Source organism: Odocoileus virginianus, chromosome 12 (assembly GCF_023699985.2).
Source record: "Odocoileus virginianus isolate 20LAN1187 ecotype Illinois chromosome 12, Ovbor_1.2, whole genome shotgun sequence".
In the NCBI taxonomy this organism is placed as follows: domain Eukaryota; kingdom Metazoa; phylum Chordata; class Mammalia; order Artiodactyla; family Cervidae; genus Odocoileus; species Odocoileus virginianus.
In genome coordinates, this window is record NC_069685.1 from 54466831 (window position 1) to 54611009 (window position 144179).

The following is a 144179-nucleotide window of genomic DNA, read 5'->3' on the forward strand; positions in this document are numbered from 1 at the left end:
CAAATATGTCCTTGCGTTGGAAAAAGAGAAACTGCCCTGGTTGATTGCATCTGGGAACTCAGATCTCTGCTTGCCAGGGGCCTCTTCCCTTCCCTCCCTGTAGCCCCTGAAACACTGTGGAACCACTGCTGTTCCATGGAACCCAGTTTGAGAATCGACCTTAAAGTCTCTGCAATCCTTCCACTCATTTCATTAGTTTTCTGCTGTGAGTTCCGTAGAATATTAAGTAGGATATTAACAAGTGCTTTGTGAAGAAAGGACTCGGGGATTGTTCCATGGCCTGCCAAAATCAGACATGCTTTCCCTTTTCGAACTAGCTCACACTTGGATTCTTTTGAGATGGAAACGCTAGTGTACCAAGAGACAGGAGCTGGACAAAAGTTAACACACCCTTAATTTCTCTTCACAAGCAAAGCCAAAACAGACAGTCACTGCCCCTTCTGCTCCCCGCCATCTGCCGAAGGTGCAACTCGATAGTTTTCTGACTGGTCTGAGTAAGTACTGCTGGTTTAGTGCTCAGTTATAGGTAACAGAGGACATGGCTGTGGTTATGGGGTTTTTTGCTGCTGCTGTTGTTGAAGGTTTTATTTATTTGACTGCATTGGATCTTAGTTTTGGCATATGAGATATTTTGCTGTGCCACACATACTCTCTAATTGCAGTGTGGGGGCTCAACTGCTCCACAGCCTGTGGGATCTTAGTTCCCTGACCAGGGATCGACCCTGCGTCTCATCTATTGCAAGGCAGATTCTTAACCACTGGACCACCAGGGAAGTCCCGTGGCTATGGTTACAGATACCTCAGGGGTTTTATCTGATATCTACAGAGGTGGCCAGCAAAGAAAAGGGGTGTGCTGACCCCTTATTAATTTCTCATGGGGAGAAACTGTGGGCTCTGAGTAATGGTCCCTCACACCTTTCTTCTGCCTTATTTGGAATTTGAATGACCAGTTTCTTTTCTAAAACATATTTCTTTATTTGGAGTCATACCTAGAAAAAAAGAGCAAATAGGATTATAAATAAAGGTGATTTTAAGGAGGAGATTTGCAGATATTACTTTGTTTCCTTCTTAAGCCATGTCCTTTAAAAAAAGTATTGATTTATTTATTTGGCTGCACCAGGTCTTAGTTGCAACATGCAAACGCTTAGTTGTGGCAGGTGGGATCTAATTCCCTGACCAGGGATCAAGCACAGGCTACCTTTATTGACAGCACAGAGTCTTAGCCACTGGACCACCAGGGAAGTCCCCCCCTGCCCCGCCCACCCCATGTCCTTTTAAGAAGGAACAAAAGAAAGACGTATTGGCATATGCTGCTTAAGAATGGCAGTCTGTTCATCTTACCTGTCCTTAGGAGAAAGAAAAGCTGTTTACAGTAGGACCTAGGTCCCATCTGGAGACTCTCCCTAGGTTCTTGCACAATAGTAGGCAAAGGAGCTTGAGAAACGCTGGGTTTCTTTACTGCAGGACTTCTCAGAGCCTTTAAAATGCTAGTGTTCACTGTGAGATTCCAAGAGGAAGTCAGTGGGGTTGGAGGCGGCTTCCTACCTCCTTGACTGCAGAACCCTTTGTGGGCAGAGCTTTTCCAGGACTGTATGCCATCACATGTCCTTTAGGAAAACCTGGACTAGACAGCCTTATGTTTTTCTGTGGATGAAACCAGACTCTCAGAGAACTGCAACCTTTTATCTCTTTGTTTTAAGGCCACTTATATATTGGCTTGTATTGAACTTTCCTTAACTGGCATGGAGTATAAACTTGCTATCATTTTTAATGCTGGAAGGTTGCAATTTTACCAGTAGGAGCTGTGCTTTCCTATGCAGTCAGTTTTCTTATATCTGACACCATCAGTTTTGCAACTGATTATATTTCCCTCTTTGCCCTTACTGGCAGAATGCTGAAACTGGATTTCTGGGTCTCTGCCAATAATGGTGTAGTAATCCATGGTGTATATTTTGAGTACCAATCTTATTCTTCATTTCAACGTATTTTCCTACCTTTTCACTGAGTTCCCATCTCCTCGTTTAAAAATTTTTGTTTTGTGGTATTGATGTATGAAAATAGGCTAACTTCTAATCCTATTTCTTAAATGTAATGGGGCATAATAATAAGATAAGCACATACCTACTTAGGTATTTCAATTAGCATATATAGCCCTATTTCCCCGGGTCCCTAACAGGTACCATGTGCAAGGTACTCGTTAGGGCCCCGGGGAAATATATATGAACACGTAGTTGTCGTCCCCGGCAGAGCGTGTAGTCTTGTTGCTGGTGACTAAGTCAATTACCACCATCAACAGGCATAAATAATCACCAAAGTGCTGTGTGTTAAATTATGAGAGAAGCATGTGTAAAGTGCTCTGGACGTTCCAGAGAGGCTGAGGGGAGGGGACCAGGGAGGGGAGAGAGAGAGACAAGGTAAGGCAGAGCTCCCCTCCAGCAGCCCAGCTGTCTAGGTCTTTCCAACATCAGCTTCCAGGCAGGTGAGTGAGCAAGTTCTGAATGATTCCAATCGAAGTCTCAAGATGCCCCAGCTAACAGAGCAGAGGGCACCTCTGAGCCCTGCCCAAATGACACATGTGTGAGCAAAATAAACTAATGTTGTTTTGAATTAAAAAGAAAGTGTTATGGGAACTTGGTGAAGGAGCAAGCAACTTTGTAGAGATGAAGGAGAGCAAGGCTGGGATTGTTCAGCTGAAACAGTGGATGAGGTTCAGGACACGTGCTCACAACTGAACAGGATCCGCAAAATCATGTGTCTGAGTTTGTGCATTTTTTGAGAAGAGGCTCTGCAGCTCTCTTCAGATTCTCAGAAGAGTTCATGACCCACCAAAGGTTAAGATCCATTGCCTTAAAAGGTTGAGGAGACAATCGCCAGGACAACAAAGAATGGAAAAAATGTGCAAAGCCCTGGAAGCACTGGGGTCTGTTTTGGCAAATACGTAGTCCAGGCGTGACTGGAAGTTCACGTTCCTGCCGTCATTCTTTCATTTAACAAATAATTTCCTGAACACCCACCATGGATCAGGCATTGTGCTTGGCATCAGAAACACAACAGTGAATCGTTTGTCCCTCTATAACGCTCACAAGCTCTGGACACCTCCCCAGAAGGCTAACCTAATCCCCATCTCTTTTTCCCACTGGCCGAGGAGGTGAGCTCAGTCAGCATGAACGTACCAGTCTCTTTCTTAGGAAAGGAAAAGCCCCAACAAGGAATGGAAAGACTTCTTTCTAAGTTGAACCAGACAATGGACATAGCTAATAAACAAAGCTTGAGGGGAAAAAAACAACAAGATAGCCATGTGATTCGATGTGCTTTTACTTGACTATGATTTCAATTTAAATCTTGATTGTATATAAACATCACCTCTCAACACTCTGAAAACCCAGCACCTGTGAAGACTTGTTTTCCTCTCTCTCTCTCCCCTCTCTCTCTTTCCTCCCTGCTCCCTACCCATGCTTTCAAAATTTGTTTTCAAGGCTCCAGGAGAACTTTACCCTGCAGTCACTGACTCACCATTCCACGTACTGTACCTCTGATTTTCCATCTCCGAGATGGGTATGATTATACAAGAAAGTAATGTTTGTGGAAATTTTAGAACCTCAGGTGATGAGTTCTGTAGAACTTTCACACAGACACACATACACAGACACAGACATACACACACAGAGTATCTGATTAGCCTCTATGCAGAGTGGAGGCGGCAGAATTTCCTCAGAGCAACCTAAGCAGAGAACATCTGATTCCTTTACCTGTTGATGCATCTGACTATATGTTTGGTTGAATTAAACCACTGGATGAACTAGCCTGCAGCCACCTCATCTTCACTCTTGAAACACAAAACATTCTCCTTCAGGCAGGGAGCTTCCAGCTCTGAGTGGTTATGAATAAAGGAAGGAGAATGGACATGTCTTGTTCCTTGCTCTGTTCCCAGGACACAGGTTCAAGCTTGCCTCCCCTACCCCCACCCCATGTGTTTTATTTTCTGGAAGTCTTCCTTGAACATTGGCAGACTCAGAGAATCTGTTACCAGTGAGCCCTAAACTGATGTTTCTCACCTGATGTGAAGTTTATATCGTCTATGTGTGTGTGTGTGCACGCTCAGTCGTGTTTGACTGTCTGCAAACCCCTGGAATGTAGCCCTCCAAGCTCCTTTGTGCATGGAATTTTCCAGGCAAGAATGTAGGAGTGGGGTGCCATTTCCTCCTTTAGGGGATCTTCCTGACTTAGGGATCGAACCCAAGTCTCTTGTGTCGCCTGCATTGGGAGGCAGATTCTTTACCAACTGTGCCACCTGGGAAGCCCCTTTATCTTGTCTATATGTTGCCCATAAAGTGCAGTTGTTGCTGGGAAAGTCTTTCTGTGTTGCAGGGGAAGGCAGGGATGTGAGGGGAAGGACAGCTATGCAGTCTAGTGTGGAAACAGCAAAAATAAACACCGAGGCTTAGCATTTAAAAGCCAACTCCTCTTAAAGATGCTGTTCTCTAATAGACACTGGATATTGTGTCTGTTGTTCATTCTTGGTTATCAGCCATTTTCCTTTTTTCTGGATAGAGAAACCCAGTTTTGTTTTGGTGATCCATCCTTTTCCATTGGATGTTTTCTTGGTAGTAGTCATTAATCAGAGTGACTTGCTCTCCTCTGGCCAAGACATAAGCCCATGACTGTGGCTAGTCCAGACATAGTCGCCCAGAAATTTGACTCTTGAAGGACTCCACAGGGTTGGAGCTCATTCATCCAGGTTTCCATGCCCAGAAGAGACTCTTAATTCCCCTCCGTCTCCAGAGCCGCTGTGGCCAATGTCCCTTCTGAGGACTGTTCTTCGGCTAGTACATCTATTCTGTGAGTCCCCCTAGGCCCTTCCAATGCTTACTTTTTTTCACTCTCTCAAGTTAGTTAGAGTCGTCTTCTGCCTCTGGCCATAATAAGGTAACTGGCACCAGATGTGTTTTCTAGCTGTATGCAACTAGGAAAATGGACAAAATATATGAAACAACTGTTTTCAGGCATTGGGCAACAGGCTGTGCAGAACTGTGAGCCTGAAAGAAGGGAAGCAGATGACTGAGCCCATGATCACTTTGCTGCATGAAAGTACTTTTTAGATTGCAGCACAAGAAGGATGTGTGTTCTTGCTCAGTTGTGTCCGACTCCTTGCAACCCCATGGACTGTAGCCCACCAGGGTCCTCTGTCCATGGGATTTTCCAGGCAAGAATATTGGAGTGGGTTGCCATTTCCTACTCCAGGGGATCTTCCAGACCCAGGGATCGAACCTGCATCTCTTGATTTCTCTGCATTGGCAGGCAGGTTCCCTACCACTGAGCCACAGGAAGGATGATTCTAAACAAAGCATAGTGGTCTCTTAGAGTTGAGGAGACATGGATTATCACATGCGGAGGATAAAGAGGCTGGAATCTGTGAAGTACAGTTCCAGAGAAGAAGGTACCACACAAATAAACAGTGCCAGAGATCTGTGTGAGGAGCTCTTGGAGTCACTGACCGAATACTAAGTTGCTCAGGCTTTGGATAAAATGCTACAATGATAGCAAAGCATAATTAACTGGAAGTATAGGCCGAATAATTCCCACAGTGCTCATGGGATTAGGTGCACTTATTTCAGCAAGCCAGGATGGGAATAACCTATTGAACATCCAAGGTATTCATTAGAGACCACAGTGAGGTCAGACCTTAGTAACAGGGCTAAACCAGCCTTAGAAGAAGGACTCCTCTAGATCCACTCCAACAAAGCTTTTAAAAAAGCCCCCCAAAATCAAACTGCCCTCCAAAACCAACAAAATCTAAATAAAAAATACTAGACATCTAAGGAATAAGCACTGAAATGTGAACCATTACCAAGAGAAACATCAGTCACGACAAACGGACTCGAAATAATAAAGATGGTGTAATTAACAGACAAGGACTTTAAAACAGCTATTACAAATATGTTCAAAGATTTAAAGGAAAACATGAATATAATGAAAAGTAGGAGAAAAAAATTTAAAGAACCAAAGGAAACTTCTAGAAAGAAAAAATATCTTAAATGTAAAATCCACTGGACAGGTTTACATACTAAGTAACATATGAAACAACTTCTTAGCATATTAAACAACAGCACATTAAAAAGTTGCATAAGGAAAGATTAGTGCACACATTAACACAAGAATAGAAGTTATTCAAACTGTAGCACTGTAGGGAGAAAAAAGACTTGGAAAAAAAATTACCACAGCATTGGAGACTGCAACAGTTTTAGGTGACTGACCCTACATGTAATTAGAGTCTCAGTTGCTTTTGAACTGTGGTGTTGGAGAAGACTCTTGAGAGTCCCTTGGACTGCAAGGAGATCCAACCAGTCCATCCTAAAGGAAATCAGTCCTGAATGTTTATTGGAAGGACTGATGTTGAAGTTGAAACTCCAATACTTTGGCCACCTGATGTGAAGAACTGACTCATTTGAAAAGACCCTGATGCTGGCAAAGATTGAGGGCAGGAGGAGAAGGGGACGACAGAGGATGAGATGGTTGGATGGCATCACCGACTCGATGGATGTGAGTTTGGGTAAACTCTGGAAGTTGGTGATGGACAAGGAGGCCTGGCGTGCTGCGGTCCATGGGGTCACAAAGAGTCGGACATGACTGAGCGACTGAACTGACTGACTGACCGAGGGAAGGAGCCCAGAAGTTTGGAGGTGCCGATAGCCTCAGGCTCCACTGGATCCAGGGACTCAGACAGTATCACTGGGAATTTCTCTGCCTCTCATCTTTCCTTTCTTTGGTTTTGGCACCATCCTCTGGCAGGTTCTTTCCAGATAGTGGCAGAGATGTCCTCCGGCAGCCCCAGGCTTAGACGCCACTCATGTGCAGATCCAAGACAGAGTGAATTTTTCTCTTTCCCAAATTTTCAGATATCATTCACTCTGATTAGCCCACTTTGGATTGCACATCCATCCCTGAATAATCCCTGACTCTGATGGGCCAGGTCTGAGTTGTATATTCTCCTTTCCAAGGTCGTAGAAGAGAGATGATCTCCCAAAGATAAACTGGGATGCTGTCACCAAAATACAGTGTCATAGTTACTGAACTGCCAAAAACAACAGGCATTAACTACACTCACATAAAGCACCGAACAAAAAGAGCTGTCAAGTACAGCCTCATCTAAGTACAACTTTGCATGTGCAAACTCACATAATCCTTATAACTGTGTCAGGGTGGAAGCTTATGAAGACCAGTCTTATGGCAGTTTTCTGGTTCCAGCTCCCAGCCTTGTTGTGACCCAAGGTGGTGCCTCCTGTCCCCAGGCACTGTAGGTACTGCGCTATCAGCTTTGGGCTTGCTTTCTTTATTTTGGGGAATTACCTGGGAATTACCCTGATTTCCTTAGAAACTCTGTTCTGCATTAACAGTGATTATTCTTTTCAACATCTCTCTATATGTTTAATAGCAGGATCATTTTCAGGTCATCTCTCCATGGTAGAGATAGATTCCCAGTGTATAACGGGACAGCTCCCCCGTTGAATCAGTGAGGAAACTGAGGCTCAGAAAAGTTAAGTAGCTTACCCCAGGCCGCACAGCTAGTAAGTGGCCGAGCCAGTATTCAAACATAGAACATGTTTTCTAACATGCTATGTTCAGCTCCGTCAGTGAAGGGTGGCTGGTTAACGAGGTCACACACCTGTGTCTCTGTCTGTGGCAGAGTCTTATCTAGACCTGGGAACCCCAGCTGCTCCCTAGATCCTGGAGTCCTTGGGGCACCATCTTACTTCCTGGTAATTACTAAGTCCAGAAAAAAGAAAGGAAAGAAAGTGAAGTCGTTCAGTCGTGTCCGACTCTTCGCGACCCCGTGGACTGACGCTCCTCCGTCCATGGGATTTTCCAGGCAAGAGTACTGGAGTGGGTTGTCATTTCCTTCTCCAGAGGATCTTCCCATCCCAGGGATCAAACCCGGGTCTCCCGCACTGTAGGCAGACACTTTACCATCCGAGCCCCCAGGGAAGCCCAGGAAAAAGGGAACCTCAATATATGTGTAAGACACCTTGCAACCAAGAAGCTATGAATGTTTTCAGTCCAGACAAGGGGAAAGGGGTGGCGAGGAAAAGGCCTGGCAAGTGGAAGCCAGTGACTGTGTTAGTTTCCCGTGGCTTCCGTGCCAAATCCTTGGTGTTCCTTGGCTTGCAGCTGCATCAGGACTCGTCTTCCCCTGGCCTTCCCGTCTATATCTGCAGTGTCTAATCTCCTCGCCCTCACCCTTGTAAAGACCCCTGTCACTGGGTGTAGGACCCACCCAGGGAATCCAAGGGGACCTCATCTTGAGATCTGTAAGTTTGTTACACCAGAAAAGACCCCTCTTCCAAGTAAGATCACATTCAGAGGTCGCGGGGGTTAAGACATAGACACCTCACTTTTGCGGTGGGGGGAAGGGGGCGCTACTTAACCTACTACAGTGGAAAAGCGGTCCATCTCCCCGCCTCTGAGCTGTGACCGACAAGGAGAGCGCCACAGGCCTGGCCAGGTGAGCGAGCCGCGGTGGGTTTCTGATGGGTGGGTTTTTGTTGTTGTTTTGTATTTTTCTCTTCTGTTTTGAGGTTTTCTGCCCTCTTTTCTGGAAGGCGCACGGTGCTCCGTGCTGGGCCCTGTGGTTATTTTCGCCTCACAGCTGTGTTTCCGGTGAGCAGCTGGGGGGGTGTGCATCTGACTCAGCAGAACCGTAGCAGTAACCGTCAAGAAGCCGTTCAGGCAAGGCTAGAAATAAAGAAGCAGTTTCTTCCCCCGGCGTCCCCCCCTCCTTTCACTTCCCCACCCGCAGGGCCCTTCTGAAAGACTCAACAAAGCACTTCTTAAAAAATAAAAAAATAAAAAAAAAAAACCAATCCACTTCAACCAGTGTGTTCAAGGCCCCGGCTGAAGGTAGCCCTCAGCTAGGCTTTGCGAAGGCAGATGGCTTCCAGAAAGGACTCTGCCAAGCCCGCCTGGGCCGTGTCGGTGGAAGGGCCCCTCCCGGGGCGCCCCCGCCCGCTCCCCACACGGCTTGTGTCTTACAAGTTTCCCACAGGTCTCAGCAGTGAAAGCAGAGGCGGTCAGGACTTGTGTGGTTTTCCAGGGTGTGGCCGCAAGGGCCAGGGTATCTCCGTTCAGCAGCCCGTCTGTTTTTAAAAAGGTAAATGATTCCACCTAGGGCCAGGGAGGCAGCTCCCGAGTTCTCCCCACTGGAGAGAGGCCCTGGAAGTCCTGCCCGCAGCAGGAAGGGAACCAACCGGGGGAGGGGGTGGATTTTGAGTCCTGGAGAGCCAACCTCTGTGCATGCTGGTGCCTGCAGAAGGCTCACGGGAGAGCGAGACAGCTGCATTCTGAGCCTGGCTGCTGCTGTTCCGAGAAAGAAAGGAACAAATAAATTTAGCTCCGTCCTACGCATCCTTCACAGCTGCTTATTGACCAAACAGAAAGAGGCCTCTATTTCAACCCTGGCTTCTTAGCATTTTTCAGCCTGAAGAGGTCCGCCACCGCCCTTTACAAGGGGGCTTTCTAGGAGGTGACGACCCGGCCGCCTTTAACGCTGGGCGAGAGGCTGTGTAAGGTGCTCACGTTCAAGCTGCTCACGTTTGCCATCCTGAAGCAAAATGGCGGCCGCCAAACGTTTTCACATGGGCCTTGGCTCCTGGACTTTCTAATGAATTCTTTGCAAGGCAGAATGTGGGGAAGCCTTGACTGCTCAGAGGCCAGCCTCTAGGTCCCAGAGCCATTAGTTTAACAGCACCATTTGTGGAAATAAAGAACTCGCTGACTGGGTCTGCAACTTAAGAGAACGGAACAAAGCGCCAAAGAGGTTTCATGGGGCTCACCAGCGTGGACGGGTTCCTCTGGGACAGCGGCAGGCTGTGGCCCTGGAGTTAGACAGATCTGCCTTCAAGTCCTGGCTGTGATACCTGACAGCAGGAAGCCTCTGGGCAAGGAAGGCTGTTTCCTCACCTGGAAGTAAGGTGTGGGCTACAACGTCAAGCCTCTCTGTGCCTCATGAAGCAGCAGTAATGATACACGGTTGTTGTGCACACTATCGTGAGCTGAGCATGCCCAGCCCAGTTTTTGGTGTTCCAGGGTAGTTTTTAGTGCATCTGTTTCACCTCCCTCAGCCTGTTCCCTTACCTTCTGGCCACAGCATCCCTCTGTCTCTTCTCTGTAAAGGTTCAGATCTCACCCTCATTCTCACACTTTGGAGGTGAGCTTGTGACCTGAGACTGATCCTGGAGAATCTCACACACTCCTGACTGTAGGGACAAGTTCCCGGATATGCACAGGACCCAAGTTGAGATCATCAGAGCTAACTTCAGGGATGCTGGTGGAATTATTGGGATGGAGAAAATCTTTCTGCTGGCTTTCTCAGCGGTCAAATTTTAAAGGTGGTGCTGCTGGCAGATCTCTTTATATAAAGGGAGGGAGAATCTGCCTAAGAATAAAGTCAACCCAGAAGAAAACAAACATGCAGTGACTGTGTTCTGACCATTTGAGCCGCTTGATCCAGCCATGCCTGAAGCCATCACCCCCATGAACTTTCCAGCTATACGAGCTAATACATTCCCTTTTGGGTTTAAGCCAGTCCGAGTTAGGTTTTATGTCTTGCAATCCTAAGTATTACACAGCTCAATACATATCTTTTTGAATTTGAACTTACTTGTGGCCTCATGCAGAACCAGGGGGTATATAGATAACTGCTCACTGCCACCTCCAGGAGTAAGAGTCTGTGAAGAGTCTCTCTATGTTCTGGCATGCTGATTTCCTTTGGGCCCCTCTTGAAGATAGGAAGGCCATGTGGTGGAGAAAAAAGAAAAAAGGAATGAATTTTAGGGTAGAACGGATTGAGCTCAAATCTTCATCATTTATTAGCTCAGAGACCTTGGGCAAGTAACTTATTCCCTGTGATTCTCTGTTTTCTCACCTGTGTAATGGGATAATAATACTACCTATGAATTGCAGTGTATGTGGGTACTAGACTCTAAAGCCAGGGTGAAGGCAAAAGCGTCCATGAAAATCTTTCAGACCCCCACCCTTCCCCCAAAGGGTTGAGAAACCTTGTTCTAGAATCACATTTAGTAGTGACATGACAGATACACGTAAGAGGAAAGGCTCCTGGGTTTGGAGACTGCGGATGAGCAGGTCCACACATTTCCTTTGCATGCTTCCTGTGTGGCAAGTCTACATAGGGACAGGACACGGGGTGTTGTCCACACCCTTTTAGTGAGCATCCCCCTCTCTTCTTTTTGGCCAGTGGTGTGTGGTTGAACTGATATATGAATGCATGTAGGGTGTGCCAGCCCTGCTTCTGCCACATAGAGTTGCTGTGGGTATCAGAGAGGCCCCTGCGTAGAATGGGGTTTGCACAGAGCAAACCCTTAGGTGTCCCACTTGCTAACTTTTTTTATTTCACACGTAGCTCAAATTGTATACATAGTAGGTGTTCAGCATGGGTTTGCTGAATTGCCTAAATTCATAAGCAATGCTCCTGGTCTTGTGGAGGAGAAGGTGACAGTTCCAGGGAATCGCAACACTCGGTTCTTGTCTGAACTTGCAGCTCAGACCACACAGCTCAGACCACACCTCTCACCACTCTCTGCTTCAATGGTTGTTGTTCCTCTTGTCTTTTCCCAGACCTCAGTTCCAAATGCAGGGAACATGGGGTCAGTTTGCTTAGAGACCACACTCTGGCCCCCTGCCCCAGCTCCTACACTCAACCCTCATCCAATGCCTTTACCTCTGAGGGCCTCCGTTTCCTTCCCAATAAAACAGGGATCCTAAACACCAACTCTGCACAAAACTTGTCTCTGGGGGCTTACTTAAGTGCACCAGACTTACACATGGGCATCCCAGGCCTGAGATTCAGTCTGCAGGCTTGTTTCACTTGGCCTATATATATTTTTTCTATTGAATATTTGAATTACATATTTTCTAGTGTTTTTAAGTGAGGGGTAATTTACATAATATGAAGTGAATCCTTTCAAAGTGAACAACTCCATGGCATTCAGTACAGTCACAATCTTGTGCAACTGCCACCTTGATTTAGTTCCAAAAAATGTTTATCACTCAAAAGGAAGCCCCATACCCATTATTCATTCATCCCCATCCCCCTCTCCCCACAGCTCTTGGCAACCACTGATCTTTCTGTCTCTAGAGATGTACCTGTGTTGGACACTATGTATAAATGAAACCATACACTGTGTGACAATTTGTGTCTGGCTTCTTTTGTTTAGTGTCATTTTCTTGAGGTTCATCCCTGTTGTAGTCTGTGTCAGTACCTCATTTCTTTTTTGTGGCCAAATAATATTCCATTGTATGGATAGACCACTTTTTGTTTATGCCTTTAGCCATTCACAGACGTTTGACTGTTTCCACCTTTTGGCTATTTGTGAATAATGCTGCTATGAATGTGTCTGTAGGCATGCTAGTTTGAGCACCTGTTTCGAGTTCTTTTGGGCGTGTAACGACGAGTGGAATTGCTGGGTCATGTGGTAATTCTGTTTGACTTTTTGGGAAACCACCACACTGTTTTCCATAGTGTCTGGGCCACTTTGCGTTCCCACCAGCAATGGATGAGGGTTCCAATTTCTCCACATCCTCCTCAACACTTGTTACTTACCATTTTATTTTATTTTTTTATGATAGCATCCTAGCTAGTGTGAAGTGGCACCTCATTATGGTTAGGTTAGATCGTAATAGGTAAAAGGAGAAGATTTCCCATAAATATCCAGAGCAATTTCAAGTTTCTCTTGAAAAAAGGAAAGAGCTGTCAACACTGGGACTGCATTCAGGAGGAGGCAGGCATTGTCCATAGCTCAGCAGCAGCTGCCCCTTCCGCTGGAGCATCCTTTCCTGGCGCTCCAGGGGCCCCACCCCACCCTAGAGATCCCCCAGCTCTGAATCTGCGGCTTCTCATCACACTCCACTGCTGTTCTTCTTAAAGAAACAGGCACCCATGTTACGGTCAAACAGGAGGCAAAAGAGACTTGGAGAGAGCCCTGTGTTTTTGAAGTATAGGAAGACCCGTAATTCTCTGTGGAAGTGTTTCACATGCGTCTGCATCTTTTTCTTTTTTCTGCCACTTGGTCCCTCTGTGCATCTGAGTGGGCAACACACTCACAGCCAGCCCTGTCCCCACTTCCCCCTTAGGGGTTTGGGGGAGGGCAGAACAATGACATGGGGCCTGTGCCCTTCTCCCAGGCTGACGGGCCAGGCCAGCCTGGACTCTCCTGGGCTCTTACTCACATCATCTTTCTTCCTGGAACCCTCTGTCCTTCCCTTCCCCACCCAGCCCAACTCCAGTTCTTCTCCAGGTCTTAGCGTGAGCACTGTTTTCTCCACAAAGTCTTACCTGCTGTTCCAGAGCACATCAAGTTTCCTTGCTGTGTGTCCTTGGAAGACCGTGGGCACCAGCCCACCCACCCTGCCGGGTCCCCAGCACGGTTGTCACTAATTAATCCGTTACATGATTTCTTCCCTTTTTGTAAAGTTTGGACCCCGGATGCACGCATTTGTAGGATCACACGTCCCAGTTTATGCCACAGGTTCAGCACTTGTCTGCCTCAGAACCCTCTCGTGCCTTCTCGTATTATTTTTTGCCTTCATCTACTATTACCGCTCTCACAGGCAGTGACTCCAGTGTGTGAAAAATAAATCCTTCCAACCCACTTTCCAATGCTTATGAAACATACATAATGTTGTTCTTTGGGTGTGTGTGTTTTAAATTTATGTCAGTGGTTTTATATCATAAATCTCAGTCTAGTTCCTACTTTTTTCATCTCATGCTATGTTTTTAAGATCTATCCACGGTGATATATGCAAACCCAGTGTATTATTTCAGCCTGCTGCATGTTATTCCATGATCTGCATTCATCATATTTGGTTTATCTGTTTCCCTTGTCATGGACAGGTAGGTCACCTCAAGCTCCTTGCTTTAACAAACCTGGCTGCCACCAACATCCTCACACATGCCTCCTTGTCACCCCAGGCAGGGGTGTTTCTAGGATACATACCTGGGAGAAGCATTGCTGTCTTCCAGATTGTTATGGGTTGAATTGAATCTCCCAACCAAAGGCACATTTGAAATCCTAACTCAGAGTACCTCAGGATATGACCTTGTTTGGAAACAAGGTTGTTTCAGGTGTAATTAAAGATGGGGTCACACTGAAGTAGCCTGGAGCTTTAACTCTGTATGACTGATGTCCTTATCTGTTGTTCAGTCTTTAAGCCATCTCTGACTCTTTGCGACCTCGTGGACTTCAGCACACCAGTCTTCCCTGCCCTTCACTATCTCCCAGAGTTTGTTCAAATTCATGTCCATTGAACCAGTGATGCTATCTAACCATCTCATCCTCTGCGTCCCCCTTCTCCTTTTGCCTTCAGTCTTTCCCAGCATCAGGGTCTTTTCCAATGAGTTGGCTCTTTGCATCAAGTGGTCAAAGTATTGGAGCTTCAGCTTCAGCATCAGTCCTTCCAATGAATATTTAGGGTTGATTTCCTTTAGGATTGACTGGTTTGATTTCCTTGCAGTCCAAGGGACTCTCAAGTTTTCTCCAGCACCACAATTCAAAAGCATCAATTCTTCAGCCCTCAGCCTTTTTTATGGTCCAACTCTCACACCTGTACATGACGACTAGAAAAACCATGGCTTTGACTTGATGGACCTTTGTGGGCAAAATGATGTTTCTGCTTTTTAATGTAGTGTCTAGGTCTGTCATAGCTTTCCTTCCAAGGAGCAAGCATCTTTCAATTTCATGGTTGAAGTCACTGTCCACAGTGATTTTGGAGTCCAAGAAAATAAAATCTGTTTCCACATTTCCCCCTTCTATTTGCCATGAAGTGATGGGACTGGATGCCATGATCTTAGTTTTTTGAATGCTGAGTTTTAAGACAGTTTTTTCACTCTCCTCTTTCACCCTCATCAAGAGGCTCTTTAATTCCTCCTCACTTTCTTCCATTAGAGTGGTATCATTTGCATATCTGAGGTTGTTGATATTTCTCCCAGCAATCTGGATTCCAGCTTGTGATTCATCCAGTCCAGCATTTCACACGATGTACTCTGTATATAAGTTAAATATGCAGGGTGACAATATACAATCTTAACGTACTCCTTTCTTGATTTGGATCCAGTCTGTTGTTCCATGTGCAGTTCTAACTGTTGCTTCTTGACCTGTATACAGGAGACAGGTGAAGTGGTCTGGTATTCCCATCTCTTTAAGAATTTTCCACAGTTTGTTGTGATTCACAGAGTCAAAGGCTTTAGCATAGACAATGAAGCAGAAGTAGGTTTTTTTCCTGGAATTCCTTTGCTTTCTCTGTGATCCAATGAATGTTGGCAATTTGATTTGGTTCCTCTGCCTGGTGAGAGAATACCATGTGACCATGGAGGCAGAAATTGGAGTAAAGTAGCTGCAAGCCAAGGAATGTCAAGGATTAGCAAGCATTGTCAGAAACTAGGTTGAGGCAAAGAAGGATTCTACCCAGAGTCTCTGTGGCCCTGTTGACATGTATCCTAGGTCTGCATCTGTAGGCTTCTGTGAATATTTGGAACTTAAAGCTTTCTTTTGATGATGAATACCAGCGATTTGGATCACTCTCATATACAAACACTCTACATCATCCATCTATCCATCCATCCATCCATCATCCATTCATCTATCCATTTATTCATCTGTCTATACATACATTCATTTCTCCGTCTGTCCATCCATCCACCTATTTATATATTATTCATCCATCCCTCCATCCTTTCATCCATCTATCTATCCATCCATTATCCATCCATCCTCCCGCTCCACAGATTTTTTACTGAGTGCTTTCTCAGTTCTGGTGCCACAGTAATGAATAAGACAAGTAGTTCTTTGCCCTCATGGTACTCATCATTAGTGGGGAAGACAGACATTAAGCTAACAGTTATTTAGACACAAGTGTGATGAGCTCTGTAAAGGACAGATATAGTGCCTGTGAGAGCAGAGAATGGGGGGTCATGGAAGACTTCATTGCAAAGGTGACATCGAAGCTGAGGCCAGAAGGGTGGGCCTTGATTGGCCAGAGGAAACATGGGCAGGAAGGGCCGCCCACCACAAAAAACAGGTGTGCATAGTTTGAGATTGGAAAGCATTTGGTGCTTGTAAAGAAGTAAAAGAAAGTCAGCATAGCTGATGGAGGGAGGGTGGGGATATGGCTGAATAACTGGCTGAGCCAGTATCCGTGAGTGTGTGCTAGGGACCTATGGGTCAGCAGGGAAGCCCCACACTACATTAGGAGTAGGAATTACTTCCAGCCCATCCACATGGCTCACTTCAAAGTCAGCTCCCTTCATTTGCTAAGGAATGGGCACAACAACATCCACTCCATAAAAGAGGTGAGCAATACCACAATACTCCGGAAATGCCTCAAGGCACCTAGGACAAAACAAAACAATTACATAAATCCATTCATTTTTTGCCATTATTAAAATCCCACAAGTTAGTAACACACACAGTAAAAACAAACGAAATGGCTATGCTTAGCATTTACCTGGCTCCAGTATTTCTCGGAGACTAAAATACGGCTTTTAGAGGCTTGTCTCATTCATCCTAGAACCGGGACTATGAAAGTGATAAAAGGTGGAACATTACAGATGAGGCAGCAAAGAAGTTGAGAGGTTAAGTCACCTGCCAAGGTCACACCGCAAGATGGAGAAAGAGGCTGAGGAAGAAGACAGGCTTCCTGCCTCTTGGTCCACTGCCAGACCCATGACAGCCAGAGCAGGGAGGAATCGCTTCTCTCCATAATTGGGAATACTACTGAGAGCTAATTTCTCCCCACTAGATCCGCAGAGTGAAGAGCACTTGACCTGGAGTCTTGTTATGGGGGGCGGTCTGTCATGCAGACTGAAAACAATCAGCTAGCCTCATACTTCCATTTCTCTTTGGCTGCTCCTGTCCAGAGAGAGAGAGAGAGCGTGCGTGCACACCCCAATCAAGGCTGTAAGAGCTGGGCTGCAACACATCCACGGAGGGCCGTCAATACTTGGGCTTTACCAACACCCAGACTCCGAGTCGACAGCTCAGTGCCTCTTCATTGATTTAGGCATCATTTCAGGTCCACAGCTCACAGCTAGAAACCAGCCTACATGAAACCTCACATTATGGTGCCTCTCTTCTTCTTGAGGACACTGCATTCCATTAGGAAAACCAAACAATTAGAGATGGGCTTGACAGATGAGCCTGGTGTTATTACCTCACTGAACAATTACAGGGCCATCCTCTTAGAGGGGGACACCCCAGTATACATGTAGGATTTGGTCTACGAGATGGGCAGAATGTGGGGGAAGGTTAGGAGTTTGGAACTGGCATACACATACTTCTATATATAAACTATATAATCGCCAAAGACCTACTGGATAGCACAGGGAGCTACTCAGTGTCCTGTGACAACCTCTGTGGGAAAAGAATCGGAAAAAGATTAGATATATGTACAAGTGTAGCTGAGTCACTTTGTTGTACACCTGAAACTAACACAACATTGTGGATCAGCTATACTCCAATGTAAAAAAAAAAAAAAAAGAATATGCCCAGGCACCCAACCCTCTAGTGGTCATCCAAGTTTACTCTCAGAAGTCCTTAGGGAATTGCACTTCAGAGAGAGACCTTTCTTCTGACCTAATTTCAGAGTCCAAACAATGAAAAATAATTACTGCACAAGTATTGATTAAGTGCCTACTAGATCCTGGGTTAGACAGCAGGGAAATATAAAGGCTTTACACTGTAGGTGTGGTCTGAATGCTCTCAGCACCCCACTCAACATACTGCTCTGGGTGTTCTTCCCTGCCCGTTTCATCCAGGCTGGTCCTGGAGATGAAGCCTGTTTGTTATCTGTGGTCTAGGAGTTCAGAGAGTGGCCAAGCAAGGCTCTTTGATAAGGCAGAATGGGCTGAGCTTTGAAGGATGGGCAGAGTAGAGTTGGGAGAGGTTGGGGTGTCTGGTAAGACAGTATTTTGAGACAGGCCAGTTCCCATCCGTTTCCATCTTCCATCCGTGGACATCTTAGCTGATCCAGGACACTGGTGAGGTCACGTAAGGGCAGGCTTGTAGACATCTGCTTTGCAGACACACAACAGAGCATGCACATGGAGCGTGCGCGCACACACACACAGAATCTGTCTATTCTAGGCATGCTCATTATCAGCTAACTTTAATCATCTTTAACGCTTGCATCTCAAATACCAAATACTTTAGTGTGTGCTGTCTATGAACACATACCAAAAATAGTTCTGGGTAGATAAATACATTGTGCCAAGAAGCTGGATGATTGCAGTGGGAGTCACGTGAAGTCACTGCTTCTTGGATCCCTTCAGTGCAGCCGAGGCAGAACCTTAACACAGGATATCAATAAATAACTAATGTGAACTGTCTCCTGGCCCCAGCCAGCGATGCAGGCAGCTCACGACCCCCTGTGGGAAAGTCAAGATGCTCTGTCCCTAGGCCTTTGACAGGATGTGTCTGCCTGAGGGTCGGACCTTGTGGCTGAAACTTATCTGCTTCCTGCACCCACCTCACCCTCAGGATGCAGCAGCTCTTGCAATGAGGTGTGCAGTGGCTGCAGACCTGCATCATTTAAGGAGTTGATGAGCATCAGTGAAAAGGAAAAGTTGACAGTGCCTTCCTGTCATCTGCCTCTTTCCTTCCTCATTCCCAAGTACCTGACGCTGGCTACTGACTTATCATAATGAGAATAAAAAGATTAAAAAAAAAAAGAAGAAGAATTACAGGAGTGTGCAGCCTTGTCTCCCACCCACCCACAACCCACAAGAGGAAGGACCCAGTATCATCTTGTAGTGGGTTGAGTGACAGCCCCCTGCAAAATGTATGTCCGTATTCTGACCCCACAGAACCTGTGAATGAGACCTTATTTAGAGAAAGCATCTTTGCAGATGTAATTAAATTAAGGAATTTTAAATGAGACCATCCCGGATTCATCTGGGTGGGTCCTAAATCCAGTGACAAGCGTTCCCATGAGACACACAGAGGAGAGATCCACAGGGGCAGGAAGTGAAGCTGTGGGGGCACCAGGAGCTAGAAGAGGCAAGGAACAAAAATCTCCCCTGGAGCCTCTGGAGGGAGCATAGCCTTACTGCCACCTTGATTTTGGACTTCTGGCCTACAGAACTGTGAGAGAGTAAATTTTTATTGTTTTAAGCCATGAAGTTTATGGCAATTTGTTTTGGCAGCCCTAGAAAACTCACATACATTTCTTGTTGCATTAATGGAAAAGTGGGCCAAGTTGGGAAAAAAAAAAAAAAAGAACAGGGAAGCCAATAGGATTTAAATAACAGGTTGCATTTATGGGGCACTTACATGCCAGGTTCCCGCTCAAATCAGAGTGACAGAACTGTGTTTGTAATCAGCAAAGTGAGCCCCAGCACTCATGCTTTTAACCAGCTACCCTGTACTTCTAGAAAAGAACGGATGCTGTATTTGGAAAGAGAGATGGGAGAGGAAATGAAAAGTTAGAGCTGAAGGAGAGTTGGGGAGAATTTGAGAGTGACCTGGGGGCCAGATGCCATTAAGGAGAAATACTAAAGTTCTGAAGTTTTGCTTTACATTATAAATCAGATTTTTTTTTTGGATGTTTCCTGAAAATTCTGGTAAAGATTTAAATTGCTCTCCAGTTATCTTTAAAAAAAAATTTTTTTTTTGATATGACATAGTGCTGAGATTTGCACTTTACCTGCGTTTTACACAGGTTACTTTATACAAAAAATTATTTATTTAGGCTGCTCTGGGTTTCATTGCTGCACGCAGGCTTCTCTAGTTGTGGGGAGCAAGGGCTGCTCTCTAGCTGCAGTGCACCGGCTTCTCATTGCAGTAGCTTCTCTTGTTGCGGAGCACCGCTCTAGAGCACCGGCTCAATAGCTGTGGCACATGGGCTTCGTTGCCCCGTGCCATGTGGGATCTTCAGGGATCGAACCTGTGTTTCATGCATTGGCAGGTGGATTCTTAACCACTGGACTACCAGGTCAGCCTCTAAACAGGTTACTTCTTCTTCTTCTTTTTTTTTAAACTTATTTGACATGTATTCCTTGTGCTCTGGCTTATCTGCCAAACTCTGCACACTAGGTGCCAGGCAGACCTGCAGATAAGTGAGAACCAGACCCTGCCCTGGGAGCTTAGTCTATGAGGTGGGTAGGGCCCAGCAGATGAAGGTCCTTGAGTTTGGATATCGTTCTGTGGGCAGTGGGAGTTTTTACGTAGGGACAAAGTTGAGAGAGAGTGAGGACTGGCTCTGTGCTCCCCAGGCTGCTGAGAATCTCTGCACCCTCTGACTTTTAGCGGCTGGTGACTAAGTAGGTAAACTGATAAACTTACTGGACTACTGAGGATGAAAGGGTTTCCCCATTAAGGTAACACCATCAGATTTTAAAGGTTTTTTTTTTTGTTGTTGTTTTCCCCTCTAGGCTTTTTTAGTATGGGGTGGGGAGAGAATAGGAAATGGAGTGATGCTGACTGACTTTTTTCAAATCTTATCACCTTGATGGCCCCTACTAAACCCTGTTGTAGGTTTGGTCCTGGCTTTCAGAAAATAGTTGCTTTGACAATACAGCCGAAACCAGTTTCTGTTCATCTTTGAGAATATGGCAGAGACACATCTGAGGTGATGGTACAGCTCTCCAGCTAATCGAATTCAGACCATGATCAGAAATTAACCTTGAAAGCCCTTGGAGAGACGTTCCACTGGAGGCGGTTGTGATTTCTCGCCGTCAGCCCAACACAGCTGGGTTTCTCCGGTTTTGGAGAAGGTTGTTGATTGCTCAGCTGAGCACCAGATGAAGCTGGCCAAATTTTAGAGGCTGTCTTACATGAAAACAGCAGATATTTATGTGCTGGACTCATGCTGAGGACTGAGAGGTGCTCGGGGCTGATACTGCATGCACCCCAGAGAGGAAAGGCAGGTAAACCCTTGCCTTAGCACTTACATGTATTTTAGTCTATCTTTTCTCTCGTTATCATGCTGTTGTTATTATTACTATTTTGCAGAGTCCCATAGTTGAATGAATGTACAGAACATAACTGCATACATTGTAGGACCAGACTGTAGCGTAAATTTTTCTTAAAAGTTCTTGCCTTTCACTATGAGGGTTATCCTTTCTCAGAATAAAATTTGGCCAGCTCAGCTGTCCGTGTGGCTCTGCTGACGGATCACAGTCTTCCAGCCAAGTTGGGTCTTGTCCACAGTGATCTGGAAGCCAATTTTCTGAATAAATCACAGAATCGCTCCAGAGTTGGTATATTTACCCCGAAACTCATCTTCTATTGCTGTGCACACAGAAGAGTTGTGAATGTGCTTTGCATTTTACACTATTTTATACAGCGTGGCATTTCCCGAAGCATGGGAAGAGGGGAGATCGCAGAGCAAAGGGGCAGTTTTAGGGTCCCTGAGGGATGATGAGGTGCAGGGAGGGCAGGTGAATCCCATTAACTACAAAAGACAAGTCAACTAGAAAAGATGTGAGGAGCCTCTTCTCGGCAGACCCAAGAAAGAGCTACTCAATAAAAACACACAGCTGGGAGGCACCTCCAGGCGGGGTCTGCAGCAAGTTGCCAGGCCAGGGACCTCAAGGGCCCAGGCAGCCCTTTTGCAATTAATTATCTGTGCCCAGGGACAGACTGACATTCCAGTGGACTTGGGGTTACTTCTCATATTGTCGTATAACCTTCCCAGAGCTCAGGTCTCTGCTGTGTGGCCTTCAGCTCCTGGGTTCCCCTCTCTCAGTCTGTTTACTGACCTACAATATGGGGGTAATAATAATTGGTGGGGCTTACATGAATTCTTGCACACGCAAAGTGTTTTCCAAGTTCCTGGCACATGGCACATAACTTGCTTTGTTAGCTACCAGTCCTGTTAGTGCGCCTGTTTAGAACTTGTGATCCTACCTACAAGCTTTCATATACTGAGCACTGACTACGTGCCTGACAGCACTGAGCACCTTACATGATTTCAATTCTCACAATAGCTTCAGGAGGAAGCAATTGCAAGTCCCATTGACCCTTGAACAACACGGATCCACTTACATGCAGATTTTTTTCAGTAAATACTATGGTCCTACATGACCTGTGGCCAGTTGAATTCTCCATGTGGAACCGCGGATATGAGGGCCACCTAGAGAGTTATATTGGGGTTGTTTTGACTGTGCAGAAGTCCATGCCACTAACCCATGTGCTATTCAGGGGGCTGGAGGAAGACAGGACATTGGCCAGGGTCCCCTCAGTTGGTGAAACCTGGATTCAGAGTCAAGGCTGACCACATCCAGAGATCTGGTTTTTTACTACTACATCAAAGAGTACATGGGAGTGATTTTATGTGCCACGTAGGTGACATTTTTACTTATAAGAGTTACATATCTATTCTATTTAAATTTTCCTTTTGAAATAAGCATTCAGCATTCACTTTGGTACCACAGATCCCAAAATTGGAACATACAGAGAAAATTAAACAGTCCCTGAGAAAAGATGACATGCAAATACGTGAAGCGTTTCATGTTTTTACAATGTTATATGTCCATTATATCTGAATGAATGAATGAATGAGGTAAACTTATTTAGCATCACTATTCACAATAGCCTAAAGGTAGCAACAGCTCAAATATCCATCAACAGATGAATGAACAGACAAAATGTGATAGATGCAAACAACAGAGTATTACCAAGTCATAAAAAGGAATGACGAACTGACGCAGACTACAACATAGATGAACCTCGAAGACATGATGCTGACTGAAAGGAAGCAGACACAAAAGATCACATATTGTCTGGTTCTGTTTATGTGAAATGCCCAGAACTGGCAAATCCACAGGGACAGAAAGCAGATTAATGGTTATGAGAGGTTAAGAGGAGGTGGATACAAGGAGAAACTGCTTCATGGGTGCAGGGTTTTTATGTTGGAGTGATGGAAATGTTTTGGAACTAGATAGAGATAGTGGTTACACAACACTGGGAATGTACTAAATGCTCTTGAATTGTTCACTTTGAAATAGTTATTTTTATGTTCTGTCAATTTCACTTTGATAATTTAAAAAGAGTAACTTATTTAAGTTTGAAGGAAATTAATTTTCTTAGAAGTTAATTTAAAGAAGACTGTGAAGTAAGAAACTCATAGCACAGGGGGAGTGCAAAGGTGGTACGTAGAAAATATGGCACTGAATTATCTGCTAGAAGTTCAAGGCGTCTCCATCAGGGTTGAGTCTGGCAGTCTTGAGTCTTGCCTGCCTTTGTTTTTTCTACCCCTGCATCCAGCTCAGTCTTCAGAAATACTTGTTGAGTTCGGCTCAGTCCGGCTTTGTTAATTGAGTTAAGGCGAGCTGAGTCGTACTGAATGCACCAGCTGGCTGGCCTGGAGGAGATCCAAGCTGAAGATGTTAAGAATCACACTAATTCAATAAGCGGCCGCAAGGTAGTCTAAGTAATGAGCCCACGTGCCTCTCCTTACCCGACCCACCCATGTTCCGCCTGCACTTTGGGAGCCTTCTCTCCCTGGAATCCCCTGCGTGTGTTTGCCAGAGACACCAGGCAAGAGAGCGTAGGCAAGAAGGGAAACGGCAGCGGAGAAGTTTCTGTCTGCATACAGGTGCGGCTCCAACTACTCCTTCCTTGTCCATGCGTTCATCATGCACCTCCTGTACACCAGCTCATGCTCTTGGTTCTGATGGCTTTAGTTTGAAGCTGGGTGAGCACCCTGCAGAAACTGATTCATCTGTCTGCACCTTCATCTCCTCACCTGTAAAATGATAATAATAGCACCTCTTTTACAGGTGAGGAGAGGAAGGGGGCCTTGGGGGGATTCGATGAAACAATACCCATCAAGAACTTAGCACACACTTTCGAGAACACTGTAAGCACTCGAAAAAGGTTAGCTACGATGATTAGCAGTGACTGGTGCTGCAGCGTGCTGGGTCTGAAATACATGGCAGGGCTGGAGCCCAGAGACCAGCTTTCCAGACACGGAGGGCAGAGCAGAGAAGTTGTTTGTAAACATCTTAAACAGAAGCACATGGTTCACTCATGTAAGTTCTTCTGGGACAGTGATGTAAGCTCCCAGGACAAGGCAGAAGTAGCGGAATCTGGCTGGTGCTCTCCAGGCCGGCAGGATTTTACCTACAGAGGGAGTCCCCCGTGGCTGCCTGTACCCAGAGACCAGAGAAAAAGCCACACGGAGTTCCCCTCTCTCTGCTCTGCCCTGGGAAGCCGCTCCATTCTGCCTCCTTGGCTAACCAGTCAGTGAGACGTGGCAGGAGTGCGTGTGGTGGTCTCTGTCCACAGACCTCTAGCCAACCTGCAAGGTGGCAAGTGGGAAGGGCAGGACACGGGAACCCTGAGGTGTGATTTCTCAGATCCTGCACTTTGCTGCTGCCCGCGTGGCCTTGGCTAGGCTCCTGCCTCTTTCTGGCTATTATTGTTACTCATTTATGAATGAGTGAGCAGGCAAAGGTTGCACAAAAAAAATCACTGATTTTCAAGCTTTGAAACTATGAGAATCTGTTTGTTTAAATGAAAGTATTCAAGGGAATGAAATATACAAATGGACACAAGAGTTGTTACATAGCTGAGAGAAGGGCAGGTGTCCTATAGTCCCAGCAAGCAGTCCTCCTGGCTCCCCACCACTGTCTTCCTCCCTCCAGCAGCACCCACCCAGCATCCATTTCCCCTTCCGGTAAGAGTACCCTGGTGTTCCCGGGGGAACCACTCACACTTACTCTATCCCTGTGACTTGGCCAGGCTTTAGCAGTGAGCATGTGACTGAAACCCGGGCTGAACCTATCAGAACCCACCAGACCCGACCCTGGGACTTTTCCAGGGGGCAACCAGGAGAAAGCCTCCATCAGACTCTGTAAAACAGATGGAGAGAGCCAATCTCAAAATGAAACCAAAACAGGGAAAAGCAGGGCCAAAGAGGTCAGGAGAGGCAGATTCCTGACGACTTCAAGGAGAGCCTGGGTCCTGCCATGGCTGAAACTCACACAGCCCTTACTTCTCAGTTAAAAACTCCAATACACTTTTGATCTGGCTTAAGTCCATTCAAGTTAGGAGTTTGTCATTTTGCAACTGAAACCTCCTGACTAATACAAAGGGCAAAGTGTCTCTAAAAATCCATCCATCTCACCCCTGTGAAGTGAAAGTTGCTCATTCCTGTCTAACTCTTTGCGACCCCATGGACTGTAGTCTGCCAGGCTCCTTTGTCCATGGGATTCTCCAGGCAAGAAGATTGGTGTGGGTAGCCATTCCCTTCTCCAGGGGATCTTCCCCACCCAGGGATCAAACCCAGGTCTCCCGCATTGCAGGCAGATTCTTGACTGCCTGAGCCAGCAGGGAAGCCCCACGTCCACCACAGCCCTAGGCGGATCTATAAACACATATATGCCATTACAGCAGCAGCAGCAAGACATCAGCAAGAGTGGCTGAGGATTTTGAACACTCACTAGTTCTCAAGTTGGCTACTACCAGTTCACTTTATTCTCTAAATGAGGGTTGAGAGGAGAAGCAGCAGACATGTCTGTTATAAGCAGGAAAGGAGAAAGCAGGAGGCCAGATATTAATGGGAAAATGCCAGGGGAACGTATATAAGGCCTCAATTTTGGACTTTTTCAATTAGATGGTGGGGAAGGGGTCTGCAGGGGACTAAGGTTCCCACAATTATGCAAGTGGGGCTGAGCCCAAGGGAAAACCTACCAATCATATAACCCACCCCCTTCCCCACTTCCCTCTTTCCCCCAAGGCTCTTGAGGCCAGGGAAAATCTAAGGAAGAGTTGAGAGGGATTTGTCTTAGAGAAGGAAGTGGGGAGGCCCGCGCTCTGAAATCGTGGATGAGCGCTTGACAAGCTCACAGCCAGCTCCACGCGCGTGGCCAAATCTTACTTAGCTGGATAGACCAGGGTCAGGCTTGTGCAGCCCCAGAAGAGCTGTTTCTGGGGACCGCCATCTCAGCATGCTATTGTGGTCTGCCCAAGAACCCTTGAAATCGAAAGCCCGGAGCTCCCCTTGTCACTGCTGGCGCACATAAATACCACCAGGGGGGATTTCCCACGGAATTTTTTGCAACCACTCAAATGTTTCATTTCCCATTGTTTGCCAGCCCCTCTCCGAGCCTCAACTGTCAAAGCAGCAACAAACACAGGCTGCTTTTCCCCCAGGACCCTACGGCGCTTGCTCCTGCTCCCCCTCCACGTCAGGAAGCTGGCGTTGGCAGGATTTGATCGGCTCGGCCAGGGAATAAGGTCTGTTAGTCAACTAGTGAAGCACGTCAGCAGAGGGAATACTCGAACTACACAGCCCAGCCTGATGTGGAGGCCCGGTTTTGTGCCACACACACCCCCCCAATTATTAGTATACTCATGGCGACTAATAATTATATTTATAGAAAGAAACCCCTTCCATAAATCCAAAGCACGTGACTAAAATACATACTGCAGCTGTTAATTTTTTGCTTTTTGAATATGAACTTGAATCATTTCTTTTTTTCACCTGACCCAGCATGTTTTAATGGCATTCTAAGTAGTATTCCATACATCAACGCTTAGAAAAGATCATCTTTATTGATTGAAAACATCTGTTTTTGACAGGCACTGTGCTGGGCGTGTGGGGGACCTGAATACCGTAAAGCGGTGTCGTGATTTTATGGCACCACGGGGTGGAGAGCGATAATCAGGGAGTTTATGCAGGGGATGTTGGTCTGAGGGCTGGTGGGAGTAGCCAGGCAGACACATCTATGATCTCTCACCAGTTGGCAATCAGTACACGTATTATGTGCAGGGTTCCCAGGTGGCTTACTGGTGGCTCCTGCCTGCCCATTCAGGAGACGCGGGTTCAATCCCTGGATGGGGAATGTCCCTTGGAGAAGGAAATGGCAGCCCACTCAAGTATTCTCGCCTGGGAAATCCCATGGACAGAGGAGCCTGGTGGGCTATAGTCCATGGGGCCGCAAAAGAGTCGGACACGACTGAGTGACTAAACAACACGTAGGATGCATGACCCTGGGCACCCAGACAAGGCTGGACACATGTGACACAGGTGATTCTGTGAGGATCAGGGATGGTAAAGATACCTGTAAATATCTGTTCACCTGTGTACCACAGAGGTTGCCCTCATCATGAATTTATTCAGGTAGCCACTCATTCACTCATCCATTAAAGCCACAAATATTTACTGATTTTCTTAGTGTGTGCCAAGTCAAGGCTATACTCTGGGGGGACACAAAGATGACCAAAGTCAACCTGGTGCCTTTCCTCTGAAAGTTTTCATCCCAGCGGGGCATTCATTAAACAAATACCTATGTAAAATTATAAAGAAATATACAAAAAAAAGAGCGGTCAAATACACACAAGAATCTCCCTGTTCCTCTTTTACTGATCTCCCACCTTATGCCAAGTGCTGTAGGGGCCACAGATTTGAATCAATGCCTGGTGCAGCAAAATCCCAAAGACCAACCAGAACTCTTGACAGAAAGAGGCCAGTGCCACAGTGGCACTTTTCAGTTTACATGGCTCTCTTTACACCATGGACACTCTGGATCCTGCCAGCAAGACTGGGTTTGACTGTTTAGGAGTTATTCTCTCCACAGGAGGAATTTGAGACCGGGAGAGATAAAGGGATTGGCCTTCCTGAGGTCACACAGCTCGACAGGCCAGGAATGCTACACCTATTTTTACAACGACAGAAACGGAAGCAGAGCAAAGCGGTCATCTTACTTTCCCAGAGTCACACTGTCTGTCAAAGCAGAGGAAACGTAAGTGCAAAATTCTAGTGGGAAAGAGAACAGACGGTCTTGAGACAGGTGAGTTTCAGAAAGTAGAGATGGAGGAAGATGATAACATGGATCACGAATTCCAGCTCACGAAAGGGACCTCTCTCTCCTTTGCCTCCTGTGGGTGGGTTTTAGTCTGGCAGGAGCGTGATTTGAAGTCACCAGAACCAACACGTAGCAACCCCTCTGATATCCCAGACATCACAACATTCCTGTGAGGAGCATATTAAGGCTCCCATTTTCCAGATAAGGAGGTTGAAACTCGGAACACACACAACCGGACAGTAGGAGAAACACAGTTTATACGGTGGTCCATCTGATACTAGGACCTGTGGAGTTTCTGATACCCAGAGCTGCCTCCCTCTGGGAGCCTAGGAGTGCTGGCAACAGGATGCTGGAGGAGGTGGCCTGGGGAGGCAGGGCCCAGGGGCTGAGGACACAGTCTGCCCAGGAATGTGGCCCAACCCGCCCACTTTTTAACACGGTGGCATCTCTGACAGACCCCCTTGTCCTTTTTCTGCGCTGGCCTTCCTAACGCAATAAATAAACCCTTAGAGAAACGTGACCCGAGCCAGGCAGTAAATGATGGCACTGTCAGTTGTACACGACTGTTGAAACAAACACAGACTGTAATCATCGTGCTGTACGGGGAGAAAGACATTTGGCAAATGAGATTCCATTTTCACATTGGTTTGTGCTGAGCATATAAATTTCCTGCGGGCCGGCCAGCGTTGGGGATGTGTAATTGATTGCCTGCATTATAATAAACAAGCCGTGACAGGTGATCATTCATCATATTCCGCTGAACGTTCCAGCACACCAGAAAACGGAGGAAGAGAGGGAACGCGCGAGCGAGGGCAGAGGAGAGGAGGAGCCTGGGGGAGGGGAGGGTCGGAAAGACGGAGTATTCCCGACAGACAGAAAGCCCGGGAAGGGGCGGGGGCAGAGAATCCGCAGAGCGGGCCTGGGGAAAGTGAAAGCAATTACTATAATTCTTCTGATTATCTAATTTGTTCTTTCTGGCCTTCGTTAAGTGACCCTCCCACCGCCCCCACTCCCACCCCCACCCCATCACAGGAGATCCCCCTCGGGGACTTGGGAAGACACAGAGAGAACGCTCCTCCCAAGACTGAGGAGGGGAAGGGGAAAGGCGAGGTGGGGGAGGGGCCGCGTCTAGTTGTAACCGGAGTAGGTACGTTCGGGAAAACCTCGGGAGGAGGGTGTGTGTGCGCGCGCGCGCGCGCGCGTGTGTGTGTGTGTGTGCGCGCGCGTGTGCGGGACTCAGCTTCTCTTTTGCTCTGTAATGCCTCCAATCAGATGAATAGGAACCAGTATCTTTAAATTTAAAAAATGTAAAGGGTGTCAGGGGGAAAAAAAAACACAAATGAAAAGTTCCTTTTATTGACGGAAAGAACAGAATCCAAGTTGGCACCGGATCTGCTTCCAGAAGCCTGTCAAGTGGGGCTCTCACTCGTACCCTCTCGTCCCCCGCCCCCCGCCCCCCCTAACCCCTCCCCAGCCCCAGCCTCTCTTTGCACTTGGCCCGGGGGCTGGGGTCGAAAAGGAGCTTCTGGGAAGCACCCTCCTCTCCGGGAGCTTCAACCCAGACAGGCACGAGGCGGAAGCCCATTGGCATATGCAGGACAGCAAGACAAATGAAGAGCTCTCGAACCAGCGCACGCATTAAATAAGTACTTACAATATGCAAAAGCCAAAGCCCTCAACAAGGGAGTGAGTGAAGAGCAGAGACAGGGATGGATTCGTCTCCCCAGTTCTCACCCTGCCAATTTCTAACCCTCCGATCCTCACCCACCAAATGCCCTCTCGTTCCCTCTCGGGTACCTATGGCTTAGCGCAGGTGAGCCTCCTACCCTGGGAGCTGCTGGGCGTTGAGGGGGCGTGGCCCGCGCTAAAATCGGGGGCGGGGTCTGGGTGGGGCTTAGCCGGGGGCGGGTGAGCAAAGATAAAGACAGTAACGTGATGGGCGATTGCTTTCCATCTCCCACTGCTTCCTAGGGTGCACTCTCTTTTTATCCTAGCTTTAACAACTATAATCTGTTACTTTGGAGAGTCTTATAAAGGCGCCGCTTTTGGAGACTCTGTTCGAGAGACCTGCCTTCTAAAAGCTGTGACATCAGCCCCAGCGGTGTGAGCTGCCTCCCCTCGGTGATCTGTGTTGTCTCTGAAAAATTAACAGCTTCTCCAGGTCTCCCAAGAATCCCGGGAAGAAAGCTAGGGCAGGTGCTGTTGTCTCAATACGCTTACTTCTTCCCATCTCCCCGTAAGAATTTATGAAATAGATCTTAGGGTCCCAGTTTTACAGGGGAAGAAATGGAGGCACAAAGAAACGAAGTTACTTGCTGAAGACCTGGCAGCAAAAAGAATAAAAAACGGAACCCAAGGGTCTCCCATGCTTTCCACATGCTTTCTTCCTTCCAGCCCCGTGAATAAGTGTGCAAAGGGATAATGAGGGAGTAGAGTTGAGTCTGTTTGGGATGACCAAACCCTCTTGCTTTAACCTGCTACATGTTGTTCAGATCTGCCCTTTCCTTTCCACCACCACTGTGCCCCCTGATCCAAGTCATCTTGCTCCTGCACCATGGCTTCCACCTCCTCTCCCACACCTATCCTAATATTGCTGCCCACTCACATCCGTTATCCACCAGCCGTCAGGGTGATCCGTTCATTGTTCTGAACATGAGAACCCCATCCAGATCTTTCACCAGCTGGCTCAGTCTACCTCGCTAGCTTCATCTTTTACTATTCATACTATTATTATCATCATGTTTACTATAAAATACATGTAACATAAAGTTTACCATTTTAATGATTTAATAATAGCTTGTGTAACTCAGGGACCTTACGTAGATTCTCTCTGTTGTGCAACTGTCACTACTATCTAGTCCTGAACTTTTCATCACCCAAACAGAAACCCCTTACACATTAGAGGTCACTTCTCATTCCACCCTCCTTCAGCCCCTGGCAGCTGCCAATTTGCTTTCAATTTCTATGGGTTTATCTATTCTGGAAATTTCTTATAAATGAAAGCCTACAGTGTGTGACCTTTTATAACTTCTTTCACTTAGCACTATGTTTTCAATGTCCATCTATGTTGTAGCAGCTTCATTTCTTTTTTTTTTTAGCTTCATTTCTTTTGATGGGTGAATAATATTTCATGGTATGGACAACCCAACTTTTGTTTTTTCATTAATGAACATTTGGGTTGTTTCCAACTTCTGGCTATTGTGAATAATCCCTCTGTGAATATGTGCATACAAGATTTTGTTTGAACATCTGTTTTCAATTCTTTGGGGTATATACTTAGGAGTGGAATTGCTGGATCATATGGTAATTCTTTGTTGAACTTGTAGAGTAAGCACCAAGACTGTTTTCCAGTGACTGCACCATTTTACATTCTTACTAGCAGAGCACAAGGTTTCTAATTTTTCTACATCCTTGCCAATACTTGTTATTTTCTTTTTTTTTTTAGTAGCCATCCCAATGCAAGTGTCTAGCTCCATCTTTTCTCTTCCCTTCACTTTTGCTTCTCTGGGCTTCACATCCTCAAATAGACCTCTTTCTCTTAAAAGGGGGTTTGTATATACAATGACTTCTGCCTTCCCTTATCTCCAAAGCTAGATCAGATTCCCCAGTAATGATGCACCTAAGACCCATAGCCTTCCTTTCAGAGCTCCCAGCTTGGTTGTGAGTTTACGTTTCCTGTGTGATTACTGATTAACGTCCATCTTGACTTGACTACAACCTCCCCCCAAGCAGGGACCATTCTGCCTTTGTTCATCCTCTGTACCTTCAGCACTTAGCACATACCCAGGTAGAGTCTAGGTGCTCCAAAACTACTTGGTGGATGGATGGATGAACAATGAATGAGATCCAAGTTCGGGTCCTGCATCCTTCTGAATTTCTCTTTTCTTCGCTTCTCAGTGGAGTTGGTAGGTCTCGATACATCAGAACCTGAAAAACCTGCTTCCTACATAAGAAATGTGGAGGCTTAGGAGATTCTGCTTGCAGAATTCATCCTCACTAATGTCCTCCTTAAGAGCCATGCCAGTTCCAGCCTGGGATTCTGTGTCTCGAGTGGGATTGTGCCGATTCTGCCCTGCAGTGCTGCTGAAGGTTTAGGAACTTGAAATATATACGCTTGGTGTAAACATGACCTCAGCATGACAGGGTGATCCCTGTGTTTGCCAAGCCATTAAGTTTTATGTAATAACAGCCACCACGACAAACTGCATTTCCCCCACGCTCTGAGTCGTTCTTAAGGTCAGATTCTATGGGATTGTGTGAGACAAAAGCCTTACATGCTAGACTGTAGTGGTGAGTTCTGTGTTTACAGCTCTGCTCCTACATGCAGCTCCAAAGAGCTGAAAATAAAGGATTAAAAATTCATGCAGCTACTCTCTTCCAAGGAATTCCAAACACTTAGAAGATGATCTTTATCCCATGAAGTCATTAGCTTTTGGATATCACCATGCCCATCTCAAAGACAGGGATCAGAGGCCCAGAGATGTGAAGCAACTTTGCCAGGGCCCACCCCCCACCCCTATCCCTAATATAGGAGCCGTAGGCTCAGGCAAAGAGCCCTCTCTCACCCATCTAGCCCATGCCCTCTCCATTAGCTTGATTAAGACAATTGATTTATTCATTCTTGGTGGTTGAGAGGGGGAAAAAAACCAACATGCCATTTGTGTGATATAAATATCTCTGGAAAAAGCTTAAAAACATTGTGTCATACATATTTTGTTAATACCACAGTCAATCACACACGTCCAAGTGCACAGTTCCATCAACCAAGAAGGGGGGTGGGGGGAAATGGGGTGAGGGTAGTGGACGGGGGTAGACTCTGGAGGGACTTAGCTCTGAATCCTCTGTTCCAGCTGAAGACGCCTTGGCGGTTTTCTCTTTAACATAGTGCTTTCAAAGAACCTCCTAGAGGTCTCAGAAGCTTGATGTTGGGCCAGAACATGAGTAGGTAGGGAAGCAAGGATGCTGGGATGCCTATCTAACTGGCCAGTTCCCAAAGAAAAGATGGGGATGGCACTTCCTCATCAACATGGTCTCTGGACTCACAGAAGGATTTGGATCTCAACCTGGTTCCTCTTCCCCCACTCCCAGTCAAAGCACTCCCCTCCCACTGCCAATCATCAAAAACCTTTAATCTCAGTGATTCTACTGTTAAGAATTTAGCCCAAGGAAATAATTAAAGATGTGTAAGATTTTACAATAGGATATTTCTCATAACACAGACTATAGTGAGAGATTAGAAACAGCCTCCACAGCCAACCAGCCATAGGTGATTGATAAATAAATGATGTGATCCATCCCCTAAAACCCTGCTGAGATTAAAAGAAAAAAAGACTAGAAGGAAATAAACCAAGATGTCTACAGAGTTTGTCTTTGGGTGTAGAAATATGGGTCATTTCCCCCTTTCCTGTAGTTAGTTCTTGTTTTTAGATGATCTCTTCAAAACTGTCTTAAATTTGGTTGACTCTAATAGAAATTTTATGACATCACTAAAATTTAGAAGTCAAAAATGGAATAGGAAGTGACATAAGTAAAGGCCTAGAGGCAAATTGGTGTTGGGGAGTAAGCAGCCCGACTGTAGTGGGACATTCCCAATGCTGAGTGCTGAGAAGTGTGGTGGGTTTGTGGGTTGTGGACAGATTGTGAATCTTTTGAAGCCAATAAAAGGAAAGTACACTAGATGTGACAGGCATTTGGGAGCCGCTGTAGATTCTTGAACAAGAAGAGACATGGGCAATTCCAAATCAGACCAAAAAGAGGCAGTCCAAGAAATGAACAAACTGGGAATGGATCTGGTGGTCTCATAATTCTTTAATGGAAGGATCTGAGTTCATTGGTTTGGGGGTAAAGAGTTTTGGAGAATAACAAAACTCTAAAGAAGTCTTGAGATTGCTTTCATTTTTATAGATAAGACAACTGTAGTCCAAAGCCTTAAATAAACTGTTTCCCAGACACACAGTAAGATGGTGCCCAAGTTGGGACTGGCAACCAGGGGTTCTTATTTCCAGCTCCAGTCCCAGCCCACCTCTTTGCTGGCTGGGATCCCAATTCTGAGATATTAACCACAGGTACAACCTTCTAAGACCCTAGCTTACTTCTTGGAGTTCCACCTAAAGCTCCATCTGTTCATTCATTCATCTGCCCATCCATCCATCCAACACATATTAAGGACCTGTTAGGAGACAGACATGCTAAGCGTTAGGGTGGGGGTGGAGAGGAGACAGTGATGGTACATAGTAGGTGCTCAGTAAATATTTGTGGAAGAGAAGAAGGGAGGGAGAGAAGGAAAGAAGAATAGCTCCTGCCCTCAAGTCACGTAAGATCTAATTCTGGAAACAGACACAACCTTCCATGGGGGGCGGGGTGAAAGCTTTCATAGAGATGTGAACTCATGTACCACAGGTCCAGGCAAGACACACAACAGAACCAAACCTAAAAGAGTCGACTTTTGTTTCTTTTATAAGAGGACTTAATTCATATAACATTTGTGGAGCCCCTCTAATGGGCCGGGGATTAAGATTTCCCCTATTTCCCAGTGTTTACACATTAAATCCAAAATGGCCAGGGTGAGGCATCTATGGAAGGAGAAAACCCAAAGGGTCACCAAGCATCCCCAAAGGACAGATACTGTTCATTTCTTTGAACAACTTTAACTTCTTTTTCACACTCCAGCCACTTGGTTTGATTTTCTTTTGGCCACTGGTCCCAGAGTCCTTGGCTCTGTTCTGATGTGGGGAGGGCCAAGTTCAAGCCACAATCAGACCCTCCCATCAGCCCCACCCTCCTCCATTTCCCTTTTCCAGTTATTCAGGCTTCTCAGGCCACTGCAACCTCGCATTGCCAAGTGAACATAAATCAAGAGGCCACAGCTCTGGGCTCTTTGAGAAACTGGGACTTTGCGGAGCCTTTCCAAGGGGGCACATGGGGAAGGAAGGGGAAGAGGCATAAGGAGAAAGTTCCATGTGGTTCCTTTAATCACTGGGTGGAAGGAGAGAGGAGAAAGTTCAAACAGAGCCCCGCAAGCCAGGCTGGGAAGCCAGCTCTGAGCTCCACTGTTTAAGCAACTGCTGTTGGCATCACCAAGGTTTGTCTTGGCCCAAACCTGTCCTGGGAAACAAGAGAAGCTCACGCTCTTGGAATTTGCTCCCTTAACGATTCACTCAGCAACTCAGCTTTGGTGGACAATTAAAAAAAAAAAAGAAAGCCAGCGGGGAGGGTGGGGGGTGGTGCGTGGGGGAGGCGGGAAGAAAAAAGAAAGAAAAAAGAAAAGCCATGGAACCAATGGTTAAACGTGCACTCCCCAAACTCATCAGCTTGGACTGGGCCAGGAAGAAGAGAGAAACTTTCTGAGGCTTCCCAGGGGAACCAGCCCCTCCCAGCTGTGAACAGCCACTTCCTAGAGTGGAATTCTGGGTGACACAGCTAGAAGCAGGAGACTGGAACACTCTGATTCAAAAGCTATCCCGTTACAATCTCCTTTTTGGAGAAAGGCACTTGGTAAACAGTGAAAGGGCAAGGTGGCTCTCAGACAGTTGTGTTTTTACTGAGTGCTCACCATGCACCAGCATTGTTCCAGAACTTTCCATCCCTTGTCTCACTGGGTCCTCAGAGCCAGCCCACGAGGGCGTATGCTTCAGCCCATTGCACAGATGAGAGAGTCAAGTCTTGATTGCTTACTGACCTGCCTGAGGACACACAGCTGACGAGTGGAGGGCAGGGGGTTATCTGATTGTGAATCTGATCCCCTGTGCCAACCCCCGCCCTACCACCGCAACCATGCTCCTGACCACTCTTCTCTCCTGCCTTTATTTACTGCTTCATCGCCACATGCCATCGCCGTACCCTCTCGGATGATGCAGAAAAGCTGAAGAGGCGTGCACTCAATCACAAAACGAGACAGGACAGCAGCCCCAGGTCAGTGGTGTCTTCCCAGCAGGGTTGCTGAGGCCCTCAGCAGTCCTGGCTGACTGCAAAGTAGCACAGGGTGTGGAAATAGCACTTGATTAACAGGGCCCCAAACCTGGCATCCTCAGACCCCTTGCAGGTGCAGAGGTAGAATTCAGGGATCCATGAATTTACTTGAGGAAAAAAAAAAAAAAAGACATCTTTACTCTCACTAACTTCTAGTAGAAAGGCAGCATTTTCTTGTATGAGGAATGCAGGTGACAGACCACTGTAGCGTCGGCAGTTCCTGTGACTGCAGCACACGTGCAAATCGCAGAGACTCTGTCATTAGCAGTTGTTGTAGAGATATCAAAATATTGTTTGTGCGCCTCACAAAAATCACAGTAGTAGAGCGACCAGCGGCTAGATCTTGATACTTAATACATAATAAAGAAGCTCATAAAGTACTATTTCACAAATGTGGATCTTCATATTTTGATATCTGTTTTATGGTATAATTGGTTTCCTTTGCAATCCTAAATGCTTTATTGTATGGATTAAAAAACTTGATCCTGAACAGGGGTCCCTGACCTTCACCAAACTGTCCGGGGTCCATGGCCCATGCTTGCCTGGGAAGTTGAGGTGAAGCTCCTTGTTCTTAAAAGGTCTGCTGCCTAATTGGAGAACAAGACAAATACATACACCAATATTAAAGATTCAACCTTAAGTGTAAAAGAAAAGAGTAAACTCCTTGAGGGCTAGGATTGCATTTTTTTTTAAAAAAATATATACTCTTGGGGGTTGGGGGAAAGTATCTGTATACTCAAATCCAGAGCACCCAAAGCAATGCTCAATAATCAGTAGTGATAGGTCATTAACCAACAGTGCCAAACATGTGAGCTCAGTCTCAACCTGTGCCACTTACAAGCTGAGTGATCTCCGGCCAGTGGTGATGACCTTTCTGTCTTGATTTGGAAGAGGGGCCCAGCAAAACCTTTTCCTCAACATGGTCGACACAGTCCAATGAAATGAAGGGTGTGCAGGCACCTGGCATGGTCGTGAGCTCACCGTCGAGGTCCGTGCAGAAGGACAGCAGCCCTGTGGCCCCCAAAGCTCTCTTCTGTGGGAGATCAGCTTTGAGGAACCTGCCCAACAGGTTCCATGCCTGGGGGGAACATGAGTCACTCTGGGAGGGTCTGCAGCAGAGCTTAAGACAGAAGAACCAGCAGATGTGGGTCTGTCTGTGCCTTCGGGTGCCTCTCTGCTAGCCCGGATGTCCCACACACCTCCAGGAAGAGAGCACTGTCTCCCCTCTGTGGTCCCTCGGGGAGTCAGGGCTGGGAGCGGGGGGCGGGGGGTGCAGAGGAAGGACTGGACAGCCAGGTCCCTCAGCCTCAGTGCCCCCCAAACCCCCGCCACACGCCAGGGTGGTATGATCTGAGATTGGAGAACGCCCGCCTTATCTTGCCAGGGATGGCTTCACCACTCTCGTGCTCACACATTTGCTTGGAAGATGTCTGTGTCTGCAAGGGCTGGTAAGAACCTGGAACAGCCTTTGAAGGTAGCCAGCCAACTGAATTTAATTAAACTGCAGTTCCAGAAGCCAGCAGCATTTTCCTAAGAAAGCAATACAACTTCTAAAAGTCCCCTGACACTCCCGTGCAGCCCATTTCCTGTGCTTCAGACTATGTCATAAAACTGCCCATAAGGTGGTTTCCTTTGATGATGGATACAGTTGGCAAGACATTTTTTCAGTAAGCCAGCATTACTGTCTCATCTTTTTTAAGTTAGGAGCATCCCAACCCTCCCCTTACAGTGCATTTGTTCTTGCTTCTCCAAGCTGAAGTTGCAGGACCTTTACTTTTTTTTTTTAATTCAACATGTATTTATTGAGTACCTATTATATGCCAAATGCTAAGTATACAGTGGTGAATGAAACCCATAAACCTTGCCCCCAAGGAGCTTACAGTCAAGTGGGAGAGTCAGATAATAAATAGGTAAATCAACAAATAAATATGTGTCATTTGCATTTGTTCTGGCATAGGACCTTTATCTTTTCATCTTGGCTTCTTGCTTGGACCCAGAGGCCGCCATCTTGGGGAGTCACACTCCCACTAGCTCACACTGAAGACAGCATCACACTCTGGGACCAGATTTGATTGTATTGCTGCACTATGCAGGGTAAAGTGATCGCTGAGGAGTCCTCCTCCTTCTAAACATACTTTTCAGCCACTTGTTCTTCAGCACTTGGGCCCCTATTATGTCTAGGGGCCGGGGATATAATGGTGTATGAGGCAGCGCAGCTCCCACCTCCATAGAGCTTTATATGGTCAAGGGAGAGAGAGATAATGAGGACATAAGGAAATAAAGACATAAAACAGTTACAGATTGTTAAACGTGCTAAGAAGACAGAAACAGATGGCTGGAGAATAGTGGAGGGATATTCTTAGATGAAGTCAAAGAAGATCTCTCAGAGAAAGTGACATTCACGCTGAGACCTGAGGGATGAGATTGAGCCAGACTGGCAAGAAGAGCCAGGGCAAGAATATTCCAAGGCAGCAGGCATAGCATGTGCAAAGGCCCTGGGGTGGGAAAAGCTTGGCAAGAGCCAGGTATGGACAGAAGGTCAGGGTTGCCAGAGTGTAAGGAAGAGAGTTAGATGAGGAGAGGAGAGAAAGGCAGGCAAGGGGCCATGCAAACCACTGTAAAGAGTTTGGATTTTATTCAAGCTGGTTGGGGGTGGAAGTTCACATAGGAGGTGTTCCATATGTGAATTTGTTGGTTAAATGGATGATTTGGAAATATTCTTCCATTTACAGATCTAGGCATCAGTCTTTAGGAATTGCATCCCTATCAGATTTTCCCCTGGACTCATTTTTTCTGTCACTCAGTTGGTCCATTTGCATATATGCCCGTAAATGAGCTCTAAAGACATGGTTATGGGAAGACCCAGGTTTAGCAGAGCAGCCGCACTGACCCCTCCCTGGGTTGACCCCAAGGAGGTGCCATTCTCACTGTGTTCTCTGTAAATGCATTCCTGGAGCACAGCATAGAGCTGGATGAAATAGTGCCTCCTAGATTTATGCAGGCATGAATTCCTGGTCCCAACATGGACATGTACTAGCTACACAATCCAGGGCAAGTTTTGTGCTCCCTCTGGGCCTCCATTACACGGAAAAGGATGATGCCACACCTACCTCCCAGGGTTGCTGAATTTTCAGACGAAGGCAGTAAGGGCTTGCCAGGTGGCACTAGTGGTAAAGAATCCATCTGCCAATGTAGGAGATGCAAGAGACGAGGGTTTGATCCCTGGGTCGGTGGGGAAGATCCCCTGGAGTAGGAAATTGCAACCCACTCCAGCGTTCTTGCCCGGAGAATCCCATGGACAGAGGAGTCTGGCGGGCTACACTCTGTAGGGTCATAGGACTGATCAACTGAGTGCCCTCCTCCCCCAACACACACGCAAGGAAATGAAAACACAGTATTGAAACTTGGTAAAGAAGAGTACCTAACTGGGGTCCTGGGATGAGCTTCAAGGATCAGTGGACCCCTCTGAAAATGCATTCAAAGTATGCATCACATGTGTACCTCTGTATACAAAGGTCAGGGAGCTTTTCAAAGGAAAGGATCCAAAACTCCCTTCTCAGTTTCGCAAAGACCTGTAATCCACCACAGGCTACATGGTATTATACACCTGGCAGTTGGGTCTGCTACTGGCCCTTGAATTTGTTCTCTTGCTCTGAGATCTAGTTAAACATTTGCTTGTTGATGTCCTGTTTCCTCCAGAGTCTGTAAGTCTGTAAGCAGGCAAGTGACTGCCTGCACTGACCCTTCCTTCCCCACCTTCCAGTGGTGCTGACTCCTGTCTTCCCACCATTCTCACTGTCTTCTCTGCAAATGTTTTCATGGAGTACAGCATAGAATTGGATGAAACAGTGCTGCCTAGATTTATGCAGGCATAAGTTCCTGGTCCCAACTTGGACCCGCCCGGCAGCAAGCAGTTCATCAGCCCAGGGCCAGTCCCTCTGCACTGTGCACACAAAAGGCCCAGGTCCCAGCTATAGCAGTGGCTGAGAGAGGGTGAAATGAGCTGTCTGTGTGTCATAAGCCAGGCATAGCTTTCCTCCCCCCAAGTAATAAGATACCTTAACCCAGATAAATGCTCTCTGCAGGCTACCCCCAAGGCGCGGTAGCTAAAGGCAGGGACTTCTGGCACCAGGTTTGGCCCATCCGGAAGAGGCTTCTGTTTTCAAGAAGAGATGTGAGAACTTTAACTTCCACCCACACACAGAAGTCTGACCCTGGGTGGTTCGTATATATGTCTGTGTCCCACACACATCCAGCACAGCGCCCAGCACATTATAGGCACTTAACAAAAGCAATAAATAAATAATGGTCATTTCTAGCCCATCTACCCACCACACCCTCTGGGGATCTTAGTACACTCACCTCTTATCTAGCCAATTTCTAACTGGTTCCCCCACCTCTTCCTGAGAAGTAATGAAGCTAATGATACCTTGTGTAGATGTTGCATCTTTCTTCCCAAGAACTCCAAACACTTGACTGTTATTAGCTCTTCATCCTCATTTCTGAGTTAGGTGTAAAAGGGAGGGGTGAGGTATTCTACCCTCCCCCATGCCCTCCCGCCAAATTGGTGTTATTTCAAGGAACTGAGGCCTAGGACAGGACAGCATTTGTCCAGATCTGCAAGTCAAAGGCAAGGGGAATGAGGAATATGGACCCACCTTTCTGGTCTCCATTCCTGAATTTGATCTGGGCTGCCCTGGTAGCTCAGCTGGTAAAGAATCCACTTGCAATGCAGGAGATCTGGATTCAATCCCTGGGTTGGGAAGATTTCCCTGGAGAAGGGCATGTCAACCCACTCCAGTATTCTTGCCTGGAGAATCCCCATGGATAGAGGAACCTGGCGGGCTAGAGTCAGAGGGGTCAAAAAGAGTCAGACACAACTAAGCGACTAAGCACAGCACAACACTGCTGAAATCTTTCTTTGCCTGGAAGCAAAGCAGATCTTTCAAATTCTGCTGATGTCCCTAACAGTCTCTCAGTTCCTGAGGTTTGAGAAGTCCCCTTGTTTAGGAAGATCCTCACAGGGAAGAAGAGATCCCCCGTGGAGTGATGCAGCCAGACACAGACCAGGATACTGCTGCCTTGTGGACAACCTCGAATTCCAATGAAGTCCCTCCAACACACCCAGGGAGTATGAGTTAGGGATGCACGGTGGGCTTGGATCTCCATGGCAAGCACCTTCCTCTGCTTCCAGAACCAAGCCCATGGGGCTGAGAGGCTGTCCCATGGCCCAGGGAAACCGAGAGGCCTGCTCATGGCTCTGATTAGCTGAATAACCCAAGGAAAGAATGAGTAGGTTTGGACCTTGGTTGCATCATCAATTAAATGGGCCTAATCTTAGCCACCCTGTGCTCCTCATCAGGAGGTCGGCAGCACGAAGCCAAACAGATGGGAGAGTGCTTTGAAAAAATTGGAATGCTCTATGGAGATGACTGCTGTGAACATTAGGAGAGACGCAGTCTGTTCTCTGAAGATCACCTACAGATTTTTGGAGCCAGAGGGGAACTTGAGGCCCACCAGCCTGTCCTTTTCCAGAAGAGACCAGAGATGGGAAGTGGGTGTAGTGATGTGAAAAATGCCCCTCTCCCCCAAAGACAGGCCTATCAGATTCTGGGAACCTCTACTTGTGGTCCTATTTGGGAAAAAAGGTCTTTGCAGATGTGATGAACTTACTGGGCTTGAGATGAGATAACCCCTGGATCACCTAGGCAGGACCTGAATGCCAGAAAATATACCTTTATAAATCAGCCACACAGAGAGAAAAGAAGGCCGTGTGACCATGGAGGCAGAGACAAGAGCAATGTGGCCACAAGCCAAGGGATGCCTGGAGTCACCGGAAGCTGGGGTAAATCAGGAAGGATCCTCCCCCAGAGCCTCTGGGGGTGGGAGGGGGGACATGGCCCTGCTGACACCTTGATTTTGGACATCTGGCCTCCAGAACTGTGAGAGAAGACATCGCTATTGTTTTAAGTCACCTAAGTTTGTGGACCCATGTGACAGTGGCCCTGGGAAACTAATACATGAGGTGTGCAAACTCCCACCTTTTATTGATGGTAGAACCAGGCGTCTTGACTCTGCTTCCAGTGCCTGTCGTGTCACATCCCTCCTGGCCTCTTGAGAGGTGAGGAGTGAAGCCGTATCCTACCCAGAGGACCATCTCCAGAGCTCAAGGTCAAGGGAAGACAGCAACAGCCACTGAGAGCGGCTCCTTTTGGTAGTATGGAGAGAGGGCAGAAGGAGGCCACTCACAGGCAGAAAATGTATCTCATGGCCCAAGTGATGCTGGAGCCCACAAATACCCCAGAGACCAAGCCAGCTGATGAGCGGCGTCCTCTGCAAGAAGAGGAACATGTCTTCCTACGAGCTAGATCCGTGGGCATGCAGAACTCGGTGTCCCCCATGCCTGGCACTGCTTCCCGTGCTCCTGGGCCTCCCAGCAAAGATCAGAGCTCCATGTAGGAGGACAGGTACTTGGAGCTGATCTTTGATGTGTCAGAGGGACAGCGGTTTGCAGTTTCTACCCGCGGTCGGGCAGGAAGGGCCCTCAGCACTGAGTGAGACTTCTCTGCGTGAGAACGCTCACATGTTCAGGGAATTGGCAAGGTCGATTCCTGACCTAGAGCTGATCCTCACAGCGTTGTCGGAAACCAGTGTCTTGACTTCTAGTTCTCCAGCGAGCCAGTCACTGATGAGGGACGTTCCTGCTGAAACTCTGGCAGCTTCTAACTCTAGTTCCCAGGGTTTCACAAAGGCATGGCGATGACACCTCACATTGTCAGGGCTGCACTAGGGGCTCTGCCCCACCCCCTTTGATGGGACCACCAGCCAGTCCCTGGCTTTCTGCAGGGCTTGCCAGCTCCAGGCCATCCTGGCGTCCACAGGGAAGCAGTAAGGGTCTCTCTACCCCAGGGACTCTGAACCTAGACATGATCAACCTCTGGGACCAGGGCGTTCCTTGCTGTGGGGTCTGTCCTGTGTTTTGTAGGGCATTAAGCAGTGTCCATGGCCAGTAGCACTCTCTGCCCCAACATAGTGATAGTAGTGATAGTGTTAGTCGCTCAGTCGTGTCTGTCCATGGAATTCTCCAGATAAGAATACTGGAGTGGGTTGCCATTCCCTTCTCCATGGGATCTTCCCGACCCAGGGATTGAACCCAGGTCCCCTGCATTGTGGGCAGATTCTTTACTGTCTAAGCCACCAGGGAATCCCCTGTCATGACAACCAAAAATGTCTCCAGACATTGCCCACACATCCCTGAAGGACAAAATCCCACCCTCGCCCCCAACCTTGAGACCCGCTGGTCTGTGCACACCTGTCTTCTCTTTCTCCAAGCAACAGAAGCTTCCTCTGCGCAGCATGGCCCCCAAGATACCTCACAGCTCACTGTCCTGTAATGTCATTGCTGTTCCCCTTCTATGGAATGGGAAGTAAAAATAACTGTAACAACAAGTTATTGTATACTGGTTTTAAATCAATCAACTCATTTAAATCTTTGTCAGCAACTCTATAAAATTATTCCATTGTAAACTGTTATGAATAATTAGGAATAATATATTACAAGATGAGGAGGAGACCAAGGCAGAGAAAGTCAGTGGACTTGGTCAAGGTCACACAGCTTTTAAGGAACTGAGTCAGGATTCAAACTCAGGCAATTGAGCTCTTAAGCACCATCCTACACTACAACTTCTGTCATACAAAATGTTTGGGATATGCTTTAGAACTGCTAACTTTTTAAATGGCTATTTATACCATTGGGCCTGAGATGGCATGGCAGGTAACAATATGATATTATTATCATCCCCATTTTTCAGATGAGGAAACTGAGGCTGGCCCAAGGCACATGATAGTTCAAAGACAGTCCTGGGCCATGAATCCTGGTTTCCTGTCATAGAATTCAAGCTTTCCCTGCTATGGCAGGCTGCATCTGGATAGGAACTTTAGCAGGAGAGGCTGAAGATATAAATGTCCCTTCGGTTGCTAACTGTCAAGCCAGAGAACTTAAAATAGGAGGCTCTGCTTTTTCATAGCAATCCTGGAGCCCAAAGTGAATACCCCACGTGGGTTGCTGGGTGCCTGTGTGCATTCCGCATATTTAACATGAGAAGCAGCCGGTGAATTTGTCTTGCACCACCCAGCCCTTCCTGGAGGCAGCTGCTTCTTTCAAGGGCTGTTGGGCACGGCTGGGAGGTGACAGCGGCCACAACTGGTCAACTGTATTGCTTCTTGGACAGAAAAGCCATCTTTGTCGGCACGCATCCCTCCAACAGTCCACTCCCCCTGTATCCAACATCTCATGGAACAGAGTGTGCAGGTGTTAGGTCATTCCACTTGAATGGCAATCCTGGTGGGGAGGGGTCATTATTATCACTCATGTTTTGCTGAGGAGAAGACTGGGGTTGGAGTTTCAGAGACTTGGTCAAGATCATACACCCAGTACATGGTAGAACCAAGGTAGTGTGCTGGTTCTTGGACTCACCTTCAGCTGCTGCCTCTTCTGGGGTCCAATCCTTGCATTTTGTTGGGATTCGAATACAGAGTGCTAAAGCAGAAGGGCATCCTAGGAGGTGCTAGAGGTAAAGAACCCCCTTGCCAATGCAGGAGACTAAGAGACATGGGTTTGATCCCTGAGTCAGCAAGATCACCTAGAGGAGGGCATGGCAACCCACTCCAGTATTCTTGCCTGGAGAATCCCAGGGACAGAGGAGCCTGGCGGGCTACCGTCCATAGGGTCACAAAGAATCGGCAAGACTAAAGTGACTGAGCACACACACATGCAGAGTGGAAATGGGTAATGCTCAGGAACAGGCCTGACTCCAAAAGATGACCAGTCTCCTCACTGTGGGAGTCCTGTCTAGACTGTTTATTCATTCCACACAAAGTCATGGGGGACCGGTGCTACACTCTTGTAGGGCACACAGGTGAAACAGCAGGTAAGCAGCGGGTCGAATGGTGACCCAAACTATCCCCTCAAGAGGCGTATCCACCTCTGAATCCCCATACCTGTGAATGTGACCTTTTTAGAAATAAGGTCTTTGCAGATGTAATTAAGTTAAGGATCTCAAGATGAGACCATCCTGGCTTCCTAAGTCCAGTGACAAGTGTCCTCACAAAAGAAAGGCAGAGAGAGATCTGAGACATCCACGTGAGGACAGAGGCAGAGATGGAGTGTTTAAATCAATTTCTGTTATTTTAAGTCAGTGATTGATTACCAGTTTGTGGTCATTTGTTAAGGCTGCCCCACAAGAATATATCCTGGAAGGGGATCATTTTGAGAATGAAGAAGAAAAGAAAGAAGCGCTGGTTGTGAGACGACCCAGGTAGCACATATTAAAATTCACAGGAGCAGACCCTTTTGTGCCCTGTCAGAAGGACACAGGTGAGTTCTTCCTGGAAGTCATTGAAACAAATGCAGCGGAACCCTCCACCCCTAAACTTCCAGCTGTTAAAAGAAGGCAGCTGACAAGTCAGCAGGGTAATTAGACAGAGACAGGAAGTCAAGTTGCTCCAGGCACCTTCAGGGGAAGGGTGTCATCAGCTCCAGGTTTATTTATTAATGTCCATGAATGCCTCCATCCCTCCCTCTTTCACAAACAAGAAATGTGTGTGTGTGTGCGCGCACGCTCATGTGTATGTGTCTGTGGGAGGCCCCACGCCATGCTCTGAAGAGGGTATAACGCAGCCCCTCACGATGGGGTTCAAAATCTGGTGGGAAAACAGTGATGTCAGACCCCGTGCTTAGAGGCAGCGTTGATATGATATGTATTCATACTGATACAGTGACACTGTTTGTTGAAATGGTGGGGCACTTCTGTCTGTGGCAGTTGGTAAGAAACCATTGATCTGAACCCCTAAGTGCCACCTGCCAACTCGGCTATGCCAGCCCCCTCCCCTTGCAGGACCCCCTGGACCTCTTCACCATCTAGCAGTAGGGGGACAATGGTACCTGGGCACATAGACCCTCCAGGATCCTGCTTCTGTGCTATAACCAGGGTCTGCTCTGATGGTCCCTGCTGTCCTAAGTGTCACATAGTTTGATTATTATCGCTGATGACTAGGCCTCATTGCCAAAGGAATGAGAGGCTGGCTTTGAACCCATGTATCTCAGCTATTTAACCCCAGTTAGTCATCTTGAAATTGCACGCCTTAGGCAGGAAGGAAGATGAGCAGGGGTAGACCAGTCTGTCCACATCATTCACCCATGCCTGGAAAGTAGCCTCAGAGAGATCACCTGTTCCCTTCAAGAGCACTGAGACGGGTCTGGGGAGAGCTCTGGAACCCAGAGCAGCAAACATATTGGTCAGAGCCATGCCTTCAAGCTACCAGGGTCCAAGAAAGATCAGAAGCCAAGTGCAGGCTGTGGACCCCACTGTCCGTGCACCCTGCAGAAAGTCAAGGGTCTGGAGCCGGCAGGCAGAGAAGGCAGGGCCCCAGATCTGGGATTCTGGTAGAGGAGGTTCCAGGTGGACCAGAGGTTATCAGCTCAAGTCAACTCAAATTTCTGTCCACAGGAGCCGGGCAGTTAAAGCAGCTTCCCCAAGTATAATACTGGGACAGCCTTAACACACTTACAAAGCCATTTCTGTTAATATAATTCTTGCAGCATTCAGAGTATTTCTGTGGGGGGAGGGCTGCTGGCCCAGAGTTTTGTCAGGAAAGTGGCTGCAGGTGCCATGGAAGGAAAGCATGTCTATCCTCCTTCCTTATGTTTCTCCATGAGGTCAAGGGGCCAAACATGAAATCTTTCGGGGTCCTTCCAGATATATGTATGTGTGTGTGTCTTATAGAATGCATTTATTTTATTTTGGGCTGCTCTGGGTCTTCATTGCTGTGCAGGCTTTTCTCTGGTTGTAGTCGTGGCACGGGGGCTTCTCGTTGCCGTGGCTTCTCTTGCCGCGGAGCACGAGCTCTAAAGCACGCGGGGGCAGTAGTTGCCTCACGTGGGCTCAGTAGTTGCAGCTCCCAGGCTCTAGAGAACAGGCTCAGCAGTCGCGGCACACGGGCTCAGTGGATCTTTGGGCATGTGCAGTCTTCCTAGACCAGGGATTGAACCCATGTCTCCTGCGTTGGCAGGCGGATTCTTTACTACTGAGCCGCCAGGGAGGCCCTTCCATGTGTTTTTGAGAACTGACTGGGACAAGCCCCTTCCACTGGGTTTAAGCAGAAGGCAACACCCACTCATCAGCATTGTTGCTATTATAACAGGGACGAGGACCTTACCGTTAGTGAAAGGACAACGTTTTCCAGCAGTTCCAGACACCAAAAATGGAAAGGACTTACTTCATTTAACCATTAACTCAATTAACCACAACGGAATTTTGTACCCAGACGGATCTATAGTGCTACTCCTTACAGCTGCCTCACTCGGGCGCCTTCTCCTGCTCTGCCGGTGTCTTATCTTATCTTTCAACAATCTCAGGACGCAAGCATTATCATCGCGCCCCCGGGGTACAGATGTAGCTACTTCGACCAGAGAGGTCCAGAGTTCTGATTAAGGTCACACAGCGAAGGGGCCGGGAATTTGAAGCCAACCAGGCTTCCTCGAGAGAGGGAGTGAGCTCCCCGTCCTGGGAACAGCCCAGGCACTGGGGAGAACTGAGGATCGCCAGCGTCTAGGGAATTCCTGCAGGGCGTGGGAGGCGGGGCTTGATGACCTCTGAGTTCCCCACAACGCCCAGTTCCAGCTTTCTACGATCCCATTGTTTCCGAAGAAGGGGTCCCGTGACTCTGCGGGGGCGCCGGGCCTGGGCCCGGACCTCGGCCTGGACAACGCGGGGGGGAGGAGGCCGCTGTAGAATCCCCGCGCACCCGGGGGCGGAGGGGCCGGCGCGGTGGCGCCCGAGAACGGGGTCCCCTGCGGCCCAGCGCGCGGAGCCCCGATCCTCACAGCGCCGGAGCAACCCTGAGAGGGCGAGGCACCGCGAAGCGAGAAAGCTGTTGTTAATAAGCAGAATTGGGTTTTAATGGGGTTCGCAGAGATAGAACAGAAATCAAATTAGGGCCTAATTGGCATGCACGCGGCAGTGAGCGCGGCGGCGGCGCGGCGGGCCCGCTGGGGTTGAGCAGCGCAGCCGCCCCGGGGACGCGGCGTCCCGCCAGCTGGAGGCCGGGGCGCTCGGGGAACCCTCCCCGGCGACGCCCCTCCCCCGCCCGCGCGCCCGCCCCGCCCCACGGAGGACCCGGGCAGGGCCTGGGAACGCGCAGCGCCGGGGCTGAGGCGGGGCAGGCGAACCCCGCGCTGGGGCAGCCGCGCTCAGCGCCCGCCCCAGACGTTGACCCCGTTCCTAGAAAACGGCTGAGCCGCGTCCACGGCTGGCTTTTTTGTTTGTATTGCTGGAACAGATAAAAGGGAGTGGGGGAGACGGCCGTGGGGAAAGGACAAGAAAGGGGAAAAGAGTTACAAGCCGAAGAAGCCAAGAGTTACCCAGCGTGTAGTAATTAGTAGTAGCGTAGTAAGGGTGATAACTGGGCGCTGACCCTGGACCGAGTCCCTGCAGGCGCGTTGCGCTCTTTTAGATCGTGACTCCTTCAGGTTTGTACTTTTTCTCTCCGTTTTACACACGAGGCATCAGAGGCACAGATAAGTTTAGTTTGCCTACCCAGGGTTGTCCAGCAAGGAAACCTTGTAACTGATACTCCAACCCAAGGCTGGGCGACCGCGAAGGTTATTCTTGTATCTGTTTCTGCCATGACCAGTGCATGCGGTTACGTTTCTTTTATTTATCTTTAAAAGCACTTACAGGAGTCTCCTTAGACTGATGATACGTTGGTTTTATTTGTAACAATGCAGAAAGTTACATGATGACATTTCTTTTCAAAATGTTTCAATTCAAAATTTCTCTGTATCCCATAAATTTTAGGTCTGCCAAATTCCCTTTAGTTTCGTTGGTCTGTGCCAAGAGCACGCCAAGGGTTTGGGAGGTAGAAACTCAGAGAAGCAAAGATCCCAGCAGTTCCCCAGGTGAGCAGAGCAGTAGTGGAAATGAATAACTGGGGAAATACCAGTAGCAGTTCTCCCTCCTCAAGCATCTCCTGTATAGAATTCTTCTATACACCCCTCAAAAGATTCTTCAAGGGATGTACTTTTTTATTTTTAAATGTGGAACTAGGTTCAGAGAAGTACAGTGACTTCCCCAAAGTCACACAGTCAGTCCACAGTGGAGCTGTCCCAGAACTGACCCCATATCTCCCGGGATTAGACCATTTGTTCCCAGAGCACAAAGAACTGGTGTACTCTGCCCTTCTAGCAGCTGGAGGGTAGGATGAATTACTCCCCCCCAGGCCACACAACCTTTGCCACATTCCCCACCCCACCTGGCCTTTGGACCAGATTGGAGGAAACTTTAAGCACCCAGTACTGACCGTTTCAAGCCTGGGGTGGAACCTTAATATGCCTCCACGGGGGGATCACACATTTCTTGGTTGCCGCGGACAGAACATTGCAGCACTGCATTTTTCAGTGTGTATGACGTGAACCATGTCCAGAATTGTTCGTGAAACAACGGACTCTGTGAGCAAATGATTTGGGGGAAACTTGGGGTTGAGCAAAGTTAAACCTGCTCCTTCACTGCAGGACTCTTTAGAGCTTTTATCATGCTCAAGCATGAGCTCTCCAAGAGGGTCCACTATATGAAGCGTTTTCCAAATCATGGAAACTCTTTTTCACAGAGCATTGTGTAGGACTGGAGTTCCACAGAACCCACCCAGTGAAACATGACCCAGTGTGTTCTGGAGCTCTTAGGGAATTCTGTCCCTAACTGGAGATAAAGCTTGCCTTCTATGCTTTTTTCTACCTGCTGTTTCCTTTTGTGAGGAGAAACATTTTAAAGTCCCACTCATAGAAAAATGTTCATGATTGAATAAGGAGCCCCGGTTGCACATTTCCCCAAAGTACTGCCAATCACACTCTTCAATCAAAAATATTTATTGGACCCTTATGCCTGCCCAGAACAGTAAGGAGCTCTGAAGACTTAAAAGCAGATGAAATTAGCCAGGTGATGTAGGTAGCACATTTAGCACTGAGGAATGATGGAGTTATTGTCGCAATATCTTTTATCCATATTGCTATTAGACCTGGTTCCTGCCCTCTTGGAGCTCAGAATCTGGTTGAATAATTAAAACACATGCACCCAACATGATAAAACAGCTTGGTACATCCACGATAAAGGCCACTGCAAATATTTGGGAAGCATAGCTTTTTTATTCCCTAAGCACATTTAAAAATCTTTATTAGATTTTTAATTATAAAATTAATACAATGCCTATTGGAAAAAATAAACACTTCAGGAAGAAGAAAATGAAAAGCAAAAAGTTCCTGTTCATACTCTCTGCCACCTTACTCCTTAGAAGTAATCATTGTAAATGCACTGTATACAACTCCAGACTTTTCTGTGTAAAAAGCAAACAAGTAAACATGGAGTTTTCTTTTTACAAAAAAATTGGGTCATAAGACACTGCTTGTAAGCCCCTTTTTTTCCACTTCACTATATGCCACAGACCTCTTCTTTCTAACACACCAAGACCAACCGCCCTCCATTCCCAGCTGCCCCCAAGACCCACCCCTTCTGTGCTTCACTATGTCAGCCCTTGAGAAGGGAAAAGCCATAAAAGTTTACTCATTTGCTGGACATATCCTGAATGCCTTACACATGTGTGCTGGGGGAGGGAAAGATGGAAAAGTATTTAAATAAAGGGACCAGAATATGCAAAGGTGTGCAAGTGGGAAATCAGGTAAATGGAGCCAGGTGTGGAAGATGTCCCTCTCCATTTTCAGTGACCAAAGGCCATCCCATTCTATGCCCAAATGGTTTACCTCCCCAGTCCCATTCATTTTGAAATGGTTTTTATAAGAGAGGTTAGAATATTGCTGATCTGCTGTGGCCAGAGCGTAAGCACCTAGAAAGCAATGGGTCAGATTTCTGTAGGGTTTTACCCAGCATCATCTTTCCATAAATGCATGCCTATTAAATCTTTTAGCCAATTTCATGACTGTTTTCACAGACACTATGGATTGGAATTACCTGGTGTGAGACCCTTTTACTTAGAAGAGCAGAGTCAAATGGTAAACTCAGCGACACAAATATGTGACTTGAGCATGTCACCAGCCACTTGTCACGTTCATTCACACACTCAAGGGGTCAGTTGTAGCTGCAATTAGCTAGTTAACTAGTTTTTGTTGGGCTCTCAGGAGCTGCTGAAACATAGCAATGATGGCAGGAGGAGATTTTGCAATTGCAAGGACAAATATCTGTCCCGTGGCAAAGGGAATAGGGGAGAAGGGGTCCCTTAAAAGTTTCCCCAGGAGGCAGTGTGAAATTTAAAAGCAATCATAATTAGTCTTCAAAATGAAACATGATGGGCTGAATGTCAGATGCTCACTTGTCCCTTCTCCATGCTGTGGCCTCAACCAGACAGGGTCCTTCTCGTGTTCCAGTACTCTGGTTCCCTGCAAGGAAGCCCAGAGAGTCTATTAAAATTGCCAAATAGCTGAGATTCTCCAGGATCAGCAGATCCACACAGAAGACCTTAAATCAGCAGAATCTGTGAGCTTTCAGCTTCGGTGGCTGGTGCGCAGGGCTTTTCAATTGTTTCCATTCAGTTCCCTAAGTGGATCTCACAGGCCGAGTGAGATCTTTATCATCAGTCACGGTGTGCGCTGGGCCTGTCGCGGTGGAGTCCATCCCAGCCTCACGAAGACATCAGCAGGCTGAGCCCCTGCCTTGTCACTGCATACAAAATGCGTGGTCCCAGCTGAGGAGGTGAGAAGCCCCTGGCCTCACTTACCTGGTCCCTGACTGATATCACCTTCCCCTCGCCCCAACCCCATTCCGCTCCAGCCCTCTTACTGCTAGAGTCAAGACCTCAGAAAAGCAATTTGAATCAAAAAGGGGTCATCATAATCTAACAGGCAGCTGTAGACAGGTGGTGGGGAGGTAGTGGGCCTGGGGGACTATCCCAGCTCCGAACCTGCCTGCTGAGCGCCCTTGGGCTTATTGTTAGAACACTCAGAGCCTCCAGTATAAATAGGCACCAAAAAACCCCACCTTCTTGGGACGGTGAAATGATTTAAAGTGGAGACTTAGAGTCTCTGACTGGTTCAGAAAATTTTGTCTAGTCTGTAGCATGTGAAGTGAAAGTCATTCAGTCATGTCTGACTCTTTGAGACCTCACGGACTGTAGTCCACCAAGCTGTCCATGGAATTCTACAGGCAAGAATACTGGAGTGGGTTGCCATTCCCCTCTCCAGGAGACCTTCTGGACCCAGGGGTCGAACCTGGGTCTCCTGCATTGCAGGCAGATTCTTTACTGTCTGAGCTACCGGGCACATGCAGTCTCTAGCATAATAGACACCATTAAGATTTCTGATATATCCATCACCAAAACACTTACTGACACAATAATATGAAGGCACTTAATGCCGCCTAACTATACACCTAAAAGTGGTTAAAATGATACTTCTTATGCCATGTCTATCTCAATTTAGAAACAAGATACTGAGCCAACTGCTTTATGCTACATGTTGTACCTGCACTTAACCTGCACACTTCCCTCAGATGGGAGAAATTATCCCCATTTTAAAGATGAGGAAGTGATCTCTGAGTGGCCACCCAGCTGGCAAGGAACTGAATCAGCATTAGAACTAAGACCATCAACGTCTGTTCTCTTAACCTCCACACTTTAATGTCTTGTTTGCCTGAGGGTGGTATCTTGGATGTCTATTCAGCATATCACAACAGCTCACAGCCCCATTCATACATTCAGTCAGACTTGAGTGAGTACCTGATGGGTGCAAGTGATCATCTCAGATGCCAGGGAGGCAAAGATAAGTAGAAGCCCGAGAGCAGTACTATCACAGGCCAAGGCAGCCAGAGGAACAAACAAGACACTGAGTCCTTTAGAAGTGGATCAAGCTGTAGGCTGAGGACCGTAGGAGAGGCGTCTTCCCAAAGGACATAACCTATGCGCAGAATGAGATGAGTTTTTTCCAGCAAGTGGAAGAGGGGACAGCACTGGCCAAGACACAGTGGCAGAGGGGGCAGCTAGTGCGTCAAAAAGTGCAGAGGGGTCCGGGGAAAGGAGTTAAAGAAGATGCTGGAAAGATAGCCAGTCATAAGCAAAGGAAGCTGCATGGTTATCTTAAAAGCTTATCCTCCAGAGTTTAAGGGCGAATGACAAGGTCAGGTTTGTAGATCTACAGAAAGAAAACCGCACTTCCCCCCTTTTTTTTTTCTTTTCAACTTTTTTTGTCATGGTAAAAACAAATGACACCAAAACCCCAAATGTCTATCAACTGATGCAGATAAACAAAATGTGGTATATCCACAATGGAGAGTTTACAATGGAATAGTGTTCAGCCGTAAAAAAGGGAAGGAGTACTAACAGATGGATGGACCTTAAAAACAGGATGCTGAGTGAAAGAAGTCAGGCCCAAGAGGCCACACATTATGTCATTTCACTTATATGACATGTCCAGAACAGGCAAATTCATAGAGACAGAATATGAATTACCAATTGCCTAAGGCTGGGTAGGCAGAGGAAATGAGACTGACAGCTAATGAGTGTAGAGTCTCTTTGGGGATGATGAAAACACTCTGAAATGAGATCTATGCACAACTTTGAGGATGTACTAAAAATAATAATAATAATAGGGTTTCCCTGGTGGTTCAGTGGTAAAGAATCCACCTGCCAATGCAGGAGACAAGGGTTCAATTGCTGGTCCAGGAAGATTCCTACATGCCTCAGAGCTACTAAGCCTGGGTGCCACAACTATTGAGCCTGTGCTCGAGAGCCCAGGAGCCGCAACTACTGAAGCCCTAGCTCCCAAGAGCCTGCGCTCTGCAACAAAAGAAACCATGGCAAAGAGAAGCCGGCACGCTGCAACTGGAGAGTAGCCTCTGCTAGCTGCAGCTAGAGAAAACCCCGTGCAGTAGCAAAGACCCAGCACAGCCAAAAATGAATAAATAAATAAAAAGTAAAATTGCTGAGTTGCCTGATTTCAAAGGGTGAACTTTATGGTGTATGAATTATATCTTAGTAAAACTGTTATTTAAAAAAACAACAATGTAACCATATTACAGCTTGAAAAACAGAAATGCCCTCTAGTCCTACACCCCCAGCGCATGACTATTACCCACTTGTACATTTCCTTCTTTGTCCCTGAACTTACATATTTTATATGTACAGTATCAGAGTATCATTTTCTATTCCTTTTTAAACTTAGCATTTCATCACAAACATTTGTCCACATTCCTATGAGGTCTCCATAATTGTTTTCAGATCCAAGTTTTAGGAAGATGAATGAATTCATTGAACAAATATTTTTTGAGCACATGCCAGGAGCTGTTCTAGGCACTGGGCAAGGCCCCTGCTCTCCTGGAGCTTATTTTCTGGTTGGGAGGACAGACAACAACAAACTAACAAATGAACAAGATAATTTCTGATGGTGAGGAGTGTGGTACTAGCAGAAATCCAAGAGGGAAGTGAGACAGAGAGGCATGCTGTGCAGTTAACTTCAGAAAGGGCAGTCAGGGACAGAGGTGACCTCTGAGCTAAGACTTCAGCCATGAGGAGACACCAGCTAAGTGAGTTCTGAGAGGAGGCATTCTAGGACAAGGGTACTGTGAGTGCAATGGCCCTGAGGCAGCAACATGTTTGGCATGCTTTAGGAACAGTAAGAATTTAGTTGACAATGCAAAGAGCAGGTTTGGGGAAAGAAAGACGTGGCAAGGGACCTGGTAGGCAGCCACAGAATCCTCTGAAACTGCCCTGAACATCACTTTGGCCAGAAGCAGGGACCAGGGAGTCCTAGTCGTTCAAGTCCAGCCATAACATAGTTGTCAGAGTTACCTCCAGGCCTCTTCTTGGGAAGGAGCCCAGGAGCCGGCACCAGCCGCATGCTCAGTGCTCTAGCTTTCCCAGGTGCTTTCCAGAGCCGCCACATGAAGCCACAACCCCGAGAGCCCCGGGGGCCTCCGGAGCCCGGCGAGTGCGTAGGCAGGCCCAGCAAGTGCCAACCTGACAGCTGATGGCAGCCGGGCCCCTCCCTGCCGCCCCGCCACCTGCACATCAAAGTGGTGATGCTCCTGGCACATCCGCTTCCTCCAGCCCTGAGCCCACGGGCTGGCACTGTGCCCCCAGCATGCAGCCTCTGCCCTGCACCCCCACTCGCTGCTCCCAGCCCTGGGCTTCATAGTTCCTCCTTCCCTCTCAAATCACAGGCTTACTCCAGAGATGGGCCAGTCTGGGTCAGGTCCCCTGTGAAACTCACATGGCTCTCTGATTTCTGCCTTGTAACACTCACTATTCTTTGTATTAATCCCTTATTATCCATCTTCCCCTTTGAACTGTAAGCTCCAGGAAGGTAGGAACTATGAGTCCATAGTGTTTAGTATATCATACAGTGCTGTCAATAGAAATATAATGTGGGCCATATATGCAATAAAATTTCCTAAGAGCCACATTCAATTAGCAAAAAAAGAAGTAGGTAAAATGATTTTTTAAAAATACATTTTAAAAAATATTTATTTATTTGGTTGCATCAGGTCTTAGTTGTAGCATGTAAGACTAGTTGCCCTGTGTCATGTGGGATCTTAGATTGTCAACCAGGGATCAAACCCCCATCCCCTGCAGTGGAAGGCGGATTCTTAACCACTGGACCACCAGGGAAGTCCCATAAATTTTAGTAATGTATTTTCTTTAACTCAGTAATTCAGAATATTATCATTTCAACATGTGGTCAATATAAAGACTGCTAATGAGATATTTTATATTCTTTTTCCTTATACTAAGCAGTCAAAGTACAGTGTATATTTTACATCACAGCACATCTCAATTAGGATGCTAAGTTTTCATTGGAAATACTCAATCTTACTTGGATTGCATCAAATTTATGGGTAGAGACAATTCACTTACCCAAGTTGTGCCAAATGTATATAAAAGTTTTCCAGTTGTGGAATGAAGAGCTTTTAAACTTTGGATTAAGTGAAATTAAATAAAATTAAAAATACAGTTCCTCAGGCACACTAGCCATATTTCAAGTGCTCCATCGCCATGTGGCTAGGTTACCACACTGGAAAGCAAAAGATATCAAAAGTGCCCACATTCGTAGCAGGAATGCATTGATAAATCCTGCGTTCACCATTTCCTGGTAATATGTCTTGGGCCTTGGGGTGATTTTGAATACCCACCAATTCTTTGGTACTCCTCCTGTCCAAAGGTGGAGGCTGATTACTCTCTCCTTGAGCGTGAGCCAGACTTAATGACTCACTTGGAAGGAATGGAATGTGGCTAAGCGACAGAGGGTGACTTCCAAGACTAGATCTCGCTGTGTGCTCTGGGCCCATCTGCCTCTGCCCAGGCTCTCACCTGTTCTGTCTTGACCTCACATTACCCCAGAGAGAAGGTCTCCAGCTCCCTAGCTGCTACACAACGGAGGGCGCGTCAGACGGGCAATGCTCTCACCCACGACCACGTCTGAGCCTCAGTCTTCAGGTCAAGCCCATGCTTGGTCCAGGGTAGCGAGGTCATAAGGTCACAAGGCCAACTTTTCTCAGAAGGTGGCCAAAGCACCAAGGACATAATGGTCTTGTCTCCGTCAGGTCCTTGGGTGAGTCCACCGATGAACGTGGACCTGTTTGCCTTGTCTGTCATATCATGGCTGACAGTAGGACTTGGACCACCCATCAGGTGGCTGTGAGGGTCCAGGGGGTGGATCAGACAAGACCCTTTCCAACAGGAACATCTCGTTTAAATACTACTGCTGTGACAAAGGCAGCTTTCTGCGAACATGAAGTAGAAAAATGTAGGCATCGTCCTATCCATCAGGGCTGTCCTATTCAAAGAAGTCACAGAGACTTAGGACACTGGGCCCATTTTAAGCACCAGTGAGATGAAGAAGATGAAGTTGAGTTTAAAAAAAAAAGAAGCAGCTGTTTCTTGCCTGTGGCGTTTCTAGCTTGTGCACATCATCCCTGTAATATTTCTTCTTCCTTTTTTGTTAATGGCTTGGGGGTTTGAACACTGTTTTGTTCAGCCACACGGGGAAATGTTTAATGAATCCTTGTGAATATTCATTAAATGCTGTTAATATTTTCTGGTGGGGGAGGCCCTGCTGCCCGTCCGGCGGGTCTCAGAACGGCAGCAGGGGAAGCAGCCCACCACTTGATTTCTGTTATTTGTTTTCCATTTCGATTGCCCTATTTTCTGAGACCTCAGGTGGTTTGCGGGGGCCAAGGGTGGAGGCAGGGCTGGCTTCCTTGCCTCCTTTCCCCAGACTCACAAGGAGTTTTAGAGAGGGGTGGTATGGAGTTAAAGATGACTACCCCCTGCCCCCCAGCGACCACACTCCTTGGTACGTACCTCCAAGAAACCCTCACACGTGCACAAAGAAATATGCCGGGAATGCTCCTGGCAGCACTGCTTGCAATAGCAACAAAGAGAGAAACCACACAAATGCCCATTAACGGGAGGACGGATGGACTTAGAATTTTCCTACTAATGGATTGCTACGATCCAGGAATGAAAATGAATGACCAGGCCTGTGTATTACAGTTGAGTCTTTTTTATTGAGATATAATTCACACATCATAAAATTCACTCTTGAAAGAGACACAATGCAGTGGTTTTCAGGATATTCATTGGGCAACCATCACTGCTCTCTAAGTACAGAATATTTTCATTAACTCCAAAAGAAACCCCATACCCATTAGCAGTCACTCCCCGTCTCCATCCCCAAGCCACCCCTAATCTGCTTTCTGCCTCTATGGATTTGCCTGTTCTGGACATCTCATATACATGGAATCATATAACATATGGTCTTTTGAAACTGGCTTTTTGTTTCTTCATTTAGCATGGTTTCAAAGTTTGCACACTTAGTAGCATGTAGCAGTACTTCATTCCTTTTCGTGGCCAAATAATATTCCACTGTATGCATAGACCACTTTTGTCTATCCATGGATATTTGGACTGTTTCTGCCTTTTCACGCTTATGAGTAAGGCTGCTATGTACATTCACATACAAGTTTCTGTGTGGACATTTGTCTTAATAATTTTGAGTATATACCTAGGAGTGGAATCACTCAGTCATATGGCAATTCTACATTTAACTTTTTGAGAAACTGCCGAATTGTTTTCCAAAGTGGCTGCACTATTTTATGTTCCTATCAGCAATGTCTGAGGGTTCCAATTTCTTCCTACCCTCACGTGGTTGAATTGGACAGATTATAATGTAGAGAAAAAAGCAAGTTGCAGAAAAATCTGTGCAGTGTGACACCACTTCTAGGAAGTTTGGAAACGTGCAAAACAACACCATAGATTACTCAGACCTACACTATGTGCAATTAAAGTGTAAAGAAAGTCATAGGAATGGAAAATACTGAAATATGGATAATGCTTCCCACTGGAGGTGATGAGAGCAATGCGATCAGAGTGTGTGAATATACGGGGCTTCCAATACACGTGTGCTGTTTTATTTCTTAAGCTAGGTAATGTTCATGGGAATCATTGAATTATTCTTTATCCTTCATTGTGGATTTTAAATATTTCCTCACGAAGTATTATTTTACATTTATTTTTAGGTAGGGCATATTTTGGGGCTTGCCAGGTGGCACTAGCAGTAAAGAACCTGCCTGCAATGCAGGGGATGTAAGAGACACAGTTTTGATCCCTGGGTTTAGAAGATCCCCTGGAGGAGGGTGTGGCAACCCACTCCAGTATTCTTGCCTGAAGAATCCCGTGGACAGAGGATCCTGGCGGGCTATAGTCCATGGGGTTGCAAAGAGTCAGACACAACTGAAGTGACTTAGCAGGGCTTATTTGACAGTTACAGCTATCTTTAAGAAGCTACTCTGTGGGAATCTTATGGAATTGGAGAGTTTCTGAAATGGAAAATCTCCTGAGGGTCTGAGTCCCCATTGGAACACATAATTCCCCCCTACTCAAGCTGGCAGTGTTATGGGGCATAATGAATATTGTCTTTGGGATCTTTATAAGTAAAGAAGCTCCAACTATAAGTAACCATCGTGGCTTGTAATACAAAAACTCTTTGTTACCCCTCCCTTTAAGAACTGGAACATAATTTCTCTCCCCCTGAGTATAACCTGGCCTACGTAACTTTCAACTAATGAACAGAAAAAGGCAGAAGTGACAATGGGTTATTTGAGAGACTTGGTCATAAAAACCAGTTTGGCTTTTTCCTTTCTCTGTCTTTTGATCACCAGATCCTGGGGAAAGCCAGCTGCATGTTGTGAGGACTCTCAAGCTGTCTGTCCTCTGGGCAGACCCCTGTGGTGAGGAACTGAGGCCTTCTGCCAATAGCCACGTGAGCAAACCATCTTGGGAAAGGGCCCTTCAGCCCCGGCTGAACCTTCAGTTGCCTGCAGCCCAGGGCAGCCTCTAGACTGCACCCATGAGCCAGAACCTCCCAGCTAAGCTGCTTCTAGATTCCTGACTCTCTAAACTGTGTGAGATAATAAATGTTAGTTGTTTTAAGCTGCTACATTTAGTGGTAATTTGTTACACAGCAATAGATAAGTGATAAAGGATTTATTATCTCACATAGCAAGCCTCTTGAGGGAGAATATTCCAAGGTGGGTAACTCAGTTTTAAATCTCACTCTGCCATCTTGAATGTCCTGGTTTTTGTCTTCAAGTTTGTCTCCTCATGATCTCAAAGTAGCTCCCACAGCTCCAGACACCACATCACTATAGATCTCTTCCACTGAGTGGAAAAGGAAAAAATATTTTCCTCACATGTGCTGCAGTAGACTTCTCCATATGTCTCTTTGGGCCAAGCATATCACATACTTCTGCCCAGACAGGACTGCCAGGGGGAATGGAATCACTCCGAATGGCTTGGGCTAATGCCAAGCACCAGTGCTGGCCACAGAGGCATACTACTCTGATCTCCCTGCTGCAATGAGGGTAGTCACCCGGTAGCCTGCCGGTGTAACACCTTTGATGAATCTGCTGCAGCATCCATGCAGATACCCTGTTTCCCCCAAGTGCTCCAGAACAGTGGCTGTATTCATGGTAGGGGTCTGAGAGCCAGAAAATTTCCATCCCATGTGGGACCCTACCCCACATCAGCCCAACTAGGCCTTTCTCAAAGCTGCACTGCAATCTGAGCCTCCTCCTCACCAATCCTCATTCCTTCCTTCCTTCCCCCTCTCCTTTCCCAGGTGTCAGAACAGCATTGTGACTCGCAGGCTCCCTGTCTCTCCCTGCTCCTTCCCTCTGTCCCTCACAGGCAGCTCCCCGATAAATCTCTTGCCCATCTGTCATCTTGGCATCCCCTTCCCAGGGGACTCAAATTGCCGCTAGCTCTCTGTGTCTCACTTTCTACATGTGGGATGGTGTACACCTAAAAAAAATCAGGAAAGAGGGGTGCAGAGTATGCCTCTTGGGTAGTTAGCCTGCTGGGTGTTCACAATGTCAGATGAGCAGAGACCCCAGCTCCCCTTGGACTGCTCTTGGGACTTGGAGAGTTATTAATACTAACCTCTCCGGTCTCAGCTGCCTCCCCTGTAAAAATACACTCGGGATAGTGGACCACTTAAACAGCATCTGTAAAGCTAGCATATAATAATAACGGCAGCGACCATCTGAGTGATTCCTGGTTTCAGGCAGTTTACATGGCTCATTTCATCCTCACAGTTACTCTCTAGGGTTGTGCTATCTGTGGCCCCAAGTCTGAAGCCCAGAGAAGTTGAGGAGTTTGCAGAAGTCCCCCATGAGTAAGTGACAGGGCGAGTGTAAAACACAGACAATCTGATCCCAGCACAGATGCTGAGGGGCCATCGGGCTCTACGGAACACTGTAGGTGTTTGACGTGTGCTGGCATTGGTCTTGACATTTCCACAATGGGGCAGTTCGGTGTGATGATTGCTATCATTTACGGAGCGTAAGCTGTGTGCTGGGTGCTTTAAATAGATGATCTCATTGACACTTCACTGCAACCTGTTGAGAGGGGGTTTCTGCAGCCCACTTTACTGTCCAGGAAGCAGATGTATAGTTAGGAAGGGACAAGGTTGGGATTCCAGCTGGGTGGGCAGGATGACCTCAGAGTCCGCAAGCAACCTCTGCACTGCCTCCTGTTAAGAGCCAGAGCTTCCACAGAAAGGATCGGCCTGGAGCCCCAGTTCTACCCCTGAGCCGCTGACATAGGGCAAGTTACTTAATATTTACTTAACACAAGCCTCTGTTTCCCTAATTTTTAAATGGGAGATAGATAACACCTAACTCAAAAGGGTTTTTCTTTTGTTGGTATTGTTTTCTTTTTCTTTTTTTGCCGAGATTTAGATGAGAAAACATCTTTAAAGCTAGGACAGTGTCTATTACCTGAGGAGGCTCTTAATTAATCATCACAGGATTCCAGGCATTGTTGACATTTATCTCTGATTCTTGTCTCCACAGAAATCATAAATCTGGTTCTGATTATCACCTCATGCACAGGTTCTTCCCAAAGATTCACAATCTCATGCTTTTATCTGTTCTCTAAAATACGATCCAATTTACAGAAGTTTGACTTACAACTCCTTTATAAGCCCAGCTGGTGTGTAAAGTGATGCATTCTGTGGCCCATTGCACCACAGAGCACAAGGCCCCAGGGACCAGGCCAAGAATGGGAACCTCAATTCTTTGATAATAAAGGATCCTTTTTGTAAAACGAGCTCCATCGGCTCACATGTCTGTGGAGACAATCCAGATTTTCCTGTTTAAAACAGAGTCCCCAGGATCTCATTCCCATAGGGGAAGCTGGAAGAATAAAAGATGAGTGACCACACCTCCAGCTGTTTTCTAGAACTCGTGGATCACAGGGCTGTGACAGTCACCCCTCACTCAGTTTCCTCATCTGTACAATGGGCATGATATTTGCACTCTGTGGTATCCTATACCCGGCAGGCATGAAGGGACTTGGTGCAGTGAATGTTTGTAGAATTGGATTTAGTCATTCATGTCATTCAGCATGGGGTTGTTGTCATTCACATCACTTAACAAGAGTTTGTTGAGGGATTTCTTAGATCCGAGAGAAAGATAGGATGGGATCTATGCCGTTCTAGAGGGTTACTGCCTGGATGGCCTTGGGAAGACGCTTTATTTAAACTTATGACTTCTCTCTTCACCCATTCGACTGTTCTATGTTCTAATGTTATTTGGGATTTCAAAATAAATGGAACACGGCCAGAGGGAAATAAAAAAGAAAGCAATTAAAACAATGGCTACTCTGAGACATGAAAATATATGTCCACTTAGCATCTGTACCCAAACATTCATAGCAGCACTATTCACAATAGCCAAAAGGGTGAAAACAGCCCAAATGGCCATCTGAGGACAAATAAACCAGATGTAATCTATCCAGACAATGGAATATTATTCAACCGTAAAAAGGAAGGAAAGACCAGTTCATATCACCACACACATGAACCTTGAAAATATTATACTAAGTGCGAGAAGCCAGGCCCCAAAAGATCCTGGAATGTATGATTTTTGTTCACACAGAAGTCCAGAATGGGGAAATCTAGAGAGACAAAAAGTAGGTCAGCGGTTACTTAGAGATGAAGGCAGGGAAGCAAGGTCGGAGACTGGAGAATTAAAATAACAGTGGCAGCAGCAGCAATAATAATAAATAATGACTCTGTGTGTCCATCACCCTCTCCCATCTGCCAAGACACGTGCCCCGAGGAACAACCACTGAGTAGAAATGCACGTCCTGGAACTTGGTCATAGGAGGGACTGGAGGAGTGTGGGCTGAGGGCATAGAGGAAGCCTTGCAGAGGAGGTGGAAATGAATGAACAGGTAGCAGATTCACCTGAGAGCGGGAGGCAGGGGGTGCGGCCTTCAGGGAGCAGTGCAGGAAGCCCATGCCAGGAAGGGTTTGGGGCTGGGAGTTATCAAGGTGCGCTTTGTGTGGGGGGGTGTTGAACCAATGCATCCTTCAGAGCCTGTTCTGGCTGGAGCAGCAAGGTCGCTGTAGGAGAAAAATAGTAGATGAGGTCAGAGTGCCGGGAGGGTAGGATCGTGGGGGTCCTTGGGTGGCCATGATTTCATCTTGTAGTTCTGTAAGCGTCCAAAGGCTTTTGAGCCGGGGGCTGACATGACTTCATGATTTAAGAGGCACTGAGGCTGTCCTTATGCCCAGAAGTCTTCACACACACGCGCACACACACACACACACACAGAGCAGCAACTTGAGTCCCAGAGCTCAGACACTCAAGTCTTTCCGAAGGAAGAAACTAATAGCCTAACCCAGGGTGGGGAGTCCTCAAGGGATCCATTTCCAGGCGCTCCTGTCTTCAGAATTAAACAACAAGAGTAAGTTCAGCGCAGACAGCTCCATCTGGACCCCAGCATCAATAAATTCCACCCTGCCCCCAGGAATTGCACCCCTCCCCACAAGACAGCCCCTGATGGGGGACCAGAGAGCGAGTCCTCTCCTGGAGGAGGCCTGGGTCTGTGCACTTCCGCCAGCCCCTGTCTCACCCCTGGGGCAGCGGGAGGAGATGGGCATGTGCCAAGGATGGAAAACACACAGGACACGGAGACAGGGACCCCCAGGGTGGAGCAGGCACAGGGAGAAGCCAGGAGACTAAGGGCAGGAGAGGGGAGCCTCAGTGCCCACAGGCTGGATGTGACTGCAGGCTGAGAGCCCGGGGCTGCTTGAATAACCGTGTTAATCTGTGTGCATCCCGAGGGGGGAGCCCCTAGGCTCCATCTCTAATCAGGTCGCTACTCTCATTTAGAGGGTTTAATGTACCGTCGTTCATAGTGGGACCCGCGGTGTCAGCCTGTGAAGCCGCTCAGAGGAGCGGCTTTTCTGTCCCCTCCACTCCTTTCCCTCCACCTCTGCCCACGAATCTCACCTGGGCCCAGGTCTGTTGCCCCCAACCTGCCGCGCGGCTCCCCCCAACTCTTCTCTGAGATGTCTGCCCCTGCAGTGCCAAGGTGAGTGTCCTGAGACACAAATCTGTCCCTACTTCAAACCCTTCCTGCCTCCAGGCCTCAGTGCAACCTTGCCCAGCCCACCCCCATGGCTTCATCTCCTGCATTATCTTCCCCAGCTAGGCACTGAGTGCCCGGCACAGGGCAGACGCCCTGCCTCCTCTGTGCTTGGTGGTGGGGCCGTCCTGCAGGCTGTAGGGTGTTGAGCGGCATCCCTGGCCTCCACCTATTAGATGCCAGGAGCACCTCCACCCCATCCATGGCAACCAAAGATGGCTCCAGATGTTACCAGGTCGCCTCCCTCTGCCACTGAGAACCACTGCTCTGTAGGCATATACTGAAGGTCAGGAACACCTGCTCTCAAGCCCGACAGACCTGGATCCATCCTTCTGCCCTCTGAGCCACACAGCATTGGGCAAGTCACTTTAAATGAAGACAAAACGGTGCCTGTCTTGTAGGGACTGTGTGACTGTCAAATGAGGTGATCCATGAAAACTAGGTGCACAGCCAGCACGTAATAAACGCTGCCTGGTGCTGCTATGCCGTGCGTCATTTTGTTCCGTGTTCCTGGCTTCACCTTTCTCCGCCCCCACCGCCCCCCAACCTCTTGGCCAGCCAACTGTGTTTGTTCTTCAAGAATCAGCTGGTCCGTCAGCTCCTCTGAGAAGTCCCTCTTGACCGCTCCCAAATCTTGGACATTTCTCCTCCTCTCCCACCCCGCCATGTGTCCCACCTTGTACTGAAGTTGTGTGTTTAGGAGTGTGTCTCCTGCACCTGCCTGTGAGCCCTTAGGGGCAGAGGTCTTTAACCACAGCGCGTGCGTTCATGCTGAGTTTTTATTGGCATAGAAAAGTGCATGTTGGTGGGGACACACTTGGTTGTGATCCTCAGAGATTAAAAGCCTGTGTGTCTGGCGTGGGTTAGGTATAGTGGACTGTGATCCCCACAGAGAGGACGGGAGGAAACTCATTAACTCAGAGCACATCACACACATCCTTGACCTCATCAGTTTAAGGCAGGGATGATGCAGGTAAGGTGCCCTGTCTCTGGGTCTCAAACCTGACCTCCGTGGCCCATGGTCAGTTGACTCAGGGCCTCAGTTTTCCCATCTGTATAATGGCAATGATCATAGCTACCTCCCAGGGTGACTTTGAGGACAGAGGTGAGGCACCCTGGGCAGTTTTCTCATGACAAACATGCATCAGACAGCAGGCAAGCAAACCGAGCAGGGGATAGGGATTCAGAGAACACTTTGCTATGGAAGACCAGCCAGGGTTGGCAGTGGTGGATGGGACTGTGTTTTCGCATCAGGGAGAGTTTCCTTTCCCTTGTCTGTGGTCTTAATCTAGGAGATGGATGGGACACACAGCTTATTTTTCCTGTTTCAATGTACAGGAAGGTCTCCATGTCCACGAAGGACAGAAGCACAAAAAAGCCACTTAAGTCGTAGTAGCCGATATCTAGCTTGGAATCCAGGAAGAATTAATTGATAACAAGGGTCATTAATCCCCAGAGCAGGATGCCACCAGCACAGATAATAGAATTTCAATTACTGGAGGGTTTCTTGTCTATTAAAGCCCTCCTGTTTCTACAAGGCAGTGCTTAACTACCAGAGCCCCCAGGACACCCTCCCTGCCACATCACTGAAGACCATTCTCAGCATCCTTTGACCTCTAGAAGCACTTACTGCCTCTGTTCTGTCTTGTCGGGGTGTGTGTGTGTGTGTGTGTGTGTGTGTGTGTGTGTGTATTTGGAGAGACAGAGAGAGAGTGTCCCAACCAAATCCTATCAGGAGTGTAGAAAGCTGTGTCCTTTACCTTGCAGTAGCTTTTTCTCCTAAAATGCTTTTGTAAGGTATTCAATCAATATCATTCCTTTTTTAATTGTACAGAGAACCTATATTCATCGTAGAAAAATCCTGACAAGCCAGAAGAAACACAACCAATCACCCATAACCCCTCTACCCAGAAAGGCCCAGTGTTAACATCTTTCCATGGTGGTTCTTTGTCTTTTAAGTTCAGCCAATTGCATGAATGCATGCAAACTATGCAAGAAGAGGGGGTATAAAAAAGTACCCCCTTTCCTACTTCCCCAGTCCCTCCCCACAGAAGTCACTGCGGTCAAGCATTCGGTGTAAACTTGCCCACCATCTTGTTGTTTTGTAGACATGCGTGTATAGATAGATGTTTTAAAAAAAACATGCACAGGGTCACACAATGTGTGTGTTTCTCTGATTTGCCTTTTTGTGACCTGACACTATCTATGTCTTGGAGAGTTTTATGTACCCACTCTTTCAGATCTTACTTTTTCTCTTGGACAACTGGGTAAGATTCCATTACATCAACAAACTGTGATTTATAGACCCACTCCCCGATGGGCACTTAGGTTGCCTCCAGTCTGTCACTAATACAAAGTGTGCGTCTTTGTCCACCTGTGCAAGCATTTTTGTGGGAAAGATTCATAGACATGAAATGATAGATCAATGTTGATAGACATTGTCAAATGGCTCTCCAAAGACTGTCTCAAATTATCTCTTTCCATACAGTGCATGAGTAAATCTGATCCCCCTTACCCTTGACAGCACTGGAAATAATCAGTCCTCTTTTTTTCTTTTTTTGGTCAATTTCCTGGAAAAACACATCATCTTCATTTGCATTTCCCTGATTACTGTGAAGCTAAGCATCTTTTCATATGTTTATTGGCCATCAACCTTTCTATACATATGCAGCCATATACACTTTTTAGATGTCTTACATTGCTTCATTGTAAAATCTGCCTTTTTTTTCCCTCCGAAGTGCAGAAAGGACATCTTTCTATGTCAGCACACAAACTTCTGCATCATTCGTAGTGGCTATATCATGCGTCAGTACCACTCTTCAATCAGTTCCTTATTGTTGGGCAATCAAGTAGGTCCCTAATCTTTTGCTGTTTTTGCGAAAACTGTAGTGAATGTTGTTTACAGATAAACAACACACTGACCACTCTGACTTCCTTGGGATGAATCCCCAGGAGTGGAACTGCTGGTCAAGGGATGCACATATTTTAAGGCTATTGCCGCTTATTGCCAAAGTACTCCCCGAAGAGCTGGTTGGCAGGTCTGGTTTCTCCACCAGAAGCTCATGAGAGTGTCCTTAACCAGATATGGCCACATGTCCTCCTGTGGTGGGGGGGACAGGAATCACCCCCAGTAGATACCCTCTTCCTTAGAGACAGAGTGATCTGAGTGCTCAGGCAGCTATAGACAAATATTCTGTTTATTTCTGCCAATGGTCTGACTCGGTGGTTCTCAAGGTTTATTGTGTCCGACTCTTTTACAACCCCATGGACTGTAGCCCACCAGGCTCCTCCGTCCATGGGATTTTCCAGGCACGAGTACTGGAGTGGGCTGCCATTTCCTTCTCCAGGGGATCTTCCCCACCCAAGGACTGAACCCGCATCTCCTTCATTGCTGGTAGCTTCTTTAGCACTGAGCCACCAGGTGATTTGTACATGTTACCATTATACCCTATTTCATGGGCAGAGAATTTTCAAGGATAACTTGACTCCATCCAAAAAGTCTTACATGCTGATACTAGAACCCCACTTGAATGTGACACTACTGGTCTCCTGAAGAGCCCTGCACTGGTCACAAAGGTCTTCCCAGCACAGGCTCTCTCTCATGCCCAGGCTTCTGTGAGGTCAGTGGTGACAACTTGCCACTGTTGGACATAACAGCATCAGGCCATCCACTGCAGCCTCAGGCCGGCGTGGTGAGGCGGGCACTGTGACTGCCCCATTTCACAGAGGAGACACTGAGGCTCACAGACCTCAAATAACTTGCCCCACATTACATAGGCAGTAAAGAGCGAGGCCATTTGACTGCAAGTTGTAGTGCTTTTCAATAGAAAGCATGCACAGTAGGTAAAGAAAATGTCTACAACCAATGCTTATATATTGATTAACATTCCTGCCTTCGTGATTCTGACTCAGGCAGGTGAAAAGTAAAAGATGCAGCCTCCATGGCTCCTTGCTTTTGTCTTCAAGGGGGCAGAGGTTGGCAAGTCCTGAGCTCTGGGCAAAGTGAAGGCGTCCAAACCCGAGACTCTTGAGTGCTGTTGGAATCATTTCCGCTGTTGGGTTGTAAAGCTATGACAAACCTAGACAGCATATTAAAAAGCAGAGGCATTACTTTGCCGACAAAGGTCCATCTAGTCAAAGCTATGGTTTTTCCAGTAATCAAGGATGTGAGAGTTGGACTGTAAAGAAAGCTGAGCACCAAAGAATTGATGCTTTTGAACTGTGGTGTTGGAGAAGACTCTTGAGAGTCCCTTGGACTGCAAGGAAATCAAACCAGCCAATCCTAAAGGAAATCAGTACTGACTATTCATTGGAAGGACTGATGCTGAAGCTGAAACTCCAATATTTTGGCCACCTGATGCAAAGAACTGACTCGCTGGAAAAGACTCTGATGCTGGGAAGGATTGAAGGCAGGAGGAGGAGGGGACGACAGAGGACGAGATGGTTAGATGGCATCACCAATTCGATGGACATGAGTTTAAGCAAGCTCTGGGAGTTGATGATGGACAGGGAAGTCTGGTGTGCTGTAGTCCATGGGTTCGCAGAGTCAGACACTACTGAGTTACTGAGCTGAACTGAACTGGGTGTTATTAATTGTCTACGCCTGTAGGGTTGCCATTTGGGGCCTGGGAACTGTGTTTCTGTTGTAATTTAAAAGGATAATCTTTTTTTTTTTTTTTTTTTGCAGTTTCCTTAACTGCAAAAACCCCTAATTTTCCTCCTTCACCTCCAGGAAAACTCTTGACCCTAATAAAAGTGAAGCCCTTTGAGTCCCCTGGAGGAAGGTGTGCCTGCAAAGTCAAGGGTGTGACTAGATCAGCCAGGATCTTCCTGTTCTGACCAAAGGAGCCAATTAGATGATCTAATGGGAATCCTTTTTGTCATCCAGAAATTATATGATGCTGTGAAGCTGCCCACTCTTCTGTGCCCTTGATGATAATGATAATGTCTCCTTCCTGAGTCACAAAATGCCAAATGTAATAACCTCTCGTGGCAGCCTTGGTGTTAGCGGCCCTGCACCCATTTGACTGCTGGGCAGAGTGAGGCAAAGAAAGATCAGAGGCCTGGCTCACCTTCCCTCTTCCCTCGGCAGGGACACTTGCCCAGTGGGCTCACTGAAAGCAGGAGTCATATTTCTATACCATCAATCTGAAATTCCAGCTACAGCAGAATTTCCCCCAAAGATTTTTTTTGGGGGGGGAAGGTAGTGTTTTGGGGAGCACTAGTCTCCTGGGAAACTCTGTGGGAGCTTGGAAAATGCTTCTAGTCCTTCATTAGCTTTTCTTACATACATTAGCATATTAAAGGCTCTGAGAAATCCTGTAGTAAAGGCACCTTTTTTTAGTTGTTATTAATCAGATACTCAGCTGGTAAAGAATTTGCTTGCAATGCAGGAGACCCTGCTTCAATTCCTGGGTCATTAAGTTCCCCTGGAGAAGGGATAGGCTACCCATTCCAGTATTCTTGGGCTTCCCTTGTGGCTCAGATGGTAAAAAAATCTGTCTACAATATGGGAGACCTGGGTTCGATCTCTGGGTTGGGAAGATGGAAGATCCCCCGGAGGAGGCATGGCAACCTACTCCATTATTCTTGCCTGGAGAATCCCCATGGACAGAGAAGTATGGTGGGTTACAGCCCATGAGCTCACAAAGAGTCGGACATGACTAAGCACAGCACAGCACAGCCTGATGCTTTCAAAATTTAACTGACCACAGACTCTTGCAAATAGCCCTTAACACCCCTTGGATGCCCTTCTGATAATTCTGTGTTTGAGACATTTAAACGATCTCTGTTGTCCCAAAAACTTTTGCAGAGAGGCCCTAAAGTTGGGGATAAAGGAAATAGAGGCCATAATTGGAGCACAGGTGATCAAAATAGCAAGATGGCTCCTGGGAAATTTTCCCCATCTTTCACGGGTGCCGTCTGTGAACCTGAAGGCCCCCCGACCTTAAGGATGCCCTAGCCCACGTCAGGTCAGATACAGTCTCACCATTGGCGTATGTCGTATTTTACAACCATTTTTAAACTGGGACAGAATTGTTGCCTGGTGCTGAAATTGATGGGTGTGTACCTTGGGGACAGTGTTGAGTTGAGGAGGGTCCTAAAGAGAGAATGAAGATGGAGCCAAGACATCACAGAACGGTGTCACCCACCTTCCCCAGGAGGGGTGCACAGGCTGAGGAGCCTGTGAAATGCTCCTTAAGTGCTGGATGGGTGCTACTGGTGTGAAAGGGACCAAGCGTCGCCCACATCAAGGCAGCACAGAAGCGGGGACGCCTGTTTGTCTGTCTGTCTGCAGGCCTCCTTCCACAACCACCTGAGGCAGCTGAAAAATCCAGCCCTGTGATGTTAACCGGAAGGAGGTGGATGGAGGAAGTCGGGACAGACAGAGGTGGAGATAGAAAGTGAGACGGGAATTAGGCTAGTACAACGATGGCCATAGTGTCCTTGGCTTTTGCTTTCTCGGATCCAGCCTCCTGTCAACTCACACAACCCAGGTGTCTGTTAGCCTAGGCAGGCTACAATTTACTGAGCACCTACTATGTATTGATTCCTGTGCTAAATATGTTCTATATATTTTTTTTCCAATGAGGAGACTAAACAGTGTGTATTTTCTCCTAGGAGGAAGGCATTTCATCTCCATTACAGAGATGAGGACTCGAAGAGACCCGAAGGCTAAGGCACCGATCCAAGCGTGCACAGCTAGGGTGACAGAGCTGGGCTTTGAACTTGGACTTCATCAGTCTTGAGACTTTCTGTTCTCTGGATCTCGTGCTGTACCGCCTGAGCCTTGTGGACCAACGAATGCCCTCTTCCCTCCCTTCATTGTCTTTTACCGAGACAGACGACCTATGTATGGAAAAGGGCTTGAAACATATATGTCAGTATAAAGGTAGTTATCAGTTATAAATAGTTATAATACTCATACATCAACCACTTAGGCAAAGAAATAGAACATAGCCAGTGTCTTGGCGGCCCCTGTGCTCTCTCCCAGAGGCACCCAGCATCCGAGCCCTTTAGATATTTATTTGTAATTGTTTTGCCACATATGTTTACATCCCTACACTATTTCATTTTGTCTTGCCTGAATGAGAATTTTATGTAAATGGACTCACACTCACAAATTCTTTTTTCCCTTGCTTCTTTGCCCTCAACAAAATGGGAGATTCAGACATGCTCTTGTCCACAGCAGTGGTTCATTCATTTCATGGCTTTGTTGTACTCCATTGTACGAACGTGCAGTAGACCACCCCTGCTACCGCTGCTGGGTATTTGGGTCATTTCCAGATTTTGGCAATCATGACATTGCTGCATTGTTACATGCGTCTGTGAATGCACATGGGTAGGAGTTTCTCTAGAACACAAACTTGGAGTGGAATTGCTGGGTTGCAGCCTGTACTTATTTTCGACTTGACTAGATATGTGGTTTTGCAAGAGCTCCTGTTCCTCCGCATCCTCACTAGTGTTTTTCGCTGTCTCCTATCTTTTCTTCAGCATGATCCTCTGTTATATGTTATCTTCATCAATCTGCTCATGGATTTGCAAAGGCAAGTGGAGGAGCCCAGCGTAAACACTGGCTGTACCTACACCGGACCCTGTGTTTACTGAATCAGACTCACCAAGGGAGCAGCCCAGGAATCTGTTTTTCATAACCTCCCCTAGTGGTCCAGATAATCAGCTCTGTTATCTAGAGCCTTGACGCATTTTTTTGTCCTGGGATTCTTGTTCCAAAATAAATCTTATTATGCAGGGTGCCATATGTGCTTAGTCGCTCAGTTGTGTCTGACTCTGTGCAATCCCATGGACTGTAGCCCACCAGGCTCCTCTGTCCACTGGGATTCTCCAGGCAGGAGTGGGTTGCCATGCCCTCTTTCAGGGGATCTCTTCCCAACCCAGGGATCAAACCCAGGTCTCCTGCATTGCAGGTGGACTCTTTATCATCTGAGCCACCAGGAAAACCCAAGAATATTGGAGTGGGTAGCCTATGCTTTCTCCAGTGGATCTTCTCAACCCAGGAATCAAACCAGGGTCTCCTGCATTGCAGGCAGATTTCTACCAGCTGAGCTATCAAGGAAGCCCAGAATGCCATATACAAAACAGATAGAATGGGAACTGCCCTGCTTAGAGCAGGAAGTCAGAATGGAGGGCCCAGTAAAATAGACTGGCTAGCTCTTCACCACACTCATTCCTGTTCCTCCTGTAACAGAGTTAGACCACATCTCCCTGCCTCCTTTGTGAATAGGTGTAGCCATGAGCTCTATCCAGTGAATGAGGGTGGAAGTGATAAGAGATGGGGGCATATCCAGGCCTAGCCCATAATACTCCATCCCATCTGAAGGCTAAATGCAAAGAAACTGAGAGATCCAATCTCAGTCATGTCCAACTCTTTGCGACCCCATAGACTGTAGCCCACCAAGCTTCTGTCCATGGGATTCTCCAGGCAAGAATACTGGAGTGGGTTGCCATTCTCCTCTCCGGGGGATCTTCCTGACCCAGGGACTGAACCCAGGTCTCCTGCAGTGCAAGCAGATTCTTTACCGTCTGAGCTGCAAGGGAAGCCCCGACTGAGAGATGGGCAGAGCCAAAAGCTGAAAAGAACTGGGGACCCTAAATGATCTTGGGGAAGGCTGCCTGCCAATCAGCATACCTATCTGGGATTTCACACAGTGAAAAATAAATGTCTATTGTGTTAAGTAATAGATTTGTAGGGGGCAGGGGTATCGGTTTGTTACGGCAACTGATATTGCCTTAGCCCATCCCTACTGTTGGTCCCCAGGGCGCCTCCATGGAGTCTTAGCACTCTGTGAAGCCCTGTGGAAGACCAGAGCTGTAGATGAAAGGAAACACTGCATGCAGTCACAAGGCCTGGGCTTTGAATCTCCATTCCCCTCATAAGAGGAGGGAGAGAGGACTCCACCTCCCTCCGCTTTTGTATGGCTTTAATGAGATAATATATTTGGAAAGTACTCCGGGTGCGGTGAAAGGCTTTTCAGATGTGAGTTATATTTAGTTATTGATACTGCATTTCTGTGTGTGTTTCTTTCACTACATCCACAGCCAAGCTTCTCTCCAGTGGCTACTCCACAGAAACTGGAGGAGCATTAATGCAGTAAATCTCAAAACTCTGCCCCTCTCTCCCCACTCCAGGCAGGGCTGGGCCATGGTCCCCAGAGCAGCTGACCCCAAGCATAATGCAAATACTGCGTTCCATCAGGCTATTTTAAGACAGGCGAGGAATAAGTCTCCCGCTCTCCCCATAAGAAATGTACATCATTCCCTGATCTTTAATTTCCTTTTGATTAAAAAGAAACCAGCCTATCTGAAAAATATCTACTATCTCTCCTTATGCTGAGAGATGAGAAGTTAAAAAAAAGAAAGTCAAATGTGCTTTCTGGCCCTTCAGAGTCAGAGGGACCCCTTGAGAGGGGTCTTGCTATGAGGGACTTGCTATGAGAGTTGTGTGGATGTTTTTGGTGAGTGATGAGGGTTTAGGCTCAGTAGGCTGGCACTTAGGATTATCTTAGTTCTCTGGGCTAGAAGAAGAGGTAGATTAAAATTCTTCTGAAATGTGTGATGGAAGTCATAGCCTCCAGACTAGCCACGCCTTGTCTGATGGCTGAAGGGAAGAGGAGGGGGGAAATCTCTACTTCTCCCCTGGCCCCCAAACCTTGACCCGGAGCCCTTGTCTTCTCTCACCTTCCTCCTTTCACTTGGTCCATCTCCAAGGTGGTTGTGCGCCCATTCACAGATCAGCACCTAGCAGGGCGGACAGTTCCCACTCTCGCAGGCCTACCTACAGCCCCTACTGTGTGCTGGGCATCGTGCACAGCCCTGAGCCCATACTCCTGTAGATGAAGCCCTGTTGTCAGCTCTCAACCACAGCAGGCTTTCTAACCAGGATCCGGTCCACCGTCCCCTCTTCCACTCTGTCAGACCAAATCAGAGGAAGCCAGGTCTTCTTACTCATAACAAAGTACGCGTCACTTTCCCGGGGCTCCCATAACAATTGCCACAAGTTGAATGGCTTAAAACAACAGAACTGTATTTGCTCGTGGTTCTGGAGGCCAGATATCTGAAATCAAGTTGTCAGTAGGATGGGCTCCTCCTGGAGGCTCTGGGGGAGAATCTGTCCCATGCCTCTCTCCTGGCTTCCGGTGGCTCCTGGCAACCCTTGGTATTCCCCGTCTTGTCAACCCATCACTCCAATCAGGTTCCACAGTCACATTGCCTTCCTCTCCTTTTGTCTCTCTGTTTTCTCCTCCACAAATACACCAGCCATAGAATTTAGGGTCCAACATAAACCCAGGATGATATCGTCTTAGATCCTTCAGTAATTACATCTGCAAGATTCTGTTTCCAAATAAGGTCACATTCTGAGATGCCAGGTAGATGTGATTTTTTTTTGGGGGGGTCACTATTAAACCCACTGCAGTCTCCCTATGGACCTCCAAAATCTACATCCATCTCACAATGCAAAATGCTTCCACCCTACCCCAACGTCTGGAAATGGGCACTGAAAGATGGGGGTGATTATAGAACCTCTCACAAAGTGCCACATGGACAGTAAAATAAGTCATTAGCAGGCTTAGTACAGTGCCTGACTGATAAGAAAGAAATGCAGTGAAGAGTGGTAGTAGTAGAAGTTTTGTACAAACTATGCCGATACACGACTGGATGGATTTTCCCAAGGCACTGCCTTTTTTAAGAAATCACTTTCTTCCTTAAAAGCCAACAGGGTTTCCCACTGCCTGCAAACCAAAGTCTGAGCTCATTTGGTTAGTGAGTAAGGGTTCTGCAATTGGCCCTCCATCAGAACTTCCTCTCTCTCTCTCTCACCTCTTACCCTCAAGCCCAAGTGATACCCAAATTCTCCCAGTTCTTCCTTTATGTCCCGTCTACTTACTTCTACCAATGTCCCCCTGTGTCTGCTTGGTGGTACCTCCTGGAAACTCCTGTTCACAGTGAAGCCCACCTCCGTTGAGCTCATGTGGCCACTACAGGTGCTCACTTGGGTCACCAACTTGGACATGTTGTTCTTTTTTCCTCTGTATTTTTTTCCTCTGCTCTACCACAGACCACGGTTTCATGAAGGCAGGGACTATGTTTCTGCATGAGGGACTCTGTGCCACAGAGATCTCACAACTCTGCCCTTTAGGCGAGAAACATTAACATCTCTGTACCTCAGGTTCTGAATCGATAAAATAAGGGTCATTCTATCTCCCTGTTAGGGTTCTTGGGGGGGTAAACCAAGTAACGCGGGTAAAGTGCCTCGCGCCTAGGCAAGCAGTGTTCTCTTCCTTGGCAGGATGCTACCCCCTGCGTCTGGTCCATAATGGGTTTGTACCAGATGGAGGCTTTGTAAACAGTTGTGGGTGATGGTGAGCATTGAGAAGAAAGGACGCATTCTGGCATAGATTAGGGCATAAACTTTCAACCAGAACAATAATAACAGCAACATGTATCAGGCAAGCTGCTAATGCTTTCCATGCATCATTATTTAATCCTACCATTTTACCAAGAAACGTATGTTACACACAGTGCCCAGTAGAGGTCCCGCTATGTAGTAGTGGGCAATCAAGGCAGCCCCGGGAAAAACCATCCTGGCCAGGATTAAATAGGGATGTGCCCCCAAGTTTATACATTCCCCCTCCATCCCAGGAAGTCATCTGGTGGAACACCCCCCACCAAAGACCCCCCCCTTGTCTGCATCCCCAGGGTGCCCTGACTCAGTCCTGTCCAGTTCTTTGTGACCCTTCTGGACTGGAGCCCGCCAGGCTCCTCTGTGCATGGGGATTCTCTAGGCACGAATACTGGAGTGGGTTGCCATGCCCTCCTCCAGGGGAATCTTCCCAACCCAGGGATTGAACCCAGATCTCTCGAACTGCAGGCAGATTCTTTACTGACCAAGCCACCAGGGAAGCCCAAGAATACTGGAGTGGGTAGCCTACCCCTTCTCAAGGGGATCTTCCCGACCCAGGAATCGAGCTGGTGTCTCCTGCATTGCAGGCAGACTCTTTACCAGTTGAGCTACCAGGAAAACCAGTGTGCCCTAATGAAGTGCATTTGTCTCCTAGGTCTCCCAGGGGCCAGAGAGCTGACCCAGGACGCTAGGGGAACTGTACAGGAAAGGCGGATGCAGGAAGAGCTGCTGAGAAATGGATGGGCACTATTCCCACGGTGCCTTGAGAATGTTCATGAGACAGATGCTATGGGAGAGGGGGGTGGGCAGGGAAGTCGAGACACGTGATCAAGGAAGGCTGCACCAACCTACATAAATGGAGTAACAATTCCTTCCCTTCCTCTGGGGCTCTCTAATTGCACAAAGTGCTTTCCGGCACAGGGCAAGGGAAGTACAGTGCTCTGACCGGAGCAGGGAGCTTGCCAGCCTTTGGGTTCCAAATTTGGAATGTGGGCGGGGCTGCTACTTAAAACAACCCCACCTGCCCATAAGGCTGGTGCCCGAGTCCTCCCTCAGAAACATGTATATTCCCAACAGCCTGCAGGAGACAGAAGCAGTCTGCCTCAGAGTCCATGAAGGTCAAATATGGGAAGCTCAGGCCACAGCAGGCCAGCCACTGGGAAGGCAGTGGGAGGGAGAGCAGGGGCCAAGTGGTACCTTTCACATCCTCCACACGCATCTTTCAGATGGCCATCTGTGAGTCAGCCTGAGCCCAGCTCCAAAGAGAATGGCCCAGCTATGGTCCTCAATATTAATAATGACAGCCGGCAGTGTTTGTATGCCTTGTACAAATGCCCCGAACAGCAGACCTTGTACTGTGCATGCAAAGGAAAGTGATCACCTTGGACTTGAGTAGCTCTCCTTTCCCGGGCAGCTCCAAGGATATGATTTAGTAGATTGTTGCAAGGATATAGAAAATATTGAAAGTAGAGCCACTCCCTTATACAGGATAATCCAGTTAAGAGTTCAGTCTCTGGAGAAATTTAAGTGTGTGTTTGAATCACCTCTCTGCTCACAGAGCTGCCACCAGCCCACCCATCACCACTGTGGGAATTAGGAAAGGATGTTGTTGTTCAGTCGCTAAGTCATGTCCAACTCTTTGTGCCTCCCATGGGCTGCAGCACACCAGGCTTCCCTGTCCTTCACTATTTCCTAGAGTTTTCCACTGAGTCGATGATGCCATCCAACCATCTCATCCTCTGTCGCCCCCTTCTTCTCCTGCCCTCAATCTTTCCCAGCATCAGGAAAGGATGCTCAAAAGGACACCATTGAGTCTCCCACTCACCTTGTTTGACTTTAACTAAGTAATTTATCCTTCCTGAGTCTCAGTCTCCAAATCTGTGAACCAAGGATAGTTATGTCCAGTCTGGCATTAGTTCCCAGTTGGAGGCCAGTAAATAATAGTCCATATTGACTGAATGGTTGCCCTCTGCCAGGCTCCTGGTCTCCGCTCTCTAGATGCACTGTCTCAATTAGTCCTCATGACAGCCTTGAGGATGAGCAACATTATTTTTGAGTTCATAGTTGAGGAAGGGAGGCGAGGAACTCCCCTTTTTGTGAAACTCTTAAGAAATCCAGAGGAAGCATTTCTCTCCATACTTCAGCTCCTCGGGCTGGATTTACCCACATTCCTCTTAGAATGTGGCTTCATCATAGAGAAATAGCAATCATACCATCTTTTTTAAAGTTCAGTGATACAAACCAGTGACCAGGTATAAACTCTGGCATTTCCAATTAAGAGTCACCTTGACTCAATAGGGCCATCAAATAAATCAAGCCATTTCTATATATAGTTATGTTCAAAAGACATGTTCTGTCCCAGGGTTGCTCCAGTGTGAATGGAAAAGGCTTGCTAGTTTGTATTCATGGATGGGTCCCTACCCCTGGGAGCAGCATCACTAGCCTGGTCAGGTTTAATGCCTTGAGCTTCATCTGAAGTTTCCACTTTGATCCCTACAACAACACTGACTGTTATTCTTACCCACTTTAGACACATGAGGAAACTAACGTTCAGAGAGGTGAAGTCAGTTGCCCAAGGTCACACAGCAGACTGGCAGAGCCAGAATTTGAACCCAGATTTCCTGCCTCCAGAGCCCATGATTGTGACCACTTCACTATATTGCCTTTTTCTGTACCAGCAATGTCTTGGACTAGGATGGGGGGATTTGGGGAGGGGGTTGGGGGCAGTAGATACTTTTTAATAGTCATCATTTTTTTTTTTAAGAATAGCTTTAGATTTACTGAAAAATTATGAAGATAGTGAAACCATTCACCTCAGACTGGGACTTGAACCCACGTGGCCAGGACCTTAACCCAGCCAAAATCCTGCTTGGAACTCTAACCCACATGACAGGTACTTGAACCTAGCCAAAACCCACAGTCTTCCGACTGAGATCACACACCTGGTTTCAGAACCTAACGCAGCTCAACTTCTGGGTGTATCATCACAGAAAGAAATCAATGAGAGACAAAGTGATAAGTAAGAATTGATGCTTTTCAACCATGATATTGGAGAAGACTCTTGAGAGTCCCTTGGACTGCAAGGAGATCAAATCAATCAATCCTAAAGGAAATCAACCCTGAATACTCATTGGAAGGACTGATGCTAAAGCTGAAGCTCCAATACTTTGACCATCTGATGTGAAGAGCCAACTCATTGGAAAAGACCCTGATGATGGGAAAGACTGAAGTAAGGAGGAGAAAGGAATGACAGATGATGGATGGCTGGATGGCATCACCAACTCAATAGACTTGAGTTTGAGTAAACTCCTGGAGATGGTGAAGGACAGGGAAGCCTGGTGTGCTGCAGTCCATGGGGTCACAAAGAGTCGGACACGATTGAGTAACTGAACAGCAAAGAAGAGGATTTATTTGAAATACAGTCCATAGAGTGTGGGCTGTTGCAGAGGGCAAGAGCGGCCTTGAAATATGGTGTGGTTAGCTTTTATGGGCTGGGTAATTTCATAGGCTAATGAGTGGGAACTCTGTTAGTCGCTCAGTTGCATCTAACTCTTTGCAATCCCATGGACTGTAGCCTGCCAGGCTCCTCTGACCATGAAATTCTCCCAGTAAAAAAAAAAAAAAAAAAAAATTCTCCCAGTAAGAATACTGGAGTGGGTAGCCATGTCTTTCTCCAGGGGACTTAGGGAAGCCTTAATGAGTGGGAGGATTATTCCAACTATTTGGGGAAGGGAGTGGAGATTTCCAGGAATTAGGCCATCACTCACTCTTCGGTCTTTGACGGTTGGCCTTGGAACTGTCTTGGTGCCTTTGGGCATGCCATTTAACTCGCTTGGTGGCTCAGACGGTAAAGAATCTGCCTGAAATGCAGGAGACTCAGGTTTGATCTTGGGTTGGGAAGATCCTCTGGAGAAAGGACTGGGTTACCCACCCAGTATTCTTTGCCTGGAGAATCCCATGGACAGAGGAGCCTGGAAGTCCATGGGGTCGCAAAGATTTGGACATGACTGTGCAAATAACACTTATACTAAGGATCAAAGGATCAAAGCCTTGTCTAAGTTGATTTGTCTGCCATCTTGGACCCATTTGATTCTAATCTGTTTATGTTTTGTCCTCAGGCTATGTCATTCTTTCAAAGGTTGTGCCCTGCCCCCTTCCCTCCTGTTTCAATAGTACTGAGAGTTCCCTTATACCCTACACCCAATTTCCCCTTATAATTAATATCTTACGTTAGTCTGGTTCATTTGTCACAATGAAGGAGCCAATACTAATCCATTAACTAAAACCCATACTTTACATTTCCTTAGCTTTTCCTAATGTCCACTCTCTGTCCCAGGACCCCATCCAGTTAACCACATTACATTTAATCATGTGTTTCCTTAGCCTCCTCTGCCCTGTGGCAGTTTATCAGACTTTCTTTGTTTTTGATGACCTTGGCAGTTTTGAGGATTTCTGGTCTGGGATTTTGCTGGACTCCAGCCGCAGACCCCTCCCCACATTAAAATTTGTCTGAAGTTTTTCTCTTGATTGACTGGGGTCATAGGTACTGGGGAGGAAGACCACAGAGGAAAAGAGCCATGCTTCTCACCTCTGATTTACACTTGATGTCGACCTTGATCTCCTGGTGGAGGTAGTGTTTGTCAGGTTTCTCTCCTGAAAAGTTACTTTTTTTACACACACACACCCCCACCCCCAGGGTTATCTTTATCTTTTATCTTATCATTTACAATTCACATTCTTTCTAGCTAGGGAATCTTTCTTTTTTCCACCCCAGGAAATTCTACTTAGAATCACAGCCGACAAGACTCACGGTCCAGCCGGTTGCATGGGCAGGTGACGGACAGCTCCCATCACTTGGGGCATGCGTACTTGGAGACTGAGGCTCTGCTATCACCATCTTGAAATCCTTAATACTTTTATCTTTGGGTTTCTTTTGTAAATGGAAGTCAATGGGACGAGGCAACATGCACAGAGGGCTTGGAGCTTTGACCTTGGGTCATACTCCCCTGGCCTTCTCATCTCCCCAGGAGGGAGTCTCTCAACCTCTCCTCAGCCCCGCCCAGTAACAACTCCACCCTGTCCCTGGCAGGAGACTGTGGGTGTCACAGGGAGAGTTGGGGCTGGACGTGTGTGTCCTGCAGTGTCTCAGCATGAGGACAGAGTGGCCAACTTCTCTGTACCCCAGAGGGGAAGTGCCGTGGTGCAGTCAGCAGGCAACTCAGAACAGGCAAGTCTATTGCACACCCCCAATCCAGGTGCTAAGTGCTACCTGGCCCCTGGGGTCACTTGTCCACCAGGGGCTGGGGTGGCAGGCTTATGGAAGGGGAAAATGTCCTGATCAATTTCTCCACCCTACCCAGGGAACAAGCTAGTTCAGTGGGTGGTAGAATGGGGACCCAGCAGCCAGTGGTCCCAGGCACCTGGGTCAGCATTTGCCCCCCAAATATCTCCATGCCAAAGAGAAAACAACATTGAATAGCTAATAAAAACACTCTTGACAGCTTGAGAGAGAAGGAAAAGGCTTTTTATATATTAGCACCTTTAATAGCACTGCTCCTCTCTTGTGAACAAGAATCCCACATGTGCAGTTTGCACTGTTGCACTGGGCTTCACACATAGCCAATCCTGCCCTCACTGTCCTTGGTGTCCCCACCCCACACTGCACCCCAAATCCTTCTGAGGAGCCCCACCTCTCCATAGGATGGAGCCCTGCATGAGGTATTCTCATGGGCTCCACTGACTCTGACATGTGGCTGGCCATGGACATTGGAGGGACCACCTTTCTAGGCCAGACCCAGCTCAATGTTATCAAGTAATGGAAAACTAGAGAAACTGAAGCACAGTGAAAAAGAATGACTTAACTTACTCCGCAAGCAGCCTGAAAGCCAAGGTTGGGCTGGGGGTTTCTTACAGTCCCACTGGGAGTTAGCTAACGGCTGTGAAATGATTGGGATGACTCTGAGATGGTGGAGAGGTCCCTGTGCCAGGAGTCAGACAGAGCTGGGTCCTAGACTCAGCTCAACCCACTCAGACAGGTGCACTTTCTTCTCTGAGCCTCAACGTGCCCATCTGTAGAGTGGGTGTAAAACTGTAAACCCCGAGGTGCCCAGAGTCGACTAAGCTTGATCAAGGTAATTCACGAGGGTCTCTTAGGGGCTGGAAAGCCCGAATGGGATGTGAGATGTTTTCACCGCTCACAGTCAACTAGGAGTGTCTGCTGCATCGTTTTGCCCATTTCTGCTTCACGCTTGGAAATGTTTCAGTGTGAGGACATGAATGCCCAGAGGACCAAACCCACGAATGTTTAAGTCCCTCCAGGCCCCAAGTTGAGTAGGCTCTAGCTTAATAGGAACCTTGAACAGGGAGGGAGGCGGAGGGATTCCTGCTTCACCTGGAGCAGGCTCCTCTGTTTCAACTCCATAAACTGTGAAGGCGACAAAGCCCTTTCTGTATTTTGCGAGAGATACAGTTTGCAAATGATCTCATTACCCCTGCAGCCATGAACAGAGTTATGTTGGGCCTTCCTAACAAGTGGCAGTAAAACATTTTATAGACCCCTTCGGCCCCCCTCTCTCTCCCCCACCGTGTAATTTGCTCTGTTTGGGGTTAGACTTGGTGTTTTCCCTCTTTCCTTTCTCTTTCTCCTTGCACTTTCTCTCATGTTAATTATATTAGTTGCCATGGAAACGGTGATGTCATTGGCACGAGAGCGCTCAATGACATCCAAAAGCACGGTTTATAGCATGGCTCGAAATTTATTCCATGGCTCGCAGCCTTGAGGGGGGTTATACCACGATTATATCGCAGGCACCACCATCTGGGCATGAGGGTGGGAAGTGGCACGAGCGCTGATGAGTTTGGGGTGCCTCCCAGAATCCTCGATACTGGAGGATGGTTATGTTTGGATAGCGTGGAGACCACCTTGGGTACGGTGAAGAACTGTCCATTGGCTTTTACTTGCACTCACCGCCTGACAGCACCATGCCCCATGTTTGTTCCCAGGTTTAAGATTTCAGAATCCTGAGCAGAGCGGTGCTTCAAAGTGCTTTCCACTGGAGGCGTGTGCGCATGCGGGCACGCACACATGCCTCCTAGTGCACCCAAACTATGCTGTTGGCATGAACACGCAATCTGCAGCATGCATTGTACTGTAGTTCACCCACTGAGTTCGCACACACGTGTGCACACTCGCCCATCTGTACTTCATTCTAGAAGGTGCAGTTGCATAGATATTAGTGACTTTGGTGCCACGCGCCCCCCACCCCCCACGTCATCCTCCATGACTCCCTTTTTAGTGAGTTGCCTTTGACCAGGCTCTAGGGTTGGGGTGGCAGGGCTGTATACAGAGATGGTGGGGCTGCGGCGAAAGTCGAGCACCCTGTTTATCTCTCGCGGGGGAGAAGAGGAACCGGTGTGGGCCCCGGTGAGCCCTCCCCCCAGGCTTGCCTTCCGTTGATCTGTGCGGAGGCCTCATGTCTTGATCTGACACTGAGTAGACAGACCCCCAAGGTGAGAGGCAGTTACCTCTTCCTCCCTGGGGACACGTGGATGTGTTTTCAGTTCCTGGTCTAAGTATCACCTTGAGTTTGCTGAGGGAGGGCGGGTAGCAAACAGTGTGCAGAGCTAAGGGGGCCCCCAGGTGTCCCTCCTTGGTTAGGGGAGCTCTTGGGTCTGAGACCAGAAGGATGAAGGACTTTCTCACCAGGAAGATTTGGATGAGGGTTTGGAGGCGCTGCAGGGCAAAGGGCACTCGTTGGGAAGTCAGGCAGCCTGACCTAAAGGGACAGACAGTTCACTCCAAACAGCTTCAATGAAATAGGCAAATTTTTAGCCCCAGAAGTGGAGAGTTCAAGGTGGAAACTTCAGGCATCACCTGACCCAGGGTTTCAAATGCTGACATCTGGGCTCTTCCTCTATCTTGCAGTCCTGCCTCTCTTGGTTTGGATTTTCCTCCAGCTGCCATTAAGGCTGTAGGACCCTTGGGTGTACTTTTAAGCCCTCTTTCTTCCAAAAAAAATGTCACTGGACCAAGTTGAGTCATGTGCCCATCCACGAGCCAACTTAGTGTGGCTGGAGGGGGGCACTTCCCTTGATGGGCAGGCCTGGTTCACACAGATACCCCTGGAGTCTGTAAGAGAGAGTGGCTGGACCATGTGGACCCAGATGGGGTGAGGGGGCTTGGAGCTGGGCCAACTCCTCCCCTTTGTATTCCTGTTCTAGTCTTCCCAGCCAACGTACTTGACTTACTCTCATCAGAACCTTCAGTGGTCATCAAGCCCCAACCCTATCTGCCACCAGGACAAAGAGATGCATGAACCATGGCCTCTGCCCACTCACCATCCCCAGCTCCCAACTTGTGGGGCGGGGAGGGTTGTGGGGGGGATGGAGTGGGGGCAGGTGTCCACTACAGGAACTGTTGAAAAAGAGATGCATCTCCAACAGGGGAGCCCAAGGGTGCTCCAGGCCCCAAGCAAAGTCTTTAGAGAACCAGTCAGATCAGAAACAGGTCCTGGGGGAAGCAGGGGAGGGTGCTAGGTGGAGAAAGGGGCCACAGGCCATGTGAGCAGAGAAAAGGGCAGGTGCAGAAGCACAGAGGCATGAAAGGGCTTGGGGAAACTAAGACCCACATGCAGAAGCAATAACAGCAATATCTACCGGCCTAGCCCTGAGTTAAGGGGCATTGCTTTATTGTGACCAACCTCAGCAGCCCTAGAGAAAAGCGCTAAGAAATTAGTTCACATGTATACAAAGCATGGTTTCTCAGGTGGCTCAGTGCTAAAGAACACACCTGCCAATGCAGGAGGCACCAGAGACTCAGGTTTGATCCCTTGCTTGGAAAGATCCCTTGGAGGAGAAAATGGCAACCCACTCCAGTACTCTTGCCTGGAGAATCCCACAGACAAGAGACTGGTGGGCTATAGTCCATGGGGTCTCAAAGAGTCTCACAAAGAGTCAGACACGACTGAGCATGCACACACATGTACAAAGCCCTTAGAACAGTTCCTGGCCACATAGAAAGTCCCAGACAAATGTCTGTTATGGTTTAATAGTAATAATAATGAAGGGGAGAGGTGGATGGTTTTAGCAAGGGAGAAAAATGAGAGTGAGGCATTTGGGTAGAAGACAGGAGCAGAGATGGTTTAGAGCAGTGAGTCTCAACCAGTGGTGATTTATCTCCCCCATCTCAGGGGACATTTGGCTGTGTCTGGTGGCAATTTGAGGGGAGGGATGTTACTGGCATCTAGAGGGTGGAGGCCAGGGATTCTCTTAAACAACTTATGGTGCTTAGCACAGCCCCCACGACAAAGGATTCTCCAGCCCAAATGGCAGTAGGCTTGAGGTAGAAAATGTGAGTTTAGGTTGAGTATTGGGGCTGGTGCAGAACACAATATGGGTTGTCAGAGGAGGCTCTGGGCAGGGCCTGGGATGGCCAGCGACTGGAAGAGTCTCCCCCGCCCCGCCATCCCACCCCCTCCCTCCTTCTCCAAATGAGCATCAGAGAAGGGGCTGGCTGGGGGAGGTGCGTGTCGCCGAAAGGTCTGTAGGCCCTGGCAGGCAGCGGGCTACCCTTTCTCCAGTTGCGCCTGCAGCTCCTGAAGCGCAGGCCCAACAAGTTCCTTGAGGTGGATGCAGGCGTCCGGCATCCGTGCACCTCCTGCCACTTGGAGCCCCCAGCTGGAAACCTGGACCCCTCGCTGCTCAGCCTGCAGATCAGAAAGCACGGGCAGCGGGCCCACCCTTCAGTGTTCAGAGTCAGAAACGTTGATTTGTTATAGTAACATGAGCACAGGGGAAAGACGAGAGGCAAGTGAGCAAGCAAGAGAGGGAGAGACAGGGAGTCAAAAACAGTGAGGCTGACCGAGACGGAGACTGGGAGAGACAGACTCAGCAGGAGAAAAGAACCCCCGAGGAAGAAAGACACGGAGAGACCGACACTGAGAAAGAGATGGAGACCTAGATGGAAGGAGACATACTGAGAGTCCTGGGGGAAAATAGAGAGAGGAAGCCAGATCCAGAGAAGGCAGGATGGATTGAGAGGAGCGAGAAGAGAAAAAGATGGAAAAAGAGCCAGAGGGAAAAGGGTTGAGTGGAAGGGAAGACAGAGAAAGTGAGCAAGAGAAAGATTTCCTTGCAAACCCTGTGGTCCCAAGCCCAGCAACCCTCCAAGTCTTTGCCCTGTTTCAGCCATGAAATTGGGGGATCAGGGAAGTTTTCCTGTGGCAGGTCCAAGATGAGCAAGCCTTGTTCACATGACTGCTGGTGTTCCCTGCTAACTGGACATTAGCCAACAGGAAATTCCTGGGACAAATCTTTCCACTCGGAGTCTTTTAAAACTTTTATTTATTTATTTTAATTTTCTTTTACTTGGGGATTAAAAAAAAAGAGTGAGAGGGAAACAAGAGAAAAAAAAGAGGAATAAAGAAAAAGAAATGAGACACTGGGGATGAGAAAAACATATCCAGCCAACAGTCCCCGCCAGGCCCGGGAGCCTCAGACTCCACTGTGTCCACTCTGTCCTGCTCTTCCCCTGGAAGGATTTATGACCTCACACTCCCATGACATCACAGTGTGTTGCCATGGCCCCTGCTTTATTATCATAAACAAAGGCTGGTTCTTGGGACGCTAGCTGTCTGAGCAGGAGGGTGGGAGGCGTGCTCTATGTAATGTGTTTTCTTGGGAAGGCAGCTTGTTCAGAAGTCTGAAGAGCTGTGAGGATAGTTGTACACACAGTACCCTCCGTGCGGCCCTGTAGTCTCTGGACAAGTTTAGCGATGAAGTCAGCTCCCAGCAGGAGGACCCTCCAGCTCGGCGCTTTCTCAGTGCCAAAGAGCAGCTTCCCCAGGCTTCCCTCACTGCTCCAAACAAGGTTTTCATTCATTTAGCCAAAAGGCACTGATCACCTACTACATGCTAGGCACTGATAGAGCTGGGTTACAGATTGATGAAAAACCCAGATGAGGGCCTTGTCCCACCTACCCCAGCCCAGAACCTGGAATGCTCAACATGTACACAAACAAATCAACAGGAATGTGTAACATTGTAACCTGGGTCAAGAATGCTGAAGGAAGCAAACGGGAAATGAGGATGAGAGGAGCAGAGGGAGAGGACTACTGAGATGGGGCAATCTGGGAGGGCTTCTCTAAGGAGGTGACATTCCTAGACAAGACTCAAAGGAAGAGAATCAGCCATGAAGAGTGGAAGCAGGTGGCAGGAAGTGGGCAGGGACAGTCAGCTGCTCCAGGCAGAGTGACTGTGAAGACTGAAGTTCCCATCAGGGGTCTTCCCACAGACTTTACAGCATCCTGGATGGCTGACTCAGATGAGAAGGCTTGTAGAGGAGTCATTCACAGACCCCAGTTGAGTAACGATTCTTTCTGGACCCTGCCGCAGCAATGGCAGCAAGCCCCCACTTCCACTCAAAGGGAAGTTTGCAGAACTGTCTGATTGACACTTGGTGAAAATAAATTAGCCAGGAGTAGAAACACCTGTAGGACCCCAAGCCCATGCTTCCTGGCTGAGTCAGTTGTGCAGGAAGAAGGTGATGCTCTAAAGACACAAAAACAAGAGAGGGAAGGGCTGGGGAAGGGAGGGCAGCAAGTGGGACAGATGTGGGCACTGCTGACTGGTCAGGAAGCCAGATGAGTGACAGAGAGATAAGCCACTCCCCTGCCAGGAGATGGACTCTGAGGGAGCTAGGACCCTGGACCTAGAGCAGGAGGAGGTCTTCTAGATCATCAGCCCAGTGCTGGGGACAGATGTGGACATGGAGGCCTGGAAAGGGGAGAGGCCTGGCCCAAGGTGGCACCGGGAGTTAGGCACAGAACTCTATCTCTCATTTGCTGTGTGACCTTGGGGAGCTCACTTCACGTCTCTGAACCCTCATCCCCATTGTATCATGGAAAGAATGTACAGAACGCCCTTTGCACAGCTGCAGCACAGCCACTCTTTTGTACCCCTGCTTTTCCAAGAACACATTTATTGTGGCTCAGTAATAAAGAATCTGCCTGCAATGCCGGAGCCACAGGAGACATAGGTTCGATCCCTGGGTTGGGAAGATCCCCTGAAGAAGGAAATGGCAACCCACTCCAGTATTCTTGCTGGGGTAATCCAATGGAGGGAGGAGTCTGGCAGACTACAGTCCATGGGGTCACTAAGAGTCGGACACGAATGAGCGACACTCCAGGCACTATGCTTTGGGCTTCTCAGGCATTCTATTCCTTTAATTAGCACTCAGTGAGGCCCTAAGAGGCAGACTCAGCTATCCCCATTTTTCAGATAAGAAAACCGAAGCCAAAAGAGGTTGAGTGGTATGCGCAAAGTCCCAGGGCCAGACCCTGTCTTCAGATGAAGCCCGTGTTCTCAACCATGGAAGCATGCATGACCTGTTCTGTGGTGACAGCGGGGACCAGAGAGGGCCGACCCTCTGACACAGAGCCAGGAAGAGGTGACGGCTGCACAGTTGTGAGAGTAGACTTGCAGGCCAGTGAAAGCCATGATGTGCCAGAGGCCCACAGGACAGCAGAGAGGCGAGGACGTGCGGGAGCAGGGAGGGCTGCGTTCTACATGCTGAGTGATGTTACCAGGTGTAGGGAATCTCATTTTTATGTCCAGTGCACATTGAGGCTTCAGATCAGGGTAAGGAAGGGCCAGTGTGAACACTAGTAACAGCTGGGTCCAACTGACTGATGGAAGAAGCATCGAGATGGGAAATTAGGGATTGGGTGAGCTACTAGACTAGGTATTGGGCACCTCGGCTTCTGGGGCTGTGTCACACTTTATGAATATCTACCCCTGGGCTAGGTACTTTACTGACTGCCTTTTTTAATTCTCACCATATCTTGTAATATTGTCTTCCTTGATGTAGGGACTGAGTAGAGAGAGAACTTCCCTGAGCCTAAGTTTCCTGTTACAAAAAAAGTGAGTGGGCCTTAATCAGGGATTTGAGGACTTCTGTAAAAAGTGAGATAGTAAATATTTTAGGCTTTACAGGTCACGTCATCTTTTTGTGGCAACTCTTCAGTTCTGCCCTAATGGCATAAAAGTAGCCATAGGCAATGTCGAACTGGCAAACAATTGTGGCTGTGTTCCAATAAAACTTTACTTACAAAAACAGCTGACAGCACTTCACACCCATAGGCAATGTCGAAGTGGCAAATGATTGTGGCTGTGTTCCAATAAAACTTTATTTACAAAAACAGCTGACAGCACTTCACACCCACTAAGGGGACTGTAATTGAAAAGTCAGATAACAAGCATTGGTGAGGATGTGGAAAAATCGGAGTTCTCACGCACCAGTGATGAAAATGTCAAATGGTACAGCACTTTGGAAAATAGTAGTACCTCAAGGGTTAAATGTACAGTTATCACCTGACTCAAGGATCTACTCTACTCCTAGGTGTGTCCCAAGAGAACTGAAAACATGTGTTGCACAAAAATCTGTATGCTAATGTTCATAGCAGCCCAACGGTCACAAATTAAGTCACAAGAGTCAAAAAGAGAGAGCCCAAACGGCGATCAACTGATAACTAGATAAACAAAATGTGGTCTGCCCATCAGTGGAATATTATTTGGTTATAAAAAGCAGTGTAGTACGTCTGATACACACTACAACACAGGTGACTCTTGAATTATGCCAAGTAAAAGGAGCCAGACACAAAATGCTACGTACTAATATGATTCTATTTATTTGAAGTGTCCGGAATAGGCGAATCCATAGAAATAGAAAGTAGATTAGTGGTTGGTTAGGGCTGGAGTGGAAGAATCGGGGGATTCAGAGGGGCGGGGCGGTGGTGGCTAAAAGAGTTTCTTTTTGAAGTGGTAAACATATTCTAAAATTGATTGTGGTGATGGCTGCACATATCTGTGACTATACTAAAAGCCATTGAACTGTACACTATAAATGAGTGACTTTTATGGTATGTGAATCATATCTCAGTAGAGCTGCTATTAAAAATTTCATTCACTGGGATGTCCCTGGCGGTCCAGTGGTTAAGACCTCATGCTTCCGATGCACAGGACGCAGGTTCGATACCTGGTCAGGGAACTAAGAGCCCAGATGCTGAGCAGCACCACCGAAAATATCAATAAAAATAAAAAACATTCATTTACTGATAAAGCATAAAAAAGAGGGAGCACAAGCGAAATCTTGGGAGTGGACAGAAACGTTCCAAAAATTGATTTTGGTGCTGGTTGCATGACTGTGTATATTCACAAAAATATATCAAATTTTACATTTAAAATGAGTGAAATAATTTATGTAAATTATATCTCACTAAAGCCCTTAATCAGAGAAGGCAATGGCACCCCACTCCAGTACTTTTGCCTGGAAAATCCCATGGATGGAGGAGCCTGGTAGGCTGTGGTCCATGGAGTCGCTAAGAGTCGGACACGACTGAGCAACTTCACTTTCACTTTTCACTTTCACACATTGGAGAAGAAAATGGCAACCCACTCCAGTGTTCTTGCCTGGAGAATCCCAGGGATGGGGAGACTGGTAGGTTGCCGTCTATGGGATCACAAGGAGCCGGATGCGACTGAAGTGACTTAGCAGCAGCAGAGGGAGGGAGAAAGTGGCAACAGACTGGATTTGGCTCACGAGCCATGGTTTGCTGACCCCGATCTACATGATGACCATATCAGGGCTCTTTAGATTTCAAATAGGCAATAGCCCAACTCAAGCTGATTACAGCAAAATGAGGAACTTCTTGATGCATTAACGAAAAGCCTAGAGGAGAGGTGGGCTTTAGACACTGTTGGATCTAGGAGTGCAAATGTCACCAGAACTCCATATTGATTCTACTCTCAATTTCCACAAAATGGCCACCAGCAGCCCCCACCACATTTTCCCAGCTTCAAGTCCAGCAGAGAAGAGTGAGCAGGGTTTTCCAAAGGCAGTAACAAAAATCATTAAGTCCTGTTGGTTCTGATTGGGCCACATGCCCACTTCTGGTTCAGCCCCTTTGGCCGGGAAATGCAGGGTTCTGATTGGTGAGTCCAGAGTCACATGGTCCCTGGATCTGAAGGATGTGCTTACTGGTACCCAAAGGGACTGTGCATAAGGGTGGCAGGGGAGAGGTGGCTCCCTAGAGGAAAACTGGGGAGCTTCGACTGGAGGGAGACTCAACAACAGTATTCACGAAGCATAAGATTTTTACGCCAAATATTTTTGCTTAAGCAGTTCCAAAACACCAAAGGAGTTACATAAACATTGTTAGTCATGTTCTGTCAATGACAAATTGAAGCCCCCAAGAGTGAAGACAGCCTGCAGGTCACTGGCAAAGCAAACCACCCCCGCCCCCCAGCCCCGATGGCTTCACCTTTGCTCTCAGCATGAGGTTTAACTACCTGTGAGTCAAGACAGAAGGGGTCATTTATTCAACAGACTGTTATTACAGCCAGCCATACACACCATGTCTGTAAAATTCTCCGAGATCGGGAAATTGAAAGGCTTGGAAATTAAGGGGCAGACATAAAGACTGTGCGGCGAGTGCAGGCTGGTTCTAGGCTCTGGGGGCCGTGCCCCATGGCCCAGATGAACCTAGCCTTTCTTGGGGCAGCAGCAGAATCTTGAAAGGTCTCGCCCTACACCACCAGCTGAGCCACTGTCCTCACCTCCCCAGAAGGGGAAACAGGGTCAGATTAAGAGGAAATTGGAAAGCTGGGGTTCTGGGTCGTAACCTCAGCTCTGATGCTGACAGGCCGCTTGTGTGTCTGGGTTGCCGCATCCAATGAGAAGGAGAGCCTTTTCCCTGACTTTTCCCTTCTGCCAGCCTTCATCTGACCTGGCCCGCTTCTGTGCCTGCCTCACCTCCCCTGGCGCCTGATCTCCCACCCCTTCCTTGCCCCTCTGCTCCTTCCGTAAATGCGGCTCGTTCCTACCTCTGAGCCTTTGCATGTGCTGTTTGCTCCGCGTGGAACTCTCCTCCCCTCCCCGCGTCTTCCCAAGTCTAGCACATCTGGATCCTTGGGGATCAGCCTGGGGAGACCTGCCCTGGCCCCATACGCCCTCAAGCCTCAAGGCAAGACCCCCAGCGCTCTCTCTTTCTCTCACAATACCCAGTTTTGTCTTCTCAGCAGCGGAGCCCCACTCTAAGATGCTCAGCAGGTGTTTATTCTTTGGACGGAAAAAATGACAGGACAGGTAGGGACAAGTTGCATGCTTGATCCCAACTCCAAGGAAGGCTCAGTGCCACCATCCAGCCCCCCAAACTGGGGCCCAAGTGTAGGGTGATGCCCAGTGGGTCCTGACTTTTCTTTGTTCTCCTTGTTCCTCTCAGCGAGTGTTGGTCCTGAAGCTGAGCTCGTGTGCCCTCCCTCCACTGCGCCTCCCCACGGTGCTCTGTGCCAGCAGCCAGGACAGCTGCCCCAGCCCCAGCCAGGGTGGGCACAGGGCCTAAACACCGCCCTTCTGTCACGACCCTCCCACAGATCCTGCCGGCTCCATCCTCTGCGCCACTGCAGGCCGGACTCGCTCCTTCCTTGCCGGCCCTCATCCTGACCGCCTCCCTGCCAGGGGCCCGAGGCTTCTTTCTGCACGTTGCCCCACTCATGTTTCCTCCAGGCTCCCTGCCTGGCCACCTGTATTCTGGCTGATTCCTTTGCCTCAGTGCCCTTCTCCATCTCTCTGACTGGTGCCTGCCACCTCTCAGTGCCACCTCTTTCCAGAAAATCCTTTGAACTGCCACCGAAACGCAGCCCTCATGGGGTTGGGCATCTCCCCTTTCTCTCCTGAGGTCTCTCCACCCACTAAATGCTGCAGCAACCCTTCCTGCGCTGGAAGGGACGGCCTTCCACCACCCCTTCCCCCGACTAGCCGTGAGCATCTTGAGTTCAGAAATGACATCACTTGTCTCTGCCATCACTTCACCTGCCTGCCTGGCACACAGCAGCTGCCCAGTAGATGCTTTCCTGAATGATAGACGTATGCACGCAAGTATGCCCGCGAGAGATCTGGAGGCAGGAGCTACGTCCAGTGTCCCCAGCGCCCAAAAGAGTCTGGCCTTTGGTGAGCTCTCAAAAAATGTTCAGAGAATGGATGCATGAAGGAATGATTCCTTCAAGTTCCACCTGAAGTTTCCACCTCCATGTGGGGTGACCAGCTGTCCCTGTTTGTCCAGGCTATGGGACTTTTGGTGCTTGTCCCAGACAAACTTGGATGAGTTGGTCATGGGACGCGCTGCCTCCTGCCTGTGTGACCCCATGTCAGACCTGATCCCAGTCAGGCGGCGCTAAATCCCAGTCACTTGCTATTGTCATGTATTTTGATAGTTTTCTTATAATTTCACACATTTGTGGCCAATTTTGCTAACGAGCAGAGGCCATCTTTCCTTACAGCCCGCTATAAGCATTCAGGGCCAGACAGAAATTGGCTTGGAGAGATCTTCATCTCCCTCATCACCATCTCCTAAAGCCTTGTCCAGGCTCTTCTTGTACATTTTCTTCTTCAATTCTCCCAGTGACCACAGGAAGGAGGAATTTTCTTTCTCATTTTTCAGAGGAGACTGTTTTCAAAGCCCAGAGTTGAAGGCAAGACCAAGGGAAGCTCACACACCGTGGAAGTTGCGGGACTTAATACTATCAGAGGTCATAGCTTTTGCCGAAGGAGCACCCAGGAGAGCCCTATGTCCCGTGGGGCCCAGGTCCTGTGGGATCTAGTGGTCTCCTGAGCCTCATTAGCCCCTGAATGCACAGCTGGATGAAAGCCCCCCTCCCCAGCCACACCCACTCCCCATCTGCCCCCCCACCCTGCCCCCAGACAGAACTTCCAGCTGCCAGGGCAGGAACCCGAGTTCTCTTCTGGAGAGCAGAGTATCGATGTGATTCTCGTGTGGGGACAAAAGTCACTCTCCAGCTCTGGAGACTGGATGGGACCAGGTTGAGAGCCAGACACCCTCCTTCATCTCTGACAGTCATGCCCCCCCATTCCATTAGACCCAAGAGCATGCAAAACGGGTCCCCTAAGGCCAGGAGTTTGTATTAGTCTCCTGGGGCTGCTGTAACAAGTTACCTGGAACTGGGGAATTTAAAACAACAGAAATGATTCCCTCTCGGTACTGGAGAGCAGAAGTCCAAAATCAAGGGTTCCTTTGGAGGATTTAGGCGAGAGAGGGTTCTTTGCCTTCTCTTAGCTTCTGATGGCTCCAGGCCATCTTCGGTGTTCCTCAGCTTGTGGCTGTGTCACTGCAGTCTCCGCCTCTGTCTTCACACCACCTTTCTCTCCTTTTGGCCCTGCATCCTCCCCTCTTCTTATAAGACCCCAGTCATCAGATTTAGAGCCCATCGTAAACCCAGGAGGATTTTACCTCAAGGGCTTTGACCAAATTTCCAAAACTAAAGTCACACTCAGAGGTTCTAGATGGACATGAACTTGGAGGGACTCTATTCAACCCAATTCACCGCCTTGGGTCCCAGTGTCTGCTGAAAACCTTACCTACTTTCCCGTGCCCTCCCTCCAAAGAACACTTCCGCAACCATTGTAGGGGTGGCAGCCACACCCCCCTCCCCAGCCATGGACCCTCCAAACATACCCACCCCACCCTCCCAGGTTCCCTGGAAGTCTAAAGGCTCCAGGACAAGCCCCAAGTGCTCGCAGGAGACGCGTGGGGAAGACCATAGTTGCAGAATCCCAGCATGTGGAGAAGAAAAGTGCTGACTTAAAAATTGAAACCCTGACAGCTGTAGCACTTTTTAACTCTGCGATGGGCCTGTTGGCACTTGTCAGATCCCAGCACGTTTGCTCATGTGCATTTTCATCAAAGGGCTGAGCCTGCCCCAGCTCCCAGTTGCCTGCCTCACCTCTTTGCTTCCACTTCCTTTCCTGGGTTGGTCCTGCATATTCTCTTTCCTGATTACTGACCTCCCCTCCCCTTTCTCTCTCTGTTTCTCTCTGTCTCACAATCTCTCTCCCCTCCAAGGAGCCCCTTCCCCCCGGGGTTTTCTTCTTTCTGTCTTCTTTCCTGTCTGACTCTGGCTCCCCTCTCCTTCTCTTCACTTGGTTCAGCAAGATAAACACTTGTGGAGCTGCCTCAGTAAACTGGGGGTTTCGAGAGTGAAGGGATGGAAAGACAAACAAGAGGGGTTACACTCACCACCCCTTTCTGCCCTGCTCTGTTCTCTGCATCGCTCTCCTCTTCCTCCCCCTCCTTGCTCTTGGGATCACCTCTCTCTCTTCCATTGTTCAGACCAGTTGAACCAACTCTTTCCTGCTTTGTGCCAGGCACTCTGTTAGGAGTTAGGGGTGCAGGCAGGCAGGACTAAGATGAGATCCCCACTGTCTTGGAATCTCCTTGTGTTTCTCTCACTCTGTTCTTTTCTTCTCCCTCTGTCATCCCTACCTTTTACTCCTCCCAAACCCTCACCACCATTGTCCATCGCCTTCGCCCAACCCCAGGCAAAACAGCGGGGTTCTAGCTGCACGGCTCCTCCACTGACAGAGCCAGGCCCTGCCGTGTTGCCTGATGGTGCTGGAGCCGCCGGCTGGGAACAGCTTGATGTACGTGGACAGACAGAACCCGAAAGACCCTTGCCCCTGCTGGCCCCCGCCCAGAACTGCTGATCAGCCTGATATGTCTGACTGCACAGGAGCAGTTCTGAGAGGTCTCGGCCCTGCGGGCAGCCGGGAAAGGCTGATGCGGGTGGACACATGATCAGGAGCAGAATGGAAAGTTCTCTGGCTGGCTCTGAGCTGGGCTGGCTGATTGGAATGGACGTGCGGGGTCACTGGTTGGCTAGATGCTGGGGGGGGGGGGGGGGATTGAAGGCAGATGATACCCAGGTGCTGGACACCATGGAAACAAGGAAATCAGGAGTGGAGGGTGACTGAGCTGCAGGGCTCAGGACCACCCTCACCTCAGCTGCTTCCCTGACTATCCGGCAGGTCAAGAAGAAGGCAAACACTGGATCTGTTCACTGTGCTTAACCCCACTCCTCCCACCTCCCCAGTATGTATTAAACCCAAACAGACGTCAAGCGTGGGGCTCCCCTTTCTCTTGCTGGGATTAGTTCCCCAGTGGTTATGTGATCCAGTGACAGCCAAAGAGACACAGGGGGAAAGTCTGCTAGGGCTTCTGGGAAAAGTCCTCCTCCCTCCTAAGAAGGTGATGCTGGACGGTCATGACGTTTGAATGTGATGTTGCAAGTCCTGCAGCCTGAGAAGGTCAGGTCTGAGATGGGAGGAACTGGTGACCTTGAAGATACAATGCAGCCATGGGCATCACCACCGGAGTGTGCCCTTCCTCGGATGTTTTATCATGTGACATAATGAATCTTCCTTGTGGTTAAGGCCATTTGAGCCTAAGTTATGTTCTCTATAACTTGCAGCCTAAAGCATCCTTAAATAACAGACTAGAATCATTAGAGATCATAATGCCTAGGCCCCAGGACTGCCGTGAGAATTCATCAAAAGATGCATTTAGCTCAGTGCATGGTACATAGCAAGCACTCCTAAACATCATTGTAATTATTGCTTACCTATGAATACATTGTAGATTATACACAATTAGCAGTCGGTTATACATGGGAGTCATTAGTGCCGTTTGCCAAATATTTCTGGTTCTCTTCCCTCGCAAGTATAATGCAGTAGTACAGGCAGACCGCTGAGTTACTGCGGGTTCCGTTCCAGCGGAATGGAATAATAAAGTGAATATTGAAATAAAATCAGTCACGTTCATTTTTTGGCTTCCAGTGCATAGGAAAGTTATATTTACACTGTACTATAATCTATTTGGGCTTACTTGGTAGCTCGGACGGTAAAGCATCTGCCTGCAATGCTGGAGACCCGGGTTCGATCCCTGGGTCGAGAAGATTCCCCTGGAGAAGGAAATAGCAACCCACTCCAGTATTCATGCCTGGAAAATCTCATGGACCGAGGAGCTTGGGGGCTACAGCCCATGGGGTCGCAAAGAGTAGGACACGACTGAGCGACTTCACTCTATAGTCTATTAAGTGTGCAATTGCATTATGTCCAAAAAAAAAAAAAAACAGCCAAAAACCCAATGCACATACTTTGACTAAAAGATACTTTATTGCTAAACCATCATCTGAGTCTTCAGCAAGTCATAACCTTTTCATTTTAGTCACATCAAAGATCATCGATCACAGACCACCATAACTGATATATAATAATGACAAAGTTTGAAATATCGCGAGATTTACCAAACCTTGACAGAGATATTTGCCTAAGTGCCGTGGGGAAAATGGCGTCATCAGACTTGCGCAACGCAGTGTTGCCGGCCTCCCATTGGTTAAAAATGCGGTATCTGTGAGGCACAATGATATGAGGTAAGGCTGTCCTCGGTTCCTTCACAGGCGGGAGAAGCCATGTGACTATTCACACAGTTTGGCCCTGTTCCCACCACCTCCCAGTACCCGAAGTGGCCCCTCATTTCATCAGCGTTGCCGTGTGCCAGGTTCCCCAGAGCTGCAAACGTCGTCTCCCTCAGTGACACTCAGGCAGGGGCGTCCGGGGCAAAGCTGGCTGGGTTCCAGAGGCCCAGGCTGTCTCTCAACTCACACTTAGCCGTTTCCCTCCGTGGCACCCACACGGCACCTGGGGGCAGCTTGCCGCGCTGAACTCATCACCGGGCCCCACAGGACTGGGGTAACTTGGAGCTGCTCTTTTTATCCAGCTCTATCTGTGTGACGAATTATTTCTAGGGGGTCCCAAATTGTTCCTCCTGCACTCTGGCTTCTATAGGTCGTTGCTGTTTAGATGTTAAGTCGTGTCGGACTCTTGCGACCCCATGGACCGTAGCCCGCCAGGCTTCTCTGTCCCTGGGATTTCCCAGGCAAGAGTACCGGAATGGGTTGCCATTTCCTCCTCCAGGGCGTCTTGCTGACCCAGGGAGCGATTCTGCGTCTCTTGCCTGGCAGGCGGATTCTTTTCCACTGGGCCACCTGGGAAGCCTAAAGCGTCTATAGGGCTTTCCTGTAATTCCAGAGGACAGGGCGCTGTGTTTCAGCCCTGGTGGCAGAGAGAGGCTTACCTCAGCCCCCGTGAGAAATCAGTGATTATTTTGGGATTGACATGTATACCCTGCTATGCATGGAATAGATAACTAGCGAGAGCCTTCTGTTTATCACAAGGGGCTCTGCTCAGTGCTTTGTGGTGACCTAGATGGGAAGGAAATCCAGAAGGGAGGGGAGTTGTGTATACATACGGCCTATCCACTTCGCCGTACAGCAGAAACTAGCACAATGCTGTGAAGCAACTATACCCCAATAAATTTTAAAAACTCAGAGAAAGAAAATAAGCCTTGGTGAGGGTATGGGGGGATCAGAACCCTTGTGCATTACAGAAGAGAAAGAAATATGTTTCTATGGCACCATATGGCATAGAAACCAGCAAAAAGCTCAATCTAGAGTAACCCTGTGACCCAGCCATCTCACTCCTCAGTTCACCCAAGAGAACTGAAAACACGTCCGCACAAAAACTTGTCCACAAATGTTCACAGCATTATTTATAAAAGCCAAAAAGTAGAAACAACCTAATGTCCACCAGTGGATAAACAAAATGTGGCAGATTCAAACCATGGAATATTATTTGTCCATAAAGAGTAATAAAGCATTGATGCATGCTACTGTGTGGATGAACCTTGAAGGCATGAGGCAATGTGAAAGAAGCCAGCCCCAAAAGGTCACATGTGATATGATTCTATCTGTATAAAAATGTCCAGAATAGGCAAATCCATAGGGACGGAAAACAAAGTAGTGGTTGCCTGGGAGTAAGTGAGTAAAGGGTACAGCATTTCCTCTTGGAGTGATGAAAATATTTTGGAACTTGCTAGAAATGGTGGTTACATAAGGTTGTAAATGTACACACTACTAACATGGACTTATTATATACCCCCAGGGAGCTATATTCAATGTCTCGTGATAACCTATAATGAAAAGAATATGAAAAAGAATATATATATATATGTATAACTGAATCACTTTGCTATATACCTGAAACATTGTAAATCCACTGTACTTCAATTATAAAAAAAAAGATTGTGAATGTACTAAATGCCATTGAATTGTATACTTTTAACATGGTTAATTTTATGTTATGTGAATTTCACGTCGATTTTTAAAGTATCAGTAATTAAAAATGTGTGTGGAGGAGGGAAAGGCAGGCAGGCAAGCACTGTAGAGGTGTGACGTCCAGTCCCAGAAATGCCCAGGCCCCCTGCCTGGCCCCAGATGCCTTTCTCATAATATCAGTGGAGCAGAGACTGACAGACAGTAGGTGCTGTCCTCCCTTCCACCCCACCCCCACTACCTGCTCACTATATAAAAAAGAAAGGAAAAATTCTTTTCACCCCCATCATTTCTGCACTTGAACCTTTGGACTGAGTCCTGCCTGCCCTTAGGGAGGGTCTTGTTTACCTTTGTGCCCTGACCACAAGCCTGCACTTTGGGATCTGTGTTACCTCCAGCGTCGCAGGAGAAAACGCTGCCCAGTTCTAGCTCCAACCAGTGTAATTACACATTATACCAGGTCTCACTGCCACTGTTTACAGAGCCAGCATCATAATTAACTGCTTATTAGGGTCTTTCGGGCCCAGCTGGGATTCCCCAGTCGCAGTGATCTACACCGTCTTCTGGCTATACCCCCTCCCCTGGCCATTCTGGAAACACCTGGTTTGGGTGGCCACTGGCTGGGAGTCCTCTCACATCTTGAAAAGTTTCTTCTCTGGCAGTTCCTGAGGCTGCTGGGGCTGGAAGCTCTTCTTGGGGGTGTTGAGAGGAAATACAGGCAGGGGCAACAGCTGTGACTCTAGCCATCTCTGTCCCTCTTGCCCAGAACAAGAGAACCTGTTACCTGCCGGGCATGGGATAAGGTGGTTGGAGAGATAAGTCGCTGTATCTCAGAGCCCAAGGGGCTCACAGTCTAGGTGGGGGATGAAGAAGGAGGAAGAGGTGGTCACGTCCTGTCAGATTCTGAGCAAGATCGACTATGGAATTTTGGGGGCCCAGTGCAAAATGAAGATGTGGGCCCTCTTGTTATTGAGAACTTCAAGACAGTGACAGGACATTAAGAAGCATTGCCCTTCTAAGGTCCAGGCCCTATGGAACTGTACAGGTGATGCACCCGTGAAGCTGACCCTGGCTCTGAGCCTCAGTAACAGCAAATGTGAATTGAGCACTTACTGTGTGCCCACGGCAGGAGACAGCAGGGTTTAGGGACACAGATTCCAGCTCTGCCTTTCATTTCTCTGTAATCTTGGACAAATTATGTAGTCTCTCAGTGCCTCAGCTTTGTCATCTGTAAAATGGGGATAACACTGATTAAAAGTGAAGATCTGTGCCTGGCATGTAGTAACCACTATGCAAGCATTCACTGTTATTTGCAAGGATGAATTTAGTTGATCTCCAGAACAATCTAGGGGATGGATGCTATTACTATACTCAGTTCCATGTAGGGAAACCGAGGCACACACAGGTTAGATAACTGAACCTCAGTCACTCCGAGGCAAGTCTCACATTTGAACCCAAATGCTCTAGCACCTGGGCTTTGGTGGTGATGTTGGCACAGAAGAGGGGGAAGATCAGGATGAAGAAGCAAGAGGGGAAGGCCTTGAGTCCACTCTCAGCGGTCTGGGGGGCACACAGGACATCCCGGCTGTGCCTGGCTGTGAGCCCATGCTCCTTAAACATGAATAGAATCGAAGCATGGACCCTCCTTTGTGCTGGACACTGTCTTACCACTTGATTCACATCTCAGGGTGTGTTTGATGATTTCCCTTGCAGATGAGGGCCCTCACCCAGTGCCAGGAGATGTCTCTGGGCCAGCGTCACCCAGCCAGGAAGGGGCGAGTCAGAGTCTGCCCTCTCACTTCTCTTGGATCCCAAACTCCTGGCTCTTTCCTGCCCAGCCAGCTCCCCTCCGGAAGGAAACTCTGCCCAGAAACATGCCCGGTTGGCACTGCTCAGCCTGGGAGGCTTGGTCGGCCCAGATCCTGTGAATGCCTCCCACACTGCCCTTCCTCTGGGCCATAAAGACCCCCTCCTCTCAGCCCTGCCTGACCCAGGCAGGTGAAACAGCGAGACCGCCCGAGGTATGTACTCTTCACAATGCTTACTGACAGACGGGGGACCGCTGTAGACCCCTCACCTCCATGGTCCTCTGCTCTGTGGCTCTGAATAGAGTCCCCCAAACCCAGATGTGCAAGGGGGGTGGAGCTGTGTCTCCGCAGCCGAGGGTTCCCAGGGAAAACTCTCCATGACCGCCCCCTTGGGGCTCGTGACCTGTCCACACCCAGCCTGGCCTTCAGAGAAGCCCAGGTGTGGGTGAGGTGGACGGTGAGTTTAGCTGTGGCCGTGGGGCAGGGCAGGCCTGCGAGCCCCCAGAGGAAGACGGGAACAGGGCCTAAATCAGCTGAGGCAGGCGTTTCCAGGGACAGTCCCTCCCCTACTGCAGGTCAGTTTTTCCTCTTGTGGGGGGCAGCCACGCACCCACTGCAATCTGCTTCTTTCTTTTTCATTACTTTTTATCTAAATACGATTTCGGACTTACAAAAAAGCTGCAAGGACAGTACAAAGAATTCCCGCACACCCTTCACCTGGATTCCCCAAATGTAAACACTTTATCACATTTGCCTTATTCTTTTCCATTTCTCTCTAGATAGATATACATAGAAGAGGAAGATGTAGTTTTTTTTTTTTTTAGAACTGTTTCACAGTAAGCTGCAGACATAATACTGCTTTTACCTCTAAATACTTCAGCGTGTATTGCCTAAAAACAGATGACATTCTCTTACAATATGATATCTTACAATATAATTACCAAAATCAGGGAATGAACACCAAAACAGCATTCTTATCTAATCACAGACTTTACAGGGATCTTGCCATTTGTCCCAGCAATGTCCTTTATAACACAAGGAAACTCTGGACCCCATATGGCATTCAGTTCATATCTCTCAGCCTCTTTTAATCTGCAAGTGTTCCTCAGTCTTTTTTTGTTCTTTCAAGGCATTGATGATTTTCTTGTAATATTTATTTATTTGGCTGCGATGGGTCTTAGTTGCAGCATGTGGAATTTTAAGTTGCAGCATGTGGGATCTGGTTCCCTGAAAGAAACTGAAAGTGTTACTGTTCAGTTGTGTCCAGCTCTTTGCCACTCCATGCACTGCAGCCTGCCAGGCTCCTCTGTCTGTGGGATTCTCCAGGCAAGAATACTGGAGTGGGTTGCCATTCCCTTCTCCAGAGGATATTTCCAACCCAGGGATCAAACTAGGGTCTCCTGCATTGCAGGCAGATTCTTTACCATTTGAGCCACCAGGAAAGCCCTTATTCCCTGTTCAGGGATCAACCCTGGGTCCTCTGCATTGGGAGGATGGAGTCTCGGCCACTGGACCACCAGGGAAGTCCCAAGACATTGATAATTTTTAAGAGAAGTGGTCAGTTATGTTATAGAATGCCCCCTCAGTTTGGGTTTGTCAGATATTTCTTTGTGATTATTTTCAGGTGTTACACTTTTGGCTGGATGATCATAGACATGTCCTGCATTCTTCCCAATGCATCTTAATCAATTTGCCCCACTCTGGTGATGCTGACTGTGATCACTGGGTTAAGGGACCCTTCCATATTTTAAAGCTAAAAAGCAAGCAAACAAGCACATACAGATAGCAAAGCTTGAATTCTAGTCACACCCTCTCTAGCTCCCAACTCAGAAGTCACAGAAATCTGTACCACTAATTTTTTTGCCCATTCAGAAAAATGTTAATGTATAAGTTATCTACTGCTGCATAACAAACCATCCTGAGACACAGCTGCTTTAAATGTTAACAACGGCTATACTATTGCTTATGATTCTGTGGGTCAGGAATTCAGGAGGGGCCCTGCTGGGTAGTTCTTCACCTTATGTGGCTACGCTCTCCTGGGAGCATGGCTGGGTCTAAAAGATCCAAGTTGTCCTCCCTCTCCTGTCTGGTAGTTGGTGTTGGCTGTCTGCCCGGGTGCTTGGTTTTCCTCTGTGTGGCCTTTTCAGCTGGATAGCTTGAGCTTCTTGATGTGGTGAACAGTGAAGCTGAAAGACTTCATAGGGCTGAGGTCTGGATGTTGACCTGCCTCACTTCTGCTGCATTCTGTCCTGAGACCAGCCCTGACTGAAGCAGAGGGGAGATGACCCTGCCTTTGGATGTGAGCAGGGGCACCGCCAAACTGCAAAAGAGCAAGTGAGATGGGGTTTGTTTGCTCAGCTGTCTTTGGGGATGGAGCACACCAAGGGTCCCTGCTTCCTCACCCAGAATGTACGGGATAGTGCCCAATGAGGAACTGGGCAGTCAGCCTGTGCCGTGCCTTTCCCAGAGGAGCGTCAGTCCCCGTGCTTGGGTTGTTTCCTTTTCACTCTCCTTTTCAAGTCTGTGGAATTCCGAAAGCCTTTCTGTTACACAGTGATATCTGTGGAGTGAATTTTAGATAACCGTTATATCACTACTAGGGGCAACAATCCCTTAGAAGAAATGGAGTAGCCCTTAGAGTCAACAAGAGAGTCCAAAATGCAATACTTGGGTGCAATGTCATAAATGACAGAATGATCTCAGTTCATTTCCAAGGCAAACCATTCAACATCACAGTAATCCAAGTCTATGCCCCAACCACTGATGCCAAAGAACCTGAAGTTGATCAGTTCTATGAAGACCAACAACACCAAAAAATAAAAAAGATGTTCTTTTCATCACAGGGGATTAGAATACAAAAGTAGGAAGTCAAGAGATGCCTAGAATAACAGGCAAGTTTGGCCTTGGAGTACAAAATGAAGCAGGGCAAAGGCTAACAGAGTTTTGTTAGGAGAACACACTGGTCATAGCAAACACCCCTTTCCAACAACCCAAGAGGTGATTCTGCACGTGGCCATTACCAGATGGTCAGTACCGAAATCAGATTTATGTTCTTTGCAGTCGAAGATGGAGAAGCTCTATACAGTCAGCAAAAACAAGACTGTGAGCTGATTGTGGCTCAGATTATATATATATTATATTACAAAATTCAGGTGTAAATTGAAGAAAGTAGGGAAAACCACTAGGTCATTCAAGTATGACCTAAATCAAATCCCTTTTGATTATACAGTAGAGGTGATGAATAGATTCAAGGGATTAGATCTGGTGGACAGATTGCCTGAAGAACTACCGACAGAAGTTCATAACATTGTATAGGAGGCAGTGACCAAAACCATTCCCAAGAAAAAGAGATGCAGGAAGGCAAAGTGGTTGTCTATGAAGCTTTACAAATAGCTGAGGGAAGAAAAGAAGCAAAAGGCAAAGGAGAAAGGGAAAGATATACCCAACTGAATGAAGAATTCCAGAGAATAGAAAGAAGAGATAAGAAGGATTTCTGCAATGAGCAATGCAAAGACAGAGAGGAAAACAATAGGATGGGAAAGACTAGAGATCTCTTCAACCAAATTGAAGATATCAACAGAACATTTCATGCAAGGATGAGCACATTAAGAAGAGGTAGCAAGAATACAGAGAAGAACCATACAAGAAAGGTCTTAATAACCCAGATAACCATGATGATGTGGTCACTCACCTTGAGCCAGACATACTGGAGTGTGAAATCAAATGTGCCTTAGGTAGCATCACCATGACCAAAGTTAGAGGAGGTGACAGAATTCTAGCTGAGCTATTTCAAATTCTAAAAGATGATACTGTTAAAGTGCTGCACTCAATATGTCAGCAAATTTGGAAAACTCAGCAGTGGCTGCAGTACTGGAAAAGGCCAGTTTTCATTTCAGTCCCAAAGAAGGGCAATGCCAAAGAATGTTCAAACTGCCATGCAGTTGTGCTCATTTCGTATGCTAACAAGGATATGCTCAAAATCCTTTGGTTAGGCTTCAGCAATATGCAAATTGAGAACTTCCAGATGTGCAAGCTAGCTTTAGAAAAGGCAGAAGAACCAGAGATCAAATTGCGAACGTTTGTTGGATCATGGAGAAAACAAGTGAATTCCAGAAAAACATCTCCTTCATTGACTATGCTAAAGCCTTGACTGTGTATCACAACAAATTGTGGAAAATTTTTATAGAGATGGGAGTACCACACCTCCTCACCTGTCTCCTATATCTCCTGTATACAGGCCAAGAAGCAACAGTTAGAAACTTACATGAAATAATGAACTGGTTTAAAATTGGGAAAGGAGTAGTCAAGGCTGTATATTGTCACCCTGCTTATTTAACTTCTATGCAGAGTACATCATGCAAAATACTGGGCTGGATGAATCACAGGCTGGAATCAAGATTGCTGGGAGAAATAGCAACAACCTCAGATATGCAGATGATATCACTCTAATGGCAGAAAGTGAAGAGAAACTAAAGAGCCTCTTGATGAGGGTGAAGAGGAGAGTCAAAAGGCTGGCTTGAAACTCAACATTCAAAAAACTAAGAGCATGTCATCCAGTCTCATCACTTAATGGCAAATAGAAGGGGGAAATGTGGAAACAGAGACAGATTTTATTTTCTTGGACTCCAAAATCACTGCGGATGCTGATTGAAGCCATGAAATTAAAAGACTTGCTCCTTTGAAGAAGAGCTATGACAGACCTAGACAGCGTATTAAAAAGCAGAGACAGCACTTTGCCGACAAAAGTCCATATAGTCAAAGCTATGGTTTTCCAGTAGTCACATATGGATTTGAGAGTTGGACCATAAAGAAGGCTGAGCGCCAAAGAATTGATGCTTTCAAACTGTGGTGCTGGAGAAGACTGTTGAGAGTCCCTTGGACTATAAGGAGATCAAACCGGTCAATCCTAAAGGAAATCAACCAATATTCATTGGAAGGACTGATGCTGAAGCTGAAGCTCGAATACTTCGGCCACCTGATGGGAAGAGCCAGCTCGTTGGAAAAAACCCTGATGATAGGAAAGACTGAAGGCAAAAGGAGAAGAGGCTGACAGAGGATGAGATGGTTAGATAGCATCACTGACTCAATGGACGTGAATTTGACAAGACTCTGGGGAGTAGTGGAGGACAGAAGAGCCTTGTGTGCTGTAGTCCATGGGGTGGAAAAGAGTCAGACACTACTTAGCAAGTAAACAACAACATCTATGGAGCATCTACTATGTCTGCAGGGCTCAGTGCTGAGGATGGAGGCATGAAAATGAGTTAGTCCTTGCTCTCTGGGAGGTCACCATCTAGAGATAAAACCGACCTGTAAACAAACCATTGCAGGTGGTTGTCAAGAATGTAGGTGTGTCAAGGGTGGAATCCAGAGGAAAGGGGCGCTGAGTGTGCCTGGGGTAGGGGTGGAGTTGGGGTGGAGTGAGGGGTGCTGGGGATGGGTCACAGAAGAAACCATGTAAGAGTGGACCCTAAGGATGGAGTGGATGGGCAATTCAGGCAGAGGGGCAGCCTAAGATGGGCAGTGGGTGTATTTGGGGAATTACCCCTACCCAGGAGTCAGCAGGGTGTGGTGAGGCCCAGGGGAGAGTGCAGAGGTAAGACTGAGGGGTAATCATTCCTAGAATCTACAACCTACCAGCACTGGTATTTCCACCTCCTTCCCTCTTTCCCCTAAGAGTGTTTGTCAGCCCAGTTCTAAGACCTGAACCTGGAGACTCAGCAGAACCTCCATCCAATGGAGACATGGGACAAATGAGGAGGGTGGAGAGGACTTGGTAGAGAAACTAATTTCATTTACATATCTAAGAGCTGGGACAATGAGAAAGGACAAGCTGTCGGGAGTTTAGAAGTTTGGAATGGGGGATGCAAAAATGGGGGAAGGAGGGGACAGCTTGTATTCAGTGTTGCCATGGGGTTTGGACTCTATACAGTAAGGATTTGATTACTGTTTGATAGCTAGACGGCAGTTCTTCTCATGCAACTAAGTCATAGAAGGAGCCATATGGGGACCCATAATTTATATGGGTTACATATTTTTATACACAAACACAATAGTCATGAGGGAGGTCACAGATTTAAAAGGAATGTATTCTTGAAGATCTTTACATAATGAAAACCTCAACTAATCCAAGCATAGCCCTGAAAGGGGTGGTAAGCCTGTCTGTTTATATCCATTAAAACGTCTCTAACACATGGCAACTGTGCGCCACCGTTTAAATTTTACTCGAGCCACTCGGTTTTGAAATGATGCAATTACTGATGTCTTTTTTTTTTTTAAACTGCAGAAATTTGCATGCTTCTACGTTTTGCACCTAACAGGAGGCTTTATTTCATACATACTTTTATGTTGCAGTATTTCTGATTTCAGATTCTCTCTTTCCAATGTTAGACCCACCCACACAAAGAGGGGAGACAATGCAGTGGGGAGGGTGTCTTGGGAAGAATCCTGTGGTTAAGAGGGGACCCCTGAGGGTTTCTGATGCTGTCTTCACTGAATGAGACAATAAACACTCTCAAAACAAAATAGGGTTCTGTTTCCAAAATGTTACAATGAAAGGCAATGAAAGGTAATAGAGGGAAATCCCTACTTGAACTCAGACAGGTGGGCTGATTTTCCAGTTTAGGCCAAATAACACAGCAGTGGAGAACTTAGGTTTTTTTAGTCCTTGCCACCTGCCAGCTTTCTGACCTTGGGAGACTCAGTTTCCTCTTTTGCAAAAAGTTGTTACTAATAGCCACCTCAAGGTGGAGATAATATGTAGCAAGGTTCTTAGCACAGGGCCAGGCTCAGTAAATTCTCAGTAACAGGTAACCATCACAATTTATTGTTGTTTAGTTGCTAAGTTGTGTCTCACTCTGCAACTGTAGCCTACCAGGCTCCTCTGTCCATGCTATTTTCCAGGCAAGAATATTGAACTGGATTGTCATTTCCTCCTCCAAAGTATCTTCCCAACCCAGAGATTGAACCCACGTCTCCTGCATTGGCAGGCAAATTCTTTACCACTAAGCCACCTGGGAAGCTCTAGCCATCATAGTTACTGTTGCAACATCACCTTGGCCTCCATGCCTTACTTACCTGTTGATGATGTTTTCCCAGCCAGACAGTAAGTCCCTGGGGCTCTCTGGTGTTTACAATCCCAGCCCAGCACACAGAGCCGACCCACGGCATGCAGAGTGTCTGTTGGACTCCACACAAGTCACCCCACACAGACCATGCAGGGAGGGGGTGTGGATGGAGGAGGCATTTTATATGCCCTTAGAGCTCTTTCCCCTCTTCCTTCCATATTCCAATCCCAGGAGCTTCCTTGCTCTTTCTGGAGTGGGGATGGGGGAAGCAACCCCCACCTTCTCCATTTCAGAGGTGCAACCCTCCTTTCTCTGGGCCCCACCCTTCTACTCTAGGGTAGATGGAACACTGATAAAAGTCACTTACCCCCAGGCACTGGGGACTCAAAGGGGCAGATTTGCATTAAAAAAAAATCACAGAGGAGCAAGGGCCTGCGGAACAGAGAGCAAGTGCTCTCTAATGCTCATGTTAATGAAGGAAATGTGGAGACTTGGGCCGACTATCTAGGGTGACTTTCTGAAAGAGAATAATCTCCTACCTGCTCAGCCTACAGCGGGCTGGTGCTGTCAGCACCCTAAGTATCAGTTTCCGTCCCTAAACAAAGGTTAACTGAGACCACAACTTGGAAAGGAAAGATAAGAACGTTTACAGCACCTGTTGCATCTCTGAATCTTGCCAAATTTCCCAACCCCCAGCATTACTGTGACTGTGACCTCCATTTTGCAGATTAGGAAACTCCTGCCCAGAGAGGTTAAGTGACTGACTGGAGAACACACAGCCTATAAGGCTTCAGAGCTGGTATCCAGACCTGATCTATGCCACGCTTAGGAAGGCCAGTGTGCTTCGTCGCATCTTCCCCTCCAGCAGAGGCCGACTCAGAGGAATGGAATGTCTGACATTCAAGGGCCTCTCTGGCTCCTCCAGAAGCTCCTGGGGGATCTTGACTCACGTGCAGGAAGTCAGTCCCCTCAACCTCCATGCCCCCAGCCTGCTGGCCTGCCTCCTCCCCAGATCCACCAGATGTCTCAGCGTTCTCAGAACCCACCTTGCCCTCCTCCTGGAGCTTTAGTACATTATGTCCCTGAGTCTGATTTTCCCTTTCCCCACCCCTTTTCCCTTGAAAACTCCACCTTCTCAATGATCCAGACTAAGTGTCTCCCTGAGCCTACACATATAACTCACACCCTTGTTTTTTTCTTCCATTCAAGCAAGACTGCCATGTACCTTTCTACAGGTTGTATACTGCACAACTCCAGAGGGACGGTTTGCAAAGATCACAGTGGCATTGCCTGGAGAATGCCCATGCACAGAGAAGCCTGGCAGGCTACAGTCCATGGAGTCACAAAGAGTCAGACACGACTGAGCAACTAAGCACAGCACAGCACAGCGCAGAAGTTCAATAATGTCTGTTTGTGGCTACAAATCTGAGGGTAAGGAGGAAAGCATATCATCACCACACCCAGTGCCTAGGACAGGGCCTTAGCCTTAGAGTGTGTTAGTGACTCAGTCGCATCCTGCGGTAGCCCGTCAGGCTCCTCTGTCCATGGGATTTTCCAGGCAAGAATACTGGAGTGGGTTGCCATTCCCTTCTCCAAAGGATCTTCCCAACCCAGGGATTGAACCCGGGTCTCCTGCATTGCAGGCAGATTCTTTACCATCTGAGCCACCAGGGGAGCCCCTACTGCTTATCAAATTTTGAATGAATGAATCTTAAGTGATACAACTGTAACATTCAGAGACACCCCCCCTCCCAATACCCCAGTACTTGACCTTCCAAACAAGTGTTTCCCCTGCCATAGCCACCCCTCCAGGGACTTACTCACTTATTCCAGGAAAGCTCCCAATGCTTGTAGCCCTTTTGGAACTCCTCTCTGGGGATTTCCTTCAGAGAAAGGCTCCAAGTCACCCCTGCTCATTATTTTGCAATCAAGATCTTTTCTCATCCAAAGTGATCCCAGCCAGCTTCATCTCCTACCTTGTTCATCAGACCTGGCTCCATTTAACCTTGGGCTCCATCCAGAAAGCAGTCCACTCTCCAAGAGTGAGGGCCTGCTGGCCGCTGAGGAAAGCCAGGACAAATTGTTGAGGCGCCGAAGGCTCATCAGCATCCAGTTCCTGAAATACCCTGCCAGGGCTGCTGTTCCCCAGGCGGGCTGGCTGGTCAAGGGTCGGGCTTCCCGGGGGCCTCCTTTGAAGGAGTATGCTTTCTTCGCCATATATGTTCTGGTGTGCAGACTTTGAAAATCCATTTCTAATTTCCAGACTTGTCAGGAATTTGCCGAGTGTTAGTTACTGAGCGTTCATTGGGTGCTACAGTATTTTATGAAAATTGTCTTCTTCAATCCTTGTAACCATTGGGTGGGATGGATCTAACTTTTCCCATCTTACAGATGAGGAAACTGAGGCTTGGAGAGGTAAAGAGACCTACCTACTCAGGGGCTGTACTGGGTGACTGAGGAGCTGAGATAAGGACCCGGGTCTGTTTGCCTTCAAAGCCAAACTGTTTGGTTTTGTCTTTTTACCATAAGCACCAGCCTTGCCATTTTGCCCTTCAGATACTGTTTTTTGTGCTGTTCTACCATCTTAGAGGCAGAAATCTGGATTTCATGTGATTCACCCTTTGTGGAGGCATTCACGGCTCTTCTCTTTCGCCAGCAGAAAGTGCTAGGCTCCTGCCTCCAGTGCTCCTCTGCTAGGGTTCATTTGTGTAAATCCTCCACACTCCTCCCTGGTCTCTGGTTGGGTCAGGGATGCTGTTACTAGGTATGAAACCAGGATCAAAATGTGGCCCATATTTAGTATTAGGCTCTGAAACAGGTAAAACTGGATTTTTTTTTTTTCAATTAGATACTACAGCTCTTCACCCTTGCATATTCAAAAGTGTGGGTCACAGAACATTAGTGATACATTTTAGGTGTTTATTAATTTCTGTCCTGGCTCTGTCCTTCATATTCAGTACATTTCAAACATTCTGAGGATTGAAGACTCAGTCAATATCTCCTAAGTACTCCTTCATGTTCTAGAACAGGGGTCAGCAATCTATAGCCCTTGGGCCAAATCTAAACAGACACTTGTTTTTGTAAATAAAGTTTTATTGGAACACAGCCACCCCCATTTGTTTACAGAATGTCTGTGGCTGTTTCCATGCCATAAGGGCAGAGTTGAGTAGTTAACCATATGACCCTCAAGGCTGAAAATATTTACCCTCTGACTCTTTACTGAAAAAATGCTGTGACCCCTGTTCTAGAAGATAATGGACGATTTTCTGACTGCCCAGTCTGTGAACCCCCATCTTATATTAAAGAATCTCCCATCTAATGAGGTAGGGTTCACTGTCTGCCAGAGAACCTGAAAACACAGATACTCACTGCAGTGGGTTGAATAGTGATCCCCAAAGATATGTCCACACCCTAAACCTCCAGAATCTGTGAATCTGATCTGATTTGATAAGAGGGTCTTTGCAAAAGCACTTAAGTTAAGGATCTTGAGATGATGTCTTCCCAGATTATCCAAATGGGCCCTAAATCCAATGGCAGATATCCTTATAAAGAGACACGCAGAGGGGAGACACAGAGAGAAAAGTGGGAAAGGCCATGTGAAGACAGGAGCAGAGACTGGAGTGATGTAGCCACAAGGAATGGTAACAGCCCCCAGAAGTCAGAAGAGGCAGGGAAGAATTCTCCCCTAGAAACTCCAGAGGAAGGGAAGCCCTGCAAACCCCTGGAATTTGGACTTCAAGTCCACAGAACTCTGAGAGAACAAACTTCCACCTGATTGCTGGTTATTTGTTAGAGAGCCACAGGAAACTAATAAACTCACTTTCCCAGCTTCCCTTGCAGCTAAGCAGAGACAAACGACTTGACTCTACCAATCAGATGCACCTTCCTGCGTTAAATGGAAGCTAATGGTGGGAGGAAGCAGGGGCCACACTTCTCCCAGGGCCTTCTCATGCTGGCAAGGATGGCATTAGGGGCAGCTCTATGGTATTTCAGGGTTTCCCTGGTGGCTCAGATGGTAAAGAATCTCCCTGCAATGTGGGAGACCCAGGTTCAATCCCTGGGTCGGGAAGATCCCCTGGAGGAGAGCATGGCAACCCACTCCAGTATTCTTGCTGGGAGAATCCCATGGACAGAGGAGCCTGGCGGGCTGCAGTCTGTGGGGTTGCAAAGAGTCGGACATGGCTGAGTGAATAAGCACAGCACAGCACAGCACAGCACCATGGTATTTTCAGGGCTACCAGTGGCTGCAGTTTTCATGGCATTGGCCAGTGTCCAGAATTGTTAGTGATGACAGGGCATGTTATTGTATCTGTGCCAGAGAGGACAGTAGCAACATCATTACTGGATGGCTTTGTGGGTAATTTAGGATGTAACTTATGCCTGCACAAGCTCCAGGCTTAATTCACCAACTGGAAATTCTGCAAGCTATCCCCTATCCTCGGGACTCATTTATTTTGTGATACAATTAGCCAGAGTTTGTGTCTGTTGTCTTCAGGGCTGCACTAAGGGGCCTCCGCTCAGTGCAGAAGGACCAATGGTTCACTCCTCTTCCCAGCTCTTTTTTCAGCAGTGTCACGTTGGTAGCTTGCAAGTGTCAGTGATGGGAGTGTTTACACTATGGAAATTGGCAAGTGCTACAAATCAGAGCTTTTTGTTTCTCAAGGAGCTGATTTATCAGCAGTAACACTGGATGTTTCCAACTAAAGCTCTGATTGATGGAGTATCTCATTTCACCCTTGTATCTAACTGATAAGACTTTATCATTGTCTTTCTACAATGAGCAGTCTAAGAGAGATGAAGGGATTGTTCAAAGTCATACATCTATGAGGTGATAAATTAGGGGTCTGAACTTTTGATTTCCCATCCTCTAAATCAAAATAAGGGTAATGACCACTTTTTTTTTTTTTAAGTGAAGTTTTAAAGCTAGGCTGCACCAAAAAAGCAAACAATAAAAACCACACAAACCTCCACAATACCCAAGGGACACTGTCTGGCCTAAACTCATCCAAATCACCCAGGGTCTTGCAGAAGAAGGGTCCCTTCTGGCAGAAAGTTTTCAGGTGAAACTTTGGCTTCAGAGGCATTTCAGTTGGACCTGAAGCACAGTCTACCTTGCAGTTAAAACTCCCTTGACGCTTTCAGTGAAGAAGGTGACAGCCCTCCACGTTTGGAGAGAAATAGACAGCAGGTGCAATGAACAGGCTTGAGGGAAGCAGACAGTCTCACCTTGATGCTCTGAGTCCAGGTCTCGTGCTGTGGGCACTGACAGATTTACCATTAGCAGGATCCATCGAGAGCCTCGGAGTCTCATCTCCAAGAGAGAGATTTATAATGCCCACACAGCTGTTAGACCACGGCTCCAGCCAGATACCATGTCCTGGGCAGCTTCCTGTCAGAAGACACATCCTTACTGGGAGAGGCGGGGAAGGCCGCCCCCACCCCCTGTCCTCCACTGTCCTGACTTCATCCCTGCTCATCTCCTCTCTGCCAGGACCACACCTAGGGAGCTGTAGGACCAGGCTGCTTCCTGACCCCTGACCAGAGAGAAACCCATGAGAACCTTTAGTGGGCCCAGAGACCCAAGGCCAAAATGACCAGCCCCTTCCCTTCCTCCTTCCTTTTCCTCAGAAACCTTCCTCAAGCAATCCTGTGGGCCTCTGCAGCTGCAGGTTGAATGTAAGAGCAGGGAGGCCCATTTCTGTCAGGAAACAGCCCCCTGGGGACTTCTTAACTGGTAGCTGGTGTCCCAGAGGCCCTTGTGCTAATCTGGTGTGATGCTGGGTGAGTCATCTTACCTCAGAGAGGCTCCCGAGGAACCAGGCTGCACCTCAGTCTTCCAAGACTAGGTTAACTGTCAGGGACACCCTCCCAACTTGACAACTCAGCAAGGTTTTTCTTCTATTCTTATTTGTTCATCTGGGCTCAGAAAGCCCTCCCCTGTCACCCCGTGTCTCTGGGGACCACCACAGGAGTTCTAAGACTCTGGAGTTGGGTCTGCTCTCCCCAGAGGCCCATCTTACCAGGGAAGCACCAGAGAGGGATATGTCAGCCTCTGCTTGGACATGGTGAACAGACTACATCCGTTACCACCATTCCTGGAATCCTCTCCTAGACAGTGGCCCAGTCCTGTTTCCCAGGATGTGGCACATAGGTGGTTCTTTGTAAGCATCTGAGGACTGAACAACCCCGTGACTCACCATTATCATTTCAATCATGTCAAACCAGTCTATTTACTGATTGCATTGATTCAACCAACAGAGCTGCCATTTTGGGCCTCTTACTATAGGCCTACAGCCTGATATTTGTCATCTCAAGAGAATGTATTACTGCAACATCATTTATTCAGGCCCACACAGCTGAGATTCAGCAGAGGGGGTATTGGAACTCAGGTTTATAGAACTCTGGGTTTCCCTCCAAACTCAGTTCCTTTCCAGGATACCTGCTCCCATCAAGCCGATCATCAATGTCGGGGTCTGCAGACACACAGTCTTAGTCCAGATCCTTTAGAGAGTAAATTTTTGAAATTTCCATCTTGGAAATTCCCTGGCAGTCCAGTGGTTAGGACTCTGAGCTTTCACTGCTGAGGGCCCAGCTTCGATCCCTGGCTGAGAAACTAAAATCTCACAAGCCATTGTGGTGTGGCCAAAACCCGACCCCCAAACCAGTAATTAATTAATTTTTTTAAAAGTTCTATATTGAAGTCAGACATTCTTGATACAGGGGTTCTCAGAACCTCTTCCGCCCACATCTCCAAGGCTCCCCAGGAATCTAGGAGACAGTGAGCTCTTACCAGGAAATCTTGTCACTGTTTCTATGGAGTTGCTCTCCTCCCTTAGCTGCAGTGGCCTGGAGGGTCCAGGAGTGTGGGGTGAGTTTTCTTCGCCCCCTCAGATCTTTGAGATTCTTGGGATCTCCATTGCTTGGGAAGTAGTCTTTTCACAGGGAGGTGATGATGATGATGGTGGGATTATGACTCTTATGATTACTACTGCTTGGGTATGTGCCATATACTGTGCTACACTGTGCCACTTCTAATTAGTCTTTAATGAACCCTGTGCCAAAGGGCACTATCCCCATTTCACAGATGAGAAAACTGAGGTTCCTGTCACAGGACTCAAATCTTATTCCAACCAGTAAGCCGCCTCTCTTACTCCTTGATACACGGATGCCTCTGGACAAAGCTGACTATAGACGAGCCTTCCAGAACTGATCTTGCAACCTGCCTCCTCCTTGGCTCACAGGACTTGGCCCTGGAGACATCAATAAGAGACTCAGTTCACTTCTGTCCAGAAGCCAGCAGGGCCTCCTTGCCCCCAGGTAAGTGGGGCCCAGCGTGGGGCCAAGGCTTCCTTGAGCCTCCCTTTGACCTGTCAGTGGACTCCTTCACATCACCCCAGTTTTCCTGTGTTTAGAAAGAAGGCTAATCACAGCTAAGCGGTTTGAAGTCCTGGTCTGAAAAGCATCATTATTATTTGCTTGAGGATCTTGGCATCTCAGGGCCTGAAGAAAAAGAACAACAACAACAAAATAAAACCACATTGATTTCTCATGCAAATTGGGTTTGAAGAGGATCCCGAGCTCTGGCTTCTGAGTTCCCAGTCACCCACAGAGGAAGGCACACCCCAGGGGGGCTGTTGCCCTGGGCAAAGAATTTCCTCTCATCAAGACAAAACACCAGATATGGTCATTTCCCGCTCTCAGACCCCACCGGAGGCCTGCCCCAGGAATGTGCAGCCTCAACCTCAAGTCAAAGCAGAATTCCCGTGTCTGTGATCACAGGGCTATTCTCTCCCTCCCTCCCCTTCCCTGCCACTGCCTCTTCCCACCATGTGTGTACACACATGTGCTTGCGTACACAGGCACACGTGTGCGCTCACAAGCACACACAGTTCTCACACAGACACACATCCATTTACAGACACTCACATACACACACACTCACTCACTCCCTCACTAGCCCTTCCCTGTCAGTACTTGTTTCTCTCTGGCATCATTTTCCTCGACGTTTTCTTTGTGGTTTTGCCTGCTAATCACCCCCGCTCCCAAGACCCTGGGATCTTCAGCCAAGATGTCGAAATACCTGATATATTTGCTCAGAGAGACAAGAGCAAATGCACCTCGGGTTTGTTGGAGACTTGCTTCTTGTAAGTCGGCTATCAACTTCACCCTGCCCCCACCCTGCCAGAAAAAACAAAGGGAAGGAAGTGGATTCTTTAAGGCCTTCTCCCTTCCTGGCACTGGGCACAGCCTTCTCACCCTCTCAGCCACCCTCAGAGATCCAGATTATTTTTCCCATGTTTCAGACGAGGAAATCAAGGAGCAGAGAACTTGGTAACTCGTGTTAGGTTAATGAATCCTTTCAAAAAGTATTTAGTGAGTACCTACTGGGTGCCAGGCCCTGTCTTGGCAGTGAGGAATGCCACATTTGGACAGGACAAAGAGCCTGGCCCTTGGGCGCACACCCACAAGGCTGGCGAGTTGGAGGAGAACGAGGGGTCCCCTCCGGTTTCTCTAATTCCAGGTCCTTAATTGTTCTGTGTCCCTGCAGGACCACTTTTGAGTGCCTTAGTCACTTTTGCCTTTGTGGGTTCCTTCCTCCATAATTATATTTTATGCCTGCTTTGGTATAAAGACAAATATAATCCAGGCCAAATTCAAAAGTAAAACATTGTCGTCAACTCCTAAAGTCAGGTTTTTTTGCTTCTGATTTTCAAAGAAATGAAGACATTTTCGTGGGTCCTAGACATTGTGCTGCTGCACACAGTGGGTCCACTGGGGCTCTGTGTCCCTGAACACCAGCGTGGGGTTACTTCCCCTCAAAAAGTGAGCCTTGAGATTGTTCACCACACCTGAAAGGTGAAAATACCCAGTTAGCTATCAACAGGGAGATAAGCAAAATGTGGTCCATCCAGACAATGAAATACCATTCAGCCATAAAAAGGAATGGAGCACTGACACCTTACAACATAGAAGAGCTTTGAAGGCTTGATGCTCAGCGAAAGGAGCCAGTCTCCAGAGGCCTCATGTTGTAGGAGTCCATCCATCCTAAATGCCCAGAGTCGGTAAATCCAGAGAGATAGAGAGCAGAGTAGTGGTTGCCAGAGGCTGGGGGTGCGGGGATGATGGGGAGGGCGTGACCCCTTAACAGGTGCAGAATTTCCTTTTGGGGTTGATCAAAACATTTCAAAACTAGATCAGGTTGGTTGCACGACCTTTTGAATGCACTTAATACCATTGAACTGAACACTTAACAATTGTTCATTTTATGTTCTGTGAATTCCATCTCAATTAAAACAAAATAACACTGGTGCCTGATATTTCCCACTCTAACTCACACTGGAGGCTCTGGGTAGGAGCTGCCGGCCATTCCTCCGGTATTTCTACTCCTGTCTCCCTCTTCTTGAGTCATGGCCTTTTGCTGACGTGATAAAAATGACCTTGGCCCAGGAAGCCTGGCTGTGCTTCCCATGTCCCCTGGGGCCATAGGCCAGAGATTGCACGTGGTGACCCCAGGGCCCAGTTTGGCCTGCTGACATATTTTCCTTGGCCCTTCCAGTGTTCTTAAGAATTTCCAATAGGTGCCAACATTTCAAAACCAAGAGATTTCACATGAAACAGACATGCATATTTCCAGCTCCTCAGGAGAATTTTAGTATATGCACTGCTGAAGCGAGCACTCTGGAGAATTTTAGAGGCGTTCATCACTCTGAGCACCCGTTCCCTTATGGCTCTGGGAAATAGGCTGTTGCTGTCGCCTCATTAGAGGGACCCCTTCTCTCCAGTTTGCCACATTCCCCAACCCTCCTCGTCATCTTGGACACCATTTGTTTCTCCTGGCTGACCCCTTTGGCAGTGGAGTTTGTGACCCCAGCCTTAGGCAAATAACCCAACCTCTCCAGACCCTCTCAGCAAAATCAGACAGGTGGATTTGGCAATCGTTAAGGGTCTTTTCAGCTGACAGAGTCTGTGATTCTTAGCAGCAAACTGATGTCTACCTACAACTTTGCTGGACCCAGGAGTCCACCTGATGTGAAGGTTTGGGGGTGGAGAGTGAGAAGTTGTTCAAGGATGCTACTGGTGCTATGCATAGAATCCCTTTATTGAAACGATATGCCTCTTCCCCCACCCCCAATCTAGGAGGAACTGGGAGTGTTAACTGCCCTTGAGAGGCATCCATTGGTCACCATCACTGTCTCCCCTTCCAGGACTGCACAATTTAGCAAAAAACAAAAACAGCTAGCACCCAGTTCATTTGGAGTTCCAAAGGAACAGTGAATATTTTTAGTATAAGTACATCCCATGCAATGCCTGGGATGTACTTACACAAACAAGGCAGCTTGTGTTTTATCTGGCAGCACCCCATTTTACAGAGGAGGAAAAGGAGACTTAAGAGGGTATGTCACTTTTCCCAGTAAGTGGCAGAGCCAGGAGCCCAAGCTGGATCAGTTTGAGACTAGAAGAATCCTCAGGCCTGTGGCCACTAGGACTTCTGGAAGAATCAAAGGAGTGAATGCCCAGGAAGCCTGGTTTTAGAAGAATAAGCCCTACTTAGGTGGGAGAGGTGGCTACTTGTTTGTGCATCTGTGTCACTCTCTAGACTCTTCCGCTGACTTTCCATTGGCATGGCATCCAGCACAGAGTAGGTGTTCATGCAGCATTTTGTCCCAGCAAAGTGAAGAATGGATCCTGCAGAGTCCTGGGCATTTGGCACAGGGCCTAGTGCATACTGCGTACTTGTTAAATACTGGATGACAGGATGATCATTTTGACAAGGACAGGAGACATTTCGCTCTCTGACTGACATCAGAGGCCACCACACTGCAGGAAGCCCACAGTGATCGCCTGCTGAAATCTACACACACCTTAATGGCTGTGTCACCACCTACATCCGTCCCTCCCTCACCTTCGAACATGCTCTGAAACTCACTCATAATCATGACAGAAAGCAACATGTTCCCGATTTCCATATTATTAGAAAGAGGCGGAGCTCGCCATGAATGATTCAAGATGTGTCAATCAAACGACAATAATGATGATGCATTTATTTATTTTTGCCTCTCACGGCGGGCTTGCTTTGTTCCCGAGTTCTCCTTCTGGGGGTTTTCTGGCACCCTCCTTTTCTTTTGAAGTGTGTTGGCTAATATTTTATTCATTATAGAATTTAACAAAGGCTGCAAAGAATCCAGCATGGTATCTCTAAGAAAATGGTTAGCAGAATGACGTGGGGTCCTCGGGACTCCGGTTGGTTCCAAAACATTCTGTCTCTTCTTCTGAGTTGTTTCAGCCACTGGGAGAGCAAGGACACCACAGTGAGCAGGGCAGACACCATTCCTGTCCTCGTGGGGCTGACAGTCCAATGGTGACGATTACCGTGTGCCCTGGATGGGCGACTCGGCCTTTTGGGCCTCCGTTCTCTGACGGTTGGTTTGGCTGCCAACCCCTACTGCAGCAGAAGTCCAGGTAGCGCATTTTAACATATTTATTTATTTTTGGTTGCACCGGGTGTGTGTGCAGGCTTTCTCTCCTTGTGGTGAGTGAGGCCTACTCTCTATTTGTAATGCAAGGGCTTCTCATTGCGGTGGCTGCTCTTGTTGTAAAGCACAAGCTCTAGGGCAGGCAAGCTCAGTCGTTGCGGTTCGCAGGCTTCATTGCTCTGCAGCATGTGAAATCTTCCCAGACCAGGGCTTGAACCCGTGTCCCCTGCATTAGCAGGGGGATTCTTTACCACTCGACCACAGAGGAAGCCCACAGGTAGCCCATTTTAAATAGCTTTCTGGGTGGGGAGTGGATAAACAAGTCCGTCAAAATGTGAATAATCTTTGACACTGAAGCTGCACTCCCAAGAATTTATCTTGATGAAACAATTAAGGAGGTACCCAAAGACTTAACCGCAAGCAGCTTCCTCTTGCCTTCTTTTGCAGTGGGAAGAAAACCGGAAGCCCTCCATCCATGGCACAGACTTACAAAGTGGCTCCAGAGTCTGTGGTCTGAAACTCTACACCATACACACTTGGTACATAGCTTCTAGAAAACTCTATCAGGGCTTTCTGGTGACTGGACCATAAGTGGTTTTGATTTTTTTTTTTTCTTTCCCTTTTGGCCCATGTGTGTTTTGGGTTTTCTACACTAAGACCATCCACTGCTTACATACCTTACCAAAAATAGAAAGTAAAAAGAAATATCAGTATTTAAGCCAGTCAATCGATGTGCTATTTCTGTGTACCTTCTGTTGTGAATGAACCACCCCCATATCACTGCCAAAGTCACTTGTCCCCAGATCTTGTGGCCACGGGGGTCCCTTCCCCATGCTGTCAGCCAGGGTATACATCGCAGTCTGAGTTGCCTCCCGGTGCCATGTGGGGCTTTTGAAATCAAGGCAGGTTGCGTAAGAACGGCTTGCCCTGGAGACACGGGGCTGTTTATCACCCCCTGAGTTATTTTTACTGGTGTGTAAACCGAATTCTCCTCCTTGGGAACTGCCTGAGGCTGTAGAGAATCCTGAGACCCCTGCCGAGGGAGGACGAGCGGCCTTGGCCAGAGCCGGCCTGGGGTTTTGTGAGGCTCCCTGTCCAGAGTCAGAAAAAGGTGTTAAAGGAACTTGATGCCTGGGCTGGCATCCTGGCATGTCTGCCAGACCTGCCTGGTAGAGCTGATGATGATAATCACAGTGACGCTACAGATAAAGCAGACAGTCCTTACTTTGCATGGTCGTGCAGACTGTAAGAACCTGCAAGTTGAAATTGTGCAAAAAGGTCTTCAAAAAAATCAATGTGAGAAAATAAAGATTACTCGGTGACCTTTAATATTCTTTTTGCCAAAACACTGAATACTCTCTTATTGTCAGTTACAAATGTTTAAGGAAATGAACAAATAACTAGCAAAACAAACATGTATTTAGGGGCTTCCCTGGTGGCTCAGAAGGTAAAGAATCTGCCTGCGATTCAGGAGACCCAGGTTAGATTCCTGGGTCAGGAAGATCCCTTGGAGAAGGTAATGGCAACCCACTCTAGTATTCAACATGTATTTAGTATACCTAAATTTAGACCATTGGAAATATTTGGAACTGAAGTGTGGTTATTTCCTTGTGTAAATATGATCAAGAATAGTTTGAACAGTGCTTGCCTTCTTCTTCTGGTTGTTTAATAGTACAGAGGGAGCATCTTTTACATGCCTTGGCAAATTGTCATCTTCCTTTATAAGATTGGATCCTTTTCCAGCATCTTATCCTTTGTTGCTTTGAAATATCTCAGAGTTCCTGCTGGCTTCACTTCCTTGGGATGTCTTCATCCTTTTCATCACAGCCACTTGCCTCATTTATGTCACTAAATCTGTCTTCCTCTGGCAGCAGGTCTAGAGCCTCTTACATGGAGACAGTGTCAATAGTCCCAGGATTGTCTGTTTTTTTTCTGTAAGCCTGTAATCCTCTCATGGTTAATTTTATATTAATTTGGCTGGGCCAGGGTACCCAGATTATTTGATGAAACGTTATTCTGGATATTTCTGTGAAGGTATTTTTTTCAGATGCAATTAACATTTAAACTGGTGGGGTTTGAGTAAAGCAGATTACTCTCCTTTATGTGGGTGGGCCTCATCCAATCAGTTGAAGGCCTTAATAGAAAAAGAGTGACCTCCTTGAGGAAGAGAGAATTATGCCACCAGATGGCTTTTAGATTCAAACTGCATTTTCAACTGTGTTTCCAACTTGCCAGCCTACCATGCAGATTTTGTACTTACTAGCCTCCTCTATCTACCTGCCTACCTATCTTTCTATCCATCCATCCACCTCTCCATCTATCCTTCTTTGTATCTATCTAGAATATATCATATCTGTGCATAGTAACTGGTGTGTGTGTGCATGCTCAGTCACTCAGTCATCCAACTCTTTGCGGCCCCATGGACTGTAGCCCGCCAGGCTCCCCTGCCCATGGAAATTTCCAAGCAAGAATTCTAGAGTGAGGTGCCATTTCCTACTCCAGGGGATCTTCCCAACCCAGGGATTGAACCCGCATCTCTTGCATCTTCCACATTGGCAGGCAGATTCTTTTACCACTAGCACCATCGGGGAAGCCCATGTATGTAATATATAGCCTATTATTTCTGTCTCTCTGAAGAACCCTCACCCTTGGTGTTCTCCAGCGACAAACCCCTCTGAAGCTTGATTCAAATCTCACTTGCAGCTTCGCTTTTTCATTTCTTTCCTGCACTGCCCTTTCGTCTTCGTTGGCCATTCCTTTCTTTTTATCACCTATTTGTGTGAACTGTCACATGGGTTATCACTGGGAGCAGGGAGGCATCACAATTACATACTCAGCTGTCACTATGTGGGCTGAATGGGAGATGCTCAGCGACCACGCCCCAGCAGACTAGTAAGAAGTGACGTCATAGGTCATGGGCCATGACGCACTTCAGTTACTTACCTAGTGATCTGGAGACTGAAGAGCCAGCAGTGAAGTTTGTACTTTGTGCAATCACTCACACTTAATATGCTATGTTAAGTGTTAGTCACTCAGTCGTGTCTGACTCTTTGAGACACCATGAACTATAGCCCGCCAGGCTCCTCTATGGAATTCTCCAGGCAAGAATACTGGAGTGGGTTGCCATGCCCTTCTCCAGGGGATCTTCCTGATCCAGGGATTGAACCCTTGCCTTCTGCATTGCTGACAGATTCTTTACTATCTGAACCACCAGAGAAGCCCAATATACTGTGGTCAGTGAAATTTGAACCATGTTGGAGAGTGGGGATGGCTAGAGCTATTTTTTAAAGCTTGGTAGCTGAAGTTCGTGCATATCAGAACCATGCAAAAGCAGGGACTGCTATAATAATAAATAATAGTGAAGACTTCATGCCACCTGTGGGTCGCATGCCTTTGGGCTAAAGTCATAGCCTTTCAGAGCCTTTCAGAGCCTCAGTGACCCCCTCTGGAAAAGGCAGGGTCAAGCCCTACCTCATAAAGATCAAATGAGATAATGATACATATCAGGTGCATCGTAACTGGCACACAGCACATGCTCAATAAACATGAACTAGCCTCCTTGTTCCCAGGAAAACGTTCTAATACTTACTCGGAATGGGGGTTGTCTGCCCTCTGCCTCCCCAGTGGACCAGGAGCTACTTAAGGAAAATGAACTTTTCCATCTCTGGCCTCAGCTCCCAGCGCAGTGCCTGGCACAGAGTGAGTGCCCATTAAGTGCTTGTTAAATGAGTGAATAAAAACCAAGACGAGCCTGTTCCCAGGCTGCCCATGTTAAACCTATTGATAACTGCGGAGAGTAGCCAATAGCATTCACTGAGAACTTGCCATGTGCCAGCAGCTAACGGTGCCAGGCTGTTTGTGTGCACTATCCAGCTCACCATCCAAGCAGCCCCACAAGCTGGATGTTGTTTCCTCCACATATTTGAGTTCCAGGGAGGCAGGGCTGGGTATTGCACCCCGCCTGCAGGACCGTCCAGCATATCATCTCTGTCCACCAGGACGATCTTGACTGTCCAGTGGGCTGGCAAGTGGCAGGAGGATTCGAGGGGGCCCACGGGGGTGCTTTCTGAAGGATGAGTCTTGTGGACAGAGGCAAGACTGCGGTGATGGTGGAGCTGTACAAGCCTGTGGTGCTGCCCTCTGCTCAGGCTTCTGGCTGTAACACTGCGCCTCCTTGGTGCTCACCACCCCACACTGAACGCCTTCCCTCGTGTCTCCTCCCGTCCAAACCTGCCCAGCGCAGGGTTTCATGGCTCCAGGCTCCTGCTCTCTGTGCTGATAATGGGTGGTGCTGGGTTACTCAGCTAAACGGATCCTCACACTCCCTTGACCACCCAAGTCACGGCTGAAGCAATTAATTAGGGAACCAAACGCGGCTGTGGGACAGCTCGTCTGTTGCTAAATTGAGCCGTTATTTAATTTTTTATTGTTCTTCAAGTTTTCACAAGTGGGTTGTTTTGTAAGCTCCCCTTAAGCTCCCTGAAGTGGCCCTCCCTGCCACTCCAGGCTCAGTAGGTATTGATGCACAATAGTTGTTCAAGAAAATTCTCATTTGGTTTTCCTGTGGTTATCATCTCTCCTGGAAAATCGAACCACTTGTACCCCCAGAGACAGAAAAATGGGGAGCATATCTTGGTCGCCATGTCTGGGGAGCTGGAGGTCCAGTGCCACCCACCTCTCAGCCCCCTGGGGACTCCTAAGACACCAGGTTTGAAAAGCCCCTGATCATTTTGTCAATTAGTCGACTTGTCTGTTTTCTGTAAACTTCTTGAGAGCAGCGGGGATGAAAAAAAGCAAAACAAAAAAATGAACAAAACACCAAGAACTTGGAGCCAGGCCCAACTGACTCCGGAGCCCGATCTGACTCTGCTACTTACTACATACTTGACTTGCATTAAGCCCCTTAACCCTTAACCTCATGGGGCCTCAGTTTCTTCCTCTACAAAATGGGGAGAATCTTAAATACCTACTTCATAGCATTATCATGATGATCAAATTAGCTACTCAGGTACCTTGTAAATTACCAGACAAACATGAATGGATGTTTCTCCCAAAATGGTCTATATGCAGTAGGAGCTAAAGAGATGTTGGATGAGTGTAAGGTGACGGATTACTTTTCTCAGGACCTTTAGGAGCAGACTGATTGGTGGAGATCTCCGGTACTGCCACTGGCCTGTGGGTGGGAGATGGGGGTGGGGGGGGGTCATTCACTGTGCTTCTTAGTCATCTCCATTGCACAACGGCTACTGTGTTTATGCGTCAGACTAGTCCCATCTCCAGTAACTCTCTGGGTCTGGGCAGCAGTTCTTCCCTAAGAGGGGAAAAGAGAAACCACTGTGTTTTTAGATAGCATCACCGCCCCCCCACAACTTCCCCAGGGTTCTCCCCTAGCTTCCTCCTCTCCTTGGCTTATGTTGGGTGGAGCCAGCTTCCTGTGACTCCGTGAAAGGAAAACTGGGCTCCAGTCTACACAATTTTAGGGGCCTGAGGCTCGCCACCTCGCACATTTGTTGTCTATTCAAATGTGTTTCTCGAGAGATGTGTTAGCTAAGCGTTTATTTTCTATGTGCTTATGGCTCAGCTGGTAAATAATCCGCCTGCAGTGTGGGAGACCTGGGTTTGATCCTTGAGTTGGGAAGATCCCCTGGAAAAGGGAAAGGCTACTCACTCCAGTATTCTAGCCTGGAGAATTCCATGGACTGTATAGTCCATGAAATCGCAAAGAGTTGGATATGACTGAGTGACTTTCACTTCACTCATTATATGTGTATATATATTTATACACACACACACACACACACACACTCTTTTGCAGGAAGAAATGGCAACCCAGTATTCTTGCCTGGAGAATCCCATGGACAGAGGAGCCTGGCAGGCTAGTCTGTGGAGTTGCAAGAGTCAGACACAACTGAGCAACTAAACTACTACTACTATGAATTTTATGTGTGTTCTTGAATCCTCACAACAGACCTGAAAGATGAGCACCATCCTTTTATGAGCACCCATTTTACAAATAAGAAACAGGGCTTAACAATGAGCCAGGCTGAGTCAGGATTTGGGGCCAAATCCAATGAGTGCCAGAGCCCTTGCACTAACCTCCTCCCTACATTGCTCCTAATGCCTCAGCCTCCCTCAAGACCCATGATCACACTGTCATGGTCTGGGTAATGCTCACACTTCAGTGAGGCTCTCTTGTTGGTCCTCATAAAAGGAGAAAAATGGCCTATTTCAGGGCTATACTTTGACCTTGTGCCTGAGGGTCTTCAGGCCTGGCTCTTCGTGTTTTGCAGCTGGGTTTCCCTGATCCTCTGGGGGCCTTGGAGCTCACTCATCAGTTTAGAATTTGACACATAATGATGGATCACACATGCTATGCCACACACTGTGCAGGGCACTGAGATTATAGATACCGTCCTCGCCTGCAGGGGACAGAAAGTAAACAGATGATGGTCTTTGGGACCCGGGCCCTCTGCTCTTTCCTGGGATGGAGTCCAAATCCAGTAAAGGAGACCCACAGAACCTCAGAGTTTGGCAATCTGTCCTTGTCTCCTATATCAGTTACCTATTGCTGCCTAGTAATATTCCCACAGCTTAGAGCCTTCAAACAACACATATTTACTATCTCACCGTTTTTGTGGATCCAGAGTGCAGGCAAGGCTTATCTCAGCCCTCTGCTTACCATCCCTCACTGCAGTCAAGAGGTTAGCTGGGGCTGTGATCTCATCTGAAACTCAACCAGGAAAAGATCCGCAGCTGCCTGTTAGGGTCTGGCTTCAGTGGGAATAGCTAAAAGATACATTTATCACTGGGAATACTAACTCCTATTGGCTTTTCTACAGCTTAGCAGGCTGAAAGAGTGTCTATCTTCTTCATAGCTTCATAGCCTTGACTTAACATTACAAAATATCCAAATACAAATTAAGAAACAATGAGATACCATTTAGTACCCATTAGATTATCAAAAATGAACAAAATCTGATGATTTAAATGTTCACAAGAATGTGATGAAATTGGAACTCTTATTTGTTGCTGGTGGGTTGGCAATTGCTGGTGGATTAGAAATGTGGAAATATCACATAAAACTAAAGATACATATACACTGTGCCTCTGCAAATACATTTCTACATGTATGTCCTAGAGAAGTTCTCATCAGACATGCACAAAGATGTTTATTATAGTATTATTGATAAGAACAAAATTTGGAAAACAATAACCATCTCTTACTAAGAGAGTAGATTAATATATGGTGTTTCATTTACAAATTAGAATACTATTCAGCAGTTAACATGAATAAATTTGGTCTCATATAAAAAGGCAATCATAAGAGAACAAAGCAGGTTGTCAGGTTTTACATATAAGAGAATACACTGGTCATAGCAAACACCCTCTTCCAACAACACAAGAGAAGACTCTACACATGGACATCACCAGATGGTCAATACTGAAATCAGGTTGATTGTATTCTTTTCAGCCAAAGATGGAGAAGCTCTATACAGTCAGGAAAAACAAGACCAGAGTGGACTGTGGCACAGACCATGAACTCCTTATTGCCAAATTCAGACTTAAATTGAAGAAAGTAGGGAAAACCACTAGACCATTCAGGTATGACCTAAATCAAATCCCTTATGATTATACAGTAGAAGTGACAAATAGATTCAAGGGATTAGATCTGATAGAGTGCCTGAAGAACTATGGACGGAGGTTTGTGACATTGTATAGGAGGCAGGAATCAAGACCGTCCCCAAGAAAAAGAAATGCAAAAAGGAAAAATTATTGTCTGAGGAGGCCTTACAAATAACTGAATAGAAGAGAAGTGAAGGGAAAAGGAGAAAAGGAAGAAACACCCATTTGAATGCAGAGTTCCAAAGAATATCAAGGAGAGGTAAGAAAGCTTTCCTCAGTGATCAGTGAAAAGAAATAGAACAAAACAATAGAATGGGAAAGTCTAGAGATCTCTTCAAGAAAATTAGAGATACCAAGGGAACATTTCATGCAAAGATGGGCACAATAAAGGACAGAAATGGTGTGGACCTAGTAGAAGCAGACGATACTAAGAGGAAATGGCAAGAATACACAGAAGAACTATACAAAAAAGAGCTTCATGACCCAGATAATCACGATGGTGTGATCACCAACCTAGAGCCAGACATCCTAGAATGTGGAGTCAAGTGGGCCTTAGGAAGCATCACTACAAACAAAGCTAGTGGAGGTGATGGAATTCCAGTTGAGCTATTTCAAATCCTAAAAGATGATGCTGTGAAAGTGCTGCACTCAATATGCCAGCAAATGTGGAAAACTCAGCAGTGGCCACGGGACTGGAAAAGGTCAATTTTCATTCAAATCCCAAAGAAAGGCAATGCCAAAGAATGCTTAAACTACCGCACAATTGCACTCATCTCACACGCTAGTAAAGTAATGCTCAAAATTCTCCAAGCCAGGCTTCAACAGTACGTGAACCATGAACTTCCATATGTTCAAGTTGATTTCAGAAAAGGCAGAGGAACTAGAGATCAAATTGCCAACCTCCATTGGATCATTGAAAAAGCAAGAAAGTTCCAGAAAAACATCTACTTCTGCTTTATTGACTATACCAAAGCCTTTGACTGTGTGGATCACAATAAACTGTGGAAAATCCTGAAAGAGATGGAAATACCAGACCACCTGACCTTCCTCTTGAGAAATCTGTATGCAGATCAGGAAGCAACAGTTAGAACTGGACATGGAACAACAGACTGATTCCAAATAGGAAAAGGAGTACGTCAAGGCTGTATATTGTCACCCTGCTTATTTAACTTATATGCAAAATACATCATGAGAAACGCTGGGCTGGATGAAGCACAAGCTGGAATTAAGATTGCCAGGAGGAATATCGATAACCTCAGATATACAGATGATACCACCCTTAAGGCAGAAAATGAAGAAGAACTAAAGAGTCTCTTGATGAAAGTGAAAGAGGAGAGTGAAAAAGTTGGCTTAAAACTCAACATTCAGAAAACTAAGATCATGGCCTCTGGTCCTATCGCTTCATGACAACTAGATGGGGAAACAGTGAAACAGTGACAGACTTTAATTTTGGGGGCTCCAAAATCACTGCAGACGGTGACTGTCGCCATGAACTTCAAAGACACTTGCTCCTTGGAAGAAAAGTTATGATCAACCTAGACAGCACATTAAAAAGCAGAGACATTACTTTGCCAACAAAGGTCCATCTAGTCAAAGCTATGGTTTTTCCAGTAGTCTTGGACTATAAAGAAAGCTGAGTGCAGAAGAATTGATGCTTTTGAACAGTGGTGTTGGATAAGACTCTGGAGAGTCCCTTGGACTGCAAGAAGATCCAACCAGTCCATCCTAAAGGAAATCAGTCCTGGGTGTTCATTGGAAGGACAGATGCTGAAGCTGAAACTCCAATACTTTGGCCACCTGATGTGAAGAACTGACTGACTCATTGGAAAAGATCCTGCTGCTGGGAAAGATTGAAGACAGTAGGAGAAGGGAATGACAGAGAATGAGATGATTGGATGGCATTACCAACTCAATGGACATGAGTTTGAGTAAACTCTGGGAGTTGGCGATGGACAGGGAGGCCTGGCATGCTGCAGTCCATGGGGTCACAAAGAGTCGGACATGACTGAGCAACTGAACTGACTGACTGAACTGGGAGCACTTTCAGAATGGAAGAGAAAGGGCCTCTGAAATCCTGCTTCTCCATAAAAGCAATGAGAACTATAAAAAATTGTCAAAAAGAACTTTCTGAGGACTCTGGAAATTAAAGGCTTACAACAATCTAAAGATTATTTTTTAATGACTGAATTTCAGTGACAACAATGAGTTTTGCCTTGTTTTAACTTACCTACCCCAACCCCACTTTTCTCCACTCTAGCAGCTGCTAGAGGGATCAAATGGGTTTAGAGCGCTTCAAAAGTCCCATCCCCAGAGAACTGTCACCATACAACCTGTCTGGTGGCTTGCTGAAAAGGTCCATTCTTAGGTCTTGTCTTTATCTGACCTGACTCAGAGCTCTCCCAGTTCTATCTCCATAGCATTTGTCAAAAAAATCAGTGGCAATTTTTTAACATCGCAGTCACCCAAGGCAGTTCTACCATTTGGGATTAAAAGAAGCTGATCAAACAACTGAAAAAGACAACTGTCCCTAGGAGGCTTTGAAAAGCTCTGATGTAAACCTGGGAATCCGGAAGGTCTTACATACTTGCCAGTCTGTGTGTATGGTCATAAATACCTTAGAAGGCACTTATAGCTCAACTCTGGCTAACCTTGAAGAGCTGTGTACAAGTACAAGCGAAGATTAAAGCAATTAGATAAACTGCCTGCCACAGCATGGAAAGTATAATCCAATACACATAAACCTTCAGCAAAGACTGGGAGACTAACTGGTTCAAGGCATTTATGAAAATCTCTGTTAAATAAAAATACTGACCACTAAGATAGCAGAGCAGAGATTTCAGTGATTAAGCACAACAAAAATTAAAGACTTTACAGAATAAGTCCAGGAAAGTCACTAAACAAACTAACAACAACAAAAAGCAAAAGCCCTGGGAAGAAAGTTTGATCTCTGGAGTTGCCATATTATATTACTAACAAGTCCAGTTTTCTACAAAAAATATTAAGATGTTAAAAAAATCAGAATATATGGCTCATACACAGGAATCAGTCCCTTTGGAAGCCAAGACATTGGACTTACCAGACAAAGATTTTAAATCAGCTGTATTAAATATGTCCAAAGAACTAAAAGAAACCATGTCTAAAGGATAAAAGAAAAGGATGAGATGAAGTGGGTGTCTGTGGTGGCTCAGTGGTAAAGAATCCACCTGTAATGCAGGAGACACAGGAGATGTGGGTTGAATCCTGGGTTTGTAGATCCCCAGGAGGAGGGTATGGCAACCTACTCCAATATTCTTTCCTGGAGAATCCCATGGACAGAGGAGCCTGGTGGGCTACAGTCCATAGGGTCACAAAGAGCTGGACACTACTGAAGGGACTGAGCACGCACATGAGATGAAGTACTGCCAGACAGAGATATCAATAATGGAATAGAAATTACTTTTCAAAGAACCACATAGATGTTCTGAAGTTGAAAAGTGCAATGCCATAATTAGAAAGAAAAATTCAGTGGAGGGACTTGAGCAGATTTGAGTTGGTAGAAGAAAGAATTAGCAAACTTGAGGACAGGTGAATTGAGAGTATCCAGTTTGAGCAACAGAAAGAAAAATGAATGAAGATAAATGAACAGAGCTTTAGAGACCTGTGGTATACCATCGAATGTATAATGGGAGTCCTCAAAAGAAAGGAGAGAAAGGGGAAGAAGGAATATTCAAATAATATCACAAATTTATTTTAAGAAAAAACTAACTTGCATATCCAAGAAGCTTAACAAACCCCAAGTAGGGTAAACTCAACCCATATCTGGGACCAGGAGGAAATCTTAAAAGCAGAGAAAAGTGACTCATTACCTCATACCTCATTAAGATTAACAATGGATTTCTCATCTGAAATCATCAAGTTTGAGAAGCAGCAGGATGACATATTCAAGGTACCAAAAAGAAGACTGTGAACAAAGGATTTCATACCCAGTATATCTAGCCTTCAAAAATGAAGGTCAAGACATTGACAAACAAGAAGCATATTTATTGCTGGGAGACCTGTTCTATAAGAAATACTAAAGAGAATCATTCAGGTTAAAATTAAAGGACCCTAGGCATTAACTTGAATCCTAGAAAGCAATTAAGAGCACAAGTAAAGGTAATCATATTGGTAAATATAAAATAATACATAAAAGTACTTTTCCTGTTATTTAAAAGACAATGGCATAAAGTAATAACTATTAACTTGTGTTGGTGGGCTTATAATGTGAAAGATGTAGTTTTTCTGTGTACTGTGTTATGAGACAGCAAAAGCACAAAGACGGGGTAAGGAAAAAAAGCTATATTGAAATAAAGTTTTTATGTACTGTTGAAATTAAGTTGGTATTAGTCTGAATTAGATTGTTTTAAGTGAAGGTGTTAATTGCAGGACAATCATTAAGAAAGTTAACTCAAAAAAATGTAGCAAAAGAAAGAACAAGAGAATTAAAATGGTACCCTGGAAAATGTATATTTAACACAAAAGGAGGCAGTGATAGAGAAATAGAGGTTAAAGAAAAAGACATAGGCTCATAGAAAACAAATAGAAAAATTACAGACACCTCATCCATAATTACATTAAACTCTACCTTATAGTGAAAGTGTTAGTTGCTCAGTCGTGTCTGACTCTTTGTGACCCCATGGGGTGTAGCCCACCAGGCTCCTCTATCCATGGAATTCTCCAGGCAAGAATTCTAGAGTGTGTAGCCATTCCCTTCTCCAGGGGAATCTTCCTGACCCAGGGATCAAACTTGGTTCTCCTTCAATGCAGGCAGATTCTTTACCGTCTGAGCCACCAGGAAACTAAACACGCCACTCAAAAGCAAAAATGAGCAGGATGAATTTTTAAAATCCAACTATATGCTGTCTATGTAAACAGTTTAGATGCAAAGATGCAAGGATATTGAGAATAAAAGGATGGAAGGTGTATCATGCAAATAGTAGCCGAAAGAGAACTAGAATGGCTATACAAATATCAGACAGAATGGTCATTAAGAAAAAAACTGTACTTGAGACAAAGAAAGACATTTTGTAATGATAATCAGTCAGTCAAGGCGATAACAGAGTCCTGAAATGCAGGAAGCAAAAACTGACAGAACTGCAAGGAGAACTAGACTATTCAGTGATAAATGAAGATTGGAGATGTCAATACAGTACTTACCAAAAGGCAGGAGATTAACAAAGAAATAGGAGACTTGAACAGTACTATAAACCAACCAGGCCTCTTAGGCGTCTATGAAACACTTTACCCCAAAACGTCAGTGACCATTCTTCTCAAGTGCACATGAAACATTCTCTAGGAGAGACCATATGCTTGACATTTGAAAAACTGTCATTAAAATATAAAGAATTTGATCTGTAATTAAATAAACTTCTGATGAAGAAAAGCCCAGGCACAAGTGGCTTCACTGGAGAATTCTACCCCACATGTAAAGAATAATTTTTAAAAATGTTGAAAGGAGATAATTAAGACTGATCCCTTCACACACTCTCCCGAAAAGTAAAAGAAATCATTCCCATGGCCAGTATTACTAAGATACTGAAACCAAAGACTCCAAAAGTACAAGCCGTACTATAGTATGGCCCAGTAAATATAGTATGGTCTAGTAGAAATGTCTCTAGTAAATATAGATGCAGAATTTCTCAACAAAGTAAACCAAATCCAGCAACATATAAGATGGATTATACACCATGACCAAGTGGGATTTATCCCAGGAATGCAAGATTGGTTTAACATACTAAAAAACTAGTCAATGTAATGTGCCGTGTTAATAGAATAAAGGGGGGAACCACACAATCATTTCAATAGGTGCAGAAAGAGTACTTGACGAAATCCAAAATCCTTTCATGATTAAAAAAAAAAAAGCACTCAAAAACTAGGAATAGAAGGGAACTTTCTCAATCTGATAAAGGGCATCTATGAAAAACCCTACAGCTAACCTCATACTTAATGATGAAAGACTGAATAATTTGTCTCTAAGATCAGAAGCAAGACAAGGATATCCACTGTCACCACTTCTATTCAACATTGTGCTGGAGGTTTTAGCTAGGGCAATTAAGCAAGAGGAAGAAATAAAAGGCAACCAGATTAGAAAGGAAGATGTAAAACTATATTTGTAGATGGAATGGTCTTGTATATAGAAATTCATAAGGAATCCACAAATGCAGAAAACAAAGATGAAAATTATTAGAACTTTAAAATGAGTTAAGCAAGGTTGTAGGATACAGAATCAATATATAACGATCAATTATATTTCTATACATTAATAATAAACAGACTGAAAATAAAATTAAGAAAACAACTCCATTTATAATGGCATAAAAAAATAAAATACTTAGAGATACATTTAACCGAAGTACAGGATTTGAATATTAAAAACTATAAAATACCATTGAAAAATTAAAGAACTAAATAAATTGAAAGAATCCCCATGATTATAAGTTGAAAGACATAATATAATATTGTGATGATGGCAGTACTGCTCAAATTAATCTCAATATTAATTCACTATTCAATGCAATCTCTATTGAAATTCCAGCCATCTTTTCCATAGAAATTGACAACCTGATGCTACTGTTTAGATAGAAATGCAAGAGATCTAGAAGAGCCAAAACTCTTGAAAAAGAACAAATTTCGAGGACTGACATGTCCCTATTTCAAAAATTACTGCAAAACTACTATAACCAAGACAGTATGGTACTAGTGTATGAACAGACATACAGGTCAATGAAATCGAATTGAGTCCAGAAATCAACCTTTACATTTGTATTTGATTGATTTTCAACGAGGGTGCCAAGACATGCTTCAGTGGCCAAAAAACTATTTTTTCCACAAAATGTACTGGGGCACATACCAGAAAGATGTCTACATGTGTAAGCATGAATCTGGGACCCTACTTTATACCATCTACAGGAATTAACTCAAAATGGATCAAAGGCCTCAATGTAAGAGCTAAAACTATAAAATTCTTAGAAGAAAATATGGGTATAAATCTTTGTGATCCTGGATTCGGTGGTGGTTTCTTAGAAATGACATGATAAGTTAAAAATAAAGTGACAAATGGAAAAAATAGATAAGTTGGACATAATATTTAAAATTTTTGTGCATTCTTCCCCAGAAAGGGAAAAAAATATTTTCAAATCATATAATTAATAAAAGACTTGTATCCAGAATGCATTTTTAAAAACTCTTACCACTCAATAATAAAAAGAAAAATAACCCAGTTTTTTAAAATAGGAAAAAAGAGTTGAATAAATATTTCTCAACTGAAAATACAGAAATGGCCAATAAATATGTGAAAAGGTGCTCAGTGTCATTACCATCAGAAAAATGAATATCTAAACCTTAGTGAGACAACCACTTCACACCCACTAGGATGACTATAATCAACAAGATAGCCAGTAACAAGTATTAGCAAGGATGCACAGAAATTGGAAACCCTCATCATTGCTTGGGGCAGAGCAAAATGCAACAACCACTTTGGAAGACTGTTAAGCATTTCCTCAAAAAGTTAAACATAGGGTTACTGTGTGACCTAGTAATTCCACTCTTAAATACATTCCCAAGAAAACTGAAACATACATCCACACAAAAGCATGTACATGAATGTTCACAGCAACATCGTAAAATAGCCCAAAAGTGGCAGCAACCTAAATGTCTATCAGATGACGTAGGGATAAGCAAAATGTGGTCCTTCCATACAATAAGATATTATTCAGTCATAAAAAGGAAGTATTGTTGCTGCTACAACGCAGATAAGCTTTGAAAACTGGTATTATTTGCTCAGGTGTGTCCAGCTCTTTTCAACCCCATGGACTGTAGCCTGCCAGACTCCTCTGCCCATGGGATTCTCCAGGCAAGATTACTAGAGCGGGTGGCCATGTCCTTCTCCAGGGAATGCTCCTGACCCGGGGACTGAACCCCTGTCTCCTGGTCTTCTGCATTGCAGGCGGGTTCTTTACTGTGTGAGCCACTTGGGAAGCCGTCATAACTGTGTGCTAAACGAGAGATACCCAGCAAGCACGTGCATTTCATCTTCATGGACTGTCCCAGATAGACCAGTCACTTCATGGCAAATAGACGGCGAAGCAAGTGGAAACAGTGGCTGACCTGATTTTTCTGGGCTCCAGAATCACTGCAGAGGGTGATTGCAGTCATGAAATTAAAAGACGCCTACTCCTTGGAAGGAAAGTTATGACCAACCTAGACAGCATATTAAAAAGCAGAGATATTACTTTGCCAGCAAAGGTCAGTCTAGTCAAGGCTATGGTTTTTCCAGTGGTCATGTATGGTTGTGAGAGTTGGACTATAAAGAAAGCTGAGCGCCGAAGAATTGATGCTTTTGAACTGTGGTGTTGGAGAAGACTCTTGAGAGTCCCTTGGACTGCAAGGAGATCCAACCAGTCCATCCTAAATGAGATCAGTCCTGGGTGTTCATTGGTAGGACTGATGCTGAAGCTGAAACTCCAATACTTTGGCCACCTGATGCGAAGAGCTGACTCATTGGAAAAGACCCTGATGCTGGGAAAGATTGAGGGCAGGAGGAGAAGGGGACAACAGGGGATGAGATGGTTGGATGGCATCACTGACTCAATGGACATGGGCTTGGGTGGACTCCGGGAGTTGGTGATGGACAGGGAGGCCTGGCGTGCTGCAGTTCATGGGATCGCAAAGAGTCGGACATGACCGAGTGACTGAACTAAACTGAACTGAAATAGACCAATTAGTAGAGATAGAAAGTAGGCTAGTGCTTGCCAGAGGTTGGATGGAAAAGAAAGGCAGGGGTGTGATTATGATCTTCTTTCTGGGGTAATGAAAATGGTCTAGAATAGATAGTGGTGATGATTGCACAATTCTATGAATATACTAAAAGCCACTGAATGCTCAGACAGTAAAGAATCTGCCTGCAATGCAGGAGACCGGGGTTCAATCTCTGAGTCAGAAAGATCCCCTGGAGAAAGAAATGGCTACCCACTCCAGTATTCTTACCTGGAGAATTCCCTGGACAGAGCAGCCTGTTGGGCTACAGTTCATGGGGTTGCAGAGTTAGACATTACTGAGCTACTAACACTTTCACATTTTCACTGAATTGTAAACTTTTAAAAGGATGAGATTTATGATATGTGAATTATATCTTTATAAAGCCTCAGCTTACAGTGTGATAGCATTTGTGCAATACTTTAAAAACACACAGGAATTATTACTATCAATTATTTAAAGTTGCATACACTTGCAAGGAAAGTATAGCAATATGCATGAGAGCGTAAGACCAAATTCAGGATTGTGGTTCTAAGGAGAGAAGGAAGAGAAGGGATGTGTTTGTTGTGTTTTATATTTTTTTCTTTTCCAAGACAGAGATCAGAGCAATTACAGGAAAATGTTAACATCTGTTAAGTCAGAGTTCTGTGTACATGGATGTCTGTTATTTTATGTTCTGTGCTTTTTAATGTTTGGAATCATTACTGATAAGTTTTAGGGAGCAAATGAACCTGTCTATTTCCTTAGTCTGTAGCAGGTTGAATGATGGCCTTCAAAAGATACTTCCACTCGTGGATGTGACCTTATTTGAAAAATGGGTCTTTCCAGATGTAATAAAGTTAAGGATCTCAAGATGAGATTATCCAGGATTAAGGGGAGGGGGTGTCCCTAAATGTGATGAGAAGTGTCCTTAGAAGAGAAGAAAAGGTGGGGAGACACACACAGAGGAGAAGGCCGTGTGAAGAGAAAGGCTGAGACTAGAGTGATGAAGCCACAAGCCAAGGAATGCCTGGAGCCACCAGCAGCTGGCAGAGGCCAGGAAGGGGCCTCCCACCAAGGCTTCAGAGGGAGTGTGAGCCTGACACCTCCTTGATTTCAGACTTCTGGCCTCCAGAACTGAAAGACAGAAAAAATTCTCTTGTTCTAAGCTAGCAATTTGTGGTCATTTGGTACAGCAGCCACAGAAAACTCATACACTACCTATTTCTTCCTGCTCAACTGGCCCCTTCCTTCTCCTAAATGCTGCCTCGACCACCCCAGTGGTCCACAGGCTTTTCTTTCTCTGCAATGTTCTTCTTGATCAACCACATCATCTTCCCTACTATAGGTAGAAAGAAGGGGTACCCCTGTGGCCGTACCCAATAGGGCCACATCATACTTGATCTAGGGGGCCACTTTCACTGGTTTTGCTGCTGGATTTGAAGGTCTCATTGCTCTTCCTGCGAAGTTCTCTTCACCCTTCTGTGGCCACTTCCTACCTCTTCCCACTGCTGCCAGAGCCCTTAGGACCCAGGAATTGGCTTCTTCCTGGTCTCAGGTCCCCAAGGTCTCTGACACATCCAGATATGGGAGCAGACCCCTGCTTCCCACCACCAGCAGCCTGAATAGCACTTTACAAATAAAACAACAGGCAAGATGAACAGCCGTAAGACCCAATGATCATTCTCGCAATGTTCACATGTATCATCTCACTTAAATTTATAAACTGGGTACTACTGCTATTCTTGAGATGCTCAGAGAAGTTATTTAATGAATACATTGCCTAAGATAATGTGGCCCAGCTGAGTTGGCCTTTGAGCTGAGACCTGGCTAACTGCAGACATGCTCAGTGAGCATCCCAGGACAGTCGCTTTCTGGCTGTGTGAAATTGAACCCGTGACTGAAACTCTCTGCCCCTCTGTTTCTGCATGTGTAGAAGAGGTAATAATGGCCATTTCTGACTCAGAAATTTGTTGTGAGGATGAAACAAGGTTTATGTAGAAAGCCATCACTTGGCTTCAAGAAGAACTTGATAAATGTCAGGCAGTATTCTCCATGTCAGTGGTGGCTCTAGCAGGCTTTGTTCCGTATATATCCCACTCAGTTCAACACCCCATAGGGAAATGGTTTTGTTTGATTGGTTAAGTTTAAAAAAAAAAAAAAAAAACCACAATGGCTCCTTTAAATTTTATTCCAAGTCAACATCTCTCCAAGTGGACCTAAATGTGCATGTCAGGGCTTCCGTTCACAACCTTAAGTCAGGGTTGGGGCTTGTGGCCATTCATACCATGTGCTCTGGGACTAAAAGGAAAGTTCTTGAAGGGGCTGGTTGTGGGCAGTGAAGGGCTCCGCTGTGCAGCACACCTTTCTGTGGTGGGTTTGCTTCCTTGCAAAATTGAAGATCTCCCAGGCACTAAGGGCTCCATCAGAGGGAAAATGCCTTCTTCTCTGGCTTATTTGCTCAGGGTTTAAAAGGTATTTCTGGGCTTTGGCTAAGAGGAAATTTAGCTTTTGAGCAAATCCTCATGCACTGGTTTTCTGTAAACATCTGAATGTAGTGTGTGCAGCTTGGAGCCCACTCTGCTTGGCTTTTTCCAGATTTGACAGCCAGATTGGATGGAATGAAGTCAGCTTGATATTTGTAGAATGACGTCAGACTTGACAAGCAGGTTCTATATGTTACTGCTAGGGTTGTCTCCCCAGCACTCTACCAGGAACATGCAAGGAGTTGGAAAAGGGTAGTTAGTTAGCATGAGTATTGGGAAAGGATGGAGGATTAGGTAGCATGATTAAGACTTTGTTCCTGCATCTCCATCCAGGAAGCTTCCCTGTGGTCCAAGGACCTCTGAGATGGGAGGTCCATTTGGTCACTTCCAGACATATTTCCTGAAGATCTAAGGTGTGTCAGGCCCTGTACTTGACACAGGGGACTCTACCTTTATGAAGCTTGAGTTCTGGTGGAGGTGAGACTTTTTCCAAGGAATCCCTAGATCAGAATGTCATTATATCAAAAACCCTTCCAATAACATCTGTATGAGTAAGGATAGGCTAGCCACTATAACTAATAGCCCCATCTCAGTGGATACACCAGTAAAGGTTGAGGTCCACATTACAGTCCAGTATGGCTCAGGTTGGAAGAGAGCTGGGCTTCAAACAATCACCCAGGGACCTAGACATCTTCCAATTGAGTGGTTCCACCCTCCCCTAGGGTCTCAGAATGTTCCACGAGACCCTCTGCATCTGAGCAGCGGAGAGAGGATCGCGGGCTTTTTTTTTAGGGCCAGGCTTCGGAGTGACCCTCGTCACTTACCACACATTCCTTTGGTCAGAATTCAGTGGCATGAACCCAGTTCACTGCTGGGGTCCATCTATGTGTCTCAAAGAATGAAGACATGGGTTTTGGTGAGCACACAGCACTGCCTCTGTCACAGGACCCATGTGCCTGCGACCAGGTAAAGACATCAGAAGGAGTGTTGATGGTGCTGATGATGAGTGTGGTCAATAAGAATGGGACACATGTGCTAAGCACCAAGCTCTTGGCTCAGAGTGAGGGCAAAGCATCTTCTGAGCCCAGACTGCCTGCTTTCCGCTCACTGCACGCTCTCCGCCCAGCTCTTCTGGGTAATAGCCATGCCTCCTCAGGCAAGTTGCCCTGCTTCTCCAAAATGAGGTTTGCTCAGCTGGAAAACAGAGATGCTAATCACAGTCCCCACGTCACAGGTTCCTGTGAAAAACCAAGAGGACTGGGAGCAGAGAAGCATGTTGTAAGTCCAATACCTGCCACGTGGCCAACACCTTATAAATGTGGGTCATGATAAGATGGAGCTGGACGTGACTTCCCTCTGCCACTTATGAGACTTGTAATGACTGTGACAAGGTCACCTTGACCCCTTTGAGCTTCAGTCTCTGAATCTCCAAAATGAAGATAATCATCGTCTCTGTCCCAGATAGCAACAACAGGATTAAAGGCATTAAATAAAGCCTGCTTGATTTATTGCCATATTTATTAAAAAAAAAAAACTTAGCATGCGGCTTGACACATAAGTGCTCAAATGAGGATTAGCTATTATTATAATTATTATTATTATTTAAGCCTTTTTACATACATGACCTCATGTAAGCCTCATATCTACTCCCTGAGATAGAAAACAATCCATGAGTCTGCCCATGTGTATCTGTAAGAGAGATGGTCATGTGCTCTGGGAATGAATGAATGAAAGAAAGAGAAGAATGAATGAATCATCACAATAACCTGTGTCTTCTGCAGCAATAGGTGCACAGTCCATTTCTTAGAGCAGTGATGAAGTCTGCCAAAATAAATTAACTTTCCCACATCAGTGACTCATTTGGCAGAAATAACAGCCTTGCAAACTGATTAGAGAATGGTGAGGGAGGAGGCCCTGGGGCCAGGGTTGGGATGGGAAGAGGAGCTTTGTAATGACTGGAGATAAAAGAAGCAGCTTTCAGTCTTCTCACTCTCCCTCTCTCTTCATTTTTAACCAAAAAAACATAGTAAATAAATGTGTGCATTTTTGAAGGCAGGGAGATGCATAGAGGCGCCAAACTATCGGGTGACTTTGGATCTCAGGAGCAAAGAAGGCGGCTAGATACAGCATCGTCAGCCCCTGGCTGGGTAGATGGGGGTCGCCACGGCCACATCATGTGTGGCAGGTCAGGCCTTCAGCCAGCACTCGTTCCCTACCCCCCTGGCTCTGGGTGAGTCCCGGGTCCCCTTGGATACTCGCCCTCACCCTGCCATTCTCACACCCTGCTCACACCTCCGTCATTGGCCAGGGAAGCTTCAGGGCAGAGCGAGGCAAGATCAAAGACCAAGACCACAGGCCCTAGAAAGGAAGGGACTTAGTTACCTGCTTCTTGTCCACACCGGGGGCTTTATGAGGAGGCCTCTCGGAGGGTTCTGCCTGTCTCCTAGAAACCAGGCCAGAGGCTGTGAGCCTGGCATAAAAGAGATTGACAATAGACACGAAAAGGAACTTTTTGATCTCTGCAGTGATGAAATTCCACCCGAATCGTGGCTCCAGTGGGCCACTCAAACTTTCTCCAGTTCCCCATTCCTGCAGGATACAGGATTTGTGGTTAGGACCATGGGCTTTGTGGTCAGAGAGACCTGGGTTGGAATGAGTGCTTGGGAAATTCACTTAACTTTCCCAGCCATTACTCTGTAAAAATGGTATCTTTGTTTGCTAAGGCTGCCATAACAAAGTACTACAAACTGGGTGGCTTAAACAACAGAAATTTATTGTCTCGTGGTTCTGGAAGCTAGAAGCTGGAAATCAAAGTGACGACGGGGCTGCTTGCTTCTGCAAGCTGTGTAGGGAAGGATCCGTCCGAAGTTTCTCTCCTTAGATGGCCATCTTCTCCCTGCACCTCTTCCTGTTGCCTTCCTTTTCTCTGTGTCCAAATTTCCCCCTTTTCGAAAGACACCAGTTATATTGATTGGATAAGGGTCCGCCCTAATTACATCATCTTAACTAATTATCTGTACAATGACCCAAGCAAGGTCACATTCTGAGGTATTTGATGGGGTGGGGTGGGGGGGAGTAGGACTTCAACATATGAATTTGGAGAGGACATAATTCAACCCATAAAAAATGAGCACTAGGTAGAACCTGTCTCATAGGGTGGTTGTAAAGATCTCATGAGATAATGCATATGAAATGCTTAGTCCAGGACTTGGTGGATTAGAGGTCTCCAGAAAAACATGCCTAGGATAATCATCATTACTGTCATGAACACTCTTCTTGGTCACTCACCAATGACCCCTTCTTTTTTCTTTCATGATAAATTCTCCTGATGTTGTTCAGAACAGCAGTCTGTCTAGGTCCAGTAAAGTGCGTGCATGGTGCTCAGTTGGGTCTGACTCTGCGTGTCCAGTAATGGGTCATGCCTAAATTGAGGGAAAAGAAAAAACAAAACACAGTATTATTTTTCTTTGCCAGTGATTGGTTTAGAGATGGGAAGATGACCTGGTTCTACTCAAACAGATGTAATAGGAAGTCTTGTGGGAGGGTGGTCTTGGAAAGCTTTTCTTTCCCAAAGGGAAAAGAGTTACCTAAGAATATTCTCTCTCTCCTTCTCCTCCTTCTTCTCTCACCCGCATCTGACACTGTCAGATGAGACTGTGATGTCTGGTGCTGTGGCAAGTTGTCTTGCAACCATGAGGACAGACAGTATTGATATTCTGAAACTGCGAGAGTAAAAAAGTGGAAATAACCTAGGATCTCTGATGACACTGTTGAGCCCTGACAGTAGTGGGAGGTACTATGTGCCTCTTGGTGAGAGGGACCATGTGCCTCTTGGCCCCTTGTTAAATAAATAGCAAACTATTGTACAAATTATATTAACTTACCCTTCTTCTGGTAAAAAGCATCCCAGTATTTCTTGGGAGGATTTCTCCCTCCACTCTCTATCCACCATAGTTCAAGAGGAGCTGATTTCACCTCTGGCTTGTACAAGTGTGTGGTAGACAGACTTCTAAGATCCTTTCTTACCCCCTCTCCCCACCCTGTGATCCTTGTCTCTTGTTGTTCACATTGTATAATCCCCTCCTCCTGAGGGTTGAACCTAAAGACTGACTTCTAATCAGCAGAATACAGCAAAAGTGATGGGATGTCACCTCTGTGACTAAGTTACAAATGGTTGTGGTTTCCATGTCCAAGATGGACAAAGTAGCAAAGGCTTCTGCAAAACAACTGAGGACATTTGTAGTGAACACAAAGTTCAGGATAAGCATTATCTACCTGGCTTGTTTCTAGAAGGTTGTACTGTTTACCCTGAATGAAAGTGTCTGGTTCACCAAATCCTAGCCAGTGTTGACCTCCACTGGAGTTATTTCCCTCCTTGCTAACTTTGCTAGTTTGAAAGTATATATGAATGATTTCTAAGTGTTTGAGGTTTCCTCTCTCAGATAATAGTCGTTGCATTGCCCTCCAGATTTGTTTAGTATCTGCATTTCCTCTCTCACTGTTCTCCAGCCATTTAGTACAGGTTTGCCTTCGATGATATAATTCTCAGGAGTAAGGATCCAATCTCTCCAAGGCATCCAGGCCGAGGTCTCTGCCCTCCCAGAGACAGAACAAATGATATTTACCAACTGATGAGTGTCAGGTTTTTCTGCTATTTGCTGAGCTCATGATTCTTTCACAAGAGGGACCTTGAGTCTACACTAAAATACATGTGTAACTGAAAGATGCAACACACCATGCCAGGTCTACAGAGTTCTTCTGCGATTGCAATCCGCAATTAATAACATTTAACACCACACCTCTCCATTTTGAAAAGAGTGGCTAGATTGGAGGTGGGAAACCTTGTTTTGCTCTTGGGATAAGTGAGAGATTAATTGTTAAGTCTTCTTTAAATAACCCTCAAAGGGACTCTAGAGATGAAATGACTTTTAATTGGCCAACCTAGCACTAGCTCTTGAAGGCTTAGGTGAGTGGAATGTGATTTCTGTCTGTTGAAAACCTGACTTTGCTTCTTTATTATTATTTATTTATTTATTTTTGTCCGTGCCTGGTCTTCAAGACTGTACACGGGCTTTTCTCTAGTGGTGAGCAGGGGGCCACTCTCTTGTTGTGGTGAATGGGCTTCTCATCGCAGTGGCTTCTCTTGTTGCGGAGCACAGGCTTGAGGCTTGCGGGCTTCAATCCTTGTTTCTCACAGGCTCTAGGGCCTGTGCTCGGTAGTTGTGGTACACGGACTTAGTTGCTCAGTGGCATGTGGAATCTTCCCAGATAAGGGATCGAACCCGTGTCTCCTGCATTAGCAGGTGGATTCTTTACCATCGAGTCACCAGGGAAGCCCCTGACCTTGTCTCTTTTGTCTCTTTCTCTCCCTTCTTCTCAGGCCAAGGACTTATCTACCACTCTTCTCTGAATCAGAATTCTTCTGCATGGCTGGCATTCACCAAAGACAAGGCAGCAGCTGGAGATCAGGTAAGTTGGAGAAAAGTGAGCTTCTGGATTTTTTTTTTCCCTGTCTTCAGGAGACATGAAGGTGTATCATGGCAATGGAAATGGCATGAACTTGGATCTTACTCTAGTCCCATCACTTCCTAGCAGTTGGCCTTTGGCACATCACTTAGCATTTCTGAGCTTCAACTGCTTATCTGTTCAAGGGAAATGATTAATACCTACCACAAAGGTTGTGTGTGACCACTGGTGTGCAGGTAAATATCTGATAATGGGCTCCCAGGAGGAAAACTCTGATTTGCAGCATTTGCCAATTGCTGTGGTGCAGAGTCTCTCACTGTGACCAGTTTCAAGCTACCAATATAAGTTCACTGAATGCAGAGTTGGGAAAAGATGTGCAGACAGATGTACAGTAGCAAGTACCATATAGTATCTTCACCATACAGAAGTAATAGACATAAATAATCTCTACAGCATAGATGGTAGAATAATTCAGTCAATTGATTAAGTGAGGAGTTCTGAATACTTATTTCCTTTGTTACTAATAGAATTTATTTAATTGTAAGTTTATATAATTTCTTTTGAAAAAATAATATCCGTGTCTCTCTGGTCTTTCAGAGTTTATACCCCATGGCAGCGGTCCCCAACCTTTTTGGCACCAGGGACTAATTTTGTAGAAGACAGTTTTTCCACAAATCAGGGTGATGGGATGGTTTGGGGATGATTCAAGCACATTACATTTACTGTGCACTTTATTTCTAAACTAATGCTGCCACTGATCTGACAGAAGGTACATGTCTGCGGCCCGGAGGTTGGACACCCGTGCTCCTAGGGAATATAGGCGTCTGCAGGTAACCAAAGTACAGGATGGCTTATTGGGAAGTTTAGGGCCCAGATTGGGAAGTCAAACAGACTTACATTCAAACTCTGCCTCCCCGGGAGGGTGAGCTAGATCAAGTAGCTCATCCTGTCTATAAAATAATCATCTCCTCTTGGAGTTACTGCCAGGTCTAAATGAGATAACATAAGAAAGCTTTGAGCACGGTGCCTGGCACATAGTAACAGCTCCATAAATGGTAGTAGACACGCTGATTAAGACATGTGATAATTGTGCTAATGGAAAAGTGTGAACGTCATTGTGTTGGGAGCCTAGCAGAGGGACAGATTAAGGAGCTGGGTTCAAGCCAGGTGCAAGCAAGCAGAGGAAGGCTGTAGTTTGAGCTGGAAGATTGGGAGGGGGTCGCTTCGGGCTGATGAGCAGCCCCACCCTTAAAAGAAAAAAAAAAAAAAAACCCAGATAGGAACTTTGGGCCTG

General features: G+C 46.8%; 3 long non-coding RNA genes and 1 pseudogene across 4 annotated transcripts in view; 2 read left to right on the forward strand and 2 right to left on the reverse strand.

Moving 5' to 3' along the window:
• Positions 1-355: 355 nt before the first annotated feature.
• On the forward strand, positions 356-70950 carry LOC110122419 (uncharacterized). Of its 2 annotated transcripts, none has more exons than XR_011490552.1 (2): positions 356-494; positions 70397-70950. It is a non-coding gene; the product is annotated as an uncharacterized lncRNA (long non-coding RNA). The 2 variants fall into 2 exon arrangements; XR_002309230.2 differs by lacking the exon at positions 356-494 and adding an exon at positions 66501-66624.
• On the forward strand, positions 22427-22522 carry LOC139037892 (U6 spliceosomal RNA; annotated as a pseudogene).
• Positions 70951-99240: 28290 nt separating the features above from the next.
• LOC110122421 (uncharacterized) lies at positions 99241-114044 on the reverse strand. Its single transcript, XR_002309237.2, has 3 exons — positions 113876-114044; positions 112312-112474; positions 99241-99441 (listed from the first exon to the last, which is right to left on the reverse strand). It is a non-coding gene; the product is annotated as an uncharacterized lncRNA (long non-coding RNA).
• Positions 114045-140717: 26673 nt separating this feature from the next.
• LOC139037714 (uncharacterized) overlaps positions 140718-144179 on the reverse strand; it is a 12022-nt gene continuing 8560 nt past the window's right edge. Inside the window, exon 2 of the long non-coding RNA XR_011490553.1 lies at positions 140718-140841. This is a non-coding gene — a long non-coding RNA (uncharacterized lncRNA). The remainder of the gene's footprint in view (positions 140842-144179) is intronic.